The sequence below is a fragment of the Furipterus horrens genome, unplaced genomic scaffold, assembly GCF_987537825.1.
Source record: "Furipterus horrens unplaced genomic scaffold, mFurHor1.1.pri manual_scaffold_17, whole genome shotgun sequence".
NCBI classification, from domain to species: Eukaryota; Metazoa; Chordata; class Mammalia; order Chiroptera; family Furipteridae; genus Furipterus; species Furipterus horrens.
In genome coordinates, this window is record NW_028327187.1 from 112,340,555 (window position 1) to 112,469,769 (window position 129,215).

The 129,215-nt window shown below is 39.9% G+C and overlaps 2 protein-coding genes across 3 annotated transcripts; one reads left to right on the forward strand and one right to left on the reverse strand.

Moving 5' to 3' along the window:
- Nucleotides 1-51,425: 51,425 nt before the first annotated feature.
- MOSPD2 (motile sperm domain containing 2) lies at nt 51,426-92,999 on the reverse strand. 2 transcript variants are annotated; one of them, XM_090264990.1, is made up of 15 exons: nt 92,900-92,999; nt 92,662-92,731; nt 78,879-79,034; nt 76,568-76,654; nt 74,793-74,947; nt 71,054-71,114; nt 70,156-70,194; nt 65,547-65,671; nt 61,092-61,265; nt 60,377-60,489; nt 58,230-58,326; nt 57,264-57,360; nt 56,823-56,952; nt 54,591-54,693; nt 51,426-52,335 (listed from the first exon to the last, which is right to left on the reverse strand). In XM_090264990.1, the coding sequence occupies exons 1-15, from the start codon at nt 92,906-92,908 to the stop codon at nt 52,294-52,296; spliced, it is 1,458 nt and encodes a 485-aa protein (XP_090121116.1). In that variant the 5' UTR covers nt 92,909-92,999; the 3' UTR covers nt 51,426-52,293. The 2 variants fall into 2 exon arrangements, with proteins under 2 accessions (XP_090121116.1, XP_090121115.1); XM_090264989.1 differs by lacking the exon at nt 51,426-52,335 and adding an exon at nt 53,608-53,987.
- Nucleotides 93,000-100,058: 7,059 nt separating this feature from the next.
- FANCB (FA complementation group B) lies at nt 100,059-119,096 on the forward strand. The gene is made up of 8 exons (XM_090264560.1): nt 100,059-101,005; nt 105,626-105,778; nt 107,537-107,629; nt 112,947-113,075; nt 115,498-115,661; nt 117,113-117,543; nt 117,660-117,897; nt 118,652-119,096. Exons 1-8 carry the CDS (start codon nt 100,061-100,063, stop codon nt 119,058-119,060), a joined length of 2,562 nt encoding a protein of 853 aa, XP_090120686.1. The 5' UTR covers nt 100,059-100,060; the 3' UTR covers nt 119,061-119,096.
- The last annotated feature ends 10,119 nt before the right edge of the window (nt 119,097-129,215 follow it).

A 129,215-nucleotide genomic window follows, 5' to 3' on the forward strand; every position in this document is an offset into this window, starting at 1 on the left:
CCCTCCAGTCCTTGTTTGTCTCCCCTCCTATACCCTTTGCTTTCTGTCGGATCCATGACTCTATCCCACTACTTCTTTTTTACCTTTTGCCAATTTTTCCATTTTGAATATTTCTATTTGCTCTTTCTCCCAAAATATGACTCTACAGCTAAACATAGTGTGACTGTTTTTCTTTGAACCTTGTCTGATTTTAAAATGCTTGTTAGCTTTTCAGTATTTGATCTGGAGGCAAGTACGGTATACATCCTAATTTAAGGACAACTTGGTGATATCATTACAATGAAACAGACAAGGAATCATACATGGGCATATACAGAGTTAGGAAGTGAGACAGGGCCCAGTCTAAAGGTTTCCATAGCTTTCTCAAGGATTCTGGGAAGTACCTCCTTCTGCCTGGAAAATATCCAGAAGGTGGAATAATGAATCGTTTCTTTAAAATCCATACATTCTTCTTTCTCCAGTTAGTGGGGAAATTGTTGTAAAGTGAGATCTAGAAAGCAATAGAAATTTCTGATCTTTAGAAAATTAAATGTTCACGAAGTCTGGCTATGCAAAAGCAGAAGATTTATCCACACCAATGTCATTGGCCTTATTTTTCCTAGTGGCCCAAACGTAGAGGGTTTCCAGTTACGTGATCATAAGGTTACAACTCTAAGAATGCATTTTCTCTGAAGTAAATGCATGGTGATTAATAAAACCAATAGCCTTGGCATCCAGAAGCTGTGCTTCTAGATTTATCAAATTTATATTAGAGTATTCTAAGGTCTTTTCCAGCTATAACATTTTAGACTGTATATTAATATAGCTGTGCCCTCCTGGAAAAATTTTCTTTCTTTTTGTTCTTTTTATTTTTGAGAGAAAAACTCTTAGTTTGTGAAAAGACTTTTGTACAAAACCCCTACTTTATAGAATATGAGAAATCCCTTTCCTTCAATCTCTCCATCATACCTCTCTCCTTCTAGAAATAATGAGAAGGTTAAGTTGACTAAACCCCATAACTTTCAGCTTTCTTGGCTTAATATTCTTACATGCAGTTTAAAACTCTGAAGGGCTACACAGACACACTCACATCTTGTTTTTCCAAAAGAATTTTATTCTTGACCTTCAAGAGCTTAAATAAGCATAAAACGTTGGGGATTTTGTAGTAACTGTTTCTCTTTACCACGAATGGGTTTCCTCAGCATAAGAGATTTCCTCAGAGGAACTCCCAATATAACGGTTAACATCCTCACAGACAAACATTTGGACGTTCACTCTGGGATGGTATATGGGAAGATATGAGCTACACATCTAGACATTTTTTTCTTGAGGGTAAAACCATTCCAACACAAGTGCTTGAGTTTTATTCGCATCTTAAGTCGCTTTTATAACCACCTTATTCAGAAGAGGGCATAAACATGACTGGATTTATTTTTTTCCCAATCATTACTTTCAACCATGTACTGCCAGATTTCCTTTCCCTGGCAAATAGTGAGTCACTTAATGGATATCTTGGAATATTTCACTACTTTCTGGTGGTTTTCAGTTACTTCAAGATCTTTCCAGGTTACAACTTCTATCTCAGATAGCTCATCTACTCATTTGCCCCCAGTGCAAACTGAAGCTGAAACAATGATTGCAACTAGTGGGGAGAAGCTTAATCAACTCTGAAACGTGCTTTTCCCCACTTCACTTCCAGAACCAACTATAGGGAAGGGCAGGGAGGAGAGACAAGTAGAGGGACAGGTGCCTATGTCTTAGAAATGTATAAATATTTCTAAGATGTTTCTGGCAAGATTCCAAACTAATTATTAGTTAAGATAACTTTATTAACCATTGTTAATTTTGTCATGAAAATGAGTATCTGTGGTTTTCACTCCTTTTATCTTTCAGTTTTCTTTTATACTCCTAATTTGACAAAGCAAACTCTGAAATAATAAGCGTAAAGACAATAATGGCTGAATAATATCTTCCCAAAATTTCCACATCCTGTGAATGTGTTATCTTACATTAAAAGGGAATTTTGCAGGTGTGATTAAGTAAAGGCTCTTGAGTGCAGAGATTATCCTGGATTTTGCAGGTAGGTTCAATGTGATTAAAAGAGTCCTCATAAGAAGGAGGCAGGAGGATCAAAGTGGTAGTAGCAGGAGAAGACTATGTGAAGAAAGAAATCAGAGATGGGAGTGATGCAACCAGGGGCCAAGGAATGAGGGCAGCCTCCAGAAACATTAAGAAACAAGGAACAGATTCTTCCCTGGAGCCTCCAAGGGCCCAGCCCTGTTAAAACCTTAATGTTAGCCCGTTCAGGCTTGTTTCAGACTTCTGAGCTCCAGAACTGTAACATAATATATTTGTGTTATTTAAAGCCACTAATTTGTGGCAATTTGTTACAGCAGCAATATGAAACTAATATAATAAGCGACTTTTATTGGGTGTATCCCATGTACCAGGCATGGTGCTAAGTGCTATGAAGTGCCGTCTTTATCCCACAATGAAGGAACTTGCCTCCAGCTACAAGCTACTATGTGCTTGGAGTCAGGACTCAGATCTGAAATTCAGACCCCATGTTGTTCCCATCATGTTAAGAGTCAGGGATCTACCTTTTCTATTAAAAGTCATGAGAGCTTCTTAGAGAAATCGCTGATTCTAGAACTGGAGCAGGGAAGACAAGGTAACACAAGATGAGCCTGGAGCATTTTGTAGTGCAAAAAAGCAAGGAAGTACTCAAAACACACAAGGACATGGGCATGTCAAAAGGACACAGGAGCCAACCTGTACAAGATTCCAATGGTCAAAGCTGGGACAATTTGAGGGACAAAGTAAATATAGTAGTGTTAGAATATAACCCAAAGTATAAAATAGTCATGAATTCATACTGATAATTGAATAGATAAATAAATACATAAATAAGAAGGGGAGAAAGGACATACCTTCTTCGTAGAAGAATTTCACATAATTTATTTAGCAACACATCCCCTCCAGGAGGTAGAGTTTAATTCTCTACCGGTACCCCAATGGGGACTAGGTTTAGTGACTCCTAATGAATAGAGAATGGGAAAAGAAAAGTAACTTTATGGTGAAGAAACCTGGCAGACAGCACCTTATCAAAATCATCACGGTTAATACCACCAGAGATGAGTCATGTGAACCTGACTTAGCCCTTGATGTGATGAGACAAGATGGGCACTTCACCTCTGTGGTTCTTTCCTTCAAAATCTATTATCTTCAGTTCAAATCGTAAGAAACCATCAGACAAACCCAAAATGAGGAACACTCTGCACAATAGCTGCCCAGTAGTCTACAAAACTGCTAAGATCAAGAACCGTCTGAGAAATTGTCACAGACCAGAGAGCCTAGGGAGACATGACAACTAAAGGCTATGTGGTAATACTGAATGGATCCTGAAATACAGAAAAAGATCATTAGGGAAAAACTGCTGAAATCCAAAGAAGGTTTTTTAAAAAGTAAAAAAAAAGGGGGGGGGGGCGGGAGGTGGGAATCTGAACTATGAACTGTGAATATAGAACTGTGTTATTGTTAGTTATTCTTCATTTTAACAACAATTTGATGGAGTATATTACTTTCCCCCCTATTGCACAGAACCTCAATCAGTAAAGCAAGGCAGATTTTAGTGTCCTCATGTTACCATGTCATTCAATGCTCACCATTTATTGGGCACAGTCCAAAACAGATTAGGTATAATATCAGGTAACTCATTTAATCCTTACAACATCCCTCAATTGCAACTGAGTAACCAAGCTGTAACCAAATAACCCTGGGGGAGTTACCATTTCCATCCCCATTTTCCAGAGGAAGATAATTAGGCACAGGGACGTTAACTGACTTGCTCGAGTTAACTCAGCAGCTAGTAAGTGGAGGAGCCTGACTATGAGCAGAGGTAGCTGGCCCCAAGTCTTGTCGATCGTCACTAAGCTACAGTGCCCTAGGTCTTTGGGCTCAGAGAGGTTAGGAGATTGGCTCCAAGTCACAAAACCAATTGATTCAAAACTGAGACTCGAATTGAAGTGTGCTCATTCCCAGCCTAGAGCTTCACCCCTATTTCTGGCACCACCACCCACACTCGTTTTGCACTCAATGGCCAAAACAGAAACAATTTGTGCAACAGGTGAAAGTAATATTGGATTATAACACAAAGTGTAAACTAAATGGGTAGGCAGCCACACTAATATAGGTAAATGATTCAATAGCTAAATCACTGGGGGAGAAAGGAATTCTTTGATTTTCACTCTTCCCAAACAACTCAAAAAACCGCTGTCTCAATTACCTGTATTTGTGGTCCCAGGTTGTAAGCCAAATAGAGGGGAAAAAAAAAAAACGTTGTCATTGTTTTAGTTTTTTGGCAGGATTCTGATCATTGTCTCAGAGCTGATGGCAATTTGAAATTTCTTAGAGTTTGCAGATATTGTCTTGACAGTTCTTGACCTTTTTTTAATTCTTGAGGTTTAACTTTGTTAATTAACACTTTGTACTTTTCTTTTAGTATGTGTTCTCTGTACTTGGACAATAGTGTTTATGGTCACCAGCTGTCTTCTTCAGAATACTTTGTTGTAACATATAATAGAAGAATGACTTTCAAGATTTGTAGGCTTTGGAAATACTTTTATGAGTTTTTTTCAAACCTCAAAACTCTCCTTCCTAGTATAGTATTCAGATTGAATCTGAAGAATGATGAGTACTAACTGTGGTCATATTTTCTTTAAAAACCTGTCAATATCTCAGGATTTCTTGGGTTTTCATGAAAAGTGGTTAAAAACTCTTGAATTGAGAGAATCACCAGTTGGATTCATGATTCAATTATACTATGGTTTGAAAATAATAAAATGGAGAGAAAGCATTTCTCAATTGAGCAGCAATTGTAATAACATAAAATTTGTCAAGAGCATTTGCATTTCTAAAGTGCTCTTACCCTTCTTCTTAGAGTCTCACAAAACCCAGAAAGGTTGGTATTATTACCTGTCTTTTATAAGTGAAGAAATTGAGGTTAGACCTGAGTTTGCTCAGCTAGTTGTGGGCTAAGCTGAGATGCTATCATTTCATGATATCTAGAGTCCTTATAAAGAAAGCATTGTAGTAGGGCAAAACCTTACTAATATGTCAGTAATGATTGTTTTGATAAGTACTACATATGGTCAATTTCTCTTAGATATGCTACCTTCATCAAAAGGACAACAGGATAGTTTATATGGTAATAGAAGATGAAACAAGATCAAGACCAATAGTGGCCATTTATTATTATGTTATCTACATTTAAGAAGCAGAAAGTAAATATATATATATATATATATATATATATATATATATATATATATAGAGGCAAAGTGTACCATAACACAGTGAGATAGTAATAGATATAATCTCTCAAGGATAAACTTTTTATAGAAAAAAGTACCTAGCACAAAAATTGGTATTTAGTAATTATTTTTAAAAAGCGGGGCAGTAAGTGATATATCAGGGGATGGTCTTGGACTTCAGTCTCTGTGACTTATTAGTTGGAATGTTTAATGAGGATGATAAAATCTTTGCAAGGTTGATGTGAGTATTAGAAATGAGAAAATTTATGTCCCTTGCCTAATACACTATCTGGTACTTAATAATCATTATATTTTTGTTTATGTTTTTATTAAATGAAAAGTTCAGCTGCCTGCTTTTAGAGAATCTATGAATAAAAGCTTTCTTTTCCCTCGAGTAGAATATATCAACCTTGAGAATTGTTTTTTCTTCACACTTGCTATCATCTAATGCTTTCAAATTAATGTACCAAAAAATTACTTGTTTAATGCTCATAAAACCACTTCTTAGGCTATTTACTTGGAAATGAATTCCATACAGGGGATAACATCAGGCAATAAGATAGGAGGAGAATTTTCTCTCAATATGATATGAAGGAGGTGTAGCAAGTACTAAACCAGCAGGTACTTCAGATGGAGAAGTACATGCCTTTCAAATAATGACGAAAGCTATCTGAAGCGGAACAGTGGAGACAAGTCCAATTTGCTAAACAATCTTAAGGTGTAGAAATATGAGTAACACTTCAAACATATTCAGCCCCTGCCTTCACACATGAAGGAATTTTATTCCAATAACCATGGTTACATTATGTACTACTCAGGTAGTCATAAAGTGAAAGAGAGGAGTGGAGAGTCAAGTTTTACCCTACTGAGATACAAAGCAGAGACTGGTAAATAGAATGGCTTTTCCTTTTGCTTTGAAGATTTAGATTTGTATGAACACTGATCTAGTTTTTTGTGTTGTTTTTTTTTTGTATGTGTATTTTACCTGTATCAGAACTATACTTTGACTAGGTAGATAATAATATCTTAATCTAAGATAGCAAAACTTCTCATTAAAAAAAAGCATACTAACTGTGGTAGGATAATGGGAATAATCTGGAGGAGTAGAGATGTGAGAGTAAGCGGGGGAAATCCAGCAAAGCGAATAAATCTTAAGGAGCAATATAAATCATCATGTTTAGCAGAAGGGCATATAATTACAGTCAAGGATTAAAAAAATACAGGAACTCCTCCCCAGTGTAAAGTAATAAGGGAATACAGAAAGTATCCAGCCATGTACTATGAAACATAGAGATGTTTATTTAAGAAGATACAAGAAACTTCATACATAGGACAATGACACCTCAGTCCCCTTCAAAGTAGGCACCTTGGGACTTCACACAGTTCTCCCAGTAGCCATCAGCTGCCCCATCATGTTTTCCTGAATCTCATTGACGGTATGAAATCTCTTCCTCTTAAAAGGTGATTTTAGTTTTGGGAAAAGCCAGAAGTTGCAGGGCGCCAAATCTGAGCTGTAGGGGGACTGAATCACCTGGGTGATTTTCAAGAGATGTGATGCATGAGCAGGTGCATTGTGATGATGAAGCTGCCAATCACCAGTCGCCCATAGCTGCGGCCTTCTGCATTATCCAAATAGTTTCTGCAGATGAATGTTCAAGCTTAAGACAAAATTTGATGTAGATGCATTGCTCTACTTGCTCAGTCATTTTGAATGCAATGACCACAGGGTACACATGTTCACTCAATGACATCTGCCGCCCCCACTGACTAGTACAGTGAAGTCATCATTGTTCACGCACGCACATTCCAGTCCACTCTTCTTGGCTGCCAGGTTACATCAATGTTGTGCAAACTGTTCTTGTTATATTAACAATGGTTCAACTTTTTCTAGACAGACAGGTATATATATTTATTTGATTTGAGAGAGAGAGGAAGGAAGGGGGAAAGGCAGAGAGACAGAAACATCAATTTGTTGTTCCATTTAGTTATGCAGTCATTGGTTGCTCTTGTATGTGCGCTCACTGTGCAGCTAGCTGACCAGCTGTTCCAGGAGCCTCGCTGTGGAAAACAAAGCCATTCTTTTCATTGCTATGGTTTCAAATTACTTGGTAACTGTTGTCTGCTCTGGCTTAAATATTGATGGGGACGATTCTGGGTTCCATGGATAATTCTGAGGCTCTTTCTGTTAGATGGGGCCCCTTTTGTCAACCCAATGTAGGAACGTTGATTCAAGAGAACACTCAGGTCACGGGGTGTGCTTTCCACCTCTGCTTCCCAAGGTGAGTTCCCTCCCCTTTTTTTTCTAAGGAGACAGTAATTTAGAAAGGCCTTTAATATTGATTGAAAGTCTCACTAATATTTTTAGTCAACTTTTCCTACTCTCTACACCGTCTAGTTGTTTTCATTTGAAAAATGACTGCATAGGAAAAAGGCAAGCTTATGGGGAAAAAGAATGTTTCCTTGCCTCACTCTATATACTACTCCAGTAATACTCCCTGGTGGGACTCTTTGTTTGCATTTTTAGTTCTCGTAGTGATGAGTTCTGTAACTCTACATAATATTCTTGACTGAACAACTTATGACAATACTTACCAGCACCTTTTATGAAATATGAGATTACCTCACACACTATTCTCTACCTGTCTCCTATATTGTACATTCAATATTTGATCGTTATGTTATTATTCTACGTTTTCTTCTTGGTTCTTTTTGTAATTTCAAATAATGTATGTATATCTCTATTCTTGTTCCATTAGGAATAAGAGACTCTAGTTAATATTTCAAACTTTATCTAAGATGACACTCTTATACTCCTGAAAAGAGGGGAAATGGCAATAGAAAACAAATAAAGCAAATGTTTAAAAATAGAAAAGTGACAGATTTAACTCCAAATATTAAAATATTCACATTAAATGTAAATGGTCTAAACATTACAGTTAGAAGAGAAATCATCAGATTAATCAAGACCCAATTGCATACTGCCTCCAAGAAACTCCTCTCCTCTCTTACCCTCCCCTCTGCCCCCTTCCCTCTCTCCCTCCCTCCTTCTCTATCTCTTCCTCCCTCCTTCCCTGTTCCTCCATAGAGGTTTCCAGAATCCCTTCTTTATTCTTTGTAATGGACACATTCTTTTCTTTCTCATCGTTTATTTTTATGCTTCGCCTTTTAAAGATCCCTCTGTTTTCATTGGAGATGCATGGATCTCAGTCTAATGAGGCAAACCTATGAATTAGGATAAGCCAGTTCAGAACTTTCCACCTTTCTGGGTGTGACACCCATGTCTGTCTAATCCGAGTGAATCTCGACTTCTGGGGGAACTCTGACACACCCGACCTCTCTCCCTCTTGACTCTGTGGTATGCAAATGTGAAACCTGGAACTTCTGCCACCATTTTGCCACCATGAGAAAAGCCTGTCTGGGAAGAATGCTGACTCCTGAAGAAGGCAAGGGCTGAAGGAATGAAAAAAAAATGGAGCTAGAGCCCTGCTCAAGCCACACCTAGAGCATGACATTTAGTCAGGCGGGCTCTCTAGCTCCCCCACAAACTCAGCAGATAACCATTTCTTTTACTGCAGAGGAAATAGAAAGTATTAGGAAGCCCATCATTAAATTTGTAAACCAAACTTACAGTTATGAAATGTCTTTTCCTCTGTAAACCTCTTGTCTCTCCTTTGCTTTAGACCACAGCTCTCTCTCTCTCTCTCTTCATTTATCTACCCATCTATGTCTCAACATTCAAACTGTCTTAAGCCTCTTGCAATTTAAAGTCTCTCACTGTATTCAATTTTTGCCTCAAGCAGTTGCTCTATTTTTTCTCACCCCTCACACTCAGACTTCTCAAAAGAATGCTCAATACTTTGCCATTTTCATTTCTTCCCTTTCCTCTCAGACCTCACATTCTAATTTTACAACTTCCACATGATCAAAACTGCTTTCACTAAGATAATGGGCAATCTCCCTGTTGTTAAATCCCATGTATCGCCTTCAGGCTTCTGACTTAACATCTCACTGTGCACCTTTGACACTATTGTACTCTCCTTTCTGAAACACTGTATTTTTCTGGCCACTCTAAGCCCATTTCCTTTTAATCAACTCTTAAATGTTAGAGTTCTTGAGACACCGGCCCTGGGCCCTCTTGTCTTCTTAATCCCTACTCTCTTCCTAGATGATGTCACAGGCACCGTGGGTGGCCTCATTATTATGTTTGTGTCAGTGGCTTCAAACAGGTCCTCTCTGCTGAACTCTAGATACCCTTAGTTTCTCTGAGGCATATCAAGCAAACTGTATCTAAACTTGAACTCATCATTTTATCCTCCCAAATCTGCAGCTCCTTCAGCGTTTCCAATCTTAGTAGATGGCCCCGGCAGTCTTCCCAAATGCTAACGGCAGAAACCTGAGAGTCAAAATGTGATGACCATGTCGCGGGTGTGACGGAATGAGACAGCCATCGCACAGGACGTGGCGAACTGAGAGTGGTACTTCAGAGTCCAAGATTGCAGTGGTGGAAGCGTTCCAGGCAATGTTCACTTTTCAAAGATGACTAGGAGTGTAGAAGGTTCAAGTGGACGGGACAGTGAAGGTCACTAGATGGAGAAGGTCAAAGCAGCTATGAGGTTAACATGTTGGAAGTTTCTACATCTTTCCAGAAAAAAAGCTTAACCATCTGCACACATTTAATCAAAGAATGGGGATTAGTTTTTCATTAATTAACATTCCTTAGGCACAAAATATTTTCCCAAGAGTTAGTGGACACATGGCTCTAAATGATGTCCCCCAACATACAAACAAACTCTAAGAAAAATAGTGATATTCTGTACTGTTAAACGTTAGACTGCATACCTGTTTTTCGCAATTAGGAGAAAATGAGGTTTTCCCTCCTAACATTGCCCTTTGAAGGTAGAACTAATTTTAAAAGCTCTGGTCTCTTGGCAACCACAGCTGATTCACACACTCAGCATGGATAGTAGATGTACTTTTCTGAAAAGATTCCAAGTTACTATCTACACTTCCCAGAGGATGTTTTTTAAAATGTACTTAAACAGCATATAGGAAGGTATTTTAACAGAGATAAGAGTCCTTTCATCTCAGTAGTCATACTCTATTGCTAATCTTCATGACAATTAAATCTATTCCAAGTTTCTTGACTGCCCACTCTTGCCTGGCTATAATGGTGGGACACATGCTTGCTTGCTTGCTTGCTCTAATTCAGGGATTTGCATTCACATTTGGTCCGCTGTACCACTCACAAGAAAATTCTAGTACATTGTGGTTCATTACAACACTATTCTTGTAGCCACTATGCTGGTTGATGTACAAGAACATTCTGACTGAAGACCTACTCCCTTGTTCGGGATTCAACTTCTAAACTTCTTCAGTCAATAGTCACAATCTTTGTTGAAAAACCTCTTGTCACAGTCAAGGTTATAAACTATAGTAGTAGAGGAAGCTGTCAAAAATGACACAGTAAGCTGTTTGCAGGAAATTTAGTTGTGGCCAAGTGTTTTTTTTGTTTTTTGTTTTTTCCTTTTCTTTTCTTTTCCAGGCCAGAAATACAAATTCACATAATTACTTTCAACATACACCAGTGAGGGTAAGGTCAGAAGTTCTCAAGTTTGATTTTTGTGTTTACCCCCATAGACTCTAACACTTTAGTCAGGGGCTTTCAAACAGATTGAATTTGATTTCTTTTCTTTTCTTCCAAATAATGAATGTTGTAAGTGCTTGGTCAGTAGTTTAAAGAAATTAATAAGAAACATACTTACAGGCAACGTGGAAAGAGCGCAAAGAACTGGAGAGAGAAGTCAAGCAATTTTCAAAAAAGCCTGAGAAAGAAATTCATTAGCAAATTAAGTTCTTCCCAGATATAAGAGGTTTTAAAGGACCATTTACAGTTTTTTTTTATCTTTATTCAGTCACATACTTTTCTGTTCCTTTCATCTCTAACTAGAGTGTTTTCCAGTCATATTTCTGCTGGTAACTCTAACTAAATAAAAGAAGTGAAACGCCCTAAGACTGTCTTCCTACTCTTTCGGCTCACCTATGAGCTATCTCTAGCACAGGCCCAGGTACACTTAGGTACTCATTAAATATTTACATCATAAAAAAACTCATCATTCTGAAATGACAATGAAGTCTCTTTAATGTTTCATCTTGTGAATTAGCATATAAAATATGCATAAAATATAAGTATTTAGTTTAAAATATTATTGAAAAACACTAGTGTGTCATCCCTACAGATCGAAACAGAACAACTCCTGCCCCCTATTCATTGTATTTATTAATGTTTTTGCTTCCTTTGGGGTCGTACTACATAATTAGTGTGTGTGTGCTATAAATGATAATATATTGTTATATTATTGGTACTGTATGGCACAATAATGGTTTAATTTGGCCTATTTTTGAAATTTGTATCAATGGGATTATACAGTACTGTACATAGCCTGGCTTCTTCAACTCAGTATTCTGTACTTAAGATTTATCCATGCTGTACTCTGTATTGTGTAAAAAACAGAAAGCTTTATCCATGTTTTTGTATGGATTGGGTAGTTCATTCATTTTCTTGCAATATAGTATAGTATGGTATGGGCCTACCTCCATTTGTTTTTCAGTTCTTCTATTGAGTTGTTCTTGTTTGGAGCTTGTACTAATTACGCTGTTGGAAACATTCTAGGGCAAGTTTTCTGGTGTATGGAAGCATGAATGCCTGTGGGATTTAGACATCCAGAAATGGAATTGCAAGGTCATCGACTGTACACGTTTTCAGCTTTATCATTAGACATTATTCAAAAGTGATTTTACAATGTAGACATCTATTAACAGCCAATGAGACTTTTTATTGCTCCACATCCTTGTTAAAGTAGGGTGAGCAAAAGTAGGTTTACAGTTGTTCTTATGGAAAATAATCCAGTGATTAATAAATGATAATACAAGAATAAACTCTGTTTTGAATATTCACAACTGTAAACCTACTTTTGCCCCACGATATATACCATCCATATATTTATAGTTCTAAAATTTTTGCCATTCTGATACATGTGTGTTATCAGATGTTTCATTTTTGCCACTCCGATGCATCTCTTTGTGGTTTCGACTTGCATTTACCTAATAGCCAACGAAGCTGAGCACCTTTTCATATGATCTCGACCATTTAAATTTCCTCTGTTGAGATGTAACGAGGGCTCCAGTTATTGATGTCTCAATGGCATCCTTTGAAACTCTGTTGGAGGAAACTTATGGGCTCCAGAACTTCCTTCTTTAGCAGTTATACCGTACTTGCCTCAGGTATTTTACAAAATGTAAATGCTTGATGTTTTGATAGACGCCATCAGTCTTAAAGTAGCACAGAATCCTTTCATCATAAGTGGTCTTTGAAAATTAAAAGTTCACCATCCTCTCGGTGAAGACCCATAAGGCTAACATCTGAAATGCTTTGGTAACTTTTTCTAACGTACTTCTTTAGCTCTAGGGCACCAGAATTTTCATTTCTCTTTTTGTTCACAGAACAGACTTTATAATAGATTTAAATATTATGCCCTCATACAAATTCAGCATGACATAAAATGTATAGAGATTCTTCGAAAAGCTTAGAATGTGATGGGATCTATTTAACAACCTTATGGAAATGGATGTTAGCAGCATAATCTATATTTCTGCTTGGAGCTTGAGTATATATACTGTGATTGTATTGGGCCAAACTCTAATAGAACACAGACAATCTATTAATAAATGACTGAACTGTGAGAGAATATCTTTGCTGCATTTACATTACGATTCTAGGTTTAGACATGATTACTTTTTGTCATGAAGAGAAATGTAATGACCCAAATACATTCTGCCAGTGATATTTATAAATTACCAAATGAACATGGAAATGGAATATTAAGATTATTAATTAAGCAGGGGTGCTTTTTAAAAAACAAAAATTAGACATTTTATGGTAAATTAACATTACATCACTGACCACTAATGGCATAGTATATCAAGGTTTTATGTACTGAAGAGCAGAGAAAGGCTGTGTATAAAACCTACCCGAAGAGTCCACATCTTAAAAAAGGCATGAGAGACTTTCCATGAGATATAAGTATAGAAGTTAACAGCACAGGCTCTAAGAGTCAAATTTCTTGGTTCAAATCTCACTTTCTCTGCTTGATAGGATGGTTCCTCGGGTGAATTATTGTCTTCTGTTACTTATTTCAAAAATATTTTTGAAATACAGTAGAGATATATAAAATAATATTAAAATGCCATATACTTATTTCTAAACATGTTAAAATTTTTGTAGTTTTTTATTTAAATAAAACTGCAGAGACAAAAGTTGAAATCTCCTCTATTCCCTTCCCCAGGCCATTCCTTTCCCTCCCTCTCCAGATGTAACCACTTAAATGATTTGGATGTATATCCTGGTTCATGAGTCTATAGTCTATACATATATGTTTCAGGGGGCAAGACTTAAAACAAATGAATGTGTACAAATATGAGTTTGGCACCAGCAGGCTTTTGAGCTAATGGATCACAGCTTGCTGTGAAGAAGTAAACGATATAGAGGACAATATACAGGGGGGCATGCTTGGCTCATTTATGTAACAGTGAGTCAAAATAAACCTGTGTTTTTCTCCTTCTTTGTTAATAGCTTTAGGTGCTTTCCCAAAGTGGTTATTGTCCATGTGAAACCCGTTGATGGCTAAGAGCAAGGGCATTGGATTCAGTAAGCCTGAGTACAGTTTCATTTTCTGGCCATGAGACTTTGGGCAAGGTATGTAAACAGTTTACCTTTCGATTTCCTTACTGGGAAAATGCAAATAATGATAGTCACCCCACAAGTTTGATGTAAAGAATAAATAAAAGAATACATGCAAAATATGGGCCCGGTACCAAGAGTGCAGCAAGTCCTCCATAAACCCCAACCATTACTATTCTTGTTTTTGCATATATGTAAGTTTAAGGATGTGAAGATGCCATTTTTGCTTGTCAATAATGGTCAAGCGTCAGCACTCTCATATCGTGCAACCCAACACACAACACGGGAACCCCTCTGATGTGGGACCCTGGTCGTTTCCCCTCAAGGCTTTGACTCGGTGAGCTGGAAGCAAGCACCTGCTTTCCTGTCCCTTAGCTACATCAAATCACCCAGGTGACTTAGCCCCGCTACAGCCCAGATTTGGCGCCCTGGGACTTCTGGCTTTTCCCAAAACTAAAATCACCTTTGAAAGGGAAGAGATTTCACACCATTGATGAGATTTAGGAAAATACGACGGGGCAGCTGATGGTGACTGGGAGAACTGTGTGAGGTCCCAAGGTGCCTGCTTTGAAGGGGACTGAGGCATCATTGTCCTGTGTACAGTTTCTTGTATCTTCTTCAATAAATGTCTCTATTTTTCCTATTATATGGCTGGATACTTTCTGGGCAGGCCTCATATTATAATATAGTAAAACCAAGTTTTCTAACTAGCCCAGTACCAATACATTTATATGTCAGTATGTTTATTCCCCCAGCCTTCAGTGTGGAGGGCAGAGTCTAGGACAGCTAGAAACCACAGGTTGGTGGCCTCTGGCCAGAAGTTGCCTCTTTTTCAGCTTATCTCAGTTACTTTTATAAGTATAATTTTTCTACTTGTACCATGATGCATAAAAAGGTCTGGAAGCAATTAAAAACTGTAGGAAACTCCTGAGCTCATAGAGCTTGCATCCTGCTATAAAACCATACATAAAACATTAATTGGTATAGTTATCATTTATATGTAAGTGCTAAGTACTAGATGCTAAGAAAGCATATACTGGGGATCTATTATATCTGGGAATCAGGAAAGGGACTTTTGGTGGAAAATATACTTAAACCGAGAACTACATAATGAGCAGAAAGTTTTCTATGTTGCAGATGGAGGGTTAGAGGAAGAGTGAGAACATTAACTACCCTGGAAAGAATTTTTAGTTTTATCCTACGAACAATTAGAAGCCATTGAAACGTTTAAACATGACCAGGTTTGGGTTTTAAAAGAGTGTCTTTAGTGAATTGATTGAAAGGGACCCCTTATTTTTAAGGAAGACTAGACTGTCATAGAAACCCAGGACTATGGTCGGGCAATAGAGAAAAAGTGAAGTGCCCAGTGTCACGTATATAATTGTCATGATTTGGGACATAGAGATGAAGAAGGGGGTGTCAGGAATGATTCCTGGGCCTCCAGCTTTTCCCAGCTGGGTGGGTGGGTGTCAGTGCCATCTCAAGAGAGGATAAGCACTGTGAGGGGAGAAAAAGCACGTGTCCAGCTGGCACCATGTTAAGGCGGACATGCTGGAAGACAGCTCAGGCACCAAGTTTAGTGTAAAGAGTGAGGGAAACAGGGCAGTTTCTTGGGGTGGGATAGAAATGGACTCAAAGGAGGCTTCCTGTCTTTATTTTTTTTCCAGATGGAAGAAACGTAATCATGATTAAAAGCTAGTCGAAATGTCATCCTTTGCTCAAAAATCAGCTGTGTTCTAATGTTAACACCATGGTATTCACATGGAGAAGACCGGCCCGCCTAAATGGCTAAGATACCCCTATGTACAGAGGTAGGAAATGGGTAGAAATATTCAAACAATAGCACATGCTTTCTAGTAAAAATGTATCTCTAGATATACTTTCTACTCCCAATTCTCTATTCATATCTCACATCCACTCACTATTCAGGAAATATTTATTGAGCATGTACTCTGTGTGAGACTCTGAGAGAAGCTGTGGCTACAGAGGTAACCAAGATCAACAAGCTCCTAGCACACATGCTTCTGGAGAAGACAGACTGTAACCGGGTTAAAATAAGTCATTCACATATATTTAAAATAAGACCATAACAATGTTATAGTGATATTATTAAACGTGAGTAAATGTGATTGTAGTAGGGTTAAGTGCTCTGAATACAATAAAGCAGCGTAAAGGCCAGAAAGAGGCTGAGATGAAAGGGGCGGGAACATTTGAGAAAGGCTGATAGAGGAAGGCCTTTCTGTGGGTCAATGTTGGTCCGAGAAGTGAATTATAAGAAGGGAGGAGGCAGCCATGGAAAGACCTAGGAGGAGAGCAATCCAGGGAGAAGGACCATAACACAGACGTTTGAGAAAAGGGAGGGAAGGCAGCAGGGTAAAGCCTGCGTGGTGCCCCCAGCCTGTGATGTACCATGTAAGGCATGATAAGGGCTTTATTACACTTGCTACTGGGAGTCACTGGAGGGTTGTTGGCAGGAGAATGATGTAATTTTACCTGCACTTTGTTATGAACCTCACTCGGCTTTTGCCAGTAATATCTTTCCACTCCAACTTTAATAAAGGATCAGCTTGGTTCCAAGGGTCCAGATGTCCGTCACAACAGATTTTCCGTGGGATTAGAGTCTTGCTTTGGTTATTCCTGGCGTGAAAAGTAGGTTTATGCTTGAGTGCAGCCTCAGAGAGAGGAATTAGTATGTGTGATTGTAGTGTGATTTCTGCCCAGTTCCAAGTGAAAGCAGCTGGTTGAAAGGTGACAGGAATGGCACATGACAGCGTCCAGGTGTCTGTTACCTTGGATGTATGGATTAACCAGATGGGGGAATACTTCCACGTGTATAACTATATCAAATCATCACTATGCACACTTAAAAATATCTTATGGGTTTTTTTTTCATTTAAATAGATTCTATTGTGGTAAAATATATATAAGATAAAATTTACCATTTTAAACACTTTTTTACAATACATGCATTTAATGTCCATTAAGTAAAAACATTTACAATGAAAAAAATAAAGGACAAAATGTATAATCGTGTATTTTTCTGATATTTAGATATTTCATAATTGCCCATAGCTAGTGATGCCAGGAATTTCAGATGAAGTTAGTACTCATTTAATCAGCTGCTTTCACTACATAATGCTATTGTTTTCCATTATCTTATTTTATTGTTGTTCAATTAAAATTGTCCCAATTTTTCCCCCGTTGATCTCCCCTGCCCTGTCCACCCCCTGCTCCCACAGTCAGTCCCCACTGTGTAGTTCGTGTCTGTGGGTCCTTTATACTTGTTCCTTAACTAGACCCTTCTCCTTCTTTCCCCTCTTATCCCCCTCCCCCCTCCCCTCTGGTTGCTGTCGGTCCGTCCCTTGTTTCCACGCCTCTGGTTCTATTTTGCTCCTTTGTTTGTTTTGTTCATTAGGTTCCACTTACAGGTGAGATCATATGGTATTTGTCTTTCACCACCTGGCTTATTTCACTTAGCACAATACTCTCCAGTTCCATCCATGCTGTTGTGAAGGGTAGGAGTTCCTTCTTTCTTTCTGATGCATAGTATTCCATTGTGTAAATGCACCACAGTTTTTTGATCCACCCATTTACTAAATATCTTACAGTTTTCTTTGTCAGTTATACCTCAGTAAGGCTGGGGGGAAATATCTGTCATCTGCTTGCTTGCTGATGTGCAAGGAAGAGAAGGAGTTAAACATGACATTGAACTCAACTTGAGGTTGTATCTAAACACTCATGAAGTCCAAGCAACTCCAAAACAAAGCTCTGACAATCCCAGGCCAGGTAGCAGGTGTTTCTTAGGAAGCTGACCTCTTAACAAAAAGACACATAAACCAGCAGAGTAGAAATTAGATTTGTGGGCTTTTGGCATTTGGAATATATCAGAACATTTACAGTCATCCCCCCACCACCACCAACCCCCTGCTCCCAACATGGTTTTCTTTTATTCATTTTGCATAGAAGTTTTGCTTTGCCTTTTGTACTTAAATCTATTGAAGCCAGAGCTCATTTCTGGCATTATCATGCGGCTTTGACAAGGCCAACCTCATTAGTGACTGTAGGGAAATTTCTACAGGAAAATGACTGGACCCAGAAATTATAGAATGGCCCTAGAAATATCAACAGAATGCCGAGGGGACATGTGATCTCAGTAAGTTCAGCCTAGGAATTCAGGGTTCCTGATTCTCTACACAAAACTTTCAAAAAGGGATTCTTCTGGAACAAGGCTCAGGGGTGGATGTGTGCTTAACAGTGAAATTACTCAGTGAAGAAACAGACAGGGACACAGCGATGCCATGGGTGAGGCAGATGCTGGAGGGCCATCTTCTATAGATGATGCAAGACCTTTCTGTGCTTTGCGAAAGGTGATGGCCGGCTGTTATCATAGTATTTCTCGAGATGTGCCAGTGTTCAACTCCAAGACCTCTCAAGGTTCACCAACCTGGTGACTTCATTTCCAAGAATTGTTTCTCTTCTTTCCTGGAAAAGAAAAGGCACACCTTATTTCTGATAGTCCTGGGAAAATATGCATTTCAAATGCACTGCTAGGCTGTCAAGAAAGAATGAGATCTACAAAGGCCGAGGGGAATGGGAAATTGGGCATCCCACAAACTGGGGAGGAGTCAATGTGGCTTTCACCCTGATGATGACTAATGATCCCCTCGAGTTCTCTTGTATAGCCTACATGGGGCCCAGGGAGCAGAAAATAAAACCTAGGGAATGCTAAGGTGGAGCCCTTAACAGGAAAACCCTCCATAAAGCTGAGACCCTGAAGAACTTCAGCCTTAGAGTTAGGGGAAACAAGAAATCAACCCATAATATACAGGAGACAGCTCAGAAACCTCCCTGCCCCCGCCTTTTTTTAAATCTGGAAGGGTGTGGTGGGGGGTGACTGGGCATATTCATAACATAGAACACTATACAGTGGAGCAAATGAGTACAATACAGTTCCATGCACCAACCTTGGTCGATCTCAAATATACTTAACGGCGACCAAAAAATAGCAAGTCACGGAACAACACATGTAGTATAATGCCATTCATGTAGAGTTACATGACACCAGTCATATTAGATTGAAGAGTCATTCTGCACCATGACATCATCATAACTAATTACATCTACCCTATTTCCGAATTAGGTCACATCTGAGGTACTGAGGGTTAGGACTTCAATGTATCTTTTCTGAGGGGGACATAATTCAACTCATAACAGCATAGGATAATCTCCCACAACAAAAGGTTATCTTACCCAAAATGTCAATAGTGCTGGTGCTGAGAAACCCTAGAGTAAGGCAAAAAAGAAAGCAAGGAAATGACTAACACACAATTCTGAATGCCTTTTGGGGGCGGAGAGTACAAACATATGATACTGGGGAGGGACACAAAGGCCACTTCAAAGATCCCGGAATGTTCCCTATCTTCAGTTTGGTGGTAGGTACACAGATGTGCTTCTTATTCTCCTCAAATACACTTATACGTTGCAATACTTTTGCCTGTATAATTAAATGTTTTCAAGATAATAAAATTTTAAAATTACAAGAATACAAATAAGTTATAAGGGGACAGGCACAGGCGTAATTGAGCCTTTCTGATGCAGTCATCATTCATTCATTCATTCATTCATTTCTCTAAAGTTCACATGAAGTCAATGTGTTACCTTGGGTCTCAGCCAGGAGCAGTGGTGAAAAATAGACCATGTAGTTTGCCACGTGTGAGCTACCCCAGGGCTCCTTCTTATAACTATGGCACATGTGTTGAGGGTCCCCATGTGATTGGGGCTCCCTGATTCTGTCAGATCCATGCTCTTTTCAGCTGAAGTGTCATTCCTGGGAGACAAGAGACACTACAGACACTTGCATCCCTTTCCCTGGTGATTGGTCTTGTTTCCCAGACCCTGAAGAAGAACAGTACGATGGATAAGAGTATAAGATCTGGTTTGTGTGTTGGCTCTGCGACTTGCACGGGGGTCAAGTTAATCTCTCTGGGTCTCTGCTTTTGCTATTGAAAAATGAGGATATTAATCGTACTCAATAATAAGGTTATTCTAAAGAATAAGTGAGGTGATGTGTATAAATTTTTATAAAGAGGGGCAGCATGTGTTAAACACTTAATAGTATTGGTTATCATCATCCTCATCACCTCGGTTATTGTTTCTGCTTTGTCTTCTTTGCTGAGGTTATTTGGACAATGTGTGAATCTGTCTTTTCATCATTCTCATTGTTAAAACCAAGAAGAGAAGCAGACCTGAGTGATCAGCCTCTCCTTGCTCCTTCCTTGGCTATTGTATCTCTTCTCTTACTAGAGGGACTTTCCCAAGCCCCATCGCAACAATCTAACAGGAGAGAGGTATAAAGAAAGGGATCCATGAAGAAGAAGAAAACCTCTTCAACTCCCCTAACAAAGCCCTTGCTCTCCAGGATACGATGGGGGCCACACAGTGTGTCTCTAACAACTCAGGGTTCTATCCATGTATCCCCAACTTCTGCTTCTGCATGAAGAGAGGACTTGTGTGGGTGCAAGGTATATTTATTAAAAGATGGCTAGCTACTGTAACAAGTCACAAAATGGGGAATGGCTCACACACAATAGAAGTCTATTTCTCCATAGAGTCAAGGAGAGGTGTTTCTAATTGGCAGGAAGCTCTCCTTCCACCATGTGGCTCTGCCATCTGCAACACATGGCTTCCAAGTAGCTAAGCTCAGTTGAACCAAGTTGGCAGAGAGGAAAGTGCTTGGAAGATCACATAGGGAGACATTTTCATGGGCCAAGTCTGCATGCGACACACATCATTTCTACTGCATTCTGTTGATTAAAACTCAGTCATATGACCATATCTAACAGCAAAGGAGGCTGGGATAGGTAGACTAGTTAGGCAGAAGATGACTGGATTCAGTGAATAGCTATAGCATGGGAAGGAAGAGGGTGGATGTGCCCAAAGCAAATCATATTTTGCATACTTTCTGTGGTGGAAGGAGAAAGGAATGCCTGAGTACTTGGAAAACCATTTGCAATGCTTAGCCCAAGGCACAGCATATGGAAGAATATCCTGTCCTTTGAAAACTGATTTCACTGTGAATCCAACACTCTACACAGAGGGGTACAATATGCTTTGCTAGGAAATCCAGGAGCATTTCATGCTGTGAGGCTACGCATGAGATACCAGAATTTCAGCTGTTTCTGGAGCTCCCTTGACTCCTCACCAGAGACGGAATATTAACACTCTGATTGGGGCCGAATAGCAGGCATTCTCCTGACATTATCTGGGGCTTGCTAAGACAGTGGGCAAGCAGGGAGGGCTTAGCAGTAGGAGATTTCTGCATTCAATGCGGCACAAATTTACCGGTCATTTTAGCTACTTTTCTTACACTTGAGATACACGGCAGCATCAGCACCATCTAGGAGCTTGTTAGAAATGCAGAATCTCAGGCCCTCATCCCAGACCTACCGAGCCACAATCTGCATTTTAGCATGAGCCTCAGGGAAACCCTATGCAATTTAAAATCTCCAAAGTGCTGCTTTAGAGCACTGGCTTAAAATTGGCTGCACACTGTGATCACCTGGGAAGCTTCAGAAATGCCAATGGCTTGGATCCACCTTCAGAGATTCTGTTCTAACTGGGTTGGTCTATGGCCTGAGCATTGGGAGTCATAAAGGCTGCCCAGCTGATGCCATTTTGCAGTTAAGTTTGAGAACCACCACTTTATTATTATTTGTAATTAATTTATTGTTGTTCTATTACAGTTGTCCCACTTTCCCCCCATTGCTCTCCCCAGGACTTGGCTACTGTAAATAGTGCTTCTATGAACATAGGAGTACTTAGGTTCATTTGAATTGGTGTTTCAGAATTCTTCAGGTATAATCCCAGCAGCGGAATTGCTGGATCAAAAGGCAGTTCCAATTTTAGTTTTTTGAGGAAATTCCAAACAGTTTTCCACAGTGGCTGCCCCAGTCTGCATTCCCACCAACAGTGCAGTAGGGTTCCCATTTCTCCGCATCCTCGCCAGCACTTGTTGTTTGTTGATTTGTTGATGATGGCCATTCTGACAGGTGTAAGGTGGTATCTCATTGTGGTTTTTATTTGCATCTCTCTGATGGCTAGTGACATGGAGCATTCTTTCATATGCCTATGGGCCCTCTGTAGGTCCTCCTAGGAGAAGTGAAAACCACCACTTTAAATGGCCACTTTTCCTTCCCAAAGATTCCTCCTTGATCAGTATGGGTATTTGTTGAAAGGATTGCTTCAGCTTGTGTTTGTTGTTGAATTTGACAGTCCAGATCCATTCACCTTAAACTGAGAAAGACTAGGGGTATTATGTGGACCTTGGTCAGCAGAATGGCAGCTGACCATGATGTCATAGGTGGGGGTGGGTTATGGTCCTGCAAAAGGCTTGGGCTGGTAAACAATGCCTGTATTATTATTTTTTCCTTAAAGGCCACTACAGGTACTCCCTGCCACCACCACCTTCTTTCTTATTGGCACAGGCTGGATAGAAAAGAGGAGTTTCAAATCAAGATTTTTCTGTTCCCTTGTATCATTTTCTCAGAACACACAACTGACATGATACTCTGCTTCTGAGACAACCTCGTATATCAGTTTTGAAATCTGCACAGAAAAACTCAACTTCACTGGCATTTTCCGGCATGTAATCTAATGAAAGTTTCTAACAATGCTAGAGGACAGTTCTTCCTTCAATTTCAGGGTCGTCCCCAATCCCGTCATATGCTCAATAAACAATGAGAGAGTAAACCAGAGTTGCTCATGTCTGCTTGGTCAAAATGGAAAACGTGGAAGATGACCCTCAGTATATAAAACTTGGCTTACATTTGCCCTTCTGTTGTGTTACCCTTTGTTCATTTTATCCACTCCAAGCCAACAGAGGCTAGAGCAGAGGTCACCTGTAGACTATGAGTCAGCATCAGCATTACCCCCTGAGAACTTACTAGAAATGCAAATTACACATCCCACCCCAAGTGTTTTAACAAGCTCTCCAGGTGATCCTGATAAATACTCAAGTTTGAGAAATGCTGGCCTCGAGGTTGAAAGCTTAGCTCAGGAAACAGACCGGTTTTTACTACCTTCTTTCCCGTCCCGATAACTTTGGGTAAGTTTTTCAACCTCTGTGAGCCTCAGTTTTCTCATCTGTAAGATAACAGTAGTTATAATTGTACCAAATATGTAGAATTGCAGCGAGCTTTACATGTGATAACACAAGGAAAGTAATTTGTGCACATACAGCTAGTGTTCTATGAGTGTTCACTCTCAGTGCTTGCTATTATTTATTTATGTACTCATCTATTATGAATCATTATGTATTTATAAATAATTTTCCATTGAGCATGTCCTACATGCCAGTGCAGTTGTCTTAGGCAATGCAGGTACAAAGTGGGACAAGGCCCCACGCTCACCCCCAATGGTTCTTGGCCTAAAGGAATAATCAAACCTGAAAAGCAGAGAGCTCCTCACTGGTGTAAATGTGAGTTTGGATGGCCTGTCTTTGGGGGGCCAAGCATATGCATGGAATGGTGGAGAGGGGGAAAAGAGTCTGGTTTTGTGGTATACATGTTGGTGAAGAACATGAAGGGGAGCATAACCTGCCACCCGAAAACGGATCTCTTGGGCATAGGGATTATTGAGCTGGTTATTTTTAAGGACAAGCAGACACAGGAGAATCTCTTGAAAACCAAGTAGAGGTTGCCCTTTCATGAGCAAGATATCCATTTATGAAGGAAATCTCCATTTGGAAGGGTATCTCCCCCTTTGTAAGGGAAAGAGGATGATGATTGTAAATTTCTAGAAACTTATCAATGGAGAAGGCATGGACTTACATCCGAATAACAACCATACCCTTGTTTACTGTGCTTTTCTTGGTCACCTCCCGTAACTGACCCTCCCCACCTCCAACATATTTTTGTGTCATTAGCTGGGGATGCTATTTAAGGTACTGGCTTGGGCCATTTCGGAGAGTTACTCAATTTTCCTGGGTCTCTCCCATTTGTACAGGAAGTTTACATGTTATTGAACCTCTGCTTTTTTTTTTTTTTTATTAGAGGGCCTCTTAGCAAAGAACCTAGAAGTGTAGAAGGAAAATTATTTTTCTCCTTGTGCAAACACAACTTAGAGTCTAATAGCAGAAATTCCAATCCCAGGTCAGCCGCACCTGTGAGGCCCAAGGACACGTCACTTGTCACCCTTGGGCATGGAGTTCTTGACTACAAAATAAGGGGGAGGTGCAGGATCATCTCTGACATTCCCCCTGCTGCAGATGCCTAAGTTTTAAGATTAAAAACAAAGTAGCCCAGTAGATATTGTAACCAGTTAAAAGAACAATTTTTAAAAAAAACCAGAAACATGTATAGATCAAGAATATTAAAATGAACATGGAAATTGGAACCATCATATAATAAAGAACTGGGATGGCCTTTGTTCCAGGAGATCTGAGGAGGGAACTTTTAAAACCTTGGAATAAAATGGGACATCTGTAATAGCATAAACAATTTTAAAAACTTGGAATAGAAATGTCTCTGTTATTCAAGGTGGTCCCTTGGGCCACAGTGGGTCCATTAAGAAGATGACTCAGGATGGGGGCCAATCATATGATTAGACCAACCATAGGATCTGTGGGTTGGGGCTTTGAGTCAGGTGATATGAGCTCAACCTCCAGGGAGGGGAGAGAGACTGGATATTGGGTTCAATCATGTAGGCAATGATCCAATCAATCAATCATGCTTCTGTAGTAAAAACTCTGGACACCAGGCTCTGGTGAGTTTCCTGGGTGGGAAACACATGCATGTTGAGAGGAAGACGTGCCCTGATTCCCAGGGCAAGGGCATGGTAGCTCTGCATCTGGGATCTTCCCACACCTCACCCTGTGCACCTCTTCAATTGACTGGTCCTCGTTTGTATCCCTTATAACAAAACTGTGATCATAAATATAGAGGTTTCCTGAGTTCTGTAAGTCATTCTAGTCCATTGTCCAATGTGAAGGGGTAGTGGGAATCCCTGAACTTGTAGCCAGTTGGTCAGAAGTGCAGGAGGCTTCAGGATCACCAAACTTGCAGTTGACATCAGAAGTGAGGGCAGTTTTGGAGACTGTGCCTTTAACCTAACTGGGTCTGCATTAATTCCAGGTGGTTAGTATCAGCATGGTATCGGTGACTTTTAGAGACAAAACCCTCGTTCCAACGAGGAAGGGAAGTTAATGGAAGTTTCACAAGACAGAATTTGCCTGTCCATAGACAAGAATTATTTTCCTATCAGTTACGCACTGCTTACAGAGTTATAAAGTAGCTTTCATATACTTAAGATAATGGGAAAAGGTGAGCTACAGATAATGCGCAGCTTTCCAACAAAGCACTAACTTTTCTTTACATACTTTCTTTACCTACAGAAGAAATGGTTTTTAATGTTCATGGAAAAGAAAAAGAAATGGAACTTAAGGTGTCATTAAATCCATTCTCTTGCATCTAGGGGGCACAAACCAGCCCAGGCTGACCAATAAACAGTGGGCAAGTCCCCAATTTAAATCATCAGAGAAGCCAAACTCCACTTTCACTGGCTCCGGATCCAAACATCACAAACCTCCCACTGAGGAAATTCTTTCAACTGTGTAACTCAGCACAACCCGTGCGCCCTGTAAACACTAATAATCATGAAACTAGCGAATAACCAAAACCCTCCTGATCAGTTCTGCAAGGGTAGTCTGTCCTCTGTGTTAAAGCTGAGCATCTCCTCTACAACATATCATTCCTTCATCTTCACGGTCTCCCTGCCCTCCTCTCTGCATTGGGGTTTATTTCCCTTTATGCTCCAGTTTATCTACATTATTTTTCTTGTTTTGCAGTCAGCTGCTGTTTTATATGTGAAACCAGAAGTTCCTGTCACACGACTCACATCATGGGCATCCAAAGTCAGCATCTTCCATGTGACTCCAAGTCCCATGCTAACTTGACCTACTGGGGATTCAAACATCTACACAGAAAGAGGTACTTGGATGTAAGTGCCCAGAGTCATGTGTAAGTCATCCTTTTTTTAAAAATTTATTTTTTATTTTTCTATTACAGTTGTCCCACTTCTTCCCCCATTGATTCCCCCCTCTGCCCGTTCTGCCCACCCCTTTTCCCTCAGACAATCCCCACCCCATTGTCCGTGTCCATGGGTCATTTATATAAGTCATCCTTTAAGGTTTAAAAATACCCAGAGGTACCCTCAGGGCAGTGGTTGTCAGAGCCTGGTCCCTGGCCCTTCAGCATCTTCTGGGAACTTGTTAGAAATGAAAATTCTCAGGCACCACCCCAATGCAAACCTGCAGAACCAGAAACAGTGGAGGCGTGTTTCAACAGCCCCTCCAGGGAATTCAGATGCGCAATGGAATGTGAGGACGAGTGTATAGATTTTTAATTTTACTGGACTTTGAAACAGTCTGGGAAAACTGTTGTGCATAATGAAATGAAATTGCCTCTTGTCTCCGTTTTTGGCCGTGACCTGGATACACAGCTTTGCAGGCAGACTTGCCTGAGATTTTAGGCTCAATTTAGAGTCATTCTCCCAGGTTTAGTAATCTCTTCAGCCCAGGAGAGACTGCCCCTTGGGCAGGAAAAGGCCTGTATAGAACCAGTGGGAAGCTTAGATATGCCATTTTCATTCTAACATCCACTTTTGTTGGCCCCATGACCCATCTGCATGTGTGAGGAGCTTCCAGTGGGCTCAGCTGGGCAAAACCACCACTGCCGCTCCCAGGTGTGTTAAGTGCTTGCTTCCAGGTTGCTGGACCCAAGCAAATGTGGGACAACACACTCATCCCACTTGTTTGCCTGCCTTTAGCCAGGGTTCCGAGGGCCATTGTCACAGACTGTTGCTTGCTATTAGCATCGCACTCCCTTCGTTGGTGTGACTCATCTTCTGGAACTCGTCCCTTTCAACAAGAAGATGGACTTTTAATCGTAGTACAAAGCATACGATTCTCTCTTATGACATTTATTGAGACTTCTTTTCCGAGTCGCCCGAAACATTGCTGCCAGGGGTGGTGACTCCTCTCAGATGTTCATCTTGAAACTGAAAGTGCCCTCTAACAGGGGGTGGAGAGGAGCTTTTTAACTAGGGAAAAGGTCTTCCACTTCTGTGGAATCTGGAAGTAAACGCAGGAGGGTAACTTCAAACCGAGGCTGTGTATTTAGGCACTTTGGCAGTATGATCACCAGCACCAGCCCCCTCAGGGTATAAGGCAGAGAGAGGCCCTTAGTACTTAACTTAGTTTATCTGTAATTTGCTATTGATGTTGGTGGAACATTTGCTGACCAGGAGGTAAAGAGTTGATGAGCTGAGCGTCACTGTTTTGCATAAGACCTACTTTCCCTTCAACAAATCTGTAGAACTGGCATGCACTGTGCGTATGCAGAACTCTGCATAGTGCCCACGGTGGACTCTGACGCACCGTAGTGGTCTTAGCAGTGTGAGGGGGCATTTGGGTTTGGAATACTGGGGTTCCCAGTAATGGTTCAGTTACAAACACTCTCCCTCACACTTACAAACTTCTCCCAGTACAGAGAGGGAGACACCCTTACAAATGGAGATTTCCAAAATGATTGGCTCAAAGTAATCTCTATGCCAAAGAGGCAGCTTTGGGGACACCATATTCTGCTCTCCTTCACTGTATATATTACAATCCCCTGGAGGGGATTATAAGAAATCCTGATGCCCAGGCCATACTCCACACCAATGAAATAAGAATCTCCAGGAGAGGAATCCAGAGGAGAGGAATACATTTTATAAGCTCTCTAGATGAGTCTAATGTACACACAAATTTGAAAACGGTGGGGAAGGGGAGGGAACACAGGAAGGCATCACATTTCACCTGCGTTGGTCAATTTGCCCAAATCCTGTTCCTTCCAGTGAACACAACTTGTTGAATCTCTGGCTACGCACTTTGCTGCAACATAAAGCATCCTGAGAACAAGCTGCATTGTCTCATTTGGGGAGTAACTATGGAGATAACCCTCAATTACAAAGCCCAAAGTGAGCACATTCCCTCGCCTGCCTTCAGGCTGTCTTTTTTGAATTCCTACTAAGCTATATACTCTTTTTTTTTTTTCCCAGAAGAATTGTTCTTAAACTTGGCTGAACATTAAAACCACGAAGGGAAATTTTAAATTTTCAATTCCTAGGCCACACTCCAGTCCATTTAAATCTGGAGGAGTCAGGGCAGAGGACAGGGTGGTCATGGAATGTTTTAAAATTGAAATTTGTGTTGAGACGATTGTGGATTCATGTGCAGTGGTGTTAATTTGCATTTCCCTAATGGCTAATGATGTTGAACATCTTTTCTTGTGTTTATTTGCCATAGATATACATATACACACATACATATATATATATATATATATATATCCTCCTCAGTGAAGTATCTGACCATGTCTTTTGGCCACATTCTAATTAGTTATTTGTATTTTTATTTTAAGGTTTGAGCTTTCTCTAGATAGTCTAGTTACTTTGTTAAGGTTTGCTAATATTCTGCCAGTTTGTGGTTTGTCTTATCGCTTCACAGGGCTTTCACAGAGCAAAAGGTTTTACTTCTAATGAAGTCCAGTTGACCCATTTTCCCTTTTATGGACTGTGCTTTTGGTATCAAATCTAGAACCTGCTACCGAGCCCTAGCTCCTGAAGATCTTCCCCCTATGTTTTCTTCTAAAAGTTTATACTTTTACACATTCCATTTAGAACTATGAGCCATTTTGAGTTAATTTTTGTACAAGATGTGGGATTTAGATCTAGGGTTTTTGTTTTGTTTGATTTCTACCTATAGATGTGCAAACATCATTTTTTTTTTAAGAGCTCTCCAAGGTTATTGCAATGGGCAGTCAAGGTTGAGAACCTGAAGCCTGGGGACTGAAGGACACATCTGTTAGAAATCTGAACTCGAAGATCTCATGAGCATCATGATAAAATTTAAGAAAAATGACAGAAATGCATGCATTTAGAATAGCACTGTCCAATAGAAATACATTCTTAGGCATCAGACCTGGGTTCTGGGAATGAAGGCCTGGCGTTAGCAAGCCTCCACTGTAACTGCTGGTGTCAGGGACCGCCTGACCCCCGATAAATCTGCTGCCCCTGGCGCCAGTGACTGTCTGTGGCCTTCAAAGTTATCCTTATCTGCAGACAGGAATTGAGCAACTTCTCTATTCTCAGAATCAACTCCTGCTCCTCAACCTGAGCCATCTGCAGAAAGCCCCTCCCACTCCCCCCCACGCCCCCCCCCCCCGCCCCCAGATGCCCTAGACTCAGGCTACTATCAGGAGGTGGCAGCCGTCCAGCCACCAACCTGCTGGCTGTACAAGGGGGCAGCTTAGCCCATCCTGTGCTGCTTACGTACTCCAAGCCTCGGAGCTCCTTAAAACTCACCCCGGTCTGCCCCTGGCTGCTGGTATCTGCCCCAACCCCAGCCCGCCTTGGGGCGTCCTCAGTAACCACCTTGTTCAGCATTTGGGCTGCTGGCCTTCTCTCCCTCCGCCGAGCCCCCGAAACTTAACATACATAATACATGATATATTCATTTATATTATATAACATAATTTTAAATTTTCTAGTAGCTACATAAAAAATTTAAAAACTAGGTAAAATTAACTTAAATATATTTTATTTGACCCAGTGTATCAAAAAATTATTTCAACTCGTAATCAAAATACAAGTGCCTGAGACATTTCACATTCTTTGCTCTGGAAGAAGTCTTTTTAAAAATTTTTATTGTTATTCTATTACGGTTGTCCCATTTTTCCCCCTTTGCCCTCCTCCGCCCACCGACCCCTGCTCCCACAGTCAGTCCCCACCCAGTTGTCCGTGTCCGTGGGTCATTCATACATGTTCTTTGACTAGTCCATTCCCCTTATTTCCACCCTCATTCCCCTCCCCCCTCCCCTCTGGTGCCTGTCAGTCTGTTCCTTGTTTCCATGCCTCTGGTTCTGCTTTGCTCGTCTGTTTGTTTTTGTTCATTAGGTTCCTCTTACAGGTGAGATCATATAAGCCAGGCGGTGGAATAAGTCTTAACTGAACTCACCATGTTTCAAGCACTCCAGAGCCACACGCCATTCTGGCTACCAGATTGAAAAGCACAGTGTTACACCAAGACAGTCCTGTTTCCTACCCTCCTTTCCTTTGCATGTTTTCTGACTGAGTATTAAGTTTCTGTACCGTTCTACCTGGCACAAATGTAAGCCTATTTGCTCCAAATAATAGAGACTGTATTTAGAAAACCTGTTTCTGCTTACTGCAGGATAAAACAGTTCTCTTCCAGACAAAGGCACTCGTGCTGGAATATGCTGTCAGAAGCATTTATGTTGGGCTGCGGGGGGGGGGGGGGGGACATAGCCTTGGGGCCACGATGTCCTCCCCCAAGCTTTGATTCTTATATTACTTTCCATCACCTAAAGCTACTCAATTCCCATGATTCTGCATAGCGTTCTAAATTTGCGAGGGCCTTGTTTATAGATGGAACTGCACAGCAGTAAGGGTGGGACAGGGTAAATCTTACATGTTCTTCCAACTGTCTAAGGAACAAAGGGCTGAGCAGGACTGATTTTCATTCCACCAATGAGAGGATGCCAATTTAAATACAGTAGTCCCTCTCTGGATCGTGGTTCACTTATCATGGCCTCACTGTATCACGGGATTTTTAAAAATATTATATTTAATTATCACAGATATTTCACTCTAGCGCAGGATTTTGTGGTACTGTACAGTAAATACTAAAATAAATGCAGGGTTTCTACTTCGCGGATTTTCACCTATCTGCAGGGGGGTCTAGAACATAATACCCGCGATAAGTGAGGGATCACTGTACATGAACCCATAGCCGCATGGCATGGACTGGAACAGAATTTCTCATCCTTATCACTGTTGCCATTTTGGATTGGACCATTCTTTCTTGTGGAGTGTTGTCCTGTGCACTGGAGGATGTTTAGCATCATGTCTGGTTTCTCGTCGGCAGCCATCCGTCTCGAGAGACGATGGTATAGCTTCTTAAGAGTCTATCTGCACCGCCGAGAATGGCTGTGCAGTCCGACTCGGGAGTGACACGGTATCTGTCTCCTCCCGTGTTGAATCGACATCTTGCGATGACGCTGGAGTGTCCTCTCCAGTGGAGCTGAAGCTACAGAGCCTGGGCAGGGTGATATGGAGGGTCTGCTGTTGCCCATGCAGTCTGGTTTCTAGTGTCCATACATTCCATAGTGTGATGACTGAAAATGTCTGCAGACATTTGACCTCCCCTGGAGGTCAAAATTTCCCTTGCTGAGAATCCCTGGGCTAGAATAAAATCAATTTCTAATTCATATGCATTTTTTAATTTTAATGTTTTGTTTTTGTAGAGGGTGTTTTTGTCCTCATTTGAAATTTGACACAATGAAGTACACTTGAACTCTTGAAAACAAACTGAAGCATATTGAACATTTTTAAGAGTTTATTTGCAGAAAAATCAACTCAAATTGTGCAGTATACAATCTAGCAGATAAAAAGGGGCTCCGAGGAGCTATACAAAAATGAAAGACTTTTATAGGCAGAAGGGAGCAGAAACAAGAAAATTATTCTAGGCACAGAAAAGCAGGTTGGTTTCTGCAAGGTCACTTTCCTATAGGGGACAACAGGGGTTTATCAGGCAGATGACCTAACTGGTGCTGCTGAGGTGATTCCGCATTGACTGGTGTAAGATTTCATTTCTGGGAGAGTTGGCACTGTCATTAAATTAAGTTGCATTTTGAGGATGTGGGGCTTAGCATAAGTTACTCCATTTCGGGCCTGTCGTCTTGTTTTCTTTTTAACACTTCAGTGTTGTGGTATGTTTTACTCTTCAATTTGTTTTCCTATTGGGGGGGGGGGGGATTATGTTTCTAAAGTTCCTGTGACCGTCTTTAACGAATTAGAAAATGGCACCCGTAGTTTCAGGCCACAGTACTGTAGACTCCTTGAGACACAGAAGTCGGACGCAGAAATTCTCATTTAATCTTTGATATAAGATTGATCTTCAAAATAGACCTCTATTCTCTGCTTGATGGATTCCTACTCCTCCCATGAGGTCAGCTCAGATGCCTTCTCATTTGTGAAGTCTTTGCTAATTTCCCAAGAAAAATGATACCTTTGTCAGATGTCTCCTTTTTGCTGAAGCTCCGCTAAAAGCGTCTATTCATTATGACTGTCATCCCTGCATAGTGAGTGAACAAATGAATGATTACAAGTGACATAACAGGTAGAAGCTGGGGGTTGGCGCACAGCCAACTCTTATTGAACCAAGAAGCACATTTCATGTACAGTGGACAGACCAAAAGTAACCAGTAAATGGATGATGCTTTGAACATGGCCTGGGAGCTCTCCAAAAATTTTTTTTTAATTAATTAATATAGAGGATTGACAGTATCTGTACAGAGAACACTGACGAGCAGAGTAGTTATGAAAAATGGTGCTGCTCATAACATTAAGTAAATTGGAATCAGTGTTGTAAACTCATCTGATCCTGTGATCGGTGACTTTCAAGATGTATGAAGCATTCACAGAAAATGTCCTTTATAGTCAAGAATCTCAGGGGGTTCGGGGGGGCGGGAGTTATTATGTAGATGTTGCTGGTTTAGAGATAGCACTTTGAGGCTATCTTGTGAGGAATTGAGAAGTAACTCTGACTCTTCGATGTGATTCTGATCTGCCATTTAGTTTTGGGGGTCTGCTCAGCCACAAAGAGACCTAATGACATGAAGAAGGGAAATATCTTGAGATACCTTTACTTGAAGAAAAGGAATGTAATGCTCGGCGTGACAATCATAACCATTTTTCAGCAGTCCTCCTCTCTTCTTCCCAAAGGGAGCCTAAGATTTTGCACCCCAGAACTGACCTGCAAAGTTGTTCTTGATTTTGTCATTTAGTCTACCTTGAACTTGAGCTCCCACTCTCCTCGCCGAAGGGGAGGCAGCTTGTAGAGACGGACTACAGCCCAGATGTGTGACTGCCTCATGGGATGGCATCAGAGGCTGTTGAGGGAGAAAATGTATGGTTTTGCGGCTACTGGTTCCAGACCAGCCTTGCGAATCACAGAGGGTGAACATGGGGTGAGTGGTGGAGAACGAATACGCGGAGGGCCAGCTTTAGTATGGGGCAAATCTGCAAGTACCGACTGACCGCTGCTTCTGCCAGGGCTCCGGCAATGGTCCACTGCAAGCCTGTGGGAGCAGCGAGGGTAGATAAGATACAGTTTCCACGTGGATTTTCTTATGAGCAGCCTGAGAGCGAACAAAGCACAGCTTTCTATTTCCTGCTCTACTTGCATTTCTTGTTTACATGACTCTCAGCTTTACAAGAGAGGGAGGATAGAAAGCCCTGGCTGCTGTGGCTCGGTGGATGGAGCGTCGGCCTGCAAACCAAGTGTCGCTGGTTCGATTCCCAGTCAGGGCACATGACTAGGTTGCACGTCAGGTCCCCAGTTGGGGACACAAGTGAGAGGCAACCACACAGTGATGTTTCTCTCCCTCTCTTTCTCCTTTCCCCTCTCTCTAAAAATAAGTAAATAAATAATTTTTTTTTTAAAGAGGGAGGGTAGGTAGCATCACAGCTTCTGGATCCAGCAAGCTTGGCTTTGGATCTTTGCCCTTCTGCTTACTACTTTTATAACCTTGGCCACATCACGTGACCTCAATGTGCCTCTTTCCTCATCTGTAAAGAGAGAGCGATGACAGTACCTATCATGTAGGTTTGCCATGAAGATTAAATAAGGATATATTTAAAGTGCTTAGAATAGTAGCTAGTATATAGTGAGCACTCAAAAAGTATTAGTTCTTATCGTAATAAACTGACCCGAATTTTTATTGTGGAATAGAAGCTTTATAACCATCATTTTATTAAATTAGCAAAATAAAAACAATCATCTTTTTTTTTTAATAAAAATATAATCCCAGACAACAGCAGGAGAAGGAAGGTTATTTTTAAGAGCAGCTTCAATAAATATTTCAAGGACCTCATTTATAAGATGTTCAGGAAATATTTTGGATTCAATTTGTTGTTCACATGCAGATATTATATCAGCCTCGTTGCCACTGAGCATGTTTATCTGCAAATAGCCAGTTGACCTTGCCAAACGAAGAAAAGAATCAGGTCACGGGATGAGAACTAACGGAAATTAAATGATATCTAGTCACAATGCAAATGCAAATAGGCAAAAACAATAATAAATACATGGGTTCATTTTTTTTTCTCCAGCAAAACTTATTTGAACTTGTTTACAGGTGTTTGAAAAGTTATTGTCAAGAAGCTTAAAGGACAACTTCGAGTGGAACAAGAAAGGAATTTTAATTTAGCCCTCTACCCGAGGGTCGCCAGAGGGGTCAGCCGAGAAGTTTTGATATGTGAACATCTTGGCATGGCTTTCAGATTAGTGCTATTACAGTTTCTAAGTGCAAGAAACCAAAGAACCAGCTGTCAGAAAGCTGAACGGAGGGGAAAAGAGTCACGAGGCCCTCTTGCAGCAAGACAATCCTAGGGTGCTTCTCTGTTTGCTCTGCCACTAAGGAATCAAGGGTGTTAGGAGGAAGAGGGGAAGATGCTTTGTCCGGAAGAGGAAGAGCAGAATGTTCTTATCAAATCTGTGTAAGCATGTGAGCATGTGACTCTTCTGTTTGTGGTTCTGATGGGAAGAAGGAACTCATCAGTGGAAAAGAGGCAAAAGAAAAAAAAATATTTCGTTCGACAATGGCTTTAAAATAGAAGTTTGCATCTTTAGATCAGGGTTTTGCAAACTCAGCCCTATTGACATTTGGGCTGGGTGATTCTTTGCTGAAGGGGCTGTCCTGGGCATTGCAGGATGTTGAACACGATCTCTGGGGTCTCACTCACTAGATGCCAATAGAACCTGCCCTGACTTTCTAATTGTGTGGAGGATAAAAAATGTCACTAGATATTAACAAATGTCCCCACGGGGGGCGGGGTGTGTGTGTGTGTGTGTGTCTGTGCAAAAATCACAGCCTGTTGAAAACCACTGCTTTAGATGGTCTGACCAGATCAGATTTAGAGCAGTGCTACCCAAACTATCTACAGGGGAATACAATTTTGAAAAAATTTCCCATCTATTGTGGACTGGTATGATTTGAAACACATGAAAAATGAATTACTTAAAGAATAAAGTAAGAAAGTATATAAAATACAAACAAGTTTTTGGTTAGAGTCAAATGAAATAACACTTACTCTGCAGAGCTGGCGAAAGGCTTCCAAAAGCTTACTTTCCATTTCTGTGCTTATGTGGACCAATAATGAATAGTAGTCTGGCCCAGCCCTCAGTACCACTAATCTGAAGGGTATCAGTCTGAAAGAGAGAGAAACCAATGCATTAAATCAAGTAATACTTGCAGCATACAGTAGCCCCCCCCTTATCCATGGGGGATACATTCTAAGAACCCCCTATGGATGCCTGAAACTGAAGATAGTATGGAACCCAATATATACTGGGTTTTCCTATACATACATATTTATGATAGTTTAATTTACAGATTAGGTACAGTAAGACCTTAATGTTAACAATAATAAAATAGAACAATTATAATAATATACTGTGATAAATGTTATGTGAATGTGGTCTCTCTCCCCTCCCTTCAAAATACCTTATTGGGCTGTACTTACACTCCTACGCAGTGAGGTGAATGACGTAGGCATCGTGACATAGCGTTGGATCACTGTTGAGCTTCTGACTATACCAGGGAAGGGCCATCTGCTTTGGGTGATCCTGGGTCATCAAACCATGATGATGTTGATAGCTGGATGTCAAGAGCAGACATTGGTGATGCTTGGACAGATTTAATATTTTGGGACCAGGTTTGGCAACGAGTAAACTGAAAAGGTAGAAAGTAAAACCATGGCTAAGGGGGGATGACTTCATTTCTTCCAATTAAGTTTTTATATTTGGTTCAACTTTCTGTCACCTTTCAGTTACATAACTGAGCTTAGTTTTAGTGATTTTATTGGTGACTTCTATTGAGTTGTTAAAAGGAATAAATGCCATTGGAAAAGCAATATCATTTATAGCTGTTATCCATGGCAAAGCTGGCTATGAAGACTCCAGCTGAGATACAGCTCTTGGCTTTTAGGGAGTGCGTCATTTCTTTGATTTATTTATTGGTTCATTAATTCAACATGTTTCTGTTCAACAATCCACACTTTCCTAGGCATTGAACTGGGCTCTGGGGACCCAAAGGTGAGTGAGGGAGAAATTTCACCTATGAGGGAGAGTAGTGGCATCCAGAAAGCCTTCCTGGAGGAAGTGATACCCAGGGGGACCCAAGGCAAGAATAACAATGCACATGGTGAAGCAAAGGCGCTGAGAGTGTGTTTTTGGCAGAGGCTACAGAGTGGGAAACCATCAGCGGTTAGTCATGACCCTTCCAGGGAACTGAAAGTAAACATGGCTGGAGCTGAGAATAGAAGGGGAAGAGGCAAAAGATGACGCTGTAGAAGTAAGACAAAGGTCACAACGTGAAGCCCTTGTCAGCCCTTGGTATACCAGGAGTGGTGCCAAGGACCAGTACATTAGCATCCCCTAGGAGCTTTCTGTAAATACAGACTCTCAGGCTGCCCCCCAGGTCTGCTGAATCATAATCTGCACTTTAACAAGAGCTCCAGGGGATCCATATGCTCATATGCTCAGGAGAACCTGAGAAGTACAGGTCTGTGACATATGAAGGCTGCACTTCTTATTGGAGCCTTTATTCTGAGGGATGTGCCTAACTATTACATGTTTTTTAGGCACTGAAAGGCGGCTAACCCAATATCTCCAGGTACCCCTGCCTGCCTTTGCCATTGGTGCCAGGTAGATGAGCGTGTAGCTCAATTTTGACCTTCCCAGACTCTTTGCAGTTGCAGAAAGGGCAGAGCACCTCAGTGGAAATCTGGGGTGATTTTGGAGAAAGCGACTGCTTTCCCAATGAAAAGAGCAGGTGTGGTTGGCAGAGCCCTTTGCCATTTCTTTCTGCCTTTAATGAGGATGTGATTTTAGGAGCTGTGGCAGTCATTTTGGTAATGGGTGAAAGGCCAGTGCTAGCCGTGACTTGTTGGATTTTAGAAGCTTATCCAGGAGACACTCCCTCCAGACACCATTTGTTTTTTTTTTTGTTCCTTGCCACTGAAAACACTCCTGTGACTAGTCCCAAATGATAGATCATTGCTATATTAGTTAGTATTATCTCTGTACACACAAAAACAGCACAAAACGATATTTGTTTGAACAAGAGGGATATTTACAACCGTGTCACATACGGAAACAATTACCGATATGGAGTCCAGGCTGGGATGGCGGTTACCAGAAACACCAGGAACTCTGTCTGCTATTTTTGCCATTGTCAGTGCGTGACTTCTGTCCTCATGAGAGCTGCTGAAATCCCACCCATCACCTCTGCACTCTGTGTCAATGGTCTGGGGAGGGGTGTGGGAGAAGCTTTCCTCTACCCTCAAGTTTCTTTTGACTGGTCTGATGATTAAATCTACATGAGATGTATTAACAAGGGAAAACAAACAAATTCGATTACATACATACCCCCACATATGTGAGCGGTTCAGAGACAGAAAGGGAAATGAGGTGTACATGGCATTCTGGGCTAAGAATGAGGTAAGGTGCCCTGTAGCTCCAGAACGAAGGTCATTGCAGGATGGCAAGAGCAGATGTCACAAAAAGTCATTTCTGGCAATAACCCTTATCATGGGCCAGGCCCCTAATTTACATTCCTTAGGGAAGAGGTAAAGCTTTCTTGTGATCCTGCCTTTAGCTTAAAAGAATCCGCATACTGATACTGAGCAGATCAGTATCACAGGTGCCTTGGGGTATGACTCAAGAATTAAGTGTTGAGGAAAACAGGTCTTTATTTAAAACATTCCAACCTTGGGACGAGGGTGGGGTGGTGGCAGTGGCCACTCCTGCTCTGATCCCTGTTCTTCCAGAGACCCAGCACTTCCCTTGCTCCCCCAAAGGCTATAAACCAGCACCAAGCTCAACAGTTCCCCATCCCTTATCTTGTCAGCTCTCTCCTTCAGGGTCTGGGGTACATTGTCTTCAGTCTCCGTAAAATAGTCCAGGAAAGCATGGGCCATCTTACACTGGATCATGGTGAGGTCCAGAAAAGGCTCAAAGCCCAAGAGAGTGTCCTCTCCATAGGTCCCAAGTTCCAAGAGTCCAGACTGAGTCCAGGTCTGCAAGGCAGCGTCCTTGGTGACTTCAGAGTCAGCCGGAGCAGGCACGGTCACAGCAGCAGCGGGCCTGCCTTCCTGCTCGCCCAGGCCGCACGGCCGCATCCTGACTACAAACTGCACAGCTGCTTGTCGCTTCCCACAGGGCTGCTACAACATGCTTCTGCATCACGGCACCCCTCCATCATGCTTCCCCAACTTGCTGCTTCATTGTGGCCCCCCTCCATTATACATCTCTCTCAAGGCTGCAGCTCTTCCTTTTAAATCCTGAAAGTCACCTCCACCTTTTGCCCTGGGGCGGTAGCACAGCTATTATCTAGCTATCAGCCTGCCATAGATATGCAAAGTACCTTAAAAACTGTATTATTTCCTCCTGCATCCCTCAAACCATGGGCTGTGGGGATTTTGGGAATTCTCTCCCCCTACTGTCTTTCAATACCACAGGGGTACACCTTGGGGTAACTCATTCGGAACCCCTACAAGGCCACTTCCTAATTTTTATGGAGCCTTCCTTGAAATAACACACCACTTGTACATACAGTTCATTGGCCAGGACTTGTTACATGTTTACACCTTGCTGGGAAGGGCGCTAGTTAATGTATTTTTTTTTCTGGGTTGCCACACACTAAACTAAAAACCAGAACTCTATGACAAAAGTAAGTGGGAAAGAATAGATATTTAACATCCATATTTCTCTGGAAGATTCCACCACAATCAGGTTTGCATTTCAGAAAGGTCGTAGGGAAGAAGACAACTGGTAGGCAGACCAACGATGAGGTGATAGAATATTCTAGGACCGAGGATGGGAACTACAGACTGTAAGCTAAATCTGGCCTGCCACTTGTTTTTGTAAATAAAGTTTTATTGCAACATAGGTCACACATTTAGATATTGTCCATGGGTGTGTAGAGGAGGAAAAATCATTTTCCTTGTATCCTTCTTGGCTGAGGTCCCTCCTGTAATTAAAGACAGATTAACAGGAAAAAAACAAACAGAAGTTCAATAACATGGATGCCTCTTGTATACATGGGAAAGACCCAAGAAAACTGAGTAACTCCCTGAAGTGGCCCAAGCCAGCACCTGAAATACCATCCCTAGCTAAAGACAGAGGGAGCTGTTGTGGATGGAGGACTGTTATGGGACCTGAGCGCTGAAAAGAGGAAAACAGAGGCAGGGTTGTCATGCAGATTCAAGTCCAGGCCATCTGCACTGAGAGCAGTTCCTGGACACCTGGAGTCACCCTTTGGTGCGGAGAGGGAGACCCGAACGAGATTTCCCTCAGAAATGTACGTGTCCATTACAAAAGGGTGACCTCTACGCTGCCGGCAGAGATTCTCCTGTGTGTGCTGTTTCTCAGAAATAATCAGATAAATATCCTCACCACAGTGACTACAACAACAAAAATGTTGTTTGTGTAATATCATGGATGTGTGCAGTAAACTTTCTGCGATAATCATTTCAAAGTTTATGTATCAAATCATCACATTGTATACCTTAAATTTACACAATGTTATATGTCCATTATAGGTCAATAACCTGAGAAAAATAGAACGTATTTCTATTAGGTGTATTAAATGCATTTTTGAATTAAGGTATTTTCAACTTATGATGGGTTTATTGGGATGTAAAGCTATCATAAGTCCAGGGGCATCTGCCCTCTGGCATGAAGTGAAGTACTCAGCAGAATTTCTGTCTTCAAGAAACATCAAGATGGAAAATAAGACTCAAAGAGGAAATGCCTTTAACACAGAGAGGCAGCTGAGATGAAAGGATTATATATAGTTATATCCAAGTCTGCCAATATTTTTAAAATGCCATTAAATTTAAACATACTTACATGCAATAAAATCCCCTAAGTTAAGATTCTCATACTGCCCTTGGGGTCTACTTGGATTTGCCCTCTGGGAAGAAAAGGCAACAAAGGAGGGTGTGTTTTCTGGAGGTAGTCACTGCCTACAGGCCAGGGGCTCGGGCTCAGAGCTGTGTGTGGGTTGGCTGAAATCCTGCTGAGCGGAGAGCAATAAGGCTGGCTCTCATGGTGAGCTTTCATCTCAGTGAATTGCAAAAGTGTTTCACATATTTAACCGATCCACACAAAGATAACAAATATTTGTCCAGATAGGAATACGAAGGGGGAGTTAGACACACGCAATCTGGCCTACTAGCTGTAGGGGGTAAAAAAAGGACATGAAAAATGCAAATCTACAGAAAGTTGAGACTGTATGTAGCTTTTACTTTTTAATTTTAAAAATTGACTTCAGAGACAGAGAGAGAAACATTGATTTTCTGTTCCACGTGTTTATGCATTCATTGGATGGTTCTTGTATGTGCCCGGACCGGGTATTAAACCCACAACTTTGGTGCATCAGGATGATGCTCTAACCAACTGAGCTATATGTACTCTGCCATATTCCATTAATTTTACAAATGGAAGTTAGAAAATGAGAATATAAAGATCTATACTAGCCTTTATCAGTAAACACCCCCCTTCCTTTATTTACAGGGATCATGGCATTTTAACTTTGAAGCATCATATTTGACTGACTTAAGTTTCCATTGCAGGCTGGGCTTACAGGCACATAGGATCCCTTGAACAGGTATTAAAACTCCCTACACAATGTTTTACAAAATGTGTTCTCAGGATAACTCAGGAAAGGGATCCCATGGTTTTAGAAGTTTGGGAAATGCAATACATAATACTCTTGGAGGTTTGTCATGCACATTAGTACATTAAAGATTCTGAGAAATTCTCTTGGGGAAAACTTTAATTTTGTTTAAGAGTGTTTCTCAAAATTATATGATGATGGAAACCTTGTGGCCAAGAGTACACTATGGAATTGGTATCGTGAGGGATGTCCCTGGGGAAAATGCAGACTTTACAGATAGAAAATGGCTCTTGAGAACCCTCTCTGCCATGATGTTCACAAAGCCAGCGTCTTCTCTGCTTTGAGGTGAGGAGAGGAAGAAAAGCTGGGGAAACTCCATTCATCATCTGGGTGAGCCCGAACACTATCTGCCTGGAGCATCCATGACAAATGACAGAAGGAACATCTTCCCTACTGACCTGTAATTCCCACTGGGGCTGCAGACCAGGTATTCTAGGTTCTTGGAGAACAGCCACTGTCTCTCTGGCTTGCTACTTTCCATACAGTACTGAAAGCTGTGCTTGGTTTACGTTATTTGGTTGATGTACATGAGGGGAAAAGCTAGACGCGAAGCAGGTCAGCCTTGAACTTCAGAATAGTCTATTTTTTAAATCCCAGGAATTAATTCCTTTATCAAATAAGCTCTGCCGATTTGGCAGATATGTGTTAGGTGATGGAGACTTGATAGTGAAAACTATTCCTTCCCTTGTGGAGTTTATAGCTTAATGGGGAGAAACACATAAACCCCCCACAAATATCTCAATATGAGTTGTAATGAGTGCTATGAAGAAAATGTGGTGGCATCATGGGAACATCCAATAGAGGGACCTGATCACATCCTTGGAATGAGGACACTTAACCTTTTTTAAAAAATTGAAATATAATTGACATCGTTGACATAGACCATTATATTACTTTTAGGTAATACAACATAATGGTTTGATATTTGTATATATTGCAAAGTAGTCACCACAATAAGTCTAGTTAATATCCATCACCCCACGGAGTTACAATTTTTTGGGAGGGGGGTGGGGGGATGAGAACATTTAAGATTTACTCTCAACAACTTTCAAATAAGCAATACGGTGTTAGTAACTATAGTCACCATACTGTACATTACATCCCTGCCTTATTTAGTTTATAATTAGAAATGTATACCTTTTTGGTATAGAAATTTGTACCTCTTGATTCCCTTCAGCCATTTGACCTGTCCTTCTCCTCTTGTTTCTGGCAACCAGCAATCTGTTCTCTGAATTTATGAGCTCATTTTGTTTGTTTTAGATTCCACATATAAATGAGATCATGCAGTATTTGTCATTCTCTGTGTGATTTATTTCACTTAGTGTAACACTCTCAAGGTCATCCATGTTGTCACAAATAGAAAGATTTTACTTTTTATGGCTGAATAATATTCCATTGTGTGTGTGTGTGTCCCCGTTGGTAGACATATGTTGTTTCTATGCTATAATGCAGTTGGGAACACATATATCTTTTGAATTAGGGTTTTTATTTTTTTCAGATAAATACCCAGAAGTGAAATTGCTGGGTCATAGGGTACTTCTATTTTTTAATTTTTTGAGGAACTTCCATACTATTTTCCATAGTAGCTGCACCAATTTACATTCCCACCAACAGTGCACAAGGGTTCCCTTTTCTCCACATGCTGTTGTCTCGTATCTTTTGATGATGGCCACTGTAACAGGTGTGAGGTGGTATCTCATTGTGGCTGAGATGTGCATTTCCCTGATGAGTAGTAATGTTGCGCATCTTTTCATGTACCTGTTCGCCACTTGTATGTCTTTTTTGGAAGACTTGTCTATTCAGATCTTCTGCCCATTTTTGAACATCTTTTGCTTTGCTTTGTTTTGCTATTTAGTTGTATGATTTCTTTTTAAAAATTGTTTTTGTTGAATTTACTGGGATGGCATTGATTAATAAAATTACATACATTTCAGGTATACAATTCTATAAAACATCATCTGTATATTGTATTGTGTGTTCACCACCCCAAGTCAAGTCTCCTTCCATTACCCTCTTCTACCTCTGCCATCCTCTTTCCCTCTGGAAATCACCATACTGTTGTCTGTGTCTGTGAGTTTTTGTTTTTTTTTTCCACTTAATCGCTTCATCTTTTTCACACAACCCCCAAATCCCCTCTCCTCTGACAACTGTCAGTCTGTTCTCTATATATGAGTCAGTTTCTTGTTTGTTTGTAATTTATTTTGTTTATTAGATGTATGAGTACTTTGTGTGTCTTGGATATTAGCACCTTATCAGACATGATTTGCAAATATTATCTCTCATTCCATAGGCTGCCTTTTCATTTTGTTGATGGCTTGCTGTGCAGAAGCTTATTAGTTTGACATAGTTCCACTTAACCCTGGCTGGTTTGGCTCAGTGGATTGAGCGTCGGCCTGCGAGCTAAGTGTCGCTGGTTCCATCTTCCAGTCAGGGCACATCAGAGAAGGAAAACTCTGACTCCAAAAAACCTCCGCTGCCTTCCGGCATACCTCTTCAGGGGAAAGGCTAAGGGAGTAAACCCCGACAGAAAATCCGGAGCCGGAGTCCCTAAGGCGGTTTGACGTTGTAGTCAACACCGGCAACTCCTGCGGCGTACCTGAAGCCAAGCTGTATTGACTCCGTCTTTCCCTTGGACCCTTCAGCTGCGAAGAGAGGGGGGGTCTGCTGCATGGGCAACAGCAGACCCTCCATATCACCCTGCCCAGGCTCTGTAGCTTCAGCTTCACTGGAGAGGACACTCCAGCGTCATTGCAAGATGTCGATTCAACACGGGAGGAGACAGATACCGCATCACTCCCGAGTCGGACTGCACAGCCATTCTCGGCGGTGCAGATAGACTCTTAAGAAGCTACACCATCGTCTCTCGAGACGGACGGCTGCCGACGACAGTTCCACTTGTTTCTTTTTACATTTGTTGCCTTTACTTTTGGTATCAAATTAAAAAAAAAAAGAATAATCGTCAAGACCGATATTAAGGAGCACACTGCCTATGTTTTATTCTAGGAGTCTTATGGTTTCAGATCTTACATTTTAGTCATTAACCAATTTTGAGTTAGTTTTTGTGTACGGTGTAAGATAGTGGTCCAGTTTCATTCTTTTGTATGCGGCTGTCCTGTTTTCCAAACACCGTTTATTGAAGAGGCTATTCTTTCCCCATTTTATATTCTTGGCTACTTTGTTGTAAATTAATTGATGGTCTATGCACGGGTTTTTTTCTGGGTTTTCTTTTCTGTTCCATTGAGCGATATATTTGTTTTTATGCCAGTACCATACTTTTTTGATTACTGTAGCTTTGTAATATAGTTTGAAATTGGGGCACACGATGCCACCAGCTTTGTTTTTCTTAAGTTTGCTTTCGCTATTCAGGGTCTCTTGTGGTTCCATACAAATTCTAAGACTGTGTGTGTGTGTGTGTGTGTGTGTGTGTGTGTGTGTAAAAATGTCCTTGGAATTTTGATAAGGATTGCATTGAATCTGTAGATTGTTTTGAATAGTATGGGCATTTTAACAATATTAATTATTCCAATTAATGGGCACAGAATATCTTTCTATTTATTTGTGTCTTCTTCAGTTTCTTTCATTAATGTCATAATTTTCAGTGTATGCATCTTTCATTTCCTTGGTTAAATTTATTCTTAGGTACTCTATTCTTTTTGATGCATTGATAAATGAGCTTTTCTTAATTTAACTTTCTGATAGGACCCGGCCATGAAGAGGAAGAGAGGGGGTGATTAATAAGGCAGGGAAGGGTGGGAAGGGCCAGCTCATTCAGGAGTTGTAGGCCAAGTTAGGAAATTTAATCTGGGGAGTGATTTGAGAGGATGTGCATTTTCAGTGGGCCCTGAATGTCCCTGAATGAAACATGAAGAAAGAACCACAGGAGTCAAAGGGGATGTCCAAACACTTCCTGAGATTATTGCAGATGTCCATGTGGGAGATGCTGTGGACTGAAGAGGGGGTGCTGGCAGAGGAGATGGAGAGAACTGGAGAGGGGAGGGGCCAGGGTGAAGGTTGGGTTTGTTGATGGTGTAAATGGACGGAGAGCGGTGCCACCACTGTGATGGGGACTAAAAGACTCGATTCAGGGGAAGATCATGAGTTGTTTTGATATTTTGTGATAGACATGTGGAACTGCTGAGTTGACAGTAGATACACATGTCTGGACTTGAAACAGGGAGGTCTGGTTAGAATATCCAAGGGTTAATGGCTTATTGATGGTAATTGTAGCCCTGGGTGTGGAGCACATGGCCTATGGACGGAGAGGAAGGAGAGCCCAGTTCTAACTTTAACATCTAAAGACTTGGTGGAGGGAAATGAGCCAGTAAAGGACACTGAGGAATATTGGTGGAAGAAGAAAAGGAGGAGTTCTTTGTCTCAGGAACCTGGTGGTTGGTATAGCCAAATGCTGCTGCAAACACTCTTCAAATTTACGCTGAAGTAGGTACACTGATTAAGTGACAAGCAGGTAATTGCTGCACTTTAGCAACTACTGCTTTGTTAGTGATGGAAATAGACATTAAAATGGATGACTCAACAGGGAGAGAGGTTGAAGCGGAGGTGTGGTGAGGACTCTTCCTAAAGAGGTTTGCCCTTAGGCAAAACCAGATTTTAGGGAGACCAGATTTCAGTTCTGATTCTGGCCCTACGTGAGTAACCTCGCTTATATCTGGCTCTCCGCCTTAGAATCAAGAGGGAACATAAGAATGTTTTTCTTCCGTTCTCAATCGTCTTATGTCTCTCAAGAGAATCTTGCTGATGGTGATTCTGGTTTGAAAGACACAACGCATATATTTATTGTACTACACGACACCCAACGCTGGCTGGTTTGGCTCAGTGGATTGAGCGTCGGCCTGCGAGCTAAGTGTCGCTGGTTCGATTCCCAGTCAGGGCACATCAGAGAAGGAAAACTCTGATTCCAAAAAACCTCCGCTGCCTTGCGGCATACCTCTTCAGGGGAAAGGCTAAGGGAGTAAACCCCGACAGAAAATCCGGAGCCGGAGTCCCTAAGGCGGTTTGACGTTGTAGTCAACACCGGCAACTCCTGCGGCGCACCTGAAGCCAAGCTGTATTGACTCCGTCTTTCCCTTGGACCCTTCAGCTGCGAAGAGGGGGGGGTCTGCTGCATGGGCAACAGCAGACCCTCCATATCACCCTGCCCAGGCTCTGTAGCTTCAGCTTCACTGGAGAGGACACTCCAGCGTCATCGCAAGATGTCGATTCAACACGGGAGGAGACAGATACCGTGTCACTCCCGAGTCGGACTGCACAGCCATTCTCGGCGGTGCAGATAGACTCTTAAGAAGCTACACCATCGTCTCTCGAGACGGACGGCTGCCGACGACACGACACCCTCTCCAAAATACAAATCAAATGCTTTATCTGGTGTCAAAATTATTTGGACTCACCTAGCTGTGGGTTACTATGTCCATCTGTACTGTGCACCTTTTTAATTAATTTGCAGGGGAAATTCTCACTGTGTTCAAGTCTACCCTAAGCATTGACTTTAGAATGTAGGTAACTCCTCTATAGGACATACCTCCACTTTCAATGACGAAGATCTTAAGTAGTCTAAAAGATCCCAGCAAATACTGGCTTTGCAAGGAAGCTTTTTCTTTTCTTTTCTTTTACATCAGCTCCCTTTTACCTTTTCTTTTTAGCAACTTATCAGTCAGCCACATTAAAAAATAAAAATAAAATTGCTAGACTGTGTCATACCCTTCTTATTGCCCCTAATAATAATCTCGTCCCTCGCCACCCTGCTAAAAGGAAGTAGCTTGAGTCACAGAGTTAGACTATTGGAAAAGTACCCCAAACACATTTTTGACATTTACTTTATGTCTGAGAAGAGTGATTTAGTATTTGACTCAAGTTGCAAATAGTAAGGTATCATCCATAGAATGAATCTGTAGGATAGAATTAGAGTGGAGGCTTGATGCAGAAAAGATAGAAGAGTACTGGAAAGGGAAATACAAATGATTCACTTCATTGTTATAGTCCCAGGTCCAGCAACAGGGGACAGACATAATATTAGGGGTTTTGAAGTTTCTTGTCGTTAGAAACAAGAACACAAATCTGAATTTGTGGGGCCATACCAAGTCCATGCAGGACAGTTTGGGATGACTTTAAAAAACTAGTGAGATTTTCAACACACATATGTATATGCAGAACTCTAGAATGACCAGACAATTTGCAGGGGACTTTCTGGAGTAACTCAAGGCACTGGCATTTGGTCCAGAGTACACTGGACAGTATACATGCTTGGAATCATGACGCAAGCCTCTGTAAGCACTTGTTTCCTTTCTTACAGTTTAAATTTTTTGGTCCAAGGAAACTAATTAAAATGAACTAATTGACGGGAATGGGTTAGTCCAAAAGAAAAGGGCAAGTTAAAAATACTTGGTGCTTTTCACTAGAGGTTTGTTGAAAGAAGCACATAATTATTGGAAGTCCCCTTGGCCCTAACACATTAACTTATCATGAGAATGGTTTTTGAAGGGATCTTTATGACTAAATAAATGTTTAAAACAGTGGTGACATACTTTACGTTGATAGTTTATTTGTAAAATGTGCATCTTGGGCTCACTGAGCTATGAGACTGAAGGGAGCCAACTACGATAGACATAGTGTCCGGCACGCCTGTCATCTGGTGGTTAACATTGACATTCTAGTCTATTCCCTTTCCTGTGGAGGGGATTTGTGAATTCCAAGGAGGAAATTAGGCGGGGTAGAAAGTTGAGGCCAGCTCTCTGACCCTGTGTTTCCTGGGCTGTAAAACAGAGCAACTAGGTTGCATGAGGTTGCAGCCCTGCCCAACACCCGAAATAACCCTCTCCTTTTGAGCAGGGGCCACGGCTAGTGAAATTGATGAGAAAGCGCTCCTATGAATTAGGTTAGCTTATAGAGCAGAAGGGATTTTGCACAGCAGATGTAATGAAGGCTCCTGATCAGTTACTTTTGAGTTCATCAGAAAGAGAATTGTTCTGGGGGGCAGGGGTTGGGGTGCTGACCCCATCAGATCAGCCCTTAAACAGAACCAGGCCCTTCCAGAAAGATTTCAAGCAGGAACAGCCATGTTGTGAACTGATGATGAAGAAGTCCACGGAGCAAGGACCTGGGAGAGGCCTTTAGGAGCTGAGAGCCGTCCCTGGCTAACAGCCAGCAAGAAATTGAGGACCTGAGTCCAGTAGCCACAAGGAAAGGAACTCTGCCAACAACCTGAAGGTGCCTGGCAGCGGACAGTGGATCTTTATCCACTCGAGGCTTCAGGGACGATGCAGTTGGCTGACAGCTTGATTTTGTCTTGTTGCAACCTTGGGCAGAGAATGCAGACATGTAGTTCAGGGTCAACCCATACACATTGTAACTTGTGTTGTTTTAAGATGCTAAATTCGCAGTAGTTTGTTACAAGGGTGCGTTGCTACTAGATGCCCTTCTGTGGTGATGAGCAAACTTCTCAGGTTGATGCTGCACACCAAACTCCTCATCAGAGGAAACAGTAAACTGGCCCACGTGTTCAACAGCTTTGCAAGGTAAAGTCTATCTGTAGCTTAGAATACCAAGAAACTTCTTTTTCCAGCCAAGGGTCTTGAGTGAATATTGTGTTTTGTCACCTCTACACCTCCTTGGGGTTAGGGGTGCCAACGCCTCACAGTTGAAAATCTGTATAATTTTCACTCCCTCAAAACTTAACTAATAGCCTACTGTTGACTGGAAGCCTAGCAGTAACATTAACAGTGTATTAACACATATTCTGTGTTACAGTAGGCCCTCTCTATATCACGGTTCACTTATCGCGACCTCACTACAGCACAGGATTTTGAAAAATATTATATTTAATTATTTATCACGGGGTTTTGTGGTACTGTATATGTATGTTGTTGAAGTTATATAGGTTTAAGAGTGTAGAATAAAAGTAAGGTTCCCACTTCCTGGGGGGGGTCGTCTGGAACATAATACCCGCAATAAATGAGGGAATACTGTATATATATTATATACTGTTCTCGTACAATAAAGTAAGCCAGAGGAAAGGAAACATTAAGAAAATTACGAGGTTGAGCGTCGGCCTGCGAGCCAAGTGTCGCTGGTTCGATTCCCAGTCAGGGCACATGACTTGGTTGCACATCAGGTCCCCAGTTGAGGGCCCAAGTGAGAGGCAACCACACATTGATGTTTCTCTCCCTCTCTTTCTCCTTTTCCCTCTCTCTAAAAATAAATAAACAGACAAATAAGTTATTTAAAAAAGAATGAATTTGGGAGTTATCTTTAAAAAAAAAATTACGAGGAACAAAAAAATACACTACAGCCCTGGCTGGTGTGGCTCAGTGGATTGAGTGCTGACTTGCCAACTGAAGAGTCACAGGCCAGGTTCCCGGCTCAGGGGGTGTGATCGATGTATTTCTCAGACACGGGTGTTTCTCTCCCTCTCTTTCTCCCTGCTTTCCCTCTCTCTAAAAATAAATAAATACGCTCTTAAAAAAATACCGTATTCGTTGAGAAAAAATCCATGTGTAAGTGGACTTGTGCAGTTGAAACCCGTGTTGTTCAAGGGTCAACAGTCTGTTTTCTCTTTTCTTCTTTTCTTCTGCTGTTTAGTGAAAGTAAAGCTCTCCGACCTGTCCTTTCAACACTTAAACCTATTACTCAGATGTAGGAGCTCTGGTTGGTCGTAACAGACAGGTATTGGACTTGCAAAACTAGTCCAACTCTTTGCTCTGAAACCAACTGGCCGTGTGACCTTGGAAAGGAGAATTACTTCTCAGGCACTTGGGTTTCGTATGTATAAAACACATCTTACGATGCATTCCCAGAATTTTCAGGACAAAGGGGCCTGCACTGGTAGTTTCTAGGACACTCACTCTCCATCTAGAAAGACTTAAAAATGTGCATATATCTTGCTCCTGTGGGTCGGGGAGATGTTCCTCTATACTCTTGCCAGTTGGAACCAATTCTCAAATATTTTAACATGTGCAGATTAGTCTTACTCTGCACGGCAGGGAACATGAGTAGGGTAGGGAAGGGGAGAACATTTTTGGACATTACAGGGAGGTCCTTTTTATTCACTGTAAGACAGCATTATTATGAAGATGTGAAAGACCCTATGTGATATTTTAATTGAATTGTTACAAAGCCAAGGGGAAACGGTTACAGGTGGAATATTGCAAGATCGGTTGTGTGTGTGTGGCGTTTTCAAGGGGTTGTGCTTGTATTGGAAGAAAACATCTTCCTCAGACTGGAAGGGACCCTGCTTCACAGGAGTCAAGGGAGCTGAGCATCACTGGCCTTCTAGGTACGTCCCTCCACCTAGGCAGCAGAATTAAGAGGGAGGTGCCAAGGAAAGGTAGGGGCAACGTTTGGAGAACTAACGTTTGTCTTTGAACGACGTGGGGTATTCTGGAAGATCAACTTAACGGTGAGAAGTTCTAGGAAATGGGGCTGAAAGGAGGTGCAGGCAACATCAGCAAAGCGAGGCCAACGGCTGCAGGGCTGCTTTACATGCGTGATTTCCTCACGCTCGCCTCCGCCCTGGGGTGTATGCAGTCGCCTCCGCCCTGGGGTGTATGCAGTACCACAAGGATCAGACTCACTTTAGGGACAAGGAAACCAAGGCCGAAAGAGGTCAAGTCATGCTGACACGGAGAACCAGTGGAAGGCAGTCTCACTTCCAAGCCCTCACTCCTAACCACCCCCGCCTCAGGTGGAACGAACTGGGGAACTTCCGCTCTGTCCTCTTGGGCAGGGACAGAAGGGCAGCCCTACGCCTCTGGGGTCCCCTGTTGTTGTGGCACCAGGATGCCTCAAGCTGCTGGCGAAAATGGAGAAAGAGCTTCAGATTGTTGTGAAGTAACTGGAGCTTTCCTAGCAGGAACAGTCTCCATAGGAGCGCTTGTTTCCTAGAAAATTATCTTCCAGGAAAAAAAGGCCACACCCACCACGGTACACGTGGTGCTTCTTGATAGGTTACCCCTGTCTTTGCAGCTCCATTTTTATTTTCTAATGGTTTTGTATCTCCGCCTCTTTTTCTGTTCAGAAGCTAAACCTGTCCTATTTGTTTTATTTCTAAGGAGCAGTAGCTGCCATTTAGGCAGCTCTCCTACTGCTCTCCCCCAACATGCGCATGCCCAGTGCTCCAGGGCCTCCGCACTGGGAGGGGCTGCTTCCCGTGTGCCCAGGTGGCCAGGCAGGAAGGGGGGCGGGGGGGTGGGGGCAGGTGTGGGCACTGGCAGGTTGTAGGGCAACTCTGGTGATAGGTTTCCCCATGGAGGCCCCAGGCATGACAGGCCAATGCTAAGTCTGAGGAAAATAAGAGCTTCAGTGAATAGCACTCAGACCCTGACCTGGGCCAGGAAAAGGGTCACACTAAGGACAGGTCACCTGCTAACATAATTGAATCTTGGGAAGCTTGCAGGCTGTCCTTTATAAAACTGCAAAGCCAAGTCCAAAAGAAATTAGTGTGATCTTTAAAAGGTCAGAGTGAACCTAAATATTGGTTTCAAGATGCTTTATCAATGAGAGACCAGAGATTTTTCCTGATATTTATTTCATAAATGCAATTATTTTTCTAAAACTTATTAAAATAGAAAACATGTTCTTTTGATCAATTTATACAAAGAAAATACCAATATAGTAATAAAAATACTGAAAATATATGAAAAGCACCAGAACATTAGAGAAATTACACTGACAACAATTGTAGGAATATAGTTTTTGCAATTATACAATAAAGTGCTATTAAACCCAGTCAAAATTAATGGCAAGATATAAAAAGTTATGCTATTTTTATGAAATTTGAGGCTAGGTTTACCAGCGATTGCATTTTTAGGCTACTTGCAGATCAAACTAATGATATCTCATTAATGTTTTCATGCAAAATCTATTAATTTCCATCCTCAAGCGAAAACAATCTAAATCTATTATGTTGGTTCTTGGTAATTTGGTCATAAAAAAGCAATGAAATGATTCAAAATAAAGTAATTATAGAGTACCAAAAATAATCATACAAATGTAATTAAATAAAATCACAGGAACACAGAATAAAATCAAATGTAAATATAGTGATTAATCAAGACAAGTAGAAAAGCTTAGATGCCTTTGATCTTATAATAAATTTTCAGTAATTTTGCTTAGTCACATTTAAGAGACACACAAATACTAACAAGATGTTATTAAATTCAACTGACCAGACATTAGGGAAGACTGTTTTAGTGAATCAATGAAATTTTTATATGAAACATTAAAGGGACACTGTTAGGACAATACATTTCCAATTTGGACTAATTATTCCCCTCATTTATTGGCCGAGGAACAAAAAGCATACATTTTGGGATTAGATTAGATTAAAGCCAGGAATCTAACGTTTAATGGAAAACCGCTGTGCACAAACCCAGAGGGATACTATGGATAGTACTTAGGGTGGGCTGCAGTCACTTTCACGGCTGGAGTTGGCAAACTGAAACAGAAAAACCCAAATTAAGACAACGTATCAGACCAGTGTCCTTTTAAGGTTTGATTTCCTAGGCCAGTGTTCAAGGGACTCTTATATGGTTCTTCTGATTAACTCAGTTTTGGAATCAGCTTTTCCAGATGAAAGCTACCAACACTACATTCAGAATAAAAAAAGAAATCTCCAAACATGGCTCAATCAAAACTCCCCATTTATTTTACAGGAAGACTATTTCTTTCCTTTCATATAAAGTAGGCTTATGCATGAACCCGCATGGCCTGAAACTGGTCATGTTCATGAGAAGAAACTAATTCAGTAGCCTCTGCTCCTGCAAGGTGTTTCTTTTTAGGACTTTAGGAACCACCCCGGGTATTACTGTGACAAAGGCAGGGACAGTGGGCGAGTCTCTTAGCCCTGGTCTGAGGATTTTACCATTAATCACGAGTTATATTTCTCCCTCTTAAATGGAGAACTGACACTTTTGAGTTTTGATTTTTCTTTTTTCTTTTTCATCCTTATACATACTCCAGTCTTTTGTCAAGTTCCCTTTTCATGGCTGGCTTTAACAAGGAACTGAAATGTAAACGAATTATACTGCTATGTACCACAAAAACGAACTTCAAAAATTGTTCTCTAACCCCTTCCGTTTAAGCAAACAGAGTGAAGCTAGTGCGACAGAGGATGATCAGGCCTTTAAATAAATGAAGCAAACGGGTCAGGGGCCAGACATAGGGAGCAATATGAAATGGTGTGAAAAAGACTGAACAGTGGGACCGAAGAGGGTTTCCCTTCGGACACCACTAACAAAATTCAAAGAAAACCCAACCAAACCTAAGTTTTCCGAATTCTATCTAAATGAGAGTGTTCATAAAAAAGTCCTAGGTGAATAAAAGGCAGGCTGTTAAGGAAGACAGAGAAGAAACAAAGGTGAAAGGTTGTTTGGCATTAAATAGTTTTATATTCCAAAAGATTATTGACTAGTATCTGGAAGTAATTCTCAAAATTACAAAGTCATGATTACAGAAATTACTCTGCATGTTTTTCCCCAATATACATGTTCTATATACACAGTATAGAAAAGCTAGTAAGTTGGCTCAGCTATAATAATGTCATAAAAAAGCAGATTACATTGTTTCTTTTGGCTGCAACAAAGCATGTTATACTTTTCAGGTCTGCTAATATATATGTGTATATATATAGATATATACACATATATATATATACGCGATAAAAGTGAAGCTTTAAAAGTATTCAAATCAAAAGGAAATCCGAGACTCATTTACGCCATGGATATGCCTTTAGTTGCTTTATTAACTAGCTATACTCTTATCAATTTGTTCAGTGTTTATTTTAACAGCTTACTTTCAAGACGTGTATCTGCCCCCCCCCCCCCAAATGTCGCCCATCTCCTTTTAGGAAGCACAGCTTTGTGACACTGTTAGCAGCATGGTGAAGTTCTGGGTCTTACGTTTTCTAACTACCGGATGAAAGAGCCGCGTTTCCTACTGAGCGCCGCTTCTTTAGCCGGACAGCAAATAGAAGAAAGAGACGACAAAAGCAAGCGAGAGCACTGTTAAGGAAAGCAGCAGCTGCTGGAACCAGATACAGCGCTGAACTTGGTCTTCCAGCTTCCTATTGCTTTCTATTAAACGATTGAGCTAAACAGGGAGAAAAGGATGAGAGAGTTCTGTCAATAAACGGTCCATCAATCATATGAATGACAAACAGGAATATTAGAAATGCAAACGTTTACAGGACGGGGACCGTCTACTCTGAAGGCTGGTGGCTAGAAATGCAATGAGAATTAAGATTCCCTTGGTGAACAGACGCATTGTTATCTGCTTACTCTCATTTTGAAAAGATCTAATTTCTAGCTGAGAAAGGAGCAAAGCAATCACTTCCTGGACGTATGGAAACCAGCTACTCACAGGAGAGCCTTCCGCCCTCCAGTCTTTTGGGAATTTAAATGCACGTGGTACCTTTTCCACGAGATCGCATTCTTTGACTGTTTCCCAGAGCACCATGCGCTCTGCAACATGGTTCCTAATTCAAATTAAAATGGCCACAGTTTTGCAAACGTGAGTAGGTTGCCCAAAGTAACCGGCAGCTTACCGTTTCTGACTTGGCTTCCCTTCACAGAGAAGAGAGCGCTTCTGTTGTGTCTATGACAACGGCTGTCCTCGTGTCAGTGGGAAGAAAGAGGTCCCTAATGTGGGTTCGCATTAGCAACACCGTATTAGTTGGGAAGAAGGAGCACTTACTTGTAGACACATATCTTCACTGGTTTTATCTGACATGTTAAAAGCGCCGTCTTTCAATGTAAGACTGGTTGGTTTACTGCTCTCAACAATGTGGCATCTTAACCTAGGAAAATGCAAAGGAAACACAACTCCTTAACATTTTTAAAAAGGAAGGTAAAATACAGAATGAAAAAAACCCACAAGGAGTATATGTAACACAGGTGAACATACTCATTCTTCTCCCGACTCACCTGAAGTAGCAGCTCAGCGCGTATTTTTATCTTGGACGTGGACAAGATTTGCCACCTCAAAATATGTCTGTTTAGCATATTTTGAGCTGTTTTGTTTTTGTTTTTGCCTTTTTTTTTAAAAGAAACAGCAGACAGTGGAAAAGCTCTGAAAACCAAGAAGTTACCCTTTTGTAAGAGTTAACATTTATATGGAAAATCTCCATTTTTAAGGCTGTCTCCCTCTCTGTACCAGAAAGATGACGACTAAATCTCTAGAAACTCTTATCAATGGAGAAGGCACTGAGCTAAGTCTAATAACCTCTAATAACTGGCTCCTTCACCCCAACATCATCTTTTTTCTTTAGCTGGAGATGGTATTTAAGGTGGTGGCTTGGGCCATTTGGGGGAGTTATAGTTTTTTTGGGTCCCTTCCATGATATAGGATATACATGGTATTAAACTTCTGTTTTTCTCCTGTTACCTGTCTTTGACTGGCAGGGAGGACGCTCAGCCAACAACCTAGAAGGGCAAAGCAAAATTATTTTTCCTTCCCTGAAATTTGGTGACCCACTATGGGACCTGCTGCGACACCACACTTGCTTGGGAGCCTGCAGGCTGGATCCTGGAAAACTGGCAGAAGCTGGTGAAGGGGTGAGAATTCTTAGCAAAATCTGCTCTCCCAGACGTAACTCTAATGCCAGGCTGAGAGGGGAAGGTCCTTGTCCCCTCCTTTCAAATTTAGATTAGAAGGAGAAATATTTGTGTGAACTAGTTGCTTGGATATAGTGATTTTGGTAGAGATTTTGCTGAGTGCTCTTGTTTTATATTGGTCCCTTATCTTCCCAGAGATGGTCACTGTTTTCATTTCTTAGAAGGAGAAGAACCATAGGCACAAGGAAGTTTTCCTTTGGTCTAGTTCTGTGTCTTGAGAGCTTCGCTTTGTGACCAGTAAGGCTATTTTCTCTGGAGAGATAACATGCATCTGGCAAGCAGCTGAATAGCTTGGAGATCCAAGACATGGAGTGACAAGAAGCTTTCTTTTTGTCTGACTGTGCCAGCTCCCATGGGAGTGTGTCATAAGCGATCACAGTCCGTAAGGGGCCTTTGCTGTTTCACCCTTCATGGCCTTGGAAGTGCTGGAAAAGTCCCATTCCAGTAAGCACTGGCCTGGTGTCAGATTAGGGTGTGTGTGATTGGAGGCATCTCTCGTTCTCGGGGGAAACTGGAGACACGTTTGCACTGTACTATTTTTACTGCCCGAGACGGTGGAAGCTTCCTTTCTTATGCTGACTCTAGGAGTGAACGTTTTGCTCTTGTGAGGGACTGCATTTTTTAAGCCCTCTTTTGGGATACCTACTGCATCCATGTTTAAGCCATAAAAAGGCTTATTGGTTTGAGTTGCTATTGAGATTAATGTAAGAGCCCACTCATCAATGGCCAGGTGATAGATAGATCCTTTGAACTGGAAAACCTTCTATGTCTGAACATTTTTTTAGACAGCACTCATCCTGAACAACTGTCTCATTGGTGTCTATGGAAAGACCAAACTGAAAGGAGGAACAAAGGAATATGGTGAAGTCCCTAGGCTTAGGGACTTCCATAGCAAGATGAAATGACAGGGCTCTCTTCACCTCCACTTCCACACGGTATCTACCAAGTTTAGAGAAGAGTGAAAAAGACCAGTGGTCACTCAGTCCCTACTCACAGGGACCTTGATTGGCTGCCGAATCATACTCTTCCCAGCCATGATTATACTGCAGTTACCAGACAAGATCTGGGTTTTGACACATCCAGATTCTTGCACTGGCCTAAAAGTGAATGTCTGCTGTTAGCAATCATCCTGAGAAACTCCGGGTCTCGTTCACGTGGACACTCCCACAGCCTCACAGAACGGCCCCACGTTAGGGGCCTCCGTCTGCCGAACTCCAAGAGGAAGGCACGCCTGCCTTGCCCATGTCAGCACATCTGCCTTTCTGGGTCTTCCCACCACGTCAGAAGGCCTGTGAGTACAAACCGTCCATACCTGTGCTCCATCACTTTATTTCTGGGGACTTCTTTCCAGAACTGAGTCAATTCTGCTGGGCCCGTGCCAGATGACTGTTCCATTTCTGCAGCCATGATCAGAAACCGGTCTTGGGCAGAGACTGTTAAACCTGCATTCCAAAAGGGCAGCTCGTTATATAAACAGGAATCTTTACAAAGGATTAGCTATGTGGCTTAAGGCATTATTCTAGGAAAAAATTAAGGAAACATAAGGATATGGAACTACCTTAAAAAAAAAAGCGTTCTAAAAATGAGGACTTCCTTTTTGAAATTCAACTGGCATCAGCTGAAACAATTTTACTCATTCGAAAACAATTAAAATCCTTTAATGCTGGGAGGGACTTTAGAGACCCGTTTGCCCAACTCACTTCACACGTGGGAAAACAGCTGCCTCCATTGCGGCTATCACGTGACAACTTACCTCCGTGGGGAGACACCACGATATCAACGGAGGCCCCAGGGTCACAGCAGCTGTTGCTGGGCTTGACTCTGTATTTTTCCGGAGCGGTTGTTCTCACCTGTTTATAAACACAGCAGTCACATAATAACCTTTATGCTTTTTTGGGGGGGAAATGGCTTAACAAGGACTTTTAACAAACTTAGCATTAATAATAACCAAAATTTACAAAATAAGCTTTGGGGATTAAGCATAGAATATATCTTTCCCCACCACTAGGAAAAAAGTATCTCAAGCTATTTAAAAAAGATTGACTCATCTTTCATGTCCAATTGTCACTTAGCCTTCCTCTTAAATAAAATAAATACTGTTAAATATTCATCTGCTAATCACCTGAATACAATAACACAAATTCAAAAAAGTGAATGCACGTTACAACAGTGTTCAGAAATTTAAAAAACAACAGATAATCAAGGGCATCCAGACATTCTAGTGGTCAGATTTAAATTTAATAGATGAATTAGGATGTGATACCCACAATATGGGGTGGTGGTGGCCCCAGTCTTGTTACACGTAATGCTCAGTGTCAGGCCAGTATCCAGTATAAACTAGTACTCCTGAATATACTACACTTAGAAGAAAATGCACATTTAATTTTACAGCTTTATTTTACACTGTTACTAAGAATTATTCATATAATGAAGAGTGATTTTCCTTGGGGTTTTTTATTTACAACAAATGTTAAAACCCTGGGATTAATTTGCGCATTAGCCTATTACTACAAATAAAATATTAAAATGCAGATCCCAGGAAAAATTTCAGATAAGCCGTGCCATATAGTTACAACTAGAAGGCAATATAACATGCCTGAAAAGATTATAAATAAAACCACTGTGCAAGTTCACAATGATCAATCTTTCAATTAAAATGTCTAAGATCATTTCCCATGTCAAATCTTCACATAATTTATCCCATCTTTCAGAAATTTACCTTAAATGCCACTACGTTTTTAGTTACATTTGTCAACACTATTAAAGTTTTCTTCTCTCCAGATTCTGTATTTCCAAAATACAGTTCTTCCGCTGGGCTAAGTGATGACAAAAAACACAAGGCATTTGTATTGCTCAGAAGTGACAATCTAATCTAGCTTAAAGGAAAACATCTCGTTAATATTTTGTGCACATTTGTATAAAGAGATTTTATTAAAAAAAAAAGACAAGGTTAGAGAATAATTAGCTAATTTATTTTGTATTTTAATCTTACTGATTCAATGCATGCTATTTAAAAAGTCTTATGTTTTTGCCAAGATCAAAAGCAAAACAGGAGGGAACAGAGAGAATTAGGAAGATTATGAATTAGTCCCATAATCAGCTCCAACTTAAGGTGCATTTACTTAAACTCTTTCGAAGGTTACAGATAATAATCAAAGCAAAGATGGAATTTCTGCTTCACCTTCCTCTAATTACAAACAGATTAGAGTGGGGAATATTTTAATACACTAACAGAAGAGCATAACTTAAAAAGAAAGATTATTAGAGATGTATTCAAGCAAGAGAATCAAATATTTCTTTCTAATACAGGCTTTTTCTGTGTAATAGGGGAGAAGAAAAATAAATAAAATCTGGGGTGAGAACTGCAGGAAGAACTTGTCAAACAGTAAAGTCAGAGCCTCAAATTTCCAAATTTTACTATTCGTGGCCACTGTCACGCCCGTGACCTAAAATGAAAACAAAAAGACTTCAGCAAAGTTTGTATAGTTTAGTTACATTGGCCAAATTCCATCAGGTGCCTCCAAACAATGGAAAGGAGAGTGCGTTTATTTTCCATAAAAAGGTGAATTCGTCATATGGCTCTGGAATGTGCTCTTATCAGAGATGGTTATTCACCTAGAGAACATACATTTTTAAGGACGTGCTCTCCCCGTAGGGCGTTGCCCAGCTTTGGACAAGACAGTAAGTGAGCAGGATCGCTGGTTTCCTTTTCGGACTCTATCTGAAATACGCCACGGAAACGACAGGATGGTTTGGGACCTCGGAACTGCTCTCGGTAACCAGCACAGAAATTGTGAGAAGCTCTGGGGAGGCAGACACGGGGTGGGTCCTCGGCCATGTGTAGAAGTGCTGTGACTTTGCTGAGGCAGAGACAGAGAATGGCAGAGCCCCAGGTTCCACTTGGACTTTCTCCCTACCAAGCTCTTCCGGCCATACCTATGTTTCTGACAGGCCTCCAGTGAAAAAACAGAGCGTGTAACTTCCAAACCAGGTGAGGGAAAATGGGAAATTAATGCCAAAGAGGAGAAATGGCAAAGAAAAAAACCATGGAAAACAACATGCATGTGCACTTGTTTCTTTCTCTCCTTCTCTTCTCTCACACATACACGTACACACAAGCACACACAGACATGACAAACCCAAATATAACAGTAACCAAAACATGGACAAAAATTAATCTTGTCAATTAGAGAAGCTCAGATTGTTTTTAAAACTCTGGCTGTCTTGTTCATAACAGAAGGTTTCAAGCGAAGGCATAAGGAAATGATACATCAGGTCATCGTTAAAGAGAGACGCGATAGCAATATTAACATAAGGCTAAATAAGATTTACCAACCAAAAGCATCATTAGTAAGAAAGAGGTCTTTACATAATGATAAAGAAACAGTCCTGAATCTTTTGGACTATATAACCTAGAAACAAAAATAACACATGGGCTGAAATTTGGCTTCAGTAAGAAAATAAACAAACCTATTTTTCTGGTTCAGCTTTAGCTTTGGGGAGGTCAAATTAATAAATACCTACATTTCAATATTGTTTCTGGCGTCTTTAAACTTGTGCAAGTCTAACAGTATCAATAAAGTGAGAAAAATGCATGTCATTTAGATTTATTGTTAATATATGAATATTCACTTTTATTACCTGATATGATATGAGGGCCTTTTAAACACACTCAACAGAATAAATAACAAAAAGGTAGCTAAAAACATCCACGATGTCTAGAAACCAAGGTGAGTCTTCAGATAACCCTTTATTTTGTATTTCCCCAGTTTCAAAAACAGTATAGAAGTTTTCTTACTTTGCAGCTTCCTCAAGATGATCAAAACAGGTTATAAAAGCATAGCTAATAAAATCTTCCACTATTACCTGATGTGTAGTAAGGGCCCTTTAAACATACTCAATGGTTTCTTGCAAGCTTTCATCTTGGAATCAACTTTCTCATTTTCTTCTGCTTTGGAAGTAGGTTCAGTTAGGTTCACCTAAAGATAAAAAAATTATGAAGAAAGAAAAGATGAAGAAATTTAGTTTCACACTTGATGGTTGGGCAGGTCACTAGGTCAAAAAGTAAACATTATATTGATTCAATCCAAATTATAATATTTAACATAGCTTTACTATATCTAAATTGTGTATTTAATATGTATTAACATTACATTAACATATAATTGAATGCCTACTATAAATGTCACTGTGGAAAATACAATATGGCTCTTCCCTTAGGAGTCTTTAAATTTGTTCTAAATTATAATGTATTTTTCTCTCAAGCCCCTGATTATAACATGACAACTAAGTGCTTTTTAAAATATGAAACAAAGAGAGGAAGCAGATCAAGGTAAAGTTTTAATGACTTATTTCAGATAAATAGAAACATTTCAGAAAAACAATTCCTTCCAGGTGCATTTTGCCAATTTTTATACAAAAGCATGGAATCAACCTGTCTGATCCTTCTTTCTTTTCACATACAAAGCTGTAGAAGGACAGAAAGTTAAGTGAATTACCCTGAATCACATAGCAAGCTATTAATTGGAATTGAGGCTAGACCACAGATTGTGACTCAATTTCATTTTATTTTTAAAAGTACCTTTTTCAGATGAGCTGTTTGTTCACTAGCAATTGTTTCCAAGGTTTCTTTGCTGTCACTTTCTATGTCTTCCTTACTCGAAGCTTCATCCTCACTGGCAATAGGCCCGTTCTCACACAAGGGCGTCTGAAAGTCGTCATCTACTAGTGGTGGGTAGCTATACTTGAAAGGATCCTAGAAGAAAAGCATTTAGGGTCAGCCTGCTGAAGGGTGGGTAGAAGAATAAGTGTCTCAGTGAAGTTGAAATCCATTCCTTTTTGGCCAAGGACACAGACTGAATTAGACAGTGAGATTTAAACCAAACCAGAAAGGGAAAAAGTAATCAGTGGTGTGGGACAACTGGCCAGCCATTTGTACAACAACCAAGCTGGATCTTTAGCTCACTCTTTACACCAAAAAGAATTCCAGATGAATGAAAGTTTTTAAGTGTGTCTGCAAATGTGTGTATGTATTTTTTAAAACCATATAAACTCCAGAACAACACACAGGAGGATTTAAAAAAATGTAAGCAGGGGTAACCTTTCTAAGCATAGCACAAAACCTAGAAGGCATGCAATTATTGATAAAAGTTGGGCACGCTACAATAATTTTTCTAAAAAGGCCACAAACTGGGAAAACATGCACCACATATATCAGAAACAAAAGACAGCTTTTGTTAATATATACAAATCAACAAGAAAATAACCAAATAGAACAAGGAGTAAAGGAATGATACAGTTCACTGAGAAAGAATGAAGACTGCCTTTTAAATCATTAAAACATGCTCAGCATCACTTACAATGAAAGAAATGCGAATTAAAACCATAATGACATTTTTCAGCTGAGATTGGCAAAAATTAGAATGCACGGTGTTGGCAAGAATGTGGTTCAAGCATCCTCACACGTTATTCATAAATGGACACAATCTCTTTAAGAGGGAAATGTATGACAGTTATCAAAATTAAAACACCAAATATACCCACTGCCCTAATGATTTTATTTCTAGACAAATACTGGTGCACCCGCGTACCAAGAGTTATTTACAAGGATAATCACTGCAGTGCTATTAGTAATGGCCAAAGGTTAGAAAATCAGTAACGTACCTTCAAAAGACAACTGAACTTATGGCCAAGATGGAGGCCTAGACTGACATGCTCCGTCTCCCTCCACAACTAAGAAGGACTACAACTACCGCAAAACCAGAAATAACCAGAAGTTCCAGAAAATAAAGCTACATGGAAGTCCAACATATGAAGTTATAAACCAGTGGTGCTCATCCAGACGTGTAGGAGGGGCGATGCCAGGGCAGAGAAGTCAAGCTGTGCTGGTGGCAGCAGCTGCAGCGACAGTGGCAGGACAGCGGTAAGCACAGACACTTGTATTTAAGGGGAGGCGAGAAGCGCCTGGGGAGCACCCCCAGCTGCAGACCAAACCTGTCAACTTGCGATTCCAATGCCGGGGAAGGCAGACCCCATTGCCTCGAACTGTGAGGCCCAGAGGGCGTGGGGATGGAGGAGGAGGCTCCCAGTCTCTCAGCGGAGAGTGAACGGCAGGAATCCATCTTGGACCCCCACCCCCACACAAAGTCCCACAGCGTAGTGAGAAGGGTCGCCTGGTAGTGACAAGTGCACGGGGCTCCGCCCCCTATTGCGTAGGTGTGACAGCCCTGCCCAGGAAGGAAAGGTAAACACAAAACTGTCAGGATGGCACAGATCATGATAGAGATCCCAATCATGTAGCTGACCAGACAGAAAATATATGATCTAACGGACCAGCAGATAGGAAATCTTTCTGAGGCTCAGTTCAGGGCTTTGGTTATAAGAATGCTTACAGACCTGACAGCAGATCTTAAACAAGACGGGGAAGGAATGAAGAAGGCTAGTCCTGCTGAAATGAACAAAAACACATACGAAACTAGTGGTGAGGGAAGGAAAACCAGGGATCAAATCAACAAATCGGAACATAGGGAAGGAACAAACAGTCAACCAGTACAGAAAGAGGAAACGAAAAGTGAGGAAAATGAGGAGAGGCTCAGAAACCTCTGGGACAGCTATAAGAGAACAAGCATCCGAATCATAAGGTTGCCAGGTGAAGAAGAAGAACTAGAAATTGAAAAATTATGTGAAAAAAGAATGAAGTAGAATTTCCTTAACTTCGGGAAGAAAATAGATTTACAGGTCCAGGAAGCACAGAGAGTTCCAAAAAATACTGGACCCAGGGAGAACCACACCAAGACACATTATAATCAAAATGTCAAAAATTAAGGATAAAGAGAGAATCTTAAAAGCAGCAAGAGAGAAGAAGAGAATTATGTACAAAGGGGTCCCAATAAGACTATCAGCTGATTTCTCAAAGGAAACTCTGCAGGCAAGAAGGGACTGGCAAGAAATATTCCAAGTAATGAAAAGCAAAAACCTACAGCCATGATTACTCTATCCAGCGAAGCTGTCATTCAGAATAGAAGGGCAGAGAAAGTGCTTCCAGGACAAAGTAAAACTGAAGGAGTTCATCAGATCCAAACCACTATTATGTGAAATATTAAAGGGACTTGTTTAGGAGAAGGAGGATCAAAATTATGAACATTAAAATGAAAACTGTATCACAACAACCAACTACAGAAGCTAGGGAACCGAAACAAAGGCAAACTAAGTAGGCAACGAGAGTGGGAAAAGAATTATAGGTATGGGGAACATGCTGGGGGGAGGTCAACATAGAGGAGGGAGGGGGGAAAGGGAGGGAGATGGTACAGGAATTAAGAAGCATAGGAGGAGGGAGTGGAGTAGACAGGAAGATGTCGAGAAGAACTATATGCACAACCAATGGGCATGGACTAAGGTGGGGGGACAGCTGGAAGGAGGGGAACAAAGGGAAAAGAAATTGGGACAACTGTAACAGCATAATCAATAAAACATATATAAAAAAAGAGGACTGATTAGATAAGTTATGTTATAACCACACAATGGAATGCCCTGCAATGGCTTAATGAATCGGGCTGATCTCTGTGAATCAGTATGGTTTAAACTAAAAATAAAATGATGTAAAAAAACACAACAGCCTATATATATGTGACCATGGTGTAAAATAGTATAATGGAACACTATCTCCAGAAGGAGAGGAAACTTGGAAATAGTCCAGCCTCTGGGCAGCAGCAGTGGGCAGTAGTAACCTGGGGAGGGAGATGTGCTTTTCTCTGTACTGGTATACATTTCAGTCTTTGGTATTTGCTGTTTTAAAAAAAAATCAGGTGTATGTACTACTTTTGGAAAACAAACAAAAAAATGTGAAAAAACAGCAGTCCTAACTACAATTTTAACTACAACCCTGAAGAAATATGCCACTTACATCAGAGAAGGGAAAAATAACCTTTTCTACCTCTAAAGATGAACATAAATTTTCCTAAATGCTATCAATTTTAAGATAAAACAATTCTGTGGGAAAACTATAAAAATGACAAATCAATCAAATCACCATTTTAACTAAGGGTAGTACTTGAAATGAACCATATACTGGTTTTGCTAGGTTAAAATATGAAATATAAAGTTTAAGAATAGGAAAGCAGCAAACTTCAAATTAAAAATTAGGTCAAGTTTTTTTTAATCAAAGAAAACAAAGAACATACTAGAAATTTTCATCTCGCTATCTCCTTGGTTCTGGCTGAATACAATTTTGCCAGGAAGGCAATACACAAAGTAGATTATAAAAATCAAATAAAAATATTATCAATCAAGTTAACTCAAAGCATACCAATTATATAGGTTTCACAATTTATAGTCATTATCACAATATGTGTCACTGTTATACAGTATTAAGAATTTAACACATACCTACTCTTATTTGTAAGTAGTAAAATCACTTCTAAAACTCTTGATAATATATCTTTTAAAAAAAGATTGTTCAATAATAAACAACTGGAAGCAAACTAAAGTCATATCAAAAAGAATCTAAATACCTAATGGTTATTAATGAAATAATTTATGGTTCATCTCTAGACACTGGAATACTATGCAGCCAGGAATAAGAATAAGACTTCTTGTCACATATTGACTTGGAATGATCTCCCGAGACATGTTGTAAAGAAAAAAAGCAGGATTCACAAGTGTATAAACACTACTTGTTAAAGAGATGGCAAGAAGGAAATTACATATACACTGTATTTGCTTATATAGGCAATAGATCCCTGGAAAGAAATATTAAGAAATGGAACTGGGGAGGGGAACAGAGTGGCTGGGATAGCAGTAGATTTACTACATACTTGTTTCTGAATACTGAATACTTTTCAGTTTAGAACCTTTCAAAAATAGCAATCTAACAACTTGAAAACGTAGAAAAGGTAACACTGCTTGCTATTTTGGGGAATCTATGATCTTTCCTTGCATGTTGTGACACGGCTTTCCCCTTTTCCCTGAGGAAAGAATACAGCCTGATGTGCCATGACCCAGTCTTATTTTAGAAACAAGTTTCAAGTACTATACTTACAGTTCCACCCATGTGGGGAGGCAGGTATTCTGCACTGACATAGTCTTGTACTTCATTTTTACTTGTAAACTTCAACAAACTCACTGCTTCTGGACCAAGCCAGGATTTCACAATTTTGAAAGCAGCTGAAGAAAAAAAAAAGTCACTTTATTAAATTCTTTTCATTCTTTCTCAATTAACTTATTGTTGGTACTAACTCAGGTCTTCAGTTTGGGCTAAAATTTGTTAATAGGTATCTTTCCATGGCATGATACTTACCATTCCTAATTTCTACAGGCGTTTACACTGTGACTGTCCCTTACAGGTTTCAAATGTTCCACGAAGATGTGGGAAGATTAAATTACCCTAATGTTCTCTAAGAAACTTATTAGGGTTTTGGCCTCTGCACAAACCCATTAATGATCTCAACTACTAAGATTTCCAGACACTGAATCACACAGTATTGTGATTCAGGAAATAACTGCACAATATATGGGAAGAGTCATTTGCCTTATGATTCTGATAAACCCGTAGCCTGCAAACCCTTCTGAAATGGGAAGTCAAAAAGAGAAGGAAGTAAGCCTTCTCATTACGGGTGAGGGCTGGATCCAGACTTTTATCCTGACCGTAAACTTCTCTTGACTTTCTCCAAAGCCCTGCGCTTTTATGTAATTGTGAGGAATTTACAGAATCTGCCTGCATTGAATTTGTAAAAGCCTCAAAAAAAAAAAAAAAACAAGAAATAGAATAGCATAATAAACACTGAATAGTAGCATTTTTACTTCGGCTAATTATGCATAAAAATTTTTCACATAACATTTACATTTTCATTAATTTCAAGTTAAAAAGTCTGAGCGGACACGTTTGAAGTTATGCTACCTGAATCATCTAAAGTGCTAAGTCTTTTAAAAGTTTTATTGAGATTCAATTTACATACCATTAAATTTACCCTTTTAAAGTGTACATATCAATGATTTTTAGCATATTCAGAGCTGTACAATCATCACCACTGTCTAATTTTAGAACATTTTGTCACACCAAAAAGAAACTCTCACTTACTAGCAACCTCTCTGTGTCCTCTCTTTTCCCATTCCGTGGCAGCCACGAATCTACTTTCTGTCTTTATGGATTTGCCTATTTCGGACATTTCAAATTAACAGAATCATACAATCATTTTTTCTCTCTACTGGTTTGGTTCACTCAGCACGTTTTCAAGGTTCGTCCATGATATAACATGTATTAGTATTTATTTCCTTTTCATGGCTGAATAACTTCCCATTTTATGGCTATGTAACATTTGTTTATCCATTCGTCAACTAATGAACATTTGGGTGGCTTCCACTTTTCACTATTATAATGCTGCTACAAACGTTTGTGTACAAGTTTTTGTGTGGACATGTGTTTTAATTTCTGTTGAGAATATACCTGGAATTGCTGGGTCATATGGTAATTTTATGTTTAACTTTTTGAGGAACTGCCATTTTACATTCTCACCAGCAATGTATGAGTGTTCCAATTTTCCCACATCCTTGTCAACTCTTGTTACTCTTTGATTATAGCCATCCTAGTGGGTGTGAAGTATTATCTTATTTGGTTTTGACTTGAATTTCTTTAACGACTCATGTTGAGCATCTTGTCGTGTGCTCATTGCCATTTGCGGATCTTCTTTGGAAAAATGTCTATTCAAATCTTTCCTCCTTTTTAATGGGGCCACTTGTCTTTTTACTGTTATATAAGTTATTTATACATTGTAGACACAAGTCCCTTATCAGATATATGATCTGTAAAGATTTTATTTCATTCTGAGAGCTGTCTTTTCACCTTCTTGATGGTATTATTTGGAGCACAAAAGTTTTAAATTTTAATCAAGTCCAAAATGTATCTATTTTTTTTTCCTTTTGTCAATTGTGGTTTTTTTTTTTTTTTTGTTTTTTTTTTGGTGTCAAATCTAAGAAACCACTGCCTAAACTAAGGTCACAAAGATTTACTCCTATGCTTTATTATAAGAGTTTTATAGTTTTAACCCCAATATTTGAGTTAATTTTTGTATATGACAGGAGGTCCAACTTCATTCTCTTGATGCAAATGTTCAGTTGCTCCAGTATTATTAAAAAGACCATTCTTCCTCCACCGAATTGTTTTGGCACCACTGTCAAAAATCAATTAACCATAAATGTAATGGAGTGTCTTTTTGGACTCTTAATTCTATTTTATTTATGTATCTTTATGTCTGTATCACAACATCGTAATTACTATAGCTTTGTAGTGAGGTCTGAAATCAAGAAGCGTGAGTACTCCAATTTCATTGTTCTTTTTCAAGATTATTTTTACTACTCTGGATCCCTTGCATTTCTTTATCAATTTTAAGGACAAGCTTGTCAATTTCTGTAAAAGAAAAAAACAAGCCAGCTGGAATTCTGACAGGGGCTGCATTGAATATGTAGATCAATTCAGAAAGTACTGTCATCTTAAAAATATTAGGTCGTCCAATCCCTGAATAAGAGATACCTATTTACCTAAATCTTGAATATCCTTCAATGGCGTTCTGTATTTTTCAGTGTTTAAGTCTTGAACTACTTTTAATTTTATTTCTAATATTTCATTGTTTGTGATAGTATTATAAATGGAATTGTTGTCTTAATTTCACTTTTGGATTATTCATTGTGAGCATATACAAATACAATTGATTTTCTGTATTGACTTCGTATCCTGCCACTTTGGAGAACCCGTTTATTCTAAGTTTTTTGTGTGTTTGTATTCCTTAAAATTTTGCATATAGACGACTATGTCACCTGCAAATATAGTTAGTATTACTCCATGTTAGCTGTGGAATTTCATAAATGCACATTTTACAAAGATGCCTTTTATCAGGCTGAGGAAGTTCTTTTCCGTGTAGTGAAGAATTAACCTCTTTCAAAGAAATGTTTGGCCTCTGTCTTCAGCTGCTGGGAGAGAATCTGCATGCCTGTCAGGAGTGTCTGTCTTTGTCCGGGACACTCGGGTCACACTGGAACAATAGGACTCAGGGTGGGGCTTTGCGTTACATGGTATCAGCAGACCCCTAGAAACTGGAGACTGAGATATGCTTTGTGGTAAATCAGTAGGGACTATGTAATGAAACCCAATAAAAACTGCGAACACCATGGTTTGGGTGATCGCCCCTGGTTGGCAATACTCAATGGGTGCTGCCACATACTGATGCTGGACAATTAACTTGCTCCACATTAGGTAATTACCTGAATTCTGCTGTGTTTTTCTTCCCTTGGCTAATTTTAATCTGAATCCTTTCCCTGTAACAAACTGTAACTGTGAGTATGAGAGCTTTCAGTGAATTCTGTAAGTCATTCTAGTAAACCTGAGTGAGAGTGGTCCTCGGAACCAACTGGACTTCCAGTTGGTGTCGGAAGTGAGGGTAGTAGTCTTGTGTGGGCTACCGTGGTCCCCCTAACTTCACAACTGTTTCGACTATCTGTGCTTTCTCATCCTAGTTTCTTTGAGTGTGTTTATCATGAGACTGTACTGAATTTTTTCATATGCTTTTTCTGTGTTTATTGAGGTGATGTGTTTTTATTCTTTAAGTCTATTAATACATTGGATAACACTGACTGATTTTCTTATGTTGAACCAACTTTGCATTCCTGAGACAAATCCCACTTGGTCATGGTGTATAATCGTTTTTATGTTGCTAGAGTCAGTTTGTTAGTACTTTATTGAGGGTTGGTCCACCTATATTCATAAGCGATACTGGTCTGTAGCTGTCCTGTGATGTGTGTTATTGGGGACATACTTGCTCATTAAATGAATTAGGAATTGTTCTTTCCCCTATTTTTCTTTTTTTTGAAAGAATTTACAAAGGATTTGTGTTGCTGCTTCTTTATATGTTTGGTAGAATTTACCAGTGAAATCATTTTGTCCTAGGCTTCTCTTTGTGATAAGTTTTTTGATTACTAGTGTTTTTCAATAGTTTAAAAACTTTTTGTCAAAAAATATACAGTTAAAACTCAGTTGTCAGATGTCTTCCATCTCAAACAATTTGATTCTCGACCAAACTGTTCACAGAAAAAAATGTCTTGGTTGTCCAACAAAACTTCAGTTCTCGGCCCAACAACCCTTTTGTGCTGATACAGTATTTCTAATGGGAAAAAATGATCCAGTTTTCGAACAAATCGCTTCTTGAACAGCTTTCTGGAATGAATTCAGTTCAAGAACTGAGGTCCCACTTATTACATAACTGTCATGAGGGCTATGAGACTACAGAGATTTGCAGTAAACTTCTGATCCATTCCACCTTCCTCCTCAACACCTGGAGCTCATGAGAAAACGTAGCCAAGGCCTGTGTTCTTGGAATTACCCCATCTGTGGGGGACAAATTGAGGCTTCTGATGATAGTTTTACCTGAGTGGTTGAACGACCCGAGGCTATTTTTAGAGAAGACCAGTGGGTGTCCCCAGAGGTAGAATGCTAGCCCAGTTTGCTTAAGAACTGCCTTTGAGTGTTCTAGCTCTAGCCCCTTAAGAGTATACATCAACCAAAATATAGACTTTTAAACAATCATAGAAATATGGCTAAACTGTCAAAGAAAAAAGGAAATCAGACATTTTGTTTTAGAAAGTATAAATAATATACTCACCGTTCATTATCCAAGGCATATCGAAGATCACTATTTTTGCTGAAAGATGAAAAAAATTCATGATGACTTAGTACCACTAAAGTGATCTCAATTTTACCTGACTTAGAAAAAATGCTGATCTAAATGTAAGTCCTAAAAAACCCAATCTGTGGCATTTGCCAGGGTGTGCCCAGGCAGACCTGCAAGTTTCTATTTTCTGATGTCCCTGTTGCCTCTCTGTTGTCTTCACATTCAACCCATTGAAGTTAAAAATATTTGACTACATATGTGGGAAGGCATCTTCATTTCTCCAGGGGAAAACCATCATACAAATCCAATAAATCCAAAATGAGCAAGATTTAGGAGTTCCTCAATTCAGGTAATTAATGGAAAAATCACAATGAAAAACAAACTCCAAATGTCAGATTCAAACACAGTCCACTCTAGTCAAGTGTTTTCTCAACGACAATTGGTAAATATCAATTAGTAACATAATGTACTGTATGTATGAGTACTGCTTATCATAGTCCACTTGATCAATATTGCTTATCAGTTTCCTGTATGTAGCAAGTTCTATATAATAATTTAAAGGAATTTCTCAATTGAAGATTACTAAACATGAGATAATCTTGGAAATAAGTGTATGTTTTTATGTTCCTATGTGTGTATGTATGTGTGTTACAGGATGCCACATGTACAGTTTAGAACTTAAACTCTTAAAACTAACTGTAAAGGACAATGATTATTTATGAAAAATTCCCCCTGTACCTAGTACAATATGAGCTTAAACTTGCATGAACACATTCAAGCTCTTCTTCAGAAGACAAATGTTTCGGCTATTAAAGTCTATAATATACAATTCTTACACATTGTTTACAGTTTCTACGTTTCATACTTTTTAAAGGAATAAATTACTTACAGAGGTATTTAGGGTAATAAACCTTAAAGCAGTTGATGATAAAGCGTACGAAATCCATGTCCTAAAAAAAAGTATACATTTAAATCTTTAAGATTGGTTCACATGAGAGGATTTTAAACTGCACATTTTTTCTAAAGGTGATAAATTATTAAATAGAAATGAGACAATTATTACATTAAAAAATAAGCTCATATATAAATATATAGACTATCAAGGATTAAGGTTTTAAGTCATTAAGTTACTTATAATAGTCTGAATTGAGTTAAAAAAATTAGAAGCTTAGATGTCATTCATTTTACCTCGAACTAATTAGCTCTCTCAGGCTACTAAGGTAGCCTGGCATTATAAAATGGATCTAAAAGCAATTCCCACAGAGATATTCTAAAAATCTGTTGAATAATTAAAGCAGTATTGAAACAGGTACCTAATTCACAACCTGATTGCCTCGGATAACAATACATATGTATATAAGTTCTGTTGTATTTGATTTCTAAAGCTAATTTCTATCCCTCCTAATAGCTTCAATAAAATATATTTTATTAATCTTTTATTCAACAATTAATCTGATCATATTGGCCTGCTGTTTCTATTTTCACTTCTAGCTTCTTTCCTCTTATTTAGGGATCTAGAATTACAATGACAATTTCTCAGTTCACATTCAAGTGTCGTTCATTGACTTTAATTTCTGGAAGACCATAAACATAGCTGTCTGGTTGGTTCCACTGCATTGAACATAGCAACATGAAACCAGGTTATTAGGGTTGCTATTCATATGGCTCATTTCATTCCATGTTGTTCCGTGGCTAAAGGGGGACTTACTAGTCCTGATCAGCCATCTATAAGGACTGAAGGAAGGAAGATACATATAACCAGATAAACTTAAACCCATCGATTACTAAAAGGTGGGTTGTCCTAGAGTCTATAAAGGCATTCCTAGTATGTGAGTTGCAGCATCTTTAACTCCAGTAAACTGCAAGCAAGCATCCTTACCTATTTTAAGTATTTATTATGGGATAGATCTTACAATGTAATAATATCTTCCCACTGTGCATAGATAGAGCTTAATAATTTGTAGTTAAAGAGTCCAAGAAATATCTCAATAATTACTTACATATAAATTTGGTTATCTAGTATATGATCTGTGGCTCTCAGAGACTTTGCCTAAAAAGTCTTCATCCAATATTCTTCTTTAAACCATTTATGTAATTGAATGGCCTTGCTTATAAAATCTCGAGTTAGTGTCAATGCAAGTGGATTTGATGGGATGCCTATAGTGTATATATATCAGTGAGCAGCACATAAAAAAGCTCCATGAAACTATTGGTCTACATTCTTTGAGAACGTTTTCAAGGATGCTTTTCATTATCCTGTAAAACGTCCTCCTTTTGAGAACCCATGAAAGACTTTTCTCTCTAGTTTAAGTATCAGGAATACATGTACTTCTCCTACAACACTGGTTTTAAAGTATGGCCTCTGAACAATGTTAAATGATTCCATTGCTTTCAGGGAGGCAGCTGAAAGCTTACAGGCCAATTAGTGGCCAACTCTAACAATTTTTAAAATGTCTTGCTTTGTACTTCTGTTTATATCCTTATAAGCCAACTTAAATCTTTTATGAATCATTAGGGTAATAAATAAAAAGAATTCAGTAAGATTCAAATGTTTGAAAACAATCATTTAAATATTTAGTCATGCAAATAAACCTTATTTATAAATTAAAGATAATGAGATAGTGTATCCTTAGTAGCTCAGAAAAAAGAAGCAGACAGTTCAAGTCAATTCTTTGCCCCTCTGTTTGGCAATAAAAAACATTAACGTTTATTTTTCACGATTCTGGGTTAATAATTAGAAAATTATTCTACATAAAAATAACAGAATCATGATTTATATTTATGAAGTATTATATAGGCATTTTGATTTATATTTTGGGCATAAAACGATTTACTCTGTAATCTAAAACTCAATGACACAGAAACTACATTGAAAAAATCCAGGGCACACTGGCTGGTGTAGCTAAGTGGATTGAGTGCTAACCTGTGAACCAAAAGTTTGCTGGTTTGATTCCCGGTCAGGGCACATGCCTGGGTTGCGGGTCAGGTCTCCAGTTGGGGACTCGTGAGAGGCAACTGATCAGTGTTTCTCTCTCACATTAATGTTTCTCTCCCTCTCTTCCTCCCTCCCCTCCCCTCTCTATAAAAATAAATCAAATATTTTTAAAAAGGAAGGAAAAAACTCAGGGCAACAAAGTCTTAAAATATAGATATATAAAGATGAAAGAAAAAAAATCTGTGGTTCTACCCCCCAAAATTCATCTCTAGTTCTCTCTAGTAGAGTCTCTAGTCTATTTTCTGTTTTCCTTTTTAAAAAATGTCTAACGTTTCCTTTTGGGGGCCAGGTTTTCACTATGATATACTCCTGTGGCCTTTTTCATTAAAAAAACAAAAAGCTATTTTCTGCCCTGGCCAGGTGGCTCAGTTGGTAGCAGCATCATCCCATACTCCAAAAATCTGTGGGTTCAATTTCTAAACCCAATCGGGGCACGTGCCTGGGTTGTGGGTTTGGTCCCCAGGCTCAGAGCACATGCGGGAGGTGACTGATCAGTGTTTCTCACATCACTCCCTCTCTCTCTCTGAATCCCTTTGTCCCCTCCCTCTCTAAGATCAATAAACGCATCTTTAGGTGAGAATTAAATTTTTGAAAAGGTAATTTTCCAATATCACTACAAATTCATTATAAACACCATTATACACACTCCATCCATCAGTACACCAGAGTTTACTGTCTCCCCATGCTGACATATACATATTTTCTCATTTTTCACTATTTTAAATCACACTCTGAAAAAACATTTTGTGTACTCAAGATTCTTTCTTTAGAATAGACTTCCAGAAGTTATTTACCAGACAAAGAGTATGAAAGCAAACACTTTTAAGATTCTTAACATACTTGGCCAAGTGGATTTTCAAAAAGGTTTTAACACTGTCCCAGGCAGGGGTGCAAACGGCACCTCACTGCTACCAGAATCAGCAAGGGTTTGAATGTAAGAGACAGCAGTTCTAATAAATGTGCTCATGGATCGTAATCCCTGCTGAAGGGTTTATAGTTACCATGAAGGTCACAAAGGCCCAGAATAAGGACTGGTAGGTTTTAGTTATTTTTTAAGCTTGCAAAAATCACCTAGAGAAAACTGGTTTCCAAAGGTAACCAAATCAAACGAACAAAAATCTAAATAAGCAAACAAACACCCCCAACAAAATTGCAAAGTGTGGCATGTGCAAAACTCAGGTGAATGTTTTGCAAATATAAAACAGAGCATGGATCTAATGGTCCAACAGTGAGCAGATGCCACTTTCCTCAGTATTTACTGAGTCCATTACGCTGTGCCAAACACAGGGCTGATGCTGTAGGATATGAACTCTGATAGAAAAGTTCACCGTTACCACATCTACCCAGTACCACCGGGCTCTGCATCCTGCCTTTATATCCTGTGTATGAGACAAGGAACATTTCTAGGAAGTTTAGTTTCAATGCCACACACTGAAGCAAATTTATTTCTTTGCAAATCCTATTCCATGCTTGACTTGACTCACAATGTTGGGGGGTGGGGGAATAAATCCCAAACAGAACTTGGTTTGCTCAATTTTATAGCGATGTTTGGTTGGGGGGAATGGCAGGGAGGACAGGAGAGAGGGAGCACACCATGATAAAGGACGACCTAGAATGTTTAAAAAATGCTTACTATGCTATTGATTCCAGTTTCTGACAGGTCAAACATCACTGTTATGGGCTTTCCATTTTCTCTCTTAGCGTAACGTTCCAACCAGAATGCGATAAGCTTCTTCTTGTCCAGTATGGTTTTATGGTCTTTTATGTGATACTTCACCCTGATCCATACTTTTGGCAGAACAGAAGATAAAAATAAGAAAAGAGTTTACGGCACTGTAATATCATTTTATACACATATCATCTTTCCCTTTTCATTTCTCCATTTATAATTCATTTTGTTTGTCAGATTTAAAACATGTCTTCCTTCTTCTAAAGTGAGAAACAGCGTGCACTTGGGAACCTTAAAGAGTAGCAGAAAGGAAAATATTTTTTTCCCATCCTCTTAGGAAATACATAAACGTAAGTAAGGGGGAAAGAAAATACAGGTGAACAAACAATATTTGGTAATAACCTCAGAGTACTCTTCACTGTGCTTAACAAGAAAAAAGCCACTGGTTCTGTCAAGCACTAGAAAAACTGTTTCAGAGGAAAAGCGCGACGGGAGCACTGTGGAGGTGTGAGCAGGTGTCCGGCATGTGGGCGGAGCATGGCCAAGTGTTCTGAATGGTGGCAGCTGAGACAAAATGTGATGAATGATGAGAGGAAAAGCTAAACAGACAGGGCCGGGCTTGGAGGGCCCTGAATGAAACGCTAGGGTGTTTCAATTTTCTTATTGGCAACACCTCTCAGCGGCAGCACAGGGGCGAGACTGGGAGTGGCAGAGAATGAAACCCAACAGGTGAGGCCTTGGGAAGGGACAAGGGGGAGGGGGTGGGGAGGGGCTGAACTGAGAAAGCGCTCTGTCAGAGGGCAAAGCGAATGGTTGCCGGCCTAAGCTGGGCAGTAGAGAGACAGGAGTGGGGGTGGGGTGATGCGGATGTTCCACCGTAGCTTGGCAGCCAGCTTGAGGGCACCAGTCAGTGGGGAACTGGGCAGGTCCGTGCACAGGGCCTGGGGCCGATGTGGCTCACCGCTGCCTGGGGATAGGAAGTTGAAACTGTCAAGGTACTTGCGGTAACCCATGGAGACTATCAGCTGGGAAGTAAAAGAGGACTCAAAACGAATGAAGTCAGGGAAACACGTTTAAGGGACAGGTGGAAGGGAAGAAACAAGGAAAGAAGACCGAGGAGGAGGAGCCAGAGAAAGGAGGAAAATGCAGAGGGTACTGCGCAGACAGGAACAGACCACACGTCACATGGGCAATCACGTGGCGCTGGCTCTGCTTGGGATGGGGCTCTGACGCTCCTGCCGAGTCTCAGCCTTGGCACAAAACCAAGCTGGATTCCGGGCCAGGGGAAGAGGGGTCTTCGGGACCGCAGGAGTGAGTGTTACTGTTTCTCATGCTGTCACACAGGTTGAGGAAGAAGCTAAGGGGAGCAGCCTGGGACACTTGAAAAGAGTCAAGTCCACTGATCAACCATGAGGGACTGTCAAAAAAGGCTTTTCATAAAAATACGGGGTTGAGTTTTAACATCAGTCAAATGCCAAAGAAGATAATGACTCTGCATGACCCTCTTTTGGCTGAGTTCGAGCATGTTTCATTTGCCTTTGTGTCTGTTTGATTATAACGCAAACAGGAGTATGACTACTAATATCTGATGCTGCATCAGGAAGGCCCTTACAATCCCCAACGCTAGGAAACTTGCTGTGTGTGCAAAGGGAGAAAGCGCCGCCTATTACTAATTCTGTTCAGATAAGAACATCTCAAAACGATGAAAAGCCAGTAGTACCTAAGTTACATATACTTACACAGCTTGTTGCCTTCTTTGTCATAACCATGGAGATAAATACCTCCAATTTCCAGTAACCATCTGGGAATAGAGGATTCAGTCAGATCTGGAAAGTGATAAACCTTGATGAGTCATTGTAACTTCAAGGCCTTTGAAAAAACTCACAATGTAAAGGCTAAAGGTATATAATAGTTCTGATATAAAAAAAGATAAAGCTTACTCAAACATCTGGATAGAACGTCTGGCAACAAAAATGGTGTTTCTTACGAAGTTAAACAAAGACATAGACGAAAGAAATGAAAAACATCTATTGCCCTTTGACATGTCAGTTGTTACTTATGTAGATACACTTCCATGTTCTGGATGTGTGTCACATAAAGACCTGCAAACATATTTTCACTACTGCATAATTTCATGAGAACAACCAGTCAGTATCCACGTTATAGCCTCAGAATTCATGAAAAAAAATCACTGTGCTTTCTTTCACAAAATAATATATTTCTACAAAGTTTGATATCCAGTAGTGTTTAATACATTTTATAATCTTGGGGCAAGTGGGAAAATACTTCAAGAAAAATGCTAGCTCTTTCAGTAGGAGGAACACAAAGCGCCTGTTCAGTCTCTACTGAGGATGATAACCAATGGAGCGAGGCAGCCAGTGACAAGGCCTTTGTTACATTCACTGGTAGTTTCCCAAGAACTTTCAAAGATTTGTGTAGTGATCCCTCACTTATCGCGGGTATTAGGTTTTAGACCCCCCGCAATAGGTGAAAATCCGCGAAGTAGGAACCTTACATTTATTCTAGTATATATATATATTTTAAGGCTTTATAAACCCTTCCCACACACTTAGAAACCATTCCCAGTCCCTTATTAAGCTTTCCCACTCCCTTGTTAATCTTTTCCACCCTTTTATAAACACTACTTATGTGCTTAAGCATATTCTACACTCTTAAACCTAAGTAACTTTAACAACATACGTATACAGTACCACAGAATCCCGCGATAGAGCGAAAAATCCACAATAAATAATGAAATATAATATTTTTAAAAATCCCACGATGCAGCGAGGCCTCGATAAGTAAACCACGATATAGCGAGGGACTGCTGTATCTTTCTCCACCCCCTTTTATCATCTATCTGCTCTTTGCTGCTGGAAAAAAGCAATTCTGTATAAGAAAAATTATGAAGTTTAAAAGTTTATTTTGTACTTCACAGTGATTTAGAAACAGCAGATTTTTAATTTCTTTGCTTGATTAATAAATACTTCACTGTTTGTGGAAATGACCTCGTTTTGACATTTCCAATAAAATTAGTTCTTTTTAAAAAGATTTTATTCAGAGAGAGAGAAAGGTAAAGAGAGGGGGAGAGAAACATCAATGTGTGGTTGCCTCTCATGTGCCATCAACTGGGGACCTGGCCCGCAACCCAGGCATGTGTCCTAACTGGGAATTGAACCAGCGACCCTTTGGGTCGTAGGCCAGCGCTCTATCCACTGAGCCACACCAGCCAGGGCTAGAATTATTTCTTAAATACCCCCCTTCTGATGGATTCCTTGTACAAGTGCGAAGGCTGGGGGAAGTGTCTGCTCTGGATTTATCTGTTGATTATTTTGTATTAAGTCTCCAGACTCACGTCACTCCATAGTTTTATAATCCTCAAGGTTAGGAAATCCTTGTATAATACCCCATCAAAACCAGTAGTTATGCCAATTTCTTGTTAAATTTTCAGGAAGAGAGAAGAGTTCTTTACATACTTGAAGGCTATTATAAAAACTCCCTCTAAGATTTAAAACTCCTGTTTGTGGAGAAAAGTGTCAATCTTGAAGTGAGCCTTGAAATTAAGCAGTTCAAAGCAGGCTGCCAAAGGCATCCTTGGGGATAAACTTGCTTTTGGGGGATCCCTGTTCATTAATTCTATATGGAACCCCAATTAACACAAGAGACTCTGGGGATAGAGGAAGAGGTAAGTCAACAACTTAGAGAAAGACAGGCCAATAGTATCTCCTTATCTCTAGGTTTGAGAGTGAAGATGCTGTCTTGCTGTTGTTGAATGGTACCAAAGTAAACAAGCCCAGATTAGGAGGCTACTGTGAGGGAAGAATCGGGGTGATTCTGCTCCCTGGTGATCTGACTGCTTTTCGAATGAGCCAGCTTAGACTTGGCCATAGGACACTCTTCTCAAAGTGTTATTGAGTCTGCAGAAGACATTAGATTCTGATGTGTGTGAGGACTGTCAAGGATATCTGCAAATACAACATTAGAGTGAAGTAAAACAGGAACATTCGTGCAGGAGATTGTACACTGTTCAAGGGAAATGGAGCAGCTTACCGTTGACAGCCAACTCTTTCCTCCACTGAAAACTCTCATCGAGCATCTTCAGTGTTTCATCCACAGCATCGTGTCTCCAAAATAAGTAACTTTCCACCCAGTTGTCGTCTTGTTGTAGCCTTTCAATATCACGGGGATCATACTTAGCTGGCTTCTCTAGGGGAGAAACAGCAATAAAAATCCAAGTCAGATAAATTCTTCCGTGGATAATGACAAACACTAATGTCAAAGGAGAAGACAGACCTGGAAGACAAAGCAGGAACGCAGTTCAGATGAAAATGGAACTTAAAGGACTAATGAATTTCTAAGTGTGAAGAGACTCAAGTTATCCAAAGATGGCAGATTTACTTTACTTTAAATAAGCCACCAAAGATTGAAAAATAAGACCATAGTAGAATACTTCGCGTGACATTCTCTGTAACTATAAACCAACATCTGGGAAGATCAATTATCTGAATTGAAATCCTTACCCCAGTCAATGGAAAATTAAATTTTGTATGTAATAAACTAGGTTGTACTTAAAAAGACATGTTTGGCAAATGCCATTTAAAGTTAACTGAATAGGGAGTGGAAAACTGACCATTATGCAGCAGTTAACATTTCCTATGATTTATTGGAATAATTGTTTTCTATAATAATTTCTCATTATCTTATTATACCAATGCTATGTTCTTACCAACCTGTATATCTGGTACTCCTCGTTCCATATCCTGCCCTCACTCTTTTTCTGTAACTGAAATTTCCTCGCCTCCTCACTACCACCCCTGAACAAATTCTACCATTCTGCACGACTCCTTTCAAACGCTTCCCCTTCCATGCAATTTTCCCAGAGCCCAGGAGTCATTCCTTCCCACCTGTGAGCAGCTACAGGACTTGAACTAATAAGCCTTTCTCAAGGCACTTACTGCTTTTCCAATGAATCAGAGCTAGGGGCATGCATGGCCCCCTCCTTCCCACAGAGACCGTAACAAGCGCTGTCCACCCATTCTGAGGATCAGGAAACATTGGTTGACTAAATCTATTCCTTCTCAATTTTTGTTTTCTCAGTTAATGGACCCTCCCAGGGGCCCAAGCAAGAAATTTCAGAAAATTCTCCAGTTCCTTCATCTCCATTTCATTTTACACCTATTAGTCGCCAAGTTTCATAGATTCTATCCTCTCTTCATTTTCTCGGCCTTATTTCAGACCCTTGGAGATAATAGCTTAAAGGGCAGGAAAATACAAAGTGCATTCAGAGAATTATCTTCTTTTGAGTCTCAATTTTCTTATCTTTAAGCTGCTTTTTATACTCATAGGGTTGTGTGAGGATCAGATGAAAATGGATATAGGAAAGTCCTTGGAAGTTTAAAGCACTATAAAATAGAAGATTAGGCCATAAATCATGCATTTGTAGAGTGTTACCTTGGAAATGGCTTTCAATATCTCGGCTCAATTTTTCTGATCTAAACAATGAGTAGCTCTGTAGTAGGGTAGGGTGAACCTTGGAAAATGTTTCATAGCTCTGTTATTTGAAAATTCATCAGTATTCAAAACACAACTTCTCCTGAGTTATAATGTATAAACACGAGTTGGATATAAAAGACTTTACGCTGTTTAGCATCAAGGGGGCTCCTGAGAGCACCTGTCCCCTGAAGAAACACCGTTTAGTTTGGCTGCCGGACAGTCCTGTGCACTGGACCAATGTGGTGTTTTTCTTGAAATTACAGGCTGACTTCATTCATTTTCAAGAAAATTTCTGCCAAATACCTCAGTCTGAATACCCACAGCTCACTTGCCAGTTGTTCTTTCAAGTGAAAGTGACTAATTCAGCTGGCAATTCAAGCATGTAGAAGTATTTAATGCATACGTCTCAATTTTTGTCACACAACATTAAAAGACATGTATACTCAAGGGTCAAGATTTAATAAAATTTACTTCTTCACTGGGACTTTCTAAAATAAAAATTGGCTTTTTTACAAAAGCTGAGAATGCTGATAATGAAGACTAAAATGACCACCAGCCTTCCTTCGGGGCTGAGGAGCCAGCAGTTTTGCCCGCCATGGCTTCCGTGTCCCGAGTACAATGACAAGGTGCCAAAAAAGGCAAAGGGTTGCTTAGTATTATCGTGAAAACAGTCTTGAGCTCACAGGCTCCTTAAGAGTACTGGGCATCCCCAAGGCTTCCGGCTAAACTCTGATAACCACTTAGCCTAGAACAGTATGTGGCAAGTGGTAAATCTCTATAAATACTAGTCATAATAAGAATAAAACATTATTGTTACTCTTATGACTGCCACTGCTGCTATTACCGCGGAGGATACCATAAACAAGTCCTGTCCTGCTAGTAAGAAATTTGAAGCCAACTGCTCTTGGAGAGCTTTTAGGGATAGAGATCTCTGAAATTAGAAATCTGTTTGCAATAAAATGATTAATTATTGTTATTAATAAACATGTACTTACATATGAAATATCTATTAAACATTTACCCATAGACAGAAATGAAAATAGGGAGGAAAAGACAGAGGAGAAGATTAGGGAGGGAGTCTTGTAGGGGAGGAAGGAGCCAGGCAGGAGAACAGGGGCAGAAAAGGACAGAGAAGAGGGCGGAGGGGAGGAGGTGGGGGAGAGACAGAACAGAAAGTAAACTGAACATCCAAGGTAAGGAACACTTGGCCTTGGACCACAAGGCCAATTGTCATACCTGTGCTTACCATGAAAAATCTGCTGCTTTCAAACTCAGCCCCCACAACTGAACCCTCAAGTGCTAGGAAGTTTTCAGAACACTAGTCCTTTGGTAAGTCCAGATGTTACAGAAAGAAGCCAAAGATGTATGCTCACGAGTTATCTGAAGACATCAACACACACTTGTGCGCACACACTCCACCCCTATATACCTACTCGGGACATCATTTTGAAAGACTTGACTTTACAACGATTTAAGCACAGAGACAGGAAAAGATTAGTTTTGAGGAACAGAACGAAGAAATAAAATGGAGTCACTATACTCAAGCTGCTAAATTACTGAAACCCAGTATGTTGAGGCGTGAGTAAATTATTCTGTTCTCATTTTAACTAGTCTCAGAACTTAAATGTGAACTTTCCAGTCCTGTATCAATGCCTGGATAACCCTCTGATTACCCTTTGAGGGACTCATGTATCCAGACCACCAGACCTCACTGTGCCCATCTTTTGGACCACCTGGCGTCCATCACCTGAACTGCCTGGTATCCGACTGCTAACTATCCAGGACCAATCCTAGGGCTAAGAATGCAGGACTAATTCTTCTTCAGAATTCTTTCCTTCTTTGGCTGGACTGTGTATGGGTCAACAGTGGGGGTGATCAGGTGCCTAATTAACAAAATATTCCCTTAAGGGCATCCTGTTAGTTGGCCACGCCTACCCTGAATCTCAGAAGGAGCCTGAGAAGCCGGTTATCTTTTAAGATGGGACTGAGCCACTGGCCCTATAGCAGGGATTCTCAAAATTCAAGTATCAGAATCACCAGGAGGGCTTTTTAAAACAAGGATTACTGGGCTCCACATTTAAGATTGTCAATCCATGACTGGGATCCCAGAACCTGCGTTTGTAACAAGTTACAAACTTGTTGGTACAGGGGTCACACTTGGAGGCAAACTTTTTCTGCGAAGGGCCAGATGGTAAATATGTAAATATCCTGTATTCAAAGGCCACATATGGCCTCTGTTGCTGATTCTTCCTTTTTCTGTTGTTGCTTTTAGCAACCCTTGAAAAATACAAAAAACATTCTTAGCTCCAGGGCTGTTCACAAATGGGACGTTGCTGACTTCAGTGTAGAGAAAGGGAGATGTTTCTCTGCTTCACCCCCTGTCCTTCAAGAGCTGGATTCACATGCTGGATATGTAAAAGATACATCTTAGATGACACAGCTCTCTGTTGATCTATTCAGGTTTTCTTTCAATGTTCTTTAATAACAGTTTGTAATTTTCTCCGTCAAAGAAACAGTTGCACATTTCTTGCATTAGATTATTATGCAGTTTGGAGATTTTTGTATTGCTGTCATTGTTACCAGACAGGGCCCTGGCCCTGGGCGAGTCTGCCTTGGGCCTGCTGTAGTGTGTGGGTTCCTGACTTCGTGTAGGAAAGGACCGCACAACATGAGTGCAGGTCACTATGAGGGTACATTTCTTATAGCTGGAGACAGTGAAACAAAGGAGGGGCTACGCATCGAAGAAGCAACAGGAGACCCCAGGCGGGGCTGCCCTTAGCTCACTGGGAAGTCAGAGAAAAGGGGGCTTTGGGGACAGGCTCAGAGGATTAGCCTGGGACAAGCTGCCACTGTACATTGCCTCCGTTTAGGAGCCTCCGTCTGTGAAGAAAGAAGTGGGGGGAAGAAGGGAAAGGAAATAGTGCGGGCTGCTCCCCAGAGGGACAGCAAACAAACGTGTGCTGCGTCCTTTGTCTTAAGGCTATTATCTCTTCTTGGGGGAATCTTAGGGGAGGTCTCGGCAGAATATTCAATTCTTCAGGTGTCCCCTTTCGGGGTCACGGACTCCTCTGATTGGTCAGTGACAGGGGGTCCTTAGTCATTGCAAATGGTTCTGGTGTCTCCAACCTGGTTTTGCTGCTTTTCTGGGCCTGGAGCTGAAATTCAACTCATGCCTAGATGTTATCTCCAGGGAGGAAAGGTCACTGGAGAAGAGGTTACCCTGGGAGCAAGGTCCTTGTTTTCCCAGTTTTGTCCCCTGCGAGGCACTGGGGGCCTTCAGCACCTGGCTGTAAAGTGCTTGGACACTGTGTTCAGCTCTGTCTTGTTTCCCTATTCCACTCACCAAGGAATTTTCTCAGCTTCTCACTATGCCGTCTCATCGTGAGACTATAATGACAGAATGGCAACCCTCATACCTATCATTTTTCTTGCCATATTGGTAACTAGGTCATTTTATATACCGTACAATGATAAAATAATAGTGGAGATCAATGTCTCTTCTCCTGACTTTATGGGAATTATTTTGAAGTTTCACAAATATGACGTTTACTGTATGTTTTTAGAAGATACACTTAAGAGTTAAAGTTTTCCATGTTTGTTGAGTTCTGTTTGTTTGCGTTTCATAAAGGTGAATTACAGCCAGTGTGGTTTCTATCTAAATAAATATTTCCCCTCATTTAATTTTGTTAATGAGTATACTATGTTTGCACTGGCTTAAACAAATGTAGAAAAAATAAACGAATATGGTTACCTAAAGAGCAGGGAGTGAAGAGTGTTTATCTTCTTATAGTTTTGGTTGTTGAGCTGTACATATTCAAAAGTCCCATTGCGAAGCATTATGTTCGTGTGATAAATTCCTCTGCTGCATTTTCTGATTCCAAGGATTAACGAAACTGCATGCACCTTATGTGGGACTTCGTGGTGGCAGACTGCGGAGCTCTGTGACTACCGACTGAATTTAAGAGTCACTGATCTATTTGTTTTTTACTTCTCCGAGACAGACAGTTTTAGGTGATTTTCCTTTTCTCCCGAAAGTTCTACATTTAATCTAAGTTCATTAACTTAATGTGATAAAAGCTGGTCATTGTATTGTTCTTAGGATTTTAAAAATCGGTCACACGTATATATAATTATATCTTTCTTTTGTTCTTCTGCATGTCTTTGCCTTCTCCCTTTCTTTTTAATCGGTCAGCCTAGGTTTGTTTATTTTTCTAGTCCTTTTAAAAAACCAGCTGATGACCTGGGCAAATTATAGACATATAGTCCCAGTTCATCCTAGCTTGATGCCAGTGTTGGTGAGGCCAGAGCTTTTCATGCCTGGGACACATGAAAACCAACCAACCAACCCAGCTTACCATTATTATACCTACTATCCTTTTTTCCTATACCACGAATATCTGCTCTTATTTCCTAACTTTTACTTTCTCTGCATTACCTTATGCTCACTTCGTAGCCCTTTAAATCGAACCTTTAGCCAATTTTTATTTGGGCCTTGTTTTCCAATGAATGCTGTTAAGATAATTTGTTGTTGCTCAGCTGTATTTTGTAATTTCCACTGTGATATCCTCATTAGCCCACAGGTTATGTAGCAGAAGAAAGAATTACACACACTGCTAGGAAGTTGTTAAGCTACGGCCTATTTAGCAGTGTGTCATTTCAGTTTCCTAGCACTTGATTTGTTTTTAAACACCTGTTTATTGTGACTTCTAATATAGTTGCTTAATGGTGTGAGAACATGGTCTATATGATCTAGATGTTTTGGAATTTCTGAGACTTCCTTTATGACTTAATATGTAGTGAATGTCTGCAAAAGCTCCAAAAGCAAAATATTTTCAAGAATATTCTCTATTTGTTGGGGGGAAGAGTCTATACACTCATACACATACAAATTATCAACTTGGTTCATTGTGGTGTTAAAATCTAAAATCTTAAGTATTTCTCACTTGCTTCTACTTCTGAAAGAGGTTTGTTAAAATCATTCAATAAGTTTATGGATTTTCTGAGTTTCCTTTATAATTCTGGGAGCTTTTGTTTTAAGTATTTTGAGGCTATATTTTAGGTACTTTTTATGTTAGTTCCTAATTGTTATACCTTTTTAGGGTTCCTTTTATCACTAGTAGTATCCCTTTTTACAAGTATTGTTTTTCATCCTAAATATGTTGTCTAATGAAAGTACAGATTACACAGGATTACTTTGGTTAATATTTGTTTTATACATCTTTCGCATCTCTTTCTGTTCAACCCTTCTACATTAATTTAATTTAGGTGAGTCTATTATAGACAGCATGCAATTAAGAGTTTAGAAATCTACTCTGATAACAAGTATATATTTGTTTATATTTGTGGTAACTATCGATAAAGCTGGATTATTTCTGTTTTACTGCGTTTTCTAGTTACTAGGCTGCCTGTTTGCTCCTTTCCTGCTTCCTACCGGAGGGATGATGTTTTCCTCATTACTCTCTTTGTTCCTCCACTGGCTTGGAAATTAAGTATTTAATTACCCTAATTTTAAATATTCACACTTAATTGACAAAATCAACAGTTAACATTTCTATTCTCCTTCTGAACAATACAAGTTTTTTTTTTAATGTTTTACCTCCCATCTCATGAAAACCACATAATCTTGATGTCAAAAATGCACCCAAAAGTATAGAAAGGAAAATTACAGGCCAATTTGTAAATACAGATTCAAAACTCCTAAAGAAAACATTAGTTAATTAATCCAATAATGTATTTTAAAAGCCTAATTAATATAATTTACCATATTATTAAAAGAAAAACACTGAGCGAACATCTCATCAGAGGCAATTAATGTGTTCAATAGATGAAGGTGGGAACAAAACTAAACAGCAAACAGAAACCCAAACTAGCAAACCAGGAGTAGAAGGAAACATCTTTATTTTGATAGAGGATTTCTGCAGAGACCTTCATGGTGACAAGTTCGTTGCTCTCTTTCTAAGACCAGGAATAAAACAAGTACGCTTTTATCACTGCTTTTACTCAATACTAAAGGTTCCAACCGGTGTAAAGTAAAAGCATTTAAAGATGTAAGAATTGGAACATTAGAAAGAAACCTGTCATTATTTCAAGGTGACATTATTGTCTGTGCAGAAATCCCAAACTCATCTAGAGATAAATGATCAAGATTAATACGAATTGAGGTTTCTGAATTCAATATTAATTTAAAAAGTCAAATGCACTTTCTATAAACCAGCAACAGTCATTTAGAAAATAAATTCTTACCACTTAAAAAATAAAATATTTTTAAAAATAGAAAAATTAAAAACCATGTGAACTATCTAGGAATAAAACTGACCAAAATGGGTTCACCTTTATGGAGAAAACTATAAAGGTTCTTGGACTGGAAGACTCAAGCATGATGTCAAGTCTCTCACAACTGACCTCCTGAATTAACACCATTCCACTCAATAACCCAACAAGTTTTTTTTCCCCCAGAAACATGACGAGCTGATTCTATAATTTGTATGGATGAACAATGTGCCAAGAGCCTGAAGAAGTGATTTTCACAGAAGTGGAAACCAAATGGCCCATAGACATAGGAAGGAATGCTCAATCTGACTGGTACTCAAAGAAACCAAAATGAGATATTCCAGCATCCCCATCAGATGGGCAAAAAAGAAAAACAAAACCGAAAAACAAACTAAGGATGCCAAATTTGAGGGTGTGGAACACAAGGACACTCAAATACTGCTGGTTAAAACGAAAATTGGTACATACTCATTCTATGACCCAGCCATTTCAGTGCTGGGTACAAGCTCTGCAGCAGCAATTCTCAGGCTTTTTGGTCCGAGGCTCCCTTTTACAGTCTTAAAAAATAACTGAGGATGCCAAAGAGCTTTTTTGTTTATATGGGTTATATTTGTTGGTCATTACTGTATTAGGTGTTAAAATTGAGATCCATTTTACATGAGGACACAAAAGCACTCATTCTCTCAGCTGCCGGAACAATGACATCATCACATGCCCTGTAACTGCCGGAAAACGCCACTGTCTGCTCGGGAGAGGAGGAGGATGAAAAAGGAAAAGCATGTTCTCGTGTTCTCATGAAAAGTTTTGAGCTCTCAGACACCTTGAAATGGTCTCGGGGAACTACAGTTCCTGGACCAACTTTGAGAACCAGTGCCTTAGGGCAAGTGGAAGCACCAGCGAAGCCTGCGAATGTTTATAGCAGCATTGTACGTGAGAGCAAAACCTAGAAATAGCCCCGAATCCATCCCTTGGATATTCATTCCATGAACTACAACACAGCTATAAAAAGGAATGAATTACAGTATGGTTACAATAGACAGGATGAGTGACTTGCGTGACAGAAGCAAGCCGTGGAGAAATATATTCAGCTTTTACTTCCAAGTTTAAAAAGAAGTAAACTTAGTAAAGTACTAGTGAGGAATACAGTATAGGTCGTAAAGCTACTGAAATACAAGAGAACGAGTAAAACCAAATGTAGAACAAGCATCTGCCTGGGGGGCACATAGGAAATCTTTTTTCTTTGGCTGAATGGTGAGTATATGAGTGTTTATTTTATTCACGTTTTACATATTTTGTACACATACTTCAAAATTTAAAGAATAATAAGCCCAGACAAAACAGAAATTAGAAGGCTACAGAAAAGTTACTGGATGAGGGGAAATTATTTAACTTAACAGCAATGGAAGAAACCACAAAGGAATGGATAATTCCTTTTCATTTCAAAAAAATGAAGAAAATAAAAATGAAAATTGACCATGAACAAGAAAACCCTAAACCAATTACAAAGCCATACTAATAAAAAAAAAATTAAACTACAAATGGATGTAAACATATGAAAAGAATTTTAATCTCACTAGCAATCAAATGTAATGCAAACTAAAACAGAACCATCAGTTAAATGATGAAATGAAACATGGGGAAGACTATGGTGAAACTATCTGTTTTACCCGCTGGTGGGAATTAATCTTGGTGCAGCTTCTAGGGAGGAAAGTGAAGTGTCTTAAAAATACACTGTTAAAACCAGTAATTCTACTTTTAGACACAAGTGGTAAGTAAATAATCTGAACTACTGTACAAAAAATGGTATTAACAAAAAACTGTAATCTAAATGTTCAAAAAGGGACTATTTAAGATAAAGAATAAAAGAATCATTTTTTATTTATAGAACTTAACATTAACGGTAATGTAAAATGTTGCTTACTTCATAATTACGGGGAAATAAATCAGGTTAATAAAAAGCGCAACAAAAATTACCATTCTGATAAGTTTATGGGGGGGATTCCTCAGACATTATGGGTAGTATCCAAATTCATGTAAATGAATTCATCTGCTTGTAAAGTCAGAAAACAAACGTAAAATAAAAAAGCCCACCCGGCCCTGAACAGCTCTCTGAACTCACTAAAAGCACAAGGCTCTGCCGCTGCCACTGCTCTTAGCCACGTGCGCTTCCCCTCCCCAAGCTCCTCAAAGTGGACTTTCTCGGGCTTATGGAATGTCCCCAGCCCCTCCCACGTCAGTCCCTTAGCTCGCACTACTGGACCTGCCTGGGACTAGTGCCGCCATCTTCCAAAGTCCATGAGAAACACCACCTTTCCGGTGACAGTCCCCCTAACTCTGCTAACTCAGCCACCCCCCACCACATGGGATTTTTTTTCCCTTGTGTTTGACTTACAGAAATGATTGTTAACACTCTTACTACAATTTGTCTTGAACAGTTAGTTAGCTCTGTTTCAGCGACCCCATTAGCGTCTAAGTAGCTCAAGAAGAGGTCTGACCTTGTTCAGCTCTTTTTCTAACATCGACACACTGTCTCCCAGAATGAAGTACATACTGAGTATTTGAGGAACCGAGTAAATTATTGTCACAGGGATTAGTCTCTTGCTTTGGCCACAAGAAGAAGGAACAGAGTACCGGAAATGTTGCTTATTTGAGACTCAGCATGGAATTTCTCACAGAAACAATGACCAAAAAAAAAAAAGAAGGATCATTAGTAATGAATAAAACAATAATGGACTTGTATGTTATTCTTTTTGCCAGCTACAAATATATCCATAATTGGTAACTTAATTTCTATGGAAACAAAAACGTCTTTGGAATTCCCAAGAATCTACCTCCAAAGAGCTTCTGGAGTACAGCCAGTGCTTAAAGTGATATATTTGCACATAATATTTTTCTTCAGAAAAACAGTTTGCTTAAGTCTGCCTTAATTAGGCCTCTTCTGAAATGACAATAGAAAGGGTGAAATGACCGGGGGTGGGGGGAATGAAAGTGGATGTTCTAAACAGCTAAGTAAATTTCTAAAAAGTAAACTTCAAGGGAGAACCCAGGCAAATCAAAACCCCCTTTAAACGACTTTCCTATGCTACCTTGACTTGATGCTGTATTTCAGGAAACAATGAAATTTTAAGGAAAGAAAGACTTTAAAGGTTTTTATCTTCCCTTTCCATGCAAGTCTTTAAATTTAAAAAAAATTATTTTTAGAGAGGGGGAAGGGAGGGAGCAAAGAGAGGGAGAAACATCAATTGACTGCCTCCTGCGCACCTCCAACCACACCCCCCAACTGGGGGTCTGGCCTGCAACCCAGGCATGTGCTCTGACCGGGAATCAAACCACGGCCCTTTGGTTTGCAGGCTGGCACTCAATTTACTGAGCCACATCAGCCAGGGCTCAAGTCTTTAGATTAATTAAATTAATATTTACAAAGGCTGTGCAGATAACCCACCCACGTGCATGCACACATATCTAAGTGTGTACATTTGAGGACAATACCCCATATTTAATGCCATATGGGGCTTTGACTGGAAATAACTGTCTTTATCAGACATACTGTGAGGGCTGCTCTTTGCCAGATTTTGGTCGGGAAGGGAAGATCGTTAGGACAGCTCTTAATACTGACTTTGACTAATTTCCCTATGTATATATTTAAGCACTGCTATATTCATTCATTCAATGAGTATGTATTGAGAAATGTGCTAGGTATACAGAGGTGAGTCTGACCTTGCCCTCAATGTCCACAGGTTGCCCCAGACGATACACACTGTACTGGAGGGAATGAACAATAAGCAGGTAAACAAATGAATGAGATAATTACAGGTTACAATTAAGACCCGCCAAGGAGACAAAATAAACAAGACAGGGAGGTTATTTAATAATCACCAAAGGCCTCTTAGATATATTGAAACCAAGATGGAAAAGAAAAGAAAGACCTAGCCTTGCACACTACCTGGGCAAGAGCCTTCCAGGTATAGAGAAGTGGAAAGGTCCCTGGATGGAAATGGACTTAAGTTTGTTTGAACAACATAAAAAGAGGCAGCGTGGCTGGTCATGTTTCCCCAACGGTGGGTCATGTTTGTGGGTTGTGATGACAATTTTGTGGGTCACTGCCTCAGGGAGTCATAGGTTTCCAGAATAAGTATTCTTTAACAAACTTTTGCTTCAGTTTTGTGTGTGCACAGGTACTGGATTGCAACGTGTAATACATTTGCTACTGCAGGCAGTGGTGAAATCTAAACTAAGCAAGGAGAGCAGGAACAGAGGAGGATGGAGGGGTGGGCAAGAGCCTGGGCATGCGTGGCGTGGCACTGTAGGCCACCACAGAGGATTGGGATTTTTATTCTGAACAATGTAGGAAGGTATTGAAGGGTTTCAAGCTGCAGAGTGACATGATCTAATTTGACAGGATGGTGTTGCCAAAAGATGACTACAGTGAAATTCAGAAGACCTGAGCACCAGCCCTGGCCTAGTCACTAACACTAGAGATTTTTTTAATCCTCACCCGAAGATATTTTTATTCATTTTAGAGAGAGAGGAAGTGGTGAGAGGGGGAGGGAGGGAGATAGAGCGATATTGATGTGAGGGAAACATCAATTGGTTGCCTCCCATATGCACCGCAACGTTGTGTGCCCTGACCCTGACCAGGGATTGAACCTGCAACCTTTTGGTGTATGGAACAACAAACACTCCAACCAACTGAACCACCCGGCCAGGACCACACTAGAGATTTTGAGAAAAATCACTTAATCTCTCTAACCTGACTTTCTTCGTTTTAAAAAGAAGGTTGGAGCAAGATGATCTTTGAGATCTTGTCTACTGCTACATTTCAATGACCATATTCTGCTTCCTCTCTTGGGCATAAGCAAGCAAATGACTACTGGGGAGACACGAGTTCATGGGGTGAAAGTCTGGGCTACTTCCTAAAATACTATAAACCATGTAGCTGTAAGAGTCACATGTCTATAGGAAGAAATTTTAGAATTATTTCTTTACTGGAACCGGCTATATCATTAGCAATGAGAGCTCTGGACTAAAAGGGAATCAAGCGGTTTTGCAACTCTGGTGCAAAGTTTAGGAAGTGAAGAAAATTCACAGGAGGGATGAAAAGATTTACTGACCAGTTTTTTAATTTTGGAACAGATTTCCTCATTTGTTTTAGGTCATCAACTGACATAATCTAGGGCAGCGTAAAGTTGCTGGGAATGTCTACTTAGCACTAAAGTCAAGGTGTGAAAGCTTAGCTTCTATCATAGTAACGAAATTGACTATTTAATCAAACTATTCATTGAGGGACTACTATATGCTAATCCCATGCTTTTTCATTTAATCCTCCTAACCTAATTATTTGCATTTCACAGCAATGGAAAGAGAGAAGACAATTAAGCTATCAAGTATCAGGACTGGCATTAGAATACTTATTTTATATTTACAATGAATTATCCTGCACGTTTTACAACATTACAATGATTAAATCATCAGTTAAATACCAGACAACTCAGGTATCTGTGACATCTGGACACAGAAATGTTCAAGCAATAAGTCAATTCTGGACTCTCAGGTACTTTGCTAGGTACAGTGTGAAATAAAAAGATGAAGACTTGTTCCAGCCCTGGAGGGCCTACTCGCTGGGTATCATGCTGGGTTGTATGATGTGGACTTAGGCAAAATATCCAAGGAATCTGATCGCCAATTAAGTACACGTGAATACTTTATGGCAGTCTCCAGGTTGAGTTTTGTGATTGCTCCTGGCGAAATGTCAACAGAGGAGCCATGGACTGGGCAGTGTTACCAGTGCCATGGGCCTGGAAAGTGTCCTGCAAGTCCCATAAACTCGAAATGCTAGAAACGGATTTGCAACTTACATGAGCCCTTTAGCAAGCAACGGACACATCATCTACCCAACCGGAGCAGTACGCATACCATGTTTAAGAGAGGAAAATCTTGGAAACGTTCAGGGCACCGTCCTTGTGCGGGTCGAAATGGTCCCTAATCCTTCCCAGAGACACCCGCAAACACTCCAGCAAAGTTGGGGACGGTCATTGCACACCTGCCTCAACAGCAAGAACGCGGTACCCACCTGTCACATACTCGGCTTCGAACCTCCGTCGGGTCTCAGAGATGAGCTTGGCTTTATTCTGGGCAAGGCACTGGAAGGGGGAAAACAGACGCTTAGACAGCAAGCGCACCACCCCGCTTCCCCACTGCTCTGCCCACCTGCACCTGGGAACGCCCCCTCTTCCCCCCCCCCCGCCTCAGAGGAGGATTCCGGGTCCAAGGAGAGGGTCGCCAGCGGCGCGGTGCTAGCAGCTTCTCACCTCGGCCATGGTCGCGGACGCAGATGCGATGGCAGTCACAGAACCCACTTCCCCGCCTGCCGTCCCAATTTATCCTCATCGGTCAGGCCAGCCCCGCTGTAGAGAGGGAAGGGTGGGAGGTGTAGGCGGTCGCGTGACACCGGAAGGCGGGCGGAGGTGTAGCCAATATGTCCAATCAAACGCAGCCTCCTGAGTTTGGAGGCGGGACCAGGCCCTCCACCTGGCTTACCATTCGCTTCTTGTTCCAGCCCCGCCCTTGCGTCCCCTGCACTGCGGGTCCACCCCCGCCAGTCTAGGACCGAAGGCGCGTCCCCCGCGGAACTCCGCCCTAGCAAGCTCCGCCTGCCATTCGCTTTCACAATGTTCTACGGAGACCCCGCCTCCCCAGCCTCGAAATGCTACCTTCTCCGCCCGCATGGCCGGCTCCACCTTCTCAGAGTTTGATGCAGCCTCTGGCCCAGCCCTCCCAGGATGCAGCGCGCGGGCGGGAGGTTTGGAGCGTCAGGGACCAGGCAGGATGCGGGTCATTCCGGGCTGAGGTAGTGACGGCGTATGTTGCCTTGCCCAACGTTCCCGGAGTGGACGGTGGGCCCGGGGTTGCTTCCTTGTCCCGGCATTGCGGGAGAGCAGGGAGGAAGCGGCCGTCCCGGGGCTTGTGCCCATCATGCTATGGATGTGCATCATCCTATGGAATGATTACTAAATTTTAAGGACTTGCTGTGTTCGAGATATTTCACCTGAAACTTTCGTAACCCCTGCAACTTCTTCCCGACTTGGAATGTGAGATACTTCAGAAGGAATATATCTCTGGAATCTTTAAACTCAAACAGTTACATAAAGGTAAGAGATGCAGGTCGTCTTAGTTTATTAAGTTGATTGTTCTTAAAGCAGGGGTGGGGGGTGGGGTGTAGAGTTTTGCCTCCCGGGAGACATTTGGAAGTGTCCAGAGAACATTCCTGATTGTCACGAGAGGCAGGGAGCCTGCTACTGACATCTGGTGGGTAGAATCCAAGGGTACTGCTAACTCCTACAATGCACAGGCTAGCCCCCACAAGTTAGCCAGTGCGAAATGTCATTACGTGCCAAAGTTGAGAAAGATCGGTTCTTAAGTGTCTGGAGCAAATGTTATGGTTGCTGGTTAAAAAATTCAAAGGAAATCGGTTCCCATTCAATGATATTGCCTTTTTAAAAAATTGAAAGCTACTGCGCAAAGACATCGTAAGAACAGTACCGATGTTTCTACCAGCCATAGTCAACCATGATGCTTCCGTATCTTTCACCCCAGGCATTTTGTTTCCATTTTTATAAAGGAAAAATGAATACATTGCTTAAAAATTATCTGGTTACATTCTTAATAACATTTTTAGATACAGGGATAGCTGGTTTTAGTGGACTCCTCTTCATTGTGCTTCACAGGTGTTGCGTTTTTACAAATTGAAGGCAAGGCCTTCCACCAGCGAAACGATTATGACTCGCTTTGTTCTGATACTAGCTTTATTACCTTGGTTTGGAACCAACCCAGAATGTCTCTGACATATGCCTGTATAGCTAACGTCTTCCTCTCGCTCCGTTCCCCTTGCTCCAGAATAATCGTTAAGAATGTGGGATCAATCTTCATAGCTTCGCTTTTATTTTTATTTTTATTTTGGACCGGGCTGCCTGGATTTGAATCCTGACTCTGTCCGTTTCTATCTGTAGGCCTTTGAGAAGATCCTTAAACTACGTGCCTCGGTTTCCCTATCTGTAGAATGGAATAATAGTGCCTGTGGCATAAGGATGTGGGGAATAAATGAGTGACTCCCAAGGTTCAGCAGCCTTGGTACAGAGAAAGCACTTGGAATATAGCCGTTGTAGGAAAACAGAAAAAATATAATGCTGTTTTATGTGTTTTGATTTAGATAAATAATGTACTGCCATATACATTTTACGGCAACCTAATTTTTCTCATTTTATTTTCGAAATCTAGCCATGGTGGATATACGTAGATCTAATTCATTTCTTTTAATGACGGTATGATATCCCATCTATTTATTCATTCCACTATTGGTGGTCATTGAAGTTTTTACTATTTTTTTTATATGACACGTACCAGCACAGTGAACATTCTAGAACAATGTCTTTGTGAATAGAATTCTTTCTCTTGGTTCCTATCTAGAAATGAAATTGCTGGATATCTACATTTCCATTTATTGCCATATTGCCTTCCATAGTCACCTCTCCCTTTAATTAAGTACTCATAATTATCTCCTAATTGATGGCTCTCGCTCCAGTCTCACCTGGTGACTGTCTTCAACATTGTCACCAGGATCTTTATAATTCAGAAGTATAATACTATCATTTCTATATTTCAAATCTTTCAGTGGTTTATTATTGCTTAGAGAAATTTAGAAGGCCTTAATATGCCCTAGAGAACCTTCTTTAACTTAATCTTGCCTAACTCTCTTAGTGCGTCACCATTCCTCCGCATTCCTCCGCATTTCAGGTATTACTGGAAAGGAAAAGGGGACAGTGATTCTGGGAAGGCCTCAACAAATGACTTCTCGGCATATCGGTAAAAAAAAGTTTTCACAGTGGACCTGTGTGTCGCCAAGTTAATTTACTCGGGTAACAATGTCCTGTATGTTGAAAAAAAAAAAATCCGTATTTTGCTCATAAGATTATGTTTAATATTATTAGGTGGAATTTTTAGTTGCATTAACTCTACCTTTTTCCCAAAGATACTTTGTATTGGTTGCAATTGATAGGGTTTCTTAGATACTTTTTAGATTTCAGACTCAGATCATGTGGTTGCTCTTTTTGGATCCCCCTGAACCAGGCGGGTAGTAATTTAAAGTGTTCTGAAATTCACAGCGCCCGGGTGAATTTAGTAACATTTAAAGGCAACAATGTGTGTTTGTGTAGGAGGCTGCTGGAGAAGAGGGGATGAGGATGGTAACTTGTTGCCAACTTTTTATATTTACCGTATCAGGTGTTGTTTTCCTACTATTCTCACATTTTATGTATACAATAATACTGTCGACTTTGGTGTAAGGTAATACAGGACAGGAAATGCTCATCCTAATTACATACTATATTATAAATAATTTTTTTCCCAACTCTCCCACCCCTACCCCCACCCCCATAGTTGCAGAAGGAGGTAAAATTGAACTGGTTTGAGTTAACCTGTTTTTTTTTTTTCTGCAACCATTGTTTTAACGATACTAAGCAAAAAAGTCAAATGACCAGTAGGCTGTAATAGTGAGCCTGGTGCTCTGATAATCAGGGTTTGATTAATCACAGCTTGTTTCTATTGGCTTAAGAACCCCTACGCTGAACTTTCATTTCACTTGTTTCCAAATTATTTCTATCTAAAAAAAAAAAAGAAAAAAGAAAATTGCCACTTATTCCATAGGTTAAAGGTTTATTTTATGAACATCTGCTAAGATATTTTACTCTTAATATAAGATGTTCAGTAATATAAAATAAGATAGATATACAGACGTGAAAGTTTGAGGAAATAGTTTATCTCCATTAATATATTAGTAACTTCAAAATTTTAACTCTAGAGTTGGCCCATTTAAATAACATTGAAAATATGTATGTTTTTACAATAGTATTTAAAAATAAAAGATAATGACCTTTTCTATATGACAGTCATTTTTGTTTTTAAATCCGTTTGATTCTATACCCACGAGAGTAAGTTTGCTTTTTGCTTAGAGCTCAGGCTAAAAGAATGTTGGGTTAGGGTTATATCAGGGCTTTGAATACCATACTAATCTTTTGAGCAGTGGTTTGCAACATTTTATCTCTACATCATTCATGTGTTCGAAACAATGTTCAGCATCTGTCATTCCAGGTAGTACGAGGAGCATGGATCTATTGCGAAGGGTGTGGATGTGCAGGCCAGGCTTCTAAAGTAGGAGGCAGTTACCAGATAAAGTTTGTGTTTTAGAACAATAACTGAGATAGCACACGTAAATTGATAAGTTGGAGCGGGTAGAGACTAGAGTAAGGAAGACCAATGGAGGAGCTTTCACATCAGCCTGAGTGAGAGATGAAAGCCTGAACTGCGCATTGTACTGGCAGTTGGAACAGTGAGTTTGAAGACGGAGGTTTCTAGGTTAAGGAACTTGGTGATATATTGCATTGAAAGAACAGAATGTAAGGGGCCTGATTTCCCAAAGGCATAACTTTTATCAGGGTGCAACAATACATGCTCTAAAGTTTAGTAAAGGGGGAGATCCTACTGACCTCTTAGCTATCAGATTGTCCTTACTGCTATCACACTTGGATATTAGTGACATTTACTATTAAAATAACAAAATCCTTTATGTACAGAAGTTTTTTTTTAGTATTATTAAGAAATCTGACCAACTTTTTGAGGAGGTAGTAAAAGGCAATGTGTTCTTAGATCTTATTCTCTGAATATATCATTTTATGCTTTTGCTTTTTTGGGAATCTAAGAGACCTGACGTATCTGTGGGAAATTTGAAATACAGAACTTATTATTCATACATTTGGATGTAATATAACAAACATGTTTATGTCCTTTAAAGTAAAAGCCACACCTTTCGGTTACCTACCTATCCGTTTGTCCCACATCTTTTGACCTTAACTGCCTAACTGCCAGTGGCATCTGCTACTTTGTATTATGATACAATATCTCCAGTTACTTTAGGTCATAGATTTTGTGAAATTCTCAAAAACAGTACAATCAATTTAATTTTAAAAAGGCCGTAGAGGGATGTATTTGTCTGTTGCTGCATAATAAATTACTCCCAAATGTAGCTTAAAGCCACAGACATTTATGATTTAAAAATTTCTGAGAATCAGGAATTCTCAGCAGCAGCTTATCTCAGTAATTCTGGCGTAAGATCTGCCCAAGGCGCGGAGTTAACTAAAGGCTTGGTTGGAGCTGGAGGATCTGACCCCAGCAAGGCTTACTCACATGTCTGTTGGCAGAAGTCCTCAGTCCCTTGCTGTCCTTGGGCAGGAAGCCATACTTCCTTGCCCTGTCCCCATCTGCATGGGGTTTCTTAAGGGTGTTAATGATATGGCAGGTGGTCCAAGGGAGAGGTTGACAAGGAAACCATAGTGCCCTATGACCCCATCTGAGAAGTCACACACTGTCAGTTCTGCCACATTTTATTGGCTAGAAGCGCATCATAATGCATGAAGATCACTCAGGGAGAGAATTAAATGCCACTTTTTGATGAAAGGAGTTTCAAAGAATTTTAAAACCACACAAGTCATGTATTTGGGAAGCAGACAATAAGGTTTAAAAGTAGATGCTGACTGATCTAGTTTACTTTTAAGTAGACCCCTCCAAATCAGTTATTTGTCTAAAATACAGGCTACATTAAACTTGTAGATAAGGTTCAGAGATAACAATACTTTTCTTCTAATCGGACTATTGGTAGATATTTATAATAAAAGAACAAAACCTAAGCCTTTACAGTTTGCTTCTCCTTCAACAGAGGAAAACAATATTATTTACTTGTAAGTGACCAAGTTTTCATTTCTTTCTGAAAAGATTGAATTCCCTGGTGTAAATGATACACAGGTCGGAGGAAAGGGGCAGTATGAGTTGATTATTTATAGTGGAGAGATTACCTTTCAGTATTCACAAATCATTAAAAGTATACAACTGTTCTTCTGCTGTCTCTAAGGTTAGGTACTAGGTAAACCAGAGCCAGCCGTGATGATGATGATGAGGGGGAGGGGGAGGAGGAGAATGATAGTAGCTAACCTTTCTTTAATGAACACTTTCTATGTGTCAGATCCTATTTCAAGTGGGTTATGTTAGTTAACTCCAATATTTTGTGAGGTAGATACTATTATTATTACAGCCCATTATATAGTGTGGGCGTGAGGCACAGAGGAGGTGAGTAACTTGCCCTATGTCAGGCATCTAGCAAAAGGCAGGCCCAGCATCAGCAGGTCTCTAACCATATGTAGTTCTGCTCGGCATGAGTTAAGCATTCAGTAACTGTGAAAGGAGTGACTTAGCAGATAGAGCCACTGACCAAAGAGAAACATCTTTTTCTTTTTTTCTTATATGTATGTTCATTGTGTGTGTGTGTGTGTGTGTGTGTGTGTGTGTGTGAGGGGGGGGTGTTCCTTTGTTCTTTATTCTACTTACTAATTTCCCAAAGTTGCCTTTCTTATAACCCATGTTTAGGGTAAGGGAATGCATGCCAGCACAGTGTGGTGGTTACAAGTAGGGGTTCCTGAATTAGAGGGCCCCTCTTCCACAACTAGTGCCAAGGCTGATTAGTGTTGTAACCTTGGAAACTTGTCATCCCTTAGTCAAAATAAGGTTTTCTTGTTTAAAAGATGGGATAATAAGAATACTTCCCTTAAAAGATTAGTTGTAAGCAGTAAATGAAAAACGGCATGTATTTTACCTGGCATATAATAGGCATGAATAATGGATAGCTATTATTTAATTCTTGTGTTCATTATATTACTAATGCTCTTTGTTTTTGTTTTTTTTTTCTACTTTAAGTAAGAATAGTGACTTAGGTCTTAAAACTGCATTGCTTTTGTAAAGTAAGATTTAAGATTTATTTCTGTTTACTCCTGTGGAGAGTTTTAAAAGCCATGTTAGAGCATCTCCTGTTTTCCTTTCTGGGCTTTCATTTGGTCTTAAAGTCTGTCTGAGCTCCTTTCTCAGGGAAGCAGGGACCCAAGCCCCTGCACTGTAGGAGCAGGATAATTTGAATCATTGACTGGGGGAACCAGATTAGGTTGGTAGGTTTGAAAGAGAGACAGAAGAGGAACCGGGAAGAAATGCCCTGAGCCAGAAAGAATGTGTGCAGTTACTGTAATGGAGCCCTACAAGTTTTAATAGTTGCTGTTAACACATTCTGTTTTTGTTTGTGATGTGGTTATTGTGCATTCTTTGCAAACTGTGCTTTTTAAGGGCTGTACAGATATAATACTCGGGGTATGTTTTTTTGGTGTGACGTTAAGATAGCATGAAGAGCTTAAAATGTTAACTTAATAAAACTTACAGTTCTCTAACAAATGTAATATTTCTCTAACAAAAACATGTGTTTTCTCTTTAGCCCTGCCTACCTGATGGCCGTTTTTCTCATTTCATTTTTAGGTTTAAAAGCATCGAATTGAGTCAATTTGCATTTGAAAATTGAACCAACACAGACTTGATATTGTGGAATGATGAGCGAACAAGCAATGTCATCTAATGAACCACAAAGGCTCTTGTGTTATAACGGGGGAGTCCTTGTTTTTCAATTGTCTGAAGGAAATTTTGCAGATAAAGGGCCTGCAGAAATGCCCAAATTACTTGTCAGAAGAATGATATTTGACCAAGAAACAAGTACATTTGTTCAGCAGTCCACTGGGTTCTTTAGCATTAAGGAAGAAAATTCTTATCATTTAAAAATTATGTGTTGCAGCTACGTGTCAGATTTCAGAACCAGAATGAACCTCCCTTGTGTTATGATACAATGCAATGAAAAGAATAATGTTTTCAAATATTTTCTACTATTTCTTCACGGTACCAATAAATTTGAAAAGCTTTTGAGTTTTAGTCTAGGCCATGAGTTAAACGATGGCGTGAGGGTCTTTAATGGCCCTTTCATTTTATGGAAACATGTCAGTACATTCTTCTATATCTCTTCCCAAACTGGCAAAGTTATTACTGTGTCTGTTAACTTTTCCTCTATTGAGTGGGCAGGAGAGATTGAAAATCTAGGTATGGTTTTATTAGGACAAAAGAAATGTCATTTTTCTGAGGAAGAAGGCATCCCAGGGCCTTCAAAGTCAGATTATGAAATTTGGAATACCACATTCTGCGTATACTTGGTTGAAAGTGAAGAAATAATAAGTGATACATATATTATCCCTCCTGCTTATAGCACCATAATAACTCACGTGCATGTCTGTGCAACTGAGTTTGTCAACAACCACCTGCGAATGTCTCTGATTGCCCTTACTCGAAATAATCAGCTGATTTCATTCCAAAATGGGACTCCTAAAAGTGTATGCCAGCTTCCATTTGAAGATCCTTGTGAATTTCAACTTATGGATTCAGGAGAAGATCTCCTTTTCATCGTATCCTCTAGGTCCAGCGCCTGTGCTGTTTGGGAGAAGAACTTTCAGGTACAGTGCTTATTCTCATAATCATTCAACTGGTGTAGTCTTAGATCTAGTAGACATTCCTATACTTCATGAGTTCATCCTGGAGTCTTCTTATCCAAATCAATGTTCAGTGCTGCACTTGAAAGAAAATCACATATGTTACTTTACTCTTTTTTTTTTTTCTTAGAGTTATCTGAATACTACCTGATAAAGGTTTTGGCTGGTCCTGACTGGTGTGGCTCAGTGGGTTGGGTATTGTCCTGCAAACTGAAAGGTCACAGGTTCCTTCCCCGTCAAGGCGCATTCCTGGCTTGTGAGCCAGGTCCCTGGTTGGGGGCATGTGATGTTACTCTCCCCCTCTTTCTCCTTCCCTTCCCCTATCTCTAAAACATAAATAAAATCTTTAAAAAAGGTTTAGGCTTGCCATTTTGAGTCATAAAACTTTTGAGTTTGGAAATATATAAATGTATAACTCCAATTATTACATATTTATTTGTCTCTTAATATGACTAATTGTTAATATGCTAATAATTGGATGTATATTTATACTTAGAATAAGATAATAAATGATTTGACTTCATAAGCCTTCTTAGAAAACTCAAATAAGTCCAACTTCTTAAAAGTTGGTAATTAGCTATTTAAACTTAAATCGAAATCTACAGGAATTCCTTGAAATGTGTCATTGTACCTTGAGGGGCAAATAATTGTTCTCCAGAGATGGATGATGGGTTAATTTTTCTAAAAACTCGCTTAGAGAATTTTATGATGTTCTATTTTGAAACTCAGAGTTGTCCTCAGCAAGCATTCACATTTTTTCCACATTTACAGTAGCCTCTTTTAATGTAAGGTTTGGAAATTGCTTTAAAATACTCTCTGGTATCGAGTGTTCAGTATCAGCTAAAAAGGTGCAGAAAATAAATAGGAAATTGGAGGGTTATAACTGTGCATCTGCACCAATACTATTTCTCTGACCCTGATGTTTTGGTAACACTGCATCCTCCTGGCTTTAGGTATATATCAGCTCCCTCAGTTATGTGATGGGAGTGTTTATAGTTCAAGATAAATAACCATTCCTTGTCCGAAATGTCTCTTCCAATAGCATATTATACAACTTTTAAAGTTTTTGCGCTACTTTAGAAAAAGCAGAGTGCCTTAACTTTGTGTGCCCTAGCCATTTAATTAGGAGCTCAATGGAAATTTCTATTGTATTATCACGTTATGGAATATTGATAAATATTTTAGAAAATTTGAGAGGCATTCTTTATGTGAAGCATTACTTTGTGTAGGTGGAAATGTCAGGTTGAAATTGTGTCTTATCAGGCTCTACCTTGTAAATTACCTGTTCATAGGAATTGTATGGTGAGAAGCTAGGAAAGTTCCTTGGCTAGTGAATAGAGAAACAGACAGTTGAACACAGTGGCCAAGCAATTTACAGCCTTGTGCAGATGGGCACCAGGGTAGAAGGTGCACCCCCCCCCCCAGTGCCTGGCTGGGAACAAACTGGGAAAAACAAGGACTTTTCCTCCAGGCTAAACTCTTCTCCCTGACCTTTCCTCTGTGGAGATAACATCTAAGTCAGTGGTATTTCAGCTCCAGGCATTTTCAACTTGTTACATGTAGGTAGAGGACTTAAATTCTCTAAAGGAGGATAATTGGAAAGCTATCCCGTTTTATTTTGAAAGCAATCTTTTAAAAGCACATTGTACTTGTATTTGAAGGTTATTTGGATAATATTCTCTGTCTTTGTGTACTTCTTTTCCTCTCAAGAAATGGTGGGGGGAAACCCCTGGTATAGCCCATCATTCTTATTGGGGTCAGGGTAATGGGAAGAACACAGTTCACCTGGTTGAATCCCAGCTGAGCCACTTATTATGTTACCTTAAAACTATTTCATTTTTGTGTACCTGTTTTTCATCTTTATGAAACTGAGATAATCCTGCCTCTGAGAGGGGTTAATTAAATAAAATGATGTTGTAAAGCAGGTAGCTATTGTTGTTGGGCACGGGCCAGGGCTGTCATCGGTGACTTGGCCCTCTCTAAGGTCCCTTATTCACCTGGATAAGGAGAAAACAATTCCCTGGTGCCTCGTTAGTTCAGTGGCATATCGTCCTAACTCCCTTGAAGTGGACCCCCAGCTTGGACACAGTAGAGCTCTTCACTCACACATTACCCAAAGCTGGAGACAGACTGTCAGTCCTGTAAGCCTACCTGTAACAGGTGGCCTCCCTGCCTTCAAATTGTGCCCTAGGCTTCCTTACAATGGACCACCATCCTTTCCACAAGTTACTTAGCTGAGCCCCTACTGCCATCCGCCTTAGGCTACCTCCCCAGGGAGTAGGAGAATTCTAAATTGTTTGCTAATGCCCTGTATTGAAAGCTCTGGAGTTACTACCTGCCAAGTTAAGTGCTTCTAAATTGCCTAGGTAACCTTGGAGTTTTGCAGCTCCTGCCTCTATCTTGGTGTTATATTTATACTAACCTACTTTTAAAAATTGGATATAGCTTAGGGTAAAATATTTGATTACTCTAAAAGCAGGAATAAATGCTAAGAATCTACAAATAAAGGAGGAGAGTTAAGGGAAGTCATTGCATGTGAGCAATTATGCTTAGTTTAGCAGTTAAGACAGTAAATACATCAGGTTTTACAATTGAATGGAACACACACTATCAAGGGAAAAACATTTTCTAACATTGAGTTCTGAGAGGAATTCACTGCTGTGGTACAATGTAAGAGGTTTCGAATAAAAAAATGAATACAGTGTTGAAAAATGGAATAATGTCTGTGATGGTAGCTTTTCCCCCAAATGGGAGAAAACAACAGTATAACCTTCCTTTGAGTTGGCGATGGTCTTATACATCCATCCTTTTGGTCCTCCATTCATGAAGGAATGAAGGCAGCTTACAAAGACAGGCTAAATACAAACAAGCATAAATTAGAAAAAATAATGAAATCAAGGTTAGCGTGTTCTCCCGTCAGCTGTCCTAGGTATCAATGTTTTGTATCCAATGGCAGGACTTGAAACAGAAAGCTGAGTCTAGAGAAAAGCATGAGGAGCTTTCTCCTCTGCTTAGCCTTTCTCTCTTGGGTAGAAATGCTCTCTGCAAGTTTTGGCAAGAACTCTGTGCAGCAGGCATTTCAAAATTGAGGTCGTTGTTAAATATGCCTGAAATCGGTATTGGTGTGTTGTGGATGGAAAGAAGTTGTACAAGTGTGTTTCTGATGCTGTAGCCACTAGCAACATGTGGTTATTCAACACTTATGTATGTGCCTTGCATTTGGGATGACACTTTATAGTCCTATGGATTGCAGGTGTGTGTGTGTTTGTACGTATTAGCACACAGCTCTATGGTGTTTGCATGCTGAGTACATTCTCATTACTAATATACTTATTAAATATATAGGCTCATATCGTTATTATACTCCATGATATTCCTGGAGAGGTGGGAGGAAGAGAGACATAGGGTTACAAATAACTTCCTTCCCTGCATAAGTGAAAAATCACGACTTTAGAAATCAGCCTTTAAGGGGAAAGGCTGCTATTTGGTTTTACAGTTTGAAGAGTCTTGTTTATGTTCTTGCTCTAATGCAGGCTGCCCTCCTGTATTATCTAGATAATGTATCTGTGTTCCTGGGATTCTGAGTGGGAGTTTTAGCTTTTCTGCCTGTGGGAGACAGGGTGTCTGATCCCCATGGTGTTAGTTTTCCAGGGGACCAATCCGGAGGCTTTTAGCTTTATGGACCTTTAAGAAGTTGGCTTCTGTTTTAAACTCGTCAATTCATTCCATTACGCTAGGATAGTTCTAGGTGCTGTGCTTTTAGAATCCCTCCCTTTTTGTGGTTCTGATTATGGTTCTGTTCTCCCCAACCAGAGTTTAGGGTATTAAGTTCACCTTGACTTATTTTTTTAAATTTTAAATTAAATTTATCGTGGTGACATTGGTTAATAAAATTATGTAGGTTTAATCAAATTATGTAGGTTTCAAGTATACAATTCTATAATACATCATCTGTATGTTGCATTATGTGTTTACCACCCAAAATCAAATCTTTTCTCATCTTGACTCTTAAAGGTTATTCTGCTTTGAGAGCCCTTAAAGTGTGTTCTGGTACCTTCTCGTTACCTACTACAACTGAATTCTTTGGGTGGGGTAAACATAGGATTACAGTTATGAGCATGTGAAACAGTATATTCTGTAAACCTACTTTTCCCCGACCATGTTTATGTATCCATCAAGGCTTATGGGAGTGAAGGTCATCCTTAAATTAACCATGTTAGAGAAAGAACCTTCGCTAGACTTTCTCATGAGAAATGTTAGAATTTCCAAAATAGTCTTGAGAAGTATTTGATTTTATAAATTATAATAAAAGTGTAATACAGAAATCAGCAGTGTTACAGTAGCTGCGCAAATACTGATAAAAACATGAAATTTAAGTACCTTGATATTTATAAAGTTATAACTCCTTATGTTTTCTGAGCCCTCAATATATTTATTTTAGTTTTTAGTGTTTATACTACCATTTTCATTTAGTCGTTTATAATATTGAAGATAACAAATGCAACTACGTGCAACAAAAGGCTTTAGTTAATTTCACATCTGATTTTTTTTTCCTTTTATGTTCCTTCTTTACCACTCTTTCAGATTGCTGCTACGTGGGAAGAAATTAGCTCAGTACTCATAGATGACTTTATTGGAAATGGAGCGCAACAAGTACTGCTCCTTTTTAAGGACCCCTTAAATTCAGATTGTCTGAGGTCATTTAAAATAACAGATATTGACAACATACACTATTCGGTAAGTTCCGTTTACACCATTTTAGAAAATTTGAATGTTTTAAAGCTTTTGACCCACTATTCAAATGTTTGTGATTTCATCCGTAAACTTTTTGAACTTTAAAAATACATGAAGTGAATCTTTTAAAAATACAGTCCTATGCCGCTTAACAATGGGAATACATTTTGAGAAATGTGTCATTAGGCGATTTGTCATCATGCAAACATCATAGAGGGCACTTACACAAACCTGATTGGTGGGGTCTACTACCTTCCTATGCTACATGGTATGACCTGTGGCTCCTTAGATGACACACCCGTACAGCATGTGACTACACTGAGTGCCGGAGGCAGTTGTAGCACAGTAGTAGTTGTGTGTTTAAACATATGAAAACACAGAAAAGGCACAGCAAAAGATAAAACGTGGTGCGCCTGTCCAGGGCATTTCCCACAAGCAGAGCTGGCAGGACCGGAAGTTGCTCCAGGTGAGGCGGTGAGGGAGGGGTGAGCGAACGTGAAGGGCCAGGATATTACTGTAGACTGTGTAAAAACTACATTGAGGCTGCGCTCCGTTTATGAGGCAGCAAGAGATTGAATCAAGCACAAGATAAAATGATGCGATCAGAAGCAGTCAACATGAGATGTATGTGTAAGGCTGCTGCTGGTGTATGTAACATGCCATCCTGTTTTGCAACAAACTTATATAAGTAGAAAGAGTATACTATACAATAACAAAAAGTCTAGAGTAGTAGATCCATTAACCAGTGTCAGTTATTTATTGTCCTTATCAAGTGTTATATCCTGGGCCATTTATATGTACCATACAGTGTACATGGGCCTATATTTTTATATAACTGGCAGCACAGTAGGTTTGTTGTACACCAACATCACTGCAAACATGTCAGTAATGGACTTCCCTACAATATTATGATGGGTCCAGTGTCACTAGGCGATAGGAAATTTTCAGGTCCATTATAACCTTACAGGACTACAGTTGTATATGTGGTCCATTGTTTACCGAAATGTCATGTGACACATGACTGTACACACTGAATGTGCTTTTAACAAATGTCATACAAATCTAAGCTTTTCAATATCGTATATCTGGTGGGTTGCTCAAGTGACAAAAATACTACAGATTAACTTATTGTTGCTTCTGACAATCCTTTTACATCAATAAACATGGCAATATTGGATTAATTAAGGAACAAAATGAAGTGAAACTGCTTTATTGAAACAAGCAACAGCCCTGGCTGGTGTTGCTCGGTGGATTGAGCACCAGCCTGCGAACCACAGGGTCACTGGTTCGATTCCAGTTCAGGGCACATGCCTGAGTCGGGGGCCAGGTCCCCATTTAGAGGCATTTGAGAGACAACTGATTGATAATGTTTCTCATATCTTAAGATATGAGGCATAATGGAAATTATACCCCTGAAATTTCAGATAGATATAAAATGCCTCTGAGCCTCAGTTTTTTTCATTAGTAAAATGAGGGTAATTCTTATTTTCTCTAGTTATAGGATTTCAGGATTTTATAAAAATCTAGTAAGCCAATAGTTTTTGAAATAGTACACAGATGTTACATGGGTGGTAATAGTGGTAATAATAGTTTTCCTAGTTATAAGGAGAAGGGGAAGCATATGTTTTATCTTTTGCATAATAGTGTCTAACATAGAAAATTGCCCTTTGACTGGATAAACTTTAATAGTATATTGTTAACATTATGAATTTTCAACTTATTTCAAAATGTCAGTTTCAGTGTATTTTGTTTATTTATTAGAGCCAAGTGTTGGATGACGATGAAGATGACTTACTTGAAGAAGAGTCAGATCATCCTGATATGGTGATTCCAGCTCTGAAGAGAAGAGTGAAAGTTAGTGTCTGTTTGCTCTTTGCTTTTGCTGTATCAAATTGGTGCTATTTTAAATGAAAGAAAGAATATTGAAAGGTCGGTCCTTAAAATATAAGCAACTCAGCAACTGGTAATAAATGGGATTTAAAGAATCTTTACCTTTTCCATACCTTTGTAAAAACTGTTACGACATGCCATATAATTGTATCATCTGAAATGATACCTTTTTGTAGTAAGATTGTGTAAATTTAATGTCTCGTAAGATAAAATATTAGAAACTAACTTTTAAAAATACATTTTTTTCTGGTCTGTAAGATCGGAATACCACAGTATCTCTTTGTAAGGAGCAGCAAATGTGATGACTCATAACATGTTCCAAACATGAGCAGTTCACCCTCAAGTTTTCCATACAAAGCTCTATAAAAAAGTTTTTCCCATTGTCTGAAGATAATCTACATTTCCTGTAAAATACTTAGACCGTGCAAAGAAATATGAAAAAGAAACGATTAACTTTGATTCCGCTACTGAGATACAATCAGTTTTTACGCTTTGGCATGTATATATAGTCTTAGATTTTTCAAATGAATATATGCAAATTCACATGGGAATGTGATTATAAGATATTCCTTTTTAACCTGCCTTTTTCCATTTGTAAAAACAAATATACAGAGAAGTTCAAAGAATAGTATACTGGTGACCTCTGTGGGCCTCACATGGAGTCAGCTGTTGTTACCTTTGGAAAAATCGTATTTACCTCATCTGTTTGTGCTTGTGCACATGTATGTATATGTTTTTGCAGAATCATTGGAAAGTTGCAAATATTATACTACTTTATTTTAGTAGAAATCTAAAATTACGGACGTTCTTTTTTTTTTTTTTTTAATGTTTTTTATTGATTATATTGTTAAAACAGTTCCAATTTTCTCCCCCTTGTTCCCCTCCCCCCAGCTCCCCCCTCCCCCAGCAATCCCCCCCAAGTCCATACCCCTGGTTCGTAAAAATTAACTATCCCCCCCCCTCTCAAATATTAGGACCCTTTGTAATCTTGTAAAGGACAATGGACGAAGGTCTCAAGCTCCTCTAGCTGCTTCAAGCTGGACATGGTCGTCGTCCTACCTACCCTTGGGTCCAGAAAACCCTAATAAGAGTGGGGGTGTGGAGGGGAGGGTGGCCTTCCCACATGGGGAAGGATCGTGCAGACTCCAGGTCAGTTGGCTGCCTCCGGTCAACGGCGTGCTTGGTTCAACAGGCTGGTGTCCTTGTTGTGTTCTGAGGGCAACAGATTTGGCGAAAAGGGTTAAAAGACATCATTCAATCTATAACTACTAGGTGGCAAAAGGCAGGGATTAATTTTTCAATGTTCCATATTAGGGGAAAAAAAAAGTTTCTTTGTAAGAAGGTGTGCTAGGCACATCTCGGACGTTCTTTTATGTAACCAAAATACCATTGTTGCACTTAGAAGTCTAATTAGTAAAAATCCCTTAATCTTACTTACTATTCAGTCCATATTCAACTGTTTTTAACTGCCACAAAAATGCTTTTTATTGTTAGTTTTTTCAGAATTCAATCAAAGTTTCCACTTGCATTTAATTATTGTATTTCTCATTGGTCTTTTTATTTAGGGTAATGTCCCCTCCCTTATTTTTTAAATAACACTAAGGAGTAGACTAGGCTAGTTGTTCCTCCTCTTGGATTTGTCTATTTTCTTATATCATTTTACTTTTCCTCTCCTTCGGGCAAACTTTTCTGTAAAAAAAACTGAATAGTAAATAGTTAGACTTTGCAGACCCTTTTAAAATTATTTAGAACAATTTTAACTATTAAAGTGAATTAACCAAACGCTGACTGAACACATACTAGATAGGAATATGAACAATAGATCAATGAAATATCTCAGTGAACACAGAACCATAAAAGGAAAAGATTGATTACATTTAAAACTTATACTCTGAACAAAGTGAAATAAATAAAAAGACCACTTATGTAAAAAATTATTACACGTGACAGAGGATTAATTTCCTTCATATAAATATGCATTCTGAAACAATATTTTTGAGAATACTGTTTCCCTCTGAGGGAAACTTGTTCTGGGTCCTAAAATAGGAATCGCACATATCTCTTTACTCTTGTAGTTACCCTACTGGAAATCTCTTCTGAGGATATACTTGCACATGTAAGCAATGATGATTTTATAAACATTTATGTAGTATTTATAAATAACAAAATTAGGATCAAAATATCCATCATTAGGAGTAAATAAATGAACACACACACCACACACACACACACACACACACACACACAATATCCATCATTAGGAGTAAATAAATGAACACACACACACCACACACCGATCAAAATATCCATCATTAGGAGTAAATAAATGAACACACACACCACACACCACACACACCCCACACCCCACCCCGAACCATGGAATACTATGCAGTTGTCAAAAAGAAACAAGGTAGGTCTTTACACTGATTTAGAAATGATGCCAAAATAACTTCCTTTATGAAAGCATGACTTTCAGATATTCCACTTCTGGTAATATGTCACCTTACTTGGACCAACTCTCCTGATAATGCACCTTAAAATGATAATTGAAATATGTTTTAAAAACTTCAAAAAGCTGAAAATATAAGAATAAATTATCCAGCCAAACTCTATAAAGGATGGAACCCAGAGAGAAGCAGAACACCGATGCCGCTTTTGCCCCAGGGGCATGTGTATTTAGCATAAAGCAGTAGGGCCCTGGGCACCTGGCAGAAACAAACGTAAAAGCCTCTCCCCAAACACAAGTTTATTCTAGGCCTCATATCGAGTTCACAAGTAATTTTTCAAAGACAGTGAGCCATCACAGAATAAGCACATAAAGACAAAGCGTTATTTATTCGCATAAAATAACCAAATAGCATTTCTATAAAGAAACATTGAAATGAAAAAAAACCTCACAGGTGAGTTTAACAGTTGACTCAAACACATGCAGAGCAAATTTGCAAGTCGGACTGTGTTGCAAAAATTAGTTAGAAGGTAGCACAGAGGAAAAGAAGGAAAAATATGAAAGAAACAAGGGGAAGTCAGGGACATATGCAGGTGTGGAATACGAGAGAGTTGGGTTCCATTTTAGCTCAGGTGTCCACATGTTCGCACTAGCTGTGAGCATGGTTAAAAACATTTCAAGTGATGGAAGGCCTTTTGGAGATGAGCCAGTCTACCTTCTCCCCCGTTTTCCATGTGAGGTAACAAGTGGAGAGGCAGAGAGATTGCCTTGGGGGAGCTTAGAGCCCGTTTCCCCATGCTTCCCCTCCTGGAGGCGAGTTGGGAGCCCAGGACCTTGGAGGAACCCGTGTACTTGTACAGCGATGTTCACAGCAGCATTGTCTGAAATACTCCATGACTGGACGTAACCCAGGTGTCCACCAACAGCAGACTCAGGAAGTAAACTGGTACCGTCATGTAATGGGATATGAGGAGCAATGAAAGGCATGAATGACAGCTACGAGTCAGAAATGGGTGACTCTGAGACCTAACATGTACAGAATGATCCCATTTATAGCAAGTTCAGAAGCAAAACACGCAAGAGACTAAAAATATTCTTTAGAAATTCATGCAGATTATGGTAAAGTTCTGAAGACAAACCAGAAAGCTATCTTAAAGGCCAAGGTGGTATTTCCTCCAGGGGAAAGAAGCATGACCTGGGAGGGCCGTGGCAGCTCCTTTCTGACTTGAGTGGTTGTCGCATGGGTGTTGACTTCATTATCAGTCTGCAAATGTTTCTTCGTATTATGTACTCTTCTGAATGCTTGAGAGAGATCACAGTAAAAAGAACAAAAAGCAAGGTTCACTATTCTGCAGCGTGGTATACTCCAATGTTTGGTTTGGGGTGGGTTTTGGTTGTTGGGGGGAGAAAGAAAGCATTCCTTAATATATACTTAAGAAAATTCTGAAAAGGTAAGCAATCTGTTGATACATAAAATCGATTGCAGTCATTTGCTGTGTTATTGTCCTTTGTAATTAGAGACTTAAAATTTACAAACAAAATAGTTTTGCTCCGAGAAGTATTCTTTGCTTTTCTATAGAAAAATGAATTAATAGGCATATTTGGAGAGAGCACTGTCTGAATTAATGATATGTCCTATAACAAAACTTTATAAATTGGAATATTTGAGGGGTCTAGTGGTTCACAATTAGTTCTGGAGAAGGGGGTGTGTTGAGGGGAGGAGGGAAGAGGGAACAGGATCATTTCTGAAGGGGCCCTTATTTTCAGTCTGCCCAAATATTCCTCTCTTCACTTGCCCCCTCTCCAGGGGTCTCAGATTTGCTCCACTTCAGATGGGTGCATCTCCCTTCCCCTAAATTACTAATTAGCAAATGAATGATGAAGTGTGAATGATGTGGAACCCACAGAACTAGATCAACAGACAAAGTTTGAAAATATTAGCTAGACACTTTATACATTTGTTCAGTGAGGTAAAATATGATTCAGTCTTCCTTCACTTTCCAGCTTCTGGTCATTGATAAAAACAAACAATTTACCTGTCTTAAAATACAATTTAAAAGAAAGGAATTCAAAAACAGGATGCATTGTATTTTTTCAATCAAAAAAAACATTTATATTAAACACTGGATTAATACTTAAAGAGTCTCAGATATCCATCTCAAATGAAAGCTTCTATCAGTTCAGTGATGTGACTCTTTTTAAATTTTCAGAAGCAAAATGTATTTCATGAATGTTTCATCCTTCTTGCTAAAATCTATCTGGTACAATAAAAGGAATGGATTTCTCTGTGTCCAGTTCAGAGCCATTTTTTCCCTACAGTAATTAAAAGTCAATCCTAGCACTGAGTTTATTAGCGCAAAAATCAGTGTATGACAGTATTTAAAATTTTTTATAAAGGTTATATGAACAGAGGATTTCAGATAGCATCAAATTAAAAATGACTTTCTATTCATAATGGTGTCTTTTGCTTTTGAAGCGGAAATTATTTCAACAAGAAAAACCATTTCCTTGTGAAGGTAGGAGTATTGGTAGGCTCTGGTTTTTATTCATATTGATTGATTACTTAACTCAGTAGTGAAAAGATTGCTAATACATTGGCATTCTCTCAATTTGATACATAAAATCGATTGCAGTCATTTGCTGTGTTATTGTCCTTTGTAATTAGAGACTTAAAATTTACAAACAAAATAGTTTTGCTCCAAGAAGTATTCTTTGCTTTTCTATAGAAAAATGAATTAATAGGCATATTTGGAGAGAGCACTGTCTGAATTAATGATATGTCAGATTTCATTTGAAATTATGTCTCCAGCAATGATTTTTCTTTCTGCTTTACAGGTTGGTTTTACTTCTGCTCAGGAAGTACGGAAGAATATTTCGGATAATCAAAAACTTATTGTTAAATCATTCAAAACTTTATTGAATGTGACTCAAAGTAAAGAAGATAGTACATCAGTTACAGAAGAGGTAAAATTAATCATGTGACCATTTTATGATTTTATGAATTGAAACCTGTTGAAGAGTTATTTAAATTGGAAATTGTAATATATTAGAAATGCTCAACGGATCAAGAAGTAAAGTGGCAGGGATTATTAATGGTGGGACTTTATGACATTGAAAAATATGTGATTAATAAGCCAGTATTTTATCAATTTACAAATTATTCTTATTCGGTAGGATATTAAAATTTCCGTTATCAGGAATCTTGGGGAATAAGTCCTTTTGTTTAAAAAGATTGAACTAAACCTTTAAAAAATTTATTGTTGTTCTATTACAGTTGTCCCATTCCCCCCCCATTACTCTCCCCTGAACTAAACTTCTTTATTTGTATAGTTTGAATAAAAATTACTTCTAAGTGAATTATAAATTTTCTGACTTCTTAATTACTGAATGTTATTTAACCTTGTATTGGTGATAACACAATTTCATCATTAATATAATAGTTGTTCTTTTAGTCTCTTGCATGCTTCATGTTTAAGGATATTTATTTCTTGAGTTAATGTCCCTAAATTGCTCTGATTTTTAGTTCTTATGTTTGCTTTTTATAATTTTACTTCCATTTTCCTTGTGGTTGACCATCATAAGAACCTCTTCAGGTACCTTGCAGTTACTTATGCCTGTACAGTAATATAGAAAGGTAGCAAAAACTGCTTTGAGTTCATAAAAATAGTTTTTATGCACATTAGTTCCATGCAGAGAAGGACAGTATAGAAAAATTACAAATACATCAAGAAAAGCTGGACAGAGAGGAACTTGACCTTGCATTTTATTCCCTCCAGTCACTTTAGTGCTTTGACCTTCTTCAGGGTTGACCATTCTTATAATGGTCTGTGCCTTGTGTCTGTATTTCAGTCCTAGTAACATGAGGATTTGGGTCCAAAATTTGATTCTGTTAGTATAAGAAACATAAAACCACATCATGTTACATTTCTGTATTACTCTTGTAATTTTCTGAGAAACCTTGTGAAAGTCATTGAAGTCTCTGCCCTGACCTGGTGGCTCAGTTGGTTGGAGTGTTGTCCTGTACACCAGTATGTGGTGGGTTCCATTCCCTGTCAGGGCACATACCTAGGTTGTGGGTTCAGTCCCCAGTTGGGGCACATATGGGAGGCAGGCAACCAATTGGTGTCTCTCTCTCTCTCTCTCTCTCTCTCTCTCTCTTTCTCTCTCTCTGTCTCTCTCTTTCTCTCTCTCTCTCCCCATTTCTCCCCACCCCCTCTCTCCCCATCTCCCTCTCTCCCCCTCTCCCTCCCTTCTCTCCCCCTCTAAAATCAATAAGTAATAAAAAATATATATATCCTTAGGTGAGAATTTAAACCCCCCCATTTCCCTTCCGTACCTCACCCCAACGATTTTATTAGAAAAAGGGAAGAAATGTTTAGAAATTAATGTGTCAAAACCACTGTGCGCAACACACCATTTTGGCCTTTTACATGGTTCATTTGAAAGGCAATCCTAGCAGTTAGTAAACATTTCTGCAGGTTTTGGATGTCACAGCTTCTAACAGAAGCTTCAGATTCCTAGGCACTTGTTTAGTTCACTCTAGTGGAAGTTCTCATACCGTTTTTCGGTAATTCCCACAGAGGGGTCATGTAGACTAATGGTTAAAATAGAGCATGGGCTCTGGAACCACTCTGCTCAGGTTCAAGTCCCAGCTGTACCCCTTGCTAATTGTGTGACCTAGGGCAAGCTACTTAAACTCTCTGAACCTCATTTATTTTTTTTAAATCTGGGAAATGTAGATAATACTACTACAGACTTAGGGTATTAGGGTTATTGTGAAGATTAAACAAATTAATACAGAAATGGCATTCAGAACAGTGCCTGACCTATAGTAAGCATTCAATATGTATATTATTATTATCATTACTGCTGCTACTTTTCCTCCTTTTCCTCCTCCTATTGCTAATGTTATAAATATATATGTGTGTGGAAATGAATGCATACGGCTTGGACTCTGAGAAGAAAATCTTAACAATAATCGATCAGAAGTTTAAAGATAGTTTAATCAGTTTAATTCATATAAAAGTTTACAGTTAAAGGTTTTGTGTAAGTCACTGAAAAGACAAAGATTGGATTGTTTTCAGCATGCCTACGGTACATATTGTCAGATTATTTTCAAAATGGACTCCAGGTGTACACCCCTGTTGTGTTTCCATTCAGGCCACGCTTTTCGATCTGAGTAAATAGTTAATTATATATGTTTTACAAGTTTTATTTTAGTGAATTATGTGTAGTCTATAATATGGTATAGGTAATTTATTGTAAAATATATTGTAAGCTTTAAGGCCTGGCCAGAAGTTGATTTACATTATTATTTTTAGTTTTGCTACATTTGATAGGGTTTTTTTTTTTTGTAATCAGTTATTTAAACATGTTTTTCTATAAGGAATGTCCTGCTACTCTTTCTGATGAAGAAGAAAATCTTTTCCGTACTTGTGATGAAATATTATCAGATAAATCTCAAAATTCAGAAGTGCTAGAGAAGATATGGTATCGTGTAATAGATGATAGCTTGGTTGTTGGAATGAAAACCCCATCTTCTCTGAACCTGTAAGTAAATTCTAACGTGATACCATTATCTTGATGGATGCTCTAGAACAGTGGTTCTCAACCTGTGAGTCACGACCCCTTTAGGGGTTGAATGACCCTTTCACAGGGGTCGACTAAGACCATCGGAAAACACATATATAATTATATATTGTTTTTGTGATTCATCACTATGCTTTAATTATGTTCAGTTTGTAACAGTGAAAATACATCCTGCCTATCGGATATTTACATTACGATTCATAACAGTAGCAAAATTACAGTTATGAAGTAGCAATGAAAATAATTTTATGGCTGCGGGTCACCACATGAGGAACTGTATTAAAGGGTCGTGGCATTAGGAAGGTTGAGAACCACCGCTCTAAAACAACACAGTCCAACAGAAATATGGTGTAAGTCATATATATAATTTGCAATGTTCTAGTAGCCTTATTAAAAATATAAATAGAAATAGGTGAGATTAAGTTTAGTAATATATCCCAGAAATCATTATTACTGAGGGATAGACAATCGTCAGCAGCCGTCCGTCTCGAGAGACGATGGTGTAGCTTCTTAAGAGTCTATCTGCACCGCCGAGAATGGCTGTGCAGTCCGACTCGGGAGTGACACGGTATCTGTCTCCTCCCGTGTTGAATCGACATCTTGCGATGACGCTGGAGGGTCCTCTCCAGTGAAGCTGAAGCTACAGAGCCTGGGCAGGGTGATATGGAGGGTCTGCTGTTGCCCATGCAGCAGACCCCCCCTCTCTTCGCAGCTGAAGGGTCCAAGGGAAAAACGGAGTCAATACAGCTTGGCTTCAGGTGCGCCGCAGGAGTTGCCGGTGTTGACTACAACGTCAAACCGCCTTAGGGACTCCGGCTCCGGATTTTCTGTCGGGGTTTACTCCCTTAGCCTTTCCCCTGAAGAGGTATGCCGCAAGGCAGCGGAGGTTTTTTGGAGTCAGAGTTTTCCTTCTCTGATGTGCCCTGACTGGAAGATCGAACCAGCGACACTTAATATTCTATGTTAAAAGGCATATTTTATTTAAGTCATTTAACGAAGTATATAATGCAGTTTTTACTTTAAAAGTATGTGAATTCTAAGTTATTGCCAAAATAAAGTCCTTTTAAAAATGAGTAGTTTCTTTTTCTTGTTTTGAAATAAGGAGGGAAAATCTACTTCAAAAATAAAATCCAGTCATAAATGTACCATTTCCTTTCATTAAAAGAATTACTTACCTAAAGTCCAGTATATTTACAACATTTTTGCTTTCCTATTTTAAGTGTTATTACAGCATTTTTTTTAAATGCAGTTGGCTTTTACGCTTACTTTTCTGATACATTTGCATTTGAAATGATGTTTCCTGGGAAAGGAGGAAATGATTTTGTTGTTTGTATGTCATTTAATGATCTAATCATTGATTTGGTTTTAAAGAATGACCTTTTTGACTAAACCAAACTCTGGATGTTTTACAGGTCCCTGCACCAGGTGACTTTATCATTGTTAATGGATGAACCCAATTGCTCCAGCCTGCAGTTTGTTAAGTGTCAGAATAAGGTGATCGAGTTGAGCAGGGACTCTTCTCTGCCATGCTCAGTGCCATGTGAAACAGGATCACAGGCAAAAAAGATCAAGTTGACTGCTGACAGTGAGGAAGAGTGGAAGGAGGGCTCTGTCTGTGGACAGCCCCCTGAGAAGGAGTGTGTACAGATGGTTACCGCTGTAACCTCTCTTTCGCCTCTTTTAGCAGCCCATCCGGTTTGGTGCATCGTGCTGCTACAGATTAGGGAGACAGAGCAGGGTAGGTGTTGCAAAGGTCATTACGTCCCATGTGGCAGACTTGTTTTAAGCCTGGAAGATTTTTCAAGTGGGAAATACCTGGTGACCTTTCCAAAGAAACCCATAGGTAACTTTTATTGGTATTTTTTAATCACATACCTAATTGAATCAGAAAATTTTCAGAACTGTCTTTATTTGATACTCGAGTTTAATGACGCATCTTGTGACATGTTTCTCTTGTAGAACACATGGAAGATCTCTTTGCCCTTCTTGCAGCATTGCACGGAACTTGTTTCCAAATCACATCACCCAGCTATGCCCTGACTTCGATGAAGGCACAGCTCTTAAAACACATGAAATGTGAAGTAATCAAAGAATTTCCAGAAATTTTCTTTTGTAAAGGGTTAGACAGTTTGTGTGGGACATTGTTCCACTGGAAACAAAGGACACCATTTGAAGGGATTTTAACAGTCTATTCCAGGTAATGCACATCCAATTGGAATCGGTCCACCAAAGTTAGTGTGCGGGGGATGTGTGGCCCAGTGGCGGTCCCTGCGGGAGAAATCGGTGCCATTATGGGGTCTGCCTGGGCCATTGCCTTGCTGTAGCATGAATGGACAGGTGTCCTCATTTAAAAACTGAAGGGATTTTAACCCTTTGAGAGCCATGTGTAATTCGAAATTTGGATCAACATGAGAAAAAGTTATATCAATATATAACCTGAGGTACAAAAAAAGAGAAAAAACATAAAATACAAATTATTTCATTGTTATTTGCATTTACAGCCATCGAAACAAGAGTCGCTGGGAACAACGCTGGCACTTCTGGGAAAATTTGTCAGCCTCGCTCACAGTGACGTTGGCACTCAAAGGGTTAATTTTATGTTTGTTTTTGGCTATTTCTATTTTTGGTTGATTAGGGCCTAATAATTATTTTAAGATTTTCTATTACGTCTCCGCTACAATGAAATTTTTAAACTGTAATATGGATCTTATTGCTCAGTGAAAAAAAATCAGGCTGCAACCTCATGAGTATTGACTGACTTGGTGTAGGATGTGCATTTTTGATCGTTACAGTTTGAATTTTGTCAATCATCATATGCATGCATTATTGGTTGTATTTATTGCTTGAGTATTTATACATAAATATTAATCAATTACTATAATATGGTGTACACAACCACTTTGTGCTGTCCTGATTTTTGTAATATTGTGTTTGTTTTTTTTTAATTCCAGGAATCAAGCAGCTTTGTTGCAGTGCCTTCATATTCTTACCAGGTTTCTCCCTGTAAACTGTGTCTTCAAAAATCTAAAATCAGGGAGTGAGGATTTCCAACGTGATCGTTTGGCATCAAGTTTGGAGAAGGAATTGGTTATCCTTAGTTCTCTTTCTTCTGCCTTAGTTAAGGTTGACAACAACTTGGTGCAGAGCTGTGCAACAAGCAAAGAAGAGAGTAGTGGTGATCTTGCTGCTTTGTCAGACAGAACAGAAAACATCCATCTCTACAGAGAAGAACTTCAGAGAGAAAAGCAAACGTTGGAAACGAACCTAAAAGTGAGTGGTGCCCTTTATAGAGAAATGACTGTAAAATTAGCTGAGGTTCAGCTGAAATCAGACCTTGCTGCAAAGCAACTGAGTGGTTAATAGTTATCATCTCAATTTGATCATATTCTAAAATATTTTGTCCCTGCCAAAACATTCTGGTTCGACTTTTTTTTTAAGTCTATTTTACTGATTATGTTGTTAAAGTAGTCCTAATTTTTTTTCCTTTTGCTCCCCTCTTCCCAGCACACCCCTTCCCTCCAGCAATCCCACCCTCCTTAGTTCATGTCCATGGGTCATGCATATCAGTTCTTTGGCTTCACCCTTTCCTATGTTATTCTGAAATCCCCCCTGTCTGTTTTATACCAACCGATTGTGCTTCTTAGTCCCTGCACCATTTCCCCATTTCTCCCCCTCCCCCTCCCAGCTGATAACCCTCCAAATGATCCCCATACCTATGATTCTGTTCCTATTCTGGTTTGCTTCATTGGATTTTGTTTTTATTTTTTAGATTCAGTTGTTGATAGCTGTGAGTTTGTCGTCATTTTAGTGTTCATCATTTTGATCTTTTTTTTTTAAGTCCTTCTGACATTTCATATGATTATGGCTTGGTGATGATGAGCTATCTGCTAAAGGAAGAGCAGGAAGGGGCAACCCACCCTCTGACTCCACGTGCAACTTTCATTGGCTCACTAGGCTTCTTTCCTGTGTTTGTTTTTTTTTTTAGCTTACAACGGAAATTAGCTCAGATCTTGTGGTATCTTATACCTGTGATTAGCTTTTTTTTTTTTTAGTTTTAAAAAATTCTTTTCTCTATCCTTTAGTATTACACCAGGCTACTTGATCAATTGTGCCTTCCTCATTGGGTTAGAAGTATATGTCAGGTTATTTAACCTATTTTTTCATATCTCCTGTATTAGAATATAAAATTATGAATGTCAGGACCATATCTTTTGTGTTTCTTAGATATGAGAAGAACTCAGACTTTGCAATTCTCTTTTGACAACTGTTCTCATATCCTCAGCTATTTCCTGTCTGGTAGGAAGAGAAATCTTTATCAATTTTGATTGTTCTGGGAGTCTTTACACTAGAAAAAGCTGATTTGGTGTTATGGGATTGTTTTGGAAATAGACTAGTATTCCTGAATCTAAAGAGGCGCACAGCATTATTTATTCAGAGCTTGCAGCTTTTTTAAAGGTAACAAATATGTGCTAGAATATGAGGGGTTGCCTTTTACTATATACTAGGGAAGCAAATGAAAACCCTTTCTAACTTCATTCTAACCTAATTAAAAAACAAAATTATGGGAATTTTTATTGTACTGTTTGTAAGTCGGATGAGATGTTTTGAAGTTTAGAATGCGTAAGTAATTTGGGTATGTCAAATATGATAATAAAATCCTCTTAAAAGTTATCCAGACAGGAAATGGATATTCTCTCACATTTGAAAGGTTGCAGCATTTGGGAGTAGGGACAGTGGGTAGCATCTGAAGGGAGCCAGGACCAAATGTGCTCTGAATAGTCTACAAAACCTTCATAGAAAGTGAACATGCAGGAATGTGCTAGGCCCAAGAAGGGGAGGTGGGGCCTGGGGTGCAGACTGATCTGGAAGGGAAAAGAATTAGCCTGGCAATATAAAAGTAGGGAAAATAATTACCCACAGAAAGAGTTGAAGAAAATTATAATCCACACTTGCATATGAGTGTTTTTTAATGATGTGGCATGCTGAGAAATAGCAGTAGCTCAGAATTACTGATAATTGTGTGCAAGACATTGAATTTCAAATATTTGATGGCCACACGTAGCTAGTGGCTACCATTTGGACAGTATAGAATAGAACATTTCCATAGTCACAGAAAGTTCTATTAGATAATGCTGCTATAAGATGTCTACTATTAAAAACCTCTGGTTTATATATCAAGAAACCGAGACCAAGGTCAAGGTCACATGGCTGGTACGGAGCAGAGTCAAGATTCAGGTCTAGCATAGCCCATTACCTTTCTTACCTTTGTATTCCATGTAGCATGGTACTTGGCACATAATTCTACTTAACTAATATTAATGTGATTTTTTTTTAAAGGAAGAAACTAATGAATGAAATGTAAGAAATTTAAGTAAAGAGCTAACCTTGGTGTGTATGTGTGTTGGGGTGGCAGAATTTCCATATTGTGTGTCACACTGGGGAGCTTGTACTTAATTTTTTAATCAGGGGTTCCTAGACTTGGATCATGTGGCCAGGTGTAATTTAAAAAATTGGGGAGGCCAGCGTAGATTTAATAACTTGCTGTTTTGTCATGTAAGAATGTTTAAAAGTGGCACTATCATTTTATAAAAGAGAATATATTGATGCTAAACATATAATCATAAAATGCAGATAATTTTAACTGAATAAATTTGATTTTGTGAAAAAAAAAATCACCATACTGACTTTATTTTTCTTAGTCCCATTGTGCAACCCACCAATTTGGAAACTTATGGACCAGCACTAGTCAGTGGATCAATGATCAGGAACCACAGATGGGAAGGTTTGAAGGAATTAATGTTGGCAAGTGGCATAGTATGATTTTTATTTTACGCAGATGTCCTTGTTAGCTGTTTGGAGGCTGGATTATAAGGGACCAAGTGTTGATTCAGGAATAGCAATGAGGAGATTGCTAGAGTGATCTAGGTGAGAGATGACATGTTGATTTCAGTCGGCAAGAGTAAAAATGAAGAAATGTATTACAGAGGTGTTTGGGATGTGTGGATAATGATTCTTAAAAGATGGGAGATCAGAACCACTGGAATTGAATGCGTGGATGTAAACATAGGCATCACATTTATGCCTAGACTTGCTCTAGACCTGAACCTGAATGTCAAGGGTAGAACCTGGCTGTGTGAATTTCTCAGGCTACAAATGTGATTTTGACGCTTATCATAAAAACCATGGATAGGTGGCCAGTAGACAGAGAGGGAGTAGTCAAGGAGGACTCCCAGGTTTTTATTTTGGGTTAAGTATATAGGTAATTTAGGGAGAAGAGTAGTTTGAAGTCCCTCAGTGAATCCCATTTTTGTTAAATGGGCTGAACTCAATGAAAGCCATCTTCCTTTCCTACTCAAGCAGTATTTCTTGTACATCCCTGTAGCTCCTCTGGTACTTCTAGGTACAGAAGAACCGTCACATTTTCAAGTATTGTCAAGTTCAGCCCAATCTATTGTCTTCAAAATGAGACTATTTAAGAAAGAAAATATATCATAATTACAGTAACAGCAAGGAAGTATCCATCACAAGAAATGTGGAAGACCTGAGTGGAGAAAACATTTAAATGCTACTAAAGAATCGCTCAAAAGAGTAAAACGTAGTAATACATGTCATATTCATGGATAAGAAGACTCAATGTTGTTAAGGTGTCATTTCTCTCTGTTGGTTTATAGATTTAACCCAATCCCAATAAAAGTACCAATGGATTTTCTTTGGAATAAGTCAGGCTGATTCTAAAATTGTTGCGGAAAAATCTGTTAGCCAGAAAAGCCATGAAAACTCTGAAAAAGAAAAGCACAGCAGGGAATGGAGATTCACCATACTTGATATTAAGATACCTAGTAAAATATCAGTAAGTAAAAGTGTGTTTCTAGTGCACAAATGGACAAGCAGTCCAATAGACTAGAAAGTTTAGACATAGGACCAAAAACGTATGAGAAGTTAGTACATTGTAATGACATTCCACCTCCGCAAGGAAAGGATGGTCTTAGAAAATCCCAGGAGCGGTGCAGAGGGGAAAAGGGAGAATGTGCCCATTATCAGGATCAATTTGATGTGGATCAAAATCTCAAGTCTAAAAAAAGGAAATAAAAATATTGATGAAAACAAAGTATACCTTCTGTGTTAACTTGAAGTGGGGAAGACTTATTTCTCTATTTCACAAAATGCAAAAGCCGTGAAATTCAGTCACATTAAAAGAAATTTAAAAAAAACGTCAAAATGTCTTCATTTTTTTGTAAAAAAGGCATAAAGTGAGAGACAACACTGGAAAAACGTTATCTGTGACTTATATCTCAAAATAAAGACTAATCTCCACAATAGGGAAAATGTCATGAAAATGATGAAGAGAAAGAATCAAAAGAAAAAGGGGCAAAAAAGCTTTAAAATTTAATGGAAAAGAAAATACAAATAAACATTTAACAACTTGCAACTTCACACCATAAGAAAAATGAAATTAAATTGCATTGTAAAAACTAGACTTTTCGTATAACAGGACAATGAGATAGGCTGCCATAGACCCTAGACAAAACTGGATATATTACAAAAATCACATTTTAAAGGGTTTAGAGAGCCGTGAAAACAAGGAGTGGATGGACTAAAATTAACAAAAAGAAAAAGAAAAAATTGTTCCAATGTGACTTGATAATTGCCAACCATTTGTGTATCTGGGGGCAGGCTGTGGATCAGGTTGGTTCAGGCAAAGGACTTCTGCTCGGTGACAGAAGTCAGCAACCTCTTAGTTGCATAGTGCTATAGTGACAAATTGAAACATTAAGGGGCCTTAAATGCATACAGTTTTCACCTTGGGGCATTTTCATAATCTGTGGCTGCACACGAAATGAGGGAGCTAGCACAGAAACTTCTAAAATGCATACAGAAATCTCTTTCAGTTGTACAGCGCTGCCAGGGAAGAGCTCTGCCTCAAACATGGCTGGTTTTCTCTTCAAGGCATTTGCAAGGGTTTGAAGCTGAATGAAGTAGGAGGCTAAAGGGATGGGATGAAAACTTCTCAGAGTCTAAACTGTCTTTTGTTATCTTCTGGGGCCAAGGAGATCTGTGCTTCCAGAATCTAGGAACCGGAACATACCAGAGTGCATTGAGTCTTAATAAATTTGCAATAGATCTCTGATCAAGCTCAATTTCTGATTGGATCAAGTTGATTAGGTACTCAACCTAACTGACTAATGAAATAAAAGACTTTTCTCCGTGGAGCCTCTATGGATTTTCTAAACACACTGGCACACAATAAAATAATTTCTACATAAGCAAAGAGGCAAGATTGTATGACTAGCAAATAAGAGGAAAAATAGGTGTGAATCCGCAGATGTTGATACTGAAGTTAGCGGATAAGAACTCTCAAAAATATTCTGTAATATATTCAAAATAGAGAAAGAGGCCAAAATAGGTGAAAAGATGGGTAATTTGAAACAAGGGAATCTAAATAATGCTCATATACAAAATTTAGAACTGAAAAATGTAAGGACTGAAATTAGAAACTCCGTATATGAGTAGTATCAGAGGGACTTAACTTATTGAGTTGGGATATGGGTCCATGAAAAATACTGAAAAGGAAGCAGAGAAAAAAGGCGGGAAAAATTTTTGAGTAAAAGAGACATGCGAGACATACTCAAATGGTCTGACATTTATGTAACTGAAATCCTGGAATAAAAGGAGGAGGATGAGGCAAAAACAATATTTGAAGAGGTGATAGTTGGGAATTTGTTCAAAAATGATGGGAAATAACAACCTAGAAGTTCAAGATGGTCAGAAAACTAAGCAGGAAAAAAAAAAAAAAGCAGGACACCACACTTACGCACATCATGAAACAATAGCTGATAAACAAAGCTAATTAGCAAAGCTGAAAAGCTGTTAGAGAAGACAGATATGTTACCGCCAGCAGAATGATGGTGTAACTGATGGCGAACGTCTTTCACAAACAACTGAAACTAGAAAGCAATGCAACTTCATCTTGAAACTGCTTATAAAAAAATAACAGCCTAAAATTTTCTGTGTAGCAAAAACATACTTCCAAAATAAAGGGAAAGACATTTTCAGGCAAAGATTAGGGAAATTAATTGCTGGCAGGCCTTGTCTGAAAGGGTTTTTTTTTTTTCAGGCAGAAACATGATACTATATGGAAACATGAAAATGCAGGAGGAAATGAAGGACATGAACAAATATATAGGTGGTAAATACACATCAATAAATATTATACACAATAATGTTCATGTCTTGAGTTTAAATTATGTGTAGAATTAAAATGTGTGAAAATGGGGATTGGCATCACCAAGGTGGTGGAGCAGGAGGCCCAAGCCTCTGTCCCCCCACAAAGAACAACAATTAGCTAGCCACAAACGAAACCAGCTCTGGGAGCGCTCAGGAGTCCACTTGAGCGTCAACCACACAGTGGACAAAATAACCTGAGAATATCTGCACACAGAACAGATGGGAAGAAGAGTTTCATTTTGCCCGCATTATCCCAGTACCTGGTCAGCTGTGCTCAGAGCCCCCTGGCCTGAGGTCCCCTTGCTGGGAAAAGGAAAACAGGACGAGCAACTGGCTTCCCCAGCCTTTCAGGACACTCCATTCCACTTTGGTTTCACCCACCCAGAAACCGGCAGAGCAGAGACATCTAGAAATGGCTGGGAATAAGGAAGAAGGGCGGGGGCCACCAGTGTTAGCTGTGCAATGAGTGAGCGTTGCTCCAGGGCCTGCTCTGGGGAGGACCCCAGCGGGCTTTGTCACTGAGGACCCCAATAGGGCTTGTAAATGCTGTGTACCCTGCAGCTTTCATCTCTGAGTGCCTTTCCACTGACCCCAGCGGACTGCCCTGCAGAGGATCTAAGCAGCTTTCGCCACTGAGGGAACCAATGGCCAGCGTAGCCATTTCAGATGCCATCCAGCTCTTACCACTGAGGGCTCCACAGGTTTTTGCATTTGCAAACCCCAGCCGCCTGCTTCCTGCCGTGTTCTCCTTTCCCTCTCCCCGGCCTTGCTGTGAAACACCCAGAATCTGCACTGTCCAACAGACATGGCCTCTGTGGCCACGTGGGAGCATAATGCAAGCTTAGGTTTGTGTGGCCAACCCCCCACTACGGTGCGCATACCCACAGCTGCCTCCTGTGGATGCATGAGCGCACACGATAAGGCCAGGCCCCGGCACCTGCTTGCATGCCTTGGTACATACAGCCCAACTCCTGTCACAGGACCCCAATGCCGTGCACACGCCCCCAGCTAACCCCTACAGACATGTATCTGCATGCCTCTGGCCCTACACGTAGTACCCGCAGCCCGCGCACATCACTGCCTCACGTCATGATGTAATGGTAAGCAGCTCAGTGCACCAGGAGGAAATAACAGTAAATACATACGCACTCAATATCTGAGCACCTCAGTATATAAACAGAACTACCGCCATCCCTGTATCCTCACCACAGGACCTGGAGACACTGCTCAGGACCCCAACATCCATTGCAGCCGCCACGGACAGTCTGCAGCCCTCACCACAGAGAGTCATTCAGCTGTCAGTGTTGCGGACAACAGCTTCCTGAGCCAATGAAACACCATGGGCCCCCACTGTCCAGACCTGATGCCCCTAAGCTTGGCACCGTACACTGCTAGACCAAGGGCCCCAGCACATTCCAGCGTGCCCTCACCCAAAGGTGAAGGCTTTTCACTACAGTCAGTCCATAAACGTGGAAGAGGTGACTGCTTCTTGAAACGTGCAGACGCATAGACTGGGCTGCACAGATGATAAGGAGTCAGGGAAACATGACACCGCCAAAGGAACACAATGAACTGCCAGTAACTGACCCCAAAGAAATAGACATCCATAAATCATCTGACACAGAATTCACAGTAATTGTTCTAAAGAATCTCAGAGAGCTACAAGAGAACACAGATTACCATTTTAACAAAGTCAGGAATACAGTACGAGAGCAAAATGAGAAACTCAACAATGAAAACATTAAACAATCAGATTTTTGAGCTGAGGAATACAAAAACAAATATGAAATCTAGTAGAGAGCTTCAACAGCAGACTTCATCAGACAGAATCAATATAGAGTGAACTAGAAGACAGGTTATTTGAAATTATCCAGTCAGAGGAGAAAAAAGAAAAAAAAAAAAAAAAAAGGAATGAAAAGGGATGAAGAAAGCCTGGGGAAAGATATGGACTTCAGGTATTGCTCCATGGAGCTCAGAGGTCCCCAATCAGGTTCAACCCAATGAAAATTTCACTGTGACACAGTATTATAAAACTCACACATTTAAGACAGAGCATCTTGAAAGCATTAAGAGAAAAGAAGTTCATCACATAAAAGGGCTCCCCCTCCCCAGCAAAGCTGTTGGAGTTATCTCTACTAGACCTACCTTACAAGAAATGCTAAAGAGAATTCTCCAAGTTGAAGCGAAAGGACACTAACTAGTAACATGAAATAATAAAAAAGTATAACAGTAAAAAGAAAGTGAAAAACTTACTGATAAAGGTAAATATATAGTCAAATTCAGAATGCATTAACATTGTAATGGTGGTGTGTGTGAGTCACTTAAACTTTAGTGTAAAAATTAAATGACAAAAATATTAAAAATAATTATAGGTAAAATAATTTGTTAATGACTAATATAAAAAGATGTAACTTGTGATGTCACAAATATAAATTGGGAGGGGGAGTAGAGGTGTTGAGCTTTTGTATGCAAACAAAGTTACTATTAACTTAAAACAGACTGTTATAAATGTATTTTATCATGCTAACCAAAAGAAATACCTATAGTAGATATAAGAAAAAGATAAAGAGAAGGAATCAAAGCATACCACAATCGAAAATTATCAAATCACACAGAAGAAAGGAACAAATGATCTCCCAGAAAACTGAACAAAGGGGCAATAGTAAGTCCTCACCTATCAATAATTACTCTAAATATAAGTGCACTAAATTTGCCAATTAAAATAAATAGAGCGGCTGAATGGAATTTTTAAAAAATACCCAACTATACACTGTGTACAAGAGGCCCACTTTAGTTAAGGACACACCTCGGCTCAAAGTAAAGGGATGGAAAAAGACATTTGATGCAGATGGATACCAAAAGAGAACAGGGATAGCTATTATTTATATCAGACAACATAGGATTTAAGTAAAATATGTACTAAGAGGCAAAGCAAGTCATTATGTAAAGATAAACAGGTCAATGCATCAGGAGGGAATATCAATAGTAAATATATATGTGCTCAGTATCAGAGCACCTAAATATATAAAGCCATTATTTACAGATCTAAAGGGAGAAATAGACAGCAATACAGTAATAGTAGAGGGCATTAATATCCCACTTTCAACAATGAATAGATCATTAAGACAAAATCAGCAGGAACATTGAGCCTGAACTATATTTCAAATGAATTTAACATTATATGGAGTGGCATGCCTTGCATCCTGAGATGGATTATTGACTAGTCTCTTCAGATTAGTCAACTGTACAACAAGAGAATTGTGTGAGAGTTCTGTCAGCAGTTCTCTAGGTGCTTTTCTACTTGACGGTTATATGAAGAACCAAGACCATCCTTCCAATCCTGTTCCCACCCCATGGATTGGGTAGTGCCTGGAAGCCATGGTGAAGTATGGGGAGCATTAATATTATTAACATGTCCATACTACCCAAAGCAATCTAGATTTAATGCAATCCCTATCAAAATAGCAGTGGTGTTTCTTTTTTTTTACAGAACTAGAACATCGTCGGCAGCCGTCCGTCTCGAGAGACGATGGCGTAGCTTCCTGAGAGTCTATCTGCACCACCGTGAATGGCTGTGCAGTCCGATTCGGGAGTGACAATCCCTGCCGCACTTGGTACAGGTGAAGGCAGATGGCTGTTGTTGCTGCTGCTGACGCTGCTTCCGCCTCGATCTTTTCTGGACCGCCTCCTCGTTGCGCGCAGCCTCCGCGCGTGACGTACCTTGCCTGACCGCGAGCCTCCAGGCTAGGCGGTCGTCTGCTTGAACTTCCCATGTGTTGAGATTGATGGAGCATTGTGTCATGTCCTTTTTGCAGATGTCTTTGAACCGCAGTTTTGGGCGCCCTGTCATCCTCTTGCCTTCTGCTAGCTCGCCGTAGAGGAGGTCTTTGGGGATACGGCCTGTATCCATTCTTTTGACATGGCCGAGCCACCTGAGGCGTCTCTCGCTAAGAACTGCATGCAAACTGCTCATATTGGCTCGCTTCAGCACCTCGGTGTTGGGGACCTTATCCTGCCAGGCGACATGCAGGACGCGTCGCAGGCACCTCATGTGGAAGCTGTTGAGTTTCCTTTCGTGCCTTGCGTAGGTGGTCCACGTCTCGCTGCCATAGAGGAGAGTGCTGAGTACGCAGGCTTGGTAGATGCGCAGTCTGGTTTTCTCAGTGAGGCTGGAATTGTTCCACGCTCGCCGGTTCAGTCTGGCCATAACTGTGGCTGCCCTGGTGATTCTCCGGTTGACCTCCAAGTCGACTGACAGAGAGCTCGAGATGGTGGACCCGAGGTAAGTGA

Coding starts and splice junctions, on each gene's coding strand:
- MOSPD2 (XM_090264989.1), bottom strand. Junction 71,115..74,792: donor AAACTGGAATCAATAGCATA/GTAAGCATTTTT, acceptor ACTTTTTTTTAG/GACATGGATTTCGTACGCTT. Junction 60,490..61,091: donor AAACAGCTCATCTGAAAAAG/GTACTTTTAAAA, acceptor TTTTATCTTTAG/GTGAACCTAACTGAACCTAC.
- FANCB (XM_090264560.1), top strand. CDS start 100,061: ATGAGCGAACAAGCAATGTCATCTAATGAACCACAAAGGCTCTTGTGT. Junction 113,076..115,497: donor GTACATCAGTTACAGAAGAG/GTAAAATTAATC, acceptor TTTTTCTATAAG/GAATGTCCTGCTACTCTTTC. Junction 117,898..118,651: donor ATTTTAACAGTCTATTCCAG/GTAATGCACATC, acceptor TTTTAATTCCAG/GAATCAAGCAGCTTTGTTGC.